Raw genomic sequence first — 126,840 nt, 5'->3', positions numbered from 1 at the left:
AATTTCTGCCCTTTACTTTTTTTCTTGTCTCCTCCAATCTCTGAGTCGCCTCAGCCTTGCTTGTAAACACAAGTGAGTAGGGGATCAGGTTTCAGATAAGCAGCAGACAGGGAAATAAAGGGAAGAAGAGGAATATATTATAGATTAAAAGAACCCCCAGCATGCAATTCTTTGGCACCGACAACTAAAGAGCCAGTGCTCCTAAGGTATATGATAACTCCAAATCATAACAGCAGAAAAAATTTGGAAAGTTTTAAATGCAGGGTTAGCATCTTTATCACTTAATACACTCAGACCAGTTGCTGTTGAAATTTGATTTTTATGGTGACGATACCGCTTTAACGGCACCAGGACGGTTTTATACATCGGATAGTGGTGCTGCCACTGTGCGCGCGCGCGTACGTGCCCGTGCACATGAAAATAGTGAAAAAAATACACGATTGAAAAAATACACCTTTATTTCCAAATAATATATTGTCGCCATACTTTGTACTAGGGACATAATTAAAACCTTGTGATAACCAGGACAAATAGGCAGATAAAATGTGTGGGTTTTATGTATGGTAGCATTGTTTATATTAAAACTATAGGGGATAAAATTTGAGAAATAGTGTATTTTTTCATTTGTTTTCCTTATTTTTCCCTTTAAAATGCATAGAAAATAGAGTAATTACTGAAAACAAATATCAACCCCAAAAAGCCTAATTGGTGGTGAAAAAAACAAGATATAGATCATTTGTGATTAGTATAGGGATGGTCGGAAATGCCAATTTCCGATTCCGCGGTAAATCCGCATTCCGCCAATGCCAATTACCGCTACCGATTCCGCTTTCCGCTACCAATATCCGCATTCCGATGCGGATTTGTGCCGGAAATCGCGGAAATTCCCCCCGAATTTAACATCCATTTTCTCAAAAACTATAAAGTCTTTTTGAAAAAAAAAATGTGCATCTTGTTCACAAGATTCTGTTTAATAAACCCTGAAAATTGGTGTTTCTAGGACTTACGGGGGCTTTGCTATTAACTGCTAAAGTCGGCGGATTTTTACTGTAATGTAAAATGCAAAAAATCTGCATTATCCGATATGCTGTAATTTTAAGACAGAAGACGCAGAATGGATAAACCAATCAGAGAATGTGGAAATTTCCGACTAAATCTCTATTCTCTGATTGGTTTATTCATTCTGAGTCTTCTGATTGGCTTAAAATTACCGCATATCGGTTAATGCAGATTTTCTGCATTTTACATTACAGTAAAAATCCGCCAACTTTAGTCGTGAATAGCAAATCCCCTTAAGTCCTAGAAACACCCAAATTTTCAGGGTTTATTAAACTGAATCTTGTGAATAAGATGCAAAAAAGTTTTCAAAAAGACCTTATTGTTTTTGAGAAAATCAATGTTAAATTCGGCGGAAAGTTCCACGATTTCCGGCGGAAATCCGCCTACTGCACTTGTATTACCTACCGATTTCCGCATTCCGATGTGGAAATCCAATTTTTCCGATCGGAATTTCGGAAATTGCATTTCCGTGGAATCCGAATGAGCATCCCTAGATTAGTAGTGATTAAGCTATTGGCAAATGGAAGGGATGAGCAATGAAAGGGGAAAATCGCTCGTCTGTTAGGGTAAAAACGTCTTTGGGATGAAGTGTTTAACTGACATGTTGGCCAGAAGATCAAAGGTATATCCAGACATTTTTTGAAGACGTTTGTTATGTATTAGTGAATTAGGCTGAAGTGGCAAAACCTACAATGCGGACCAAAAAGATGGTACCGGGTGTAGTGAACCATTAAAGGAGTGGATAGGAACTGTGTCAGCAGAAGTGACACAATGGTGAGTGTGACTGCATAAAAGTGAAAAGTGACGAGGTCTGAATAAGTTACTTAGAATGAAGTATAAGCAGAAGCACAATCCTATTCTTGCACATTATAAGGCAAGGAAGCAATGCACGCTGGGAATAATGCAGTTTTAGCAATCAGATGACAGTGAGGTACATTTCCCTGTGACTAGTCATGAGGAGAAACATATGATTGATTGAAAAATCTCTGATTGGCAGGTCATGATCACGTGACCGTGTCTTCCTCTTGTTGTAGACTACACAGGAAGCAGATCACATGTAAGAGTGATCACAGGTTTTTCCCTGTATTTCCCTTGATGGGGACATCTTGTGGCAGAGATTGGCTGCCTCTGTCTGTGAGTAGATGAACGTAGCAACAGCACAAGTGACACTCCCCATGTCCCCTTTCAGGTTATATAAGGTAGAGTGACCAGATTTTTGTCAGTTCAACCTGGGACAGGGGGGGCGGGGGGATGGGGGGGAGGGATGCGCCATGCTGAACAACAAGGGGCTGCCGCTCTGAAAAATGGGCATGGCCATGACATTATATGGGCGGAGCTAACATAATATATGTAACAGCGAGGCATAAGAAAGCAGTGTTTACGCCATGATGTGGTCAAACGAGGTTTCGCAGTATAGTATAGTATACCGTAACCCCAAAGCAGCAAACATAGCCAACTATGACCATTAAATAATAAATGCAGCAACAGTTACCCCAGACACCAGAAAATAAACGCAATGTGGGCAAAATTTCAGCACAAAATAAATGCAATGGGGGTAATAGTTCAGCACAAAATAAACGCAATGGGCAACATGTCAGTACAAAATAAACGCAATGGACAACATGTCAGCACAAAATAAATGCATTGTGGGCAACATGTCAGTACAAAATAAACGCATTGCGGGCAACATGTCAGCACAAAATAAACGCATTGTGGGCAACATGTCAGTACAAAATAAACGCATTGCAGGCAACAATTCAGCACAAAATAAATGCATTGTGGGCAACATGTCAGCACAAAATAAACGCAATTTGGGCAACATGTCAGTACAAAATAAACGCATTGTGGGCAACATGTCAGCACAAAATAAACGCATTGTGGGCAACATATCAGTACAAAATAAATGCAATTTGGGCAACATGTCAGCACAAAATAAACGCAATGTGGGCAGCACGGTGGCGTAGTGGTTAGCTCTCTCGCCTTGCAGCGCTGGGTCCCTGGTTCGAATCCCAGCCAGGGCACTCTCTGCAAAGAGTTTGTATGTTCTCTCCGTGTCTGCGTGGGTTTCCTCCGGGCACTCCGGTTTCCTCCCACATTCCAAAAACATACAGATAAGTTAATTGGCTCCCCCTAAAAATTGGCCCTAGACTACAGTACTTACACTACATAATATAGACATATGGCAATGGTAGGGATTAGATTGTGAGCTCCTTTGAGGGACAGTTAGTGACAAGACAATATATATATATACACTGTACAGCGCTGCGTAATATGTCGGCGCTATATAAATACTAAATAATAATAATAATAATAATAATATGTCAGTACAAAATAAACGCATTGTGGGCAACATGTCAGTACAAAATAAACGCATTGTGGGCAACATAACACCTGGAAAAAAAAAGCATTTCCTCACCTGGCAGAAGTCTCCTCTCGCTCCTGGCCGGCCTCTGGCGCGCTGCTCCTGGGACCGGCTTGCTCCTCCTGCAGTCTCCCGCGCTGACAGGCAGAGCAGGGCTATGGCAAGATGGCGCCCGAAGCCCTGTACTGGAGACACAAATAGTCTCCAGTACAGGGCTTCGGCAGCCATATTCCCGTAGCCCTGCTTGCCTGCCGGTGTCGGAACACTAGAAGACTATGCAGGCTGGAACTGGCAATGAACTGCACAAACTGCGGGCAATGAACTGGCACGGCGTCTATAGACGCCGCTGCCAGTTCATGCAGATACAGTGGCCAGAGTCCCGAGGCCGGGACGTCCCGCTGCTAAAAGCGGGAAGTTTCCCGGGACCTCATGTAGCCTGGGACAGGGGACCCCGAATCCGGGACCTGTCCCGGGTAATCTGAGACATCTGGTCACTCTATATAAGGGGTTATTGTTGGCTCCGGTTTAAAGAGGAACCGTAGTGAAAATAAAATAATGAATAAAATTGCTTATTTTTTTACAATATTCATCTATAAATTACCTAGTCAGTGTTTGCCCATTGTAAAAACTTTCCTCTCCCCAGGGCCGGTTTAAGCAACAATGGGGCCCCAGGGCAAAATAAACCTGGGGGGCCCCCCCAACATATACCCCGGAACAAAAATCGGCATTAGGGGACCTTTTTTGCAGCTGGTATAAGAGGGTGTGAAGTCCCAATCGGTCGGAGCTCCACATTCTGGCTATCCCAGCCTGCATGGGGACAAGGGGTTAAAAAGTTTCAGGAGGGGGGACCCCACATAATTTGTAAAAAAAAAAAAAAATTCCCACACTCTAAACATAAAAAAAAAAATTGGGAAAATAGGAAAAAATGCCAGGGATCTTCATACAGCCATATTGCGGCTGTATAGCGATCCCTGGCCAAAGCGCTGCGGCTGCGTATAGACCCCCTGGAAACCCCGTCAGGAAATTTATTGCGCTTTCGTTTGATGCATGTAAAATTACACTACCGTTAGGTTTGCTACTAAAAGTGACATTTACCGCATTTAAAAGTATACTTTTTTCCTTCAAAACTTTAAAATCGATTTTCTCAAAAACTATAATGTCTTTTTAAAAAATTGTTTTTTCCTCTTATTCCTAATGATCTCCTTAACATATCCTGCAAATTTAGGGTTTCTAGAATTTAAGGTGGATTTGCTATTAACCATTAAAGTTGGCAGGTTTTTAAATGTGTATTTTTTTTTCCTTTGAAACTTTAAAATCGATTTTCTCAAAAACTATAAGGCCGATTTGAAATTTTTTTTCCTCTTGAAGCCACTGGGAGCCCCTACAAGCTCTGGGGCCCTGGGGCAGCTGCCTCCTTTGCCTTAATGGTAGCGCCGGCCCTGCCTCTCCCTAATTAACTTTCTTAATGTATCACTGCGGTGACATCTTTAGTTCTGCCAGGTGATCCATACGGAATGTTTGTTACTGGGAGTTCTGTGCACACAGGGAGATATTGTTTGCTTGGCAGTTGGAAAAAAGCTGTTATTTCCCACAATGCAACGAGGTTCACAGTCAGCTAACTGTCAGGACCATGGTCATGACATCACACTGTGGGAGAGGTTTCACCACAATATCAACCATACAGACGTCCCTGATGATCTATTTGAGAAACAGTAAACATTTTTGGTGATAAAGGGGGTATCAGCTACTGGCTTTTTCTGTTTAGTTTATGTGCTCAGACAGCCTTCATCCTCCACAGCATGAGAACTGAAAAGCTGTTTATGACTCAGAATTCTTCTGCATAAAATTTAACAGGTTATAATTTTCTGTAAGCGGCTTATTAAATTTCACAAGAAACTTTACATCCAGAAGCTTCTGTATTTTGTGAGATGGCATTTTTGCAGCAAGAGGTTCCATAGGAAGAGCGCTGACGTCTTCCATGGTACTTTATACACAGTCAATAACCGTTCTGACCACAGGGTAAGTGCCGGTTCACATTAGCGTTCGCTGTCCGGATTCGCCTGATCGGATCCGGACCGTATACTGTACGTTCCGCATAGCAATGCAAAGTCTATGCGGACGTTCACATGCGTCCGTTCCTTACAGAACGGAGCCGGAATCGGATCTGGACTCCCGACACTTTTCCAACATGCGCTATTTTTCGGGTCCGGATCATCCAGCCCACGCACCCTGACCGGAGCCTGACTGCACCGTCCGGCAATAGAAACCAATGGGAAACGGAAAGCACAGAACACACTGGCTACAAACACCTGACGTTCTACCCCACTTCCTATGCGTATTCTAGCGGCCATTTTGGATGGGGACACATGGGCCAAGCATTTCTGGAGTGGAGCAGCAGTGACAGACGTGCTGGAGCTGTTTGGCAGTATGTCGGAGGTGGAGGTGAGGCCTAAACAGCGGAGGACCTGATTCTACAGGTGCACCTTCTGCTGACCTCCCAGACCCCAACAATTATATAGTTTTATTTATAACTTTTACCAAACGGATCCGGATCGCAGCCGTATACATACCTGATGCAACCGGACCGGATCCGGTCCGGTCATACGGTCCGTTTGAAACAGAAACGCAAGTGTGAACGGGGCCTAAGGTAACAGTGCCAGGTGGCAGTGTTGTAGTAGCTAGACTCCCACTTCCTCTGCAGTAACTTTACACAGCAGCAGACAGGTTTTTGCCTCTGAGCAAACATTGCCTTGATTAAGGGGCCCTATGTGGCTCCCAAACGTTGGCCATATTTTTTACATATTACCAATAAAGATTAACTTCAGATGTGTCAGCTTTTTCTATTTGCAGATTGTAGCCAGACCAGATCTCTCTCATCAGATTTCAATCATAGAGGGATCTATCTTTTGGAAACGTCAGACAGCCTTCTGCCAGCATATGGCCACCTTTAACGCTAATCCAAAGAAGATCCAGTCTAGGAGTAACAACAGATATGACTCCAGGTCACTGGAATATGTTTGTAGAATAAGCAGTATTTTATCTCTTTTCGCATGCTCAGCGTTTTATCCGATGACATCAGCAGCATGTATGTATACTTTGGACAACTGAACTCAAATCATTTTATAGAAAGCATAAAATACTTGGTTAATGTTGTAAGGGTGCCAACAAATTTGTCCATGTCTGCACATTTATACAGGTGAAACTCGAAAAATGAGAATATGGTGCAAAAGTCCATTTATTTCAGTCATTCAACTTAAAAAGGTGAAGCTAATCTATGAAATAGGAACCCTTTGCAGGTGTTTTGGATGGATTAGCTGATTCGAGTCGGACACTTTGAGCCGAGAGTATTGAACATTTTCATAATATAATGGTCTGAGATTTTTGTTTTGGGCTTCTCATAAGCTGTAAGTCTTAATCATCAACATTGTAACAAATAAAGGCTTGAAATACAGTATCTGGCTTTGCATGTAATGAGTCTATTTCACATATTAGTTTCACCTTTTAAGCTGAATTACTGTAAAAAATAAATAAAGGACTTTTGCATGATATTCTCATTTTTCGAGTTTCACCTGTATATCTCAATGCACAGATTGGTAACTGATCTACTTTGTGTAACCTTTTACAGTATTAACCATCTGCCTTAAGCTGAATTTATTGTGTGTTTAAAGCATTTTTATGTGGATTTTGTGTGTCATGTAAATGATCTTATCAGTGTGAGCTCATGTTTTTCAGAATGTTTGTTTCTTTCTTTTATATAGCGTTTTATACATTAACAGGTCTGAATGGGAAATTCCACCTTTTCAAAAGAATACTCTGAATACTCTATGTGGAGCACTCGGCCTGGTCAAGTGAAAACACTCAAAAAGTTTTTCAGAACAAAGGGTGTAACTTTCCCTAAATCTGCCCAACGCAGCTGCCCTTCATGTCACCATAAAGTAAACCCAGTGAGAGGCCATAAAATGTTTTCTCCAGATATATGCAAATTAGCATGGCTGTTAAAGGAAACCTAAACCAAGATGAAAAAAAGTTTCCCTTACCTGGGGCTACTACAAGCCCCCTGAAACCACCATGTGCCCTCGCGGTCAATCAAGGTTCCTCCAGATCCCCCCCTTTCACAGCTAAGTTTCATTTTGGAGCGGCTGGCCTGCGCAACCCTGGCCACGTGCATCCTCGCTCACGTTCCCATCAGCATCCTTCACAGGGTCAGTAAGAGATTTTCTCCTACTGCGCCTGCGCAGAATGCTCCCGGCGCACAGGCCAGTTGCTCCAAAACAAAACTTTGCCACGGCAGGGGATCGTTGATTGACAGTGCGGGCACAGGGTGCTGGTAGAAGCCCCAGGTAAGTGAATTTGAAACTTTAAACTTGGTTCCCACTTGCGTCGGATCATGTGCGGCCAGCAGGAGCAGACAGTGTAGTGTCCGCTCCGATGGTCCGGCTGGAGTCCGGGGCAGATGTGTTACCCCCATAGGCTGTATGGAGGAATGAATCCGCCTGCCTAGGATTATCGCGGACTGCACAGAATTGGGGCCCACTTACTGCAACAGATCCCACATGACAAGTGCGAACGGACAGAGAATGTCAGCTCAAGTGAGAACAAAGCCTAAAAGGACACCTGAAACCGCTGACACGCAAGTGGTAGGAATGCTCCCATTCGGTTGCATTATTTTGTAACCGAAGGGCACTTGTTCCCGGCAATCGGTGACTAAATGGCGCGTTTAGTGCGCCGTTCGTCTGAAAGAGCCCTTATACCGATCACTGGAAGTTCAACATAGCACCTCGTGGCAGAGAACTCTCTGAGGATCTTAAATAGATACTGTATATACTGGAGTATAAGTCTAGAAATTTAGGTCTGTTTCACTTCATAAAAGTATAGGGGTTGACTTATACATGAGTCACAGGCAACACTGAGCACACTGGGTAATGTGTATACTAACAGTGACCTTCCCATTTACAGCAATTTACCCAGTGGTAAGGGACACTGAGGAAAGGAAATGCCAAGAAAACACAACAATTAACAAGGAAAGGGGCAGGGAGGAAATACTGGGCTGCATAAAAGGGAGGGAATAATTGCAGCACTTGGGGGGGGGGGCTGGAGGAGGTAATGGCTGCACTTAAGGGACAGGAGGGGTTAATGGCTGCAATACTGTATGCAGTGCAGTCATTAACCCCTCCTGAGCCCCAAGTGCAGCCATTAACTTTGCTGGGTACACTTATACTTGAGTCAATAAAAAAATCCAGCTCAAGAGGGTTGAATATTGGAGTCGACTTATACACAAGGTCGACTTGTATTCAAGTATATACAGTATGGTAATTGTAGCTCTGTCTACACAAAGGTGGCCTAGGCGATAAGAAGATTCCCAACACCCGGAAACTGATCTGCTGAGTGCCTGTTTTAAAATGGTGCAGGATAGCGGTAGAAGAATTTCACAATATTCTACTTCTACTACTCAAATGGTAAATTTATATTTACGGAATTACTTGATTCACTTTGATGAGGTGCTGTATGCGCCATTAGAACGTATATGCCGATCTGAACTGCAGAGGTTTCCTATTTTTCAACGGAAAGTTGTCTGTCACTTTATCTGACTGATATCAGCCAATCATAGGCAGAGGCGTAGCTAGGGCTTTCAGCACCCGGGGACAAAGTCAGTTTTTGCGCCCCCCCCCCCCCCCCCGGTGACAAGGTGTGAACCATAAGGAGTCCATCATGCTTTCCCAGAGATTTTTAGTTTTAGAATCATTTCCTGCATGTCTGATCTGCACCTGATTGAGAACAGGATCGATTTTCAGATCAGCACTGCACAAAATCCATCTTGTTCTCCATCAGTAGCAGATTGGACATGCCGTAAATGATCGATTTGACCCATCGATTTGGCAGGAAATTGCATCAAGTGTACCAGGCATAAGAAAGTTGGGAGATACGCAGAAATGCACATGATCTACTTTGCTGATGCAAACATGGCAAGCGCTGATTACAGCAGGGAGATAAACCAAAACAAAACTCCGGGGCAGAGAGCAGGAGGAAGCAGGGGGAGAAGAATGGATCCTTCCACTGTCTTTCATAGACTCTTCGACAGGAGCGCATCAGGGAAAGCAAAACCTGTCACTGTGCCCCCCCCCCCCCCCCCCCCCAGATGCTGCGCCCGGGGACAGATGTACCCCTTCCCCCCATAGCTACTCCTCAGATCATAGGCCCAAACAAGTGTATTCACTCTGCCTGCATAACGACTATTCTCGCCGGAGATCCCAATCCATCGGAAGATACTTTCCAGTTGAGTGTCAGTTGGGCATTGCGTAACCATGGCAACCCACTGGCAATAAATGGAAAAACACTACTCAACTCTAGCTGAAGTTCCTCACCTCCAGTAGGGCCATAGAACTGTGTGATCTCACCACCTATACACTCCTGCATTGTAACCTGAAGATGCCCGATATGAAAAGGCCTTCACATACAGTATGAAATTTGCAACGCAAACATATTTACTCTCAGCACTCTATTATATTACAAGGTCCAGAAAATTGCTGCAGGACTAGTTCATATAATGCTTCAAGCAGACTTAGCGATGGAGCCAGATCAAGCTGATGGCAAAGTGATAGAGCACTTGTAATAACAGAGATATGGAAGCTGACGTCTTTAACCTTGTCGGGGTCTCCTGCTCACCCTCTGCTTCTGTAACTGGCAGGGAACAGTCACAGAGGGACATTATGTTCCCCGTATAACAGGAACGCAATATAAAAGTATTACCGCACATTACAGCTGCATTGCATCACATACAGTGTAGTAAAAATACACACCAGTTGTATGTATTTGTACTTGTGTCACTGGATGCCATGATTGTACAGTGTGTTAAACTGCTCATGTATCTGTGCTCCCCACTGTATGTTTCTGTACATTGTACAGCTCTATGGAAGATGTTGGCGCTATTTAAGTAAAACAATTATAATGGTGATAATACAGTGAGGCATACAGTCAATGGAGAGTATGCTTCATGCCTGCTACTAATGTGCGTATTTACTGGTTGCATGGTGACCGTCGCATGGGTGGTCAAGTCCGGATTTCTACTTTTTGTGCCTCTAGACCAAGTGTGTTGTTGCTCCTCATCCAAGTGCAGCAGCAACCCCTCCCATTCCATGTGCAGCCCCCTCTGCCATGTGTATCATCCATCTACAGCCCCATCTTTCATGTGCAGCCCCCTCTTCTATGTGTATCATCCATATACGGCAGCCCCGTCCCATTCCATGTGTATCATCCATATACAGGAGCCCCTTCCCATTCCATGTTCAGCCCCCTCTGCCATGTGTATCATCCATGTACAGCAACCCTTCCCATTCCATGTGCAGCCCCCTCTTCATGTGTATCATCCATGTACAGCAGCCCCTCTCATTCCACGTGCAGCCCCCTCTTCCATGTGTGATATCCATGTACTTCAGCCCCTCTCCTTCATGAACGTCTCTCCCTTGAGCATCATCTTCCCTTTTTCATGAGTTTTTCCTCATTTTCACCCTCCTCTTTGATATGTAACAACCCTTCTTTTATGCTCAGATGCCCCCTTTGCACTGCAGCCTCCCAAAGCCCAGGCCATTGTGGCCTTTCCGGAAATCTATCCCTTTAGGTCAGGGGTGTCAAACAAATACAAAGTGGGCTGAAATTGAGCTCCTGGACAAATTTTCAGGTCAATCTAAATTTCTAGTGGTCACCTCTCTCCCTTAGGTGCCCTGGTGTCTAATAGCCTTCCTACATTCTCTATACAGCTCCCTGATGTTTAGTGGTCTTACCTCCCTCATCTATACAATTCCCTGATGTTTAAAGGTCCTCCCTCCCCTATACAGTTTCCTAGTGTCTAGTGGCCCCTCCTTCCCCTATACAGTTCCCTGGTGTCTAGTGGTCCCTCCTTCCCCTATAGTTCCCTGGTGTCTAGTGGTCCCTCCTTCCCCTATACAGTTCCCTGGTGTCTAGTGGCCCCTCCTTCCCCTATACAGTTCCCTGGTGTCTAGTGGTCCCTCCTTCCCCTATACAGTTCCCTGGTGTCTAGTGGTCCATCCTCCCCTATACAATTCCCTGGTATGTAGTGCTTTCCCCTTCACCTTATGGCTTACCTTGTGATCTAGGGCGTACACTCTAATATAACTTCTCTGGTGGTCTAGAGTGGGCCAAACACAATGCAAAGTGGGGAAACCACCTGAGGGCCAAATTTGACAGCTCCCAGGGCCAGATTTGGCCCACGGGCCGGAGTTTGACATGTACGCTTTAGGTAGTGCATTGCGGTAAGCAGTGTTACAAAGCAGCCGTTACACCACACCACTGTGAACGTGGCCTTCGGCAATCAGACTCCTGCATGGCTGTGCGCTTGTTCCAGGTGTGTGACTTAGGCACTAACATGACAGCCAAGAAACTGGCTTTTTTTTTTTTAACCTCCTGAGCGTTACGCCACTCAGGAGGTTTGCAGCTTTTGAGTCCCCAGTATTAATGTAAAAGATTGCATGGCTGAAGAAGCTTTAGCTAGCACTAGGCTAGCTAGTATAAGTAACCGGAACCCCCCGATCGCCCCCGATCACCTGATCCAGCCACTTAATACATTACCCAGCCTGGCTCCAGCGATTGCCGCAGGCTCCCTGCACAGCTCCGGTCTCACTATGGGGAGAATCGTATATGACATCATCGACATCATGTGCAGACCCGATCCTACCCATAGAGGGACCGGAGCTGTGCGGGGAGCCTGCGGCGATCGCTGGAGCCAGGCTGGGTAATGTATTAAGTGGCTGGATCAGGGGAACGGGAGCGATCGGCGGGGTGTCGGTTACTTATACTAGCTAGCCTAGTGCTAGCTAAAGCTTTTTCAGCCATGCAATCTGTTACATTAATCTTGGGGGACTCCTGAGGCGAGTGAGCGGTTGCCCAACACAGTGTCAGGCATACCGCTAAGGAGGTTAAGAAAAACAACAACCTCCATAATCCTGTCACTGTTGGTTAAATTTAAAGGACAACTGAAGTGAGAAGTATATGGAGGCTGCCATATTTACTTCCTTTTAAACAATACCAGTTGTCTGACAGTCCTGCTGATCTATTTGGCTGCAGAAGTGTCTGAATAACACCAGAAACCAGCCTGTAGCTAATCCGGTCAGATCTGACAATAATGTCAGAAACACCAGATCTGCTGCATGCTTGTTCAGGGGGGCTATGGCTAAAAGTATTAGAGGCAGAGGATCAGCAGGACAGCCAACTGGTATTGCTTAAAATGAAGCAAGTGTGGCAGCCTCCATGTCCCTCTCATTACAGTATTCCTTTAAAGTGGGATTAAACTCTGTTTTTCAAAAAATAAATAAATGAATTCTACATGGATTAAAATGTATATAAATCATTGTCCCCCCTCCCCAATAAATATACAAAGTCAGAAGAACGCAACTGTGTGAAACGTCAGTCCCTTAATTCCGAACCAGTCAAAGAGGAAGTTGGTTTTTTAGCGATTGCGATTTTAAGAGTGATTACAATTTTTGGAGCAATTTTAGAGTGATCGTGTTTTTCATGCAAAAGTGAGCTTAAAGAGAAACTCCGACCAAGAATTGAACTTTATCCCAATCAGTAGCTGATACCCACTTTTACATGAAAAATATAATGATTTTCACAAACAAACCATCAGGGGGCGCTGTATGACTGATTTTGTGCTGAAACCCCTCCCACAAGAGGCTCTGGTACCGTACGGTACTCTGGGCAAACTGCCACAATGTAACAATGACACACACAGGAAATGGCTGTTTATAGCTGTCTGTTAAAGCCAGAACATCTACATAATCTGCCCACAGTAACAATGTCACCATGTAATACATGTCAGAATGTGAATCTGGGAGAGGAAAGATTTTACAATGAGCAAACTCTGACTAAATCATGTATACATAATTATTGTAAAAATTAAGCACCTTTTTATATTAAATTATTTTCACTGGAGTTCCTCTTTAAGATGGATGCTCACCCAGGATTAATAGAAAGAAAAAAAAAAGCTATTTACCGCAATGCCCGGCCTGACACAGGGAAAGGTGTTACAGGTAGAGTACACATTGATGGTGAGGATGCCAAATACATTTTTTAAAAGTATAGCGTTTAAAGAGACACTGAAGCGGAAAAAAAAATGATGATATTATGATTTGTATGTGTAGTACAGCTAAGAAATAAAACATTAAGATCAGATACATCAGTCTAATTGTTTCCAGTACAGGAAGAGTTAAGAAACTCCAGTTGTTATCTCTATGCAAAAAACCCATTATCTCTAGGACTTTCAAAGTCGTGGAGAGGGCTGTTTTCTGACTTTTATGATCACAACTGTTCCTTAACTATTTACTTTTCCTCTGCCAGAGGAGAGGTCATTAGTTCACAGACTGCTCTGAAAGAATCATTTTGAATGCTGAGTGTTGTGTAATCTGCACATATTATAGAATAATGCAATGTTAGAAAAAACACTATATACCTGAAAATAAAAATATGAGAATATTTTCTTTGCTGCTAATCTTCTAGTAATTATTCATAGTACACAACCAATTCATTATATATATTTTTTTCGCTTCAGTGTCTCTAACTCCGCATTAAATTAGGCTAATATATGAGTAACCAAAAAACATTTTATTTCTTGTCCATTTTTCTCCTTTTGTGTAATCAAGAGCTCTGGCCAATGAAAATCGCGGATATGGGGATGGGAAGGCAATGCCCTCAGCCAGGATATGATCAGGACTTGTGGTCATTTTCCTGCACTGCTTACTATTATACACACTGGATGATTAAACCACCTTTTGACTATTTAGCTTGTGGCATGTTTTATGACATCCCGCTCGTAATGATCACCTTTCCTCCAGGTGCCACTCCCATCACTTCCTGCTGCTCATACGTGGCTGGCAGGGTACAGTGCCCTGTGCACAGCATTTCTCCAGCACTGAAGAAGGGTAGGGATCTTTGGAGGAAAGCCAACACTTGCCATCCAGATCTACACGGTTTTTAACCTTTGGATGCCTCCTAGTATTGGCTTCTAAGTTCAAGGACTGACTGCTCACCAAGGCCCACATGCAATTCACTTTTTTCCAGAGTTTCCACCTAAGCCATAACTTTTAATCTTCTCAATTGAAGAGATGCCAAAAAGTAGGTGAAAAAGACGTATAATCAAAATTGAGTATTTTCTTGCTTGCTGATGGTTTCAAGGTATTTTACTGACGAGGGCCTATATGCAGTTAACTTTTTCTCCCACGTTTTCTCCCAGGTGATCTTTTCACAATGGTCATTAAAAAGCCTTTAAACCACCAGCAAGCGAGAAAATACTTAAAATAATTTTGACAGTACTTTTTCTATCTACTTTTTCAACTGAAAAGTGCTGAAAAGTTATTTTAAAGGACAACTGTGGCAAGAGGTATATGGGGATTGCCATATTTGTTTCCTTTTAACCAATACCAGTTGCCAGGCAGCCCTGCTGATATATTTGACTGCAGTAGTGTCTGAATCACACCAGAAACAAGCATGCAGCTAATCTGGTCAGATCTGCTGCATGCTTGTTCAGGGTCTATGGCTAAAAGTATTAGAGGCAGAGGATCAGCAGGATAGCCAGGCAACCGGTATTGCTTAAAAGGAAATAAATATGGCAGCCTCTATAGACCTCTAGCTACAGTTCTTTAAAAAGTTGAAAAGTACTGTCAAGTTCAGTTTGCAGCCAAATGTTGTAGAGAACCATAACTAGCCCACAGGAAGGAGGGGAACAATGCCCTCCGCCAAACTGATCCAGCACTGTGGAACGCTCTGCCATGTTCAGGCAGAGACTGGCCCATCTGGTGGTCTTGGCCACGTAGCATCTAGCTTTAGCATGAAGATTTATATATCCCGCCCCTAAGCAGGTGCCTCTGTAATGGAAGGTCACTCAATGATCAGAGACACAGATGTGAATTTTCCCACCAGAGACGGATTAAAGGGCCAGTTTCCATGCAGCTCTGCGCTTCACTGCCGGCGGGGGGAGGGGCTGGAGATTTCATTTATTATACCGAACGGGATCACAGGCTGATGCGCCCCAAAATGCAGCAAAACATGCGTGGCGATTCAGCGCTGAATGGAAAGGCAGACAGTGCAGTCTATACAGTGTCTGCTGTCCCTGTGTTTCCATAAGCGCGCATGAAAGCGTACTATAGATGGACTAATCAAATGCAGCAACTGAGCTGCATAAATTTCCATAAAATTTGCTTCAACTTGGAACTATTAGCATCTCATTGACCATGCCTACTTTTATGTCAGTACAGCAGATACCACTTCCGCAGCGGTGCAGCTAGGCCCAGGCGAACCAAGCGCCGCTTGGGGCCTCCTCCACAGCAGGGCCTCCCATGCTGCCCCGTGTGTGACTTGTACAACGTTGCTGCCTCCCCATCACTCACACACAGACAGACCTCAGATCAGCGACTATGTGAACAGATGGGAGAGCGGCGCAGTGACCACACAGTGGACTTCAGATGTGGAAGTGAGGTCATTGCTCACTTCCTGTATGTGAAGTGTGGTTACTATGCGCTGCTCTCACCTTCTCCGGTCGCTGCCGATCTGCAGGTGTGTGAGTGTTGTGGAGCCAGAAGGATGCTACATACCCCCACTGACACCAGAGTGCCCTATACAGTGGGCGGCGGCACCTTTGGCTACGTATACTGGGGGTGGTGCGACGTGGGTGGGTATTTTTGTCCTTATTATAAATAGCCAAAGCGTACATTCTTTGGCCTATACATGAAATGGGGGCTTCATTTTGACGTATTTGTCACTTTTTGTTCTTTTGCAGGAGAATGCTGAGAGTTTTTGTCTTGGTTATGCAGTAATGAGAGGTTGCAGTGTGTTCTGCAGACTGTACTGGAAGGAGGTATTGACCTGTATGATTAGGCAGAGTAGGGAGTCGGAGGAGCAGCATGCATTGCACTTAATAGTGATAATGTGGCATAAGCGAGCGAGTGGCTGGCAGCAGCGGAGACACACGTGGGTAATCAGCCCCGAGTCTCCTCCATAATATACCATGTGCTTCAGCTCTCCCCCACTGTGACCTGTTATTAAACCATCACAAGGACACTCCTGGACGGTCTACAAAGGAGAAACATTTATTTATAGACATAATTACAGTCAGAAAAAAAGAAACATTAATTGGTGTTTGTGTCTTTTTTTCCTCTTCCTCCACCAGCTTCCATCTTAAAGGGCCGGACACAGAGGTGTGTACATTCTCACGCTCCAGGAAGGCACCGGCGGTGGACGGTACGGTTGGGGTGGTGGAAGGACCCGGTTCTCCAGCTCTCTACAGCACAGGTCACAGCTCTCCAGATACCTGTAACTAGAGACAAACAAGGATGAGCATATACAGGGTGATCTTCTGATACACACGACTCACTCAGGCAGACATCGCCTAGAACAGATTTACAGTGATTTATCTGTGCAATTACATGTAAGAGATCTGTTACCCTCCAAAGAAATCTGGTATTGCTTACAAAATAATTAAATATGGCAGCCTCCATATAACTCTCACTTCAGTGAGAAGAGTTCCTGCACTTCCTGTCTGGTAAAGAGGTCACTGAGAACAGGAAATGAAGACTTTTTGAGAGTCAGCAGTGAACACTAGGATCACCTAGTAGAATCAAAGTGAAGGAATAACAGCTTACAGCCTACCTATAGGATTCCCATGCTGTTCACTGCATCCCTTTAACTACCTAACGTCTGCATCACACCAAGGGGCGGAACGTGGTGGCAACCCTAGGACCGCCTAATGCTGACTGGCGTCAAGTCCTGGAGCTGCAGTTTAGCAGGTAGCGGGTGCGCGCATGCGTGATCGTTCCCTGCCGGTAAATGAAAGGGGAAAGAAATCCCCTTTGCTTCCTTCCGTAGAGCGCTGCTATCTAGTGAAGCGGTGTACAAGGGACACTCGGCTGTCACTCAGAGTGCCAGGGGATCAGAGCCCTCTCATAGGCTGATGCCTATGAGAGGTGGAGAAGAGGACAGATCGCCGCCCAAGCCAATTCAGGATGGGGCGGGGGGTGGGAAGGTGAGGGAGGGAGGGAAAATATGGCACTGTAAGCCTGATTAAAAAAAAAAAACCCACAAAAAAACAAAGGATGGCAGGAGCGATCAGACACCTCCAAAAGAACAATAAAAGGAGGCAAGATTCATTTGTGTGCTGAGTCGTAGGGCTGTGCAGAAACCTGACAAAGCTGCACAGCCCTGTGTCGTGAAAAATGGCCCGTCACTAGGGGGGTGTAAGCCTGTGGTCATGAAGCGGTTAAAGTGAACCAGAGACGAAGCACCCTCATGTATTTTACCATATAGATCAGTGGGAACATTAGAGAAAACACCTACCTTGCTCTCTGTTTCATTATTCACTGCTCAGCCTGCTTGTTACCAGCCCTGATAAAATCCCAGACTGAGCATTCAGTCTGGCTTTGCTCAGGAATCATTATAGCTGAGTCTGTCTGCTCTGATGTCTTTTCAAGCCCAAGCCTGCCCCCTGCTGGCTCTGCTTTCCTGTTCTGTATATTCACAGGATCACAGAGAGCTGTGATGAGATAGGAGGAGCTGCTGATGTAAGGGTATATTGAAAAATGTTTTTTTTTAAATCTATATTTGTTGGTCATGAGAGGTTTTTAGAAATGGTGATTTCATTTTGCACACAGCCCACTAAATAATATGCTTTTCTGATGAACTGTGTTTTACATGAAGTTTTAGTTAAAAACCCCACAAAAACGGCACTCCAGAGCGGCAAAAATACCAGGCATAATATTTATATTGTAAAATCTATTGGGGGATATGTTTATTTTGTGCCAAAGCGTTCATCTCTGGTTTCCTTTAAGAGTCTGTATTTGGTATGTGGGAGGAAACTCAAGTACCTGGAGAAAACACATGTAAACATGGGAAGAGCATTCAAGCTCCATGCAGATAGTTTCCAGGCTCAGGTTTGAACTGGAATCTCTTGTGCTGCAAGGCCACAGTGCCATCTCCTATGCCACCCAGAATGACGCATTTACAGCACAGTTAGCATTTACCAGCCGCATTGCAGAGTGGCACCTTCATCAGCAGCATGATAATAGAGCAGAACCCGGATACCACTGTCAGATTAAGGCAGCGCTTTGTCAAAGTCTCCCCTTCCAAAAATGAAGCTGGGGGAAGGTTAACACTGTGCCCATCAGTCAGAACTGTGGCGGATCCACGTGGGTTACGCGGAGTGACATCTCCCTCTGTAGGTGAGAGATAAAACAAGTCACTGATCAGCTCTGTCACTTGTCTGGGGCACAGCAGGACAACCATCATCTCTTGTGTAATGACATTAATTCCCCTCATTTTGTTACCAGTGTTTGCACGGAAATATTAATATTAAACATGATTAGAGGAGCCGAATGATTGGCAGCTAAAGTTTGGCTGTCTCCTTCCACCGTTCACCTGGGATTCAAAACTGTCACATCACTGCTCTGAGCCAATACCGCTCCTGCATAACATACTTTACAGTCACACGACTGCTCTGAGCCAATACCGCTCCTGCATAACATACTTTACAGTCACACGACTGCTCTGAGCCAATACCGCTCCTGCATAACATACTTTACAGTCACATGACTGCTCTGAGCCAATGCCACTCCTGCATAACATACTTTACAGTCACATGACTGCTCGGAGCCAATACAGCTCCTGCATAATAACATACTTTACAGTCACATGACTGCGCTGAGCCAATACCGCTCCTGCATAACATACTTTACAGTCACATCACTGCTCAGAGCCAATACCGCTCCTGCATAATAACATTCTTTACAGTCACATGACTGCTCTGAGCTAATACCGCTCCTGTATAACATACTTTACAGTCACATGACTGCTCTGAGCCAATACCGCTCCTGCATAACAACATACTTTACAGTCACATGACTGCTCTGAGCCAATACCGCTCCTGCATAACAACATACTTTACAGTCACATGACTGCTCTGAGCCAATACCGCTCCTGCATAATAACATTCTTTACAGTCACATGACTGCTCGGAGCCAATACCGCTCCTGTATAACATACTTTAGTCACATGACTGCTCTGAGCCAATACCGCTCCTGCATAACAACATACTTTACAGTCACATGACTGCTCTGAGCCAATACCGCTCCTGCATAACAACATACTTTACAGTCACATGACTGCTCTGAGCCAATTCCGCTCCTGCATAACATACTTTACAGTCACATGAGTGCTCTGAGCCAATACAGCTCCTGCATAACATACTTTACAGTCACATGACTGCTCTGAGCCAATACAGCTCCTGCATAACATACTTTACAGTCACATGAGTGCTCTGAGCCAATACTGCTCCTGCATAACATACTTTACAGTCACATGACTGCTCTGAGCCAATACCGCTCCTGCATAACATACTTTACAGTCACATGACTGCTCAGAGCAGGCGCGGAGCTAGGGGGGGGTCGGGGTAGGACAAGTGCCCCGGGGCGCCGGGTCCCCAAGGGCGCCCAGCTGAGCTTAGGGTTTTTTTTTTTTGGCTGAGGGGAGCAGCGCAGAGAAGAGAGAGAGCTGTGCGGACGGTGGGGAAGGGGGGCCATCTCCCCCCTCCTTCCCTCACCTTAGGTGCTCTCTCTCTCCCTCGCTGTCCCCTCCAACGTCTGTCCGGTGGCTGGCAGCGGCGGGCGGAACTCACCTCCGTCACGCTCCAGCGCCGCGTCGGAACACCGGCCGGAAGTTCGGGTGCGCAGACGCTGCTCTGGTCTGGACCAGACCAGAGTAGCGGCAGATCCATCCGGCGCTGCGACGAGACGGAGGTAAGTTCCGCCCGCCGCTGCCAGACACCGGACAGACATTGGAGGGGACAGCGAGGGGGAGAGAGAGCAGCTCTTCTCTGCGCTGCTCCCCTCCTGCTGGGGAGGGGGACACCTGGCTACCTACTCTGGGCACCTATACCTCTGGCTACCTACTCTGGGCACATATACCCCTGGCTACTGGCTACCTACTCTGGGCACATATACCCCTGGCTACCTACTCTGGGCACATATACCCCTGGCTACTGGCTACCTACTCTGGGCACCTATACCTCTGGCTACCTACTCTGGGCACATATACCCCTGGCTACTGGCTACCTACTCTGGGCACCTATACCTCTGGCTACCTACTCTGGGCACATATACCCCTGGCTACCTACTCTGGGCACATATACCCCTGGCTACTGGCTACCTACTCTGGGCACCTATACCTCTGGCTACCTACTCTGGGCACATATACCCCTGGCTACTGGCTACCTACTCTGGGCACCTATACCTCTGGCTACCTACTCTGGGCACATATACCCCTGGCTACTGGCTGCCTACTCTGGGCACCTATACCTCTGGCTACCTACTCTGGGCACATATACCCCTGGCTACTGGCTACCTACTCTGGGCACATATACCCCTGGCTACCTACTCTGGGCACATATACCCCTGGCTACTGGCTACCTACTCTGGGCACCTATACCTCTGGCTACCTACTCTGGGCACATATACCCCTGGCTACTGGCTACCTACTCTGGGCACCTATACCTCTGGCTACCTACTCTGGGCACATATACCCCTGGCTACTGGCTACCTACTCTGGGCACCTATACCTCTGGCTACCTACTCTGGGCACATATACCCCTGGCTACTGGCTACCTACTCTGGGCACATATACCCCTGGCAACCTACTCTGGGCACATATGCCCCTGGCTACCTACTCTAGGCACATATACCCCTGCCTACATATATTGGGCACATATACCCCTAACTACATATACTGGGCATATACCCCTGGCTACCTACTCTGGCCACATATAACCCTGGCTACCTACTCTGGGCACATATACCCCTGCCTACATATAATGGGCACATATACCCCTAACTACATATACTGGGCATATACCCCTGGCTACCTACTCTGGGCACATATACCCCTGGCTACCTACTCTGGGCACATATACCCCTGCCTACATATATTGGGCACATATACCCCTAATTACATATACTGGGCATATACCCCTGGCTACCTACCCTGGGCACCTATACCCCTGGCTACCTACTCTGGGCACCTATACCCCTGGCTACCTACTCTGGGCACCTATACCCCTGGCTACCTACTCTGGGCACATATACCCCTGGCTACCTACTCTGGGCACATATACCTCTGGCTACCTACTCTGGGCACATATACCCCTGGCTACCTACTCTGGGCACATATACCCCTGCCTACATATACTGGGCATATATACCCCTGGCTACATATACTTGGCATATATACCCCTGGCTACATATACTGGGCATATATACCCCTGCCTATATATACTGGGCATATATACCCCTGCCTATATATACTGGGCATATATACCCCCTGCCTACATATATTGGGCATATATACCCCTGGCTACATATACTGGGCATATATACCCCCTGGCTATGTGGACTGGGCATATATACCCCCTGGCTACTTATACTGGGCATATATACCCCTGGCTACATATACTGGGCATATATACCCCTGGCTACATATTCTGGGCATATATACCCCCTGGCTACATATACTGGGCATATATACCCCTGGCTACATATACTGGGCATATATACTCCTGGCTACATATACTGGGCATATATACCCCCTGGCTACGTGGACTGGGCATATATACCCCCTGGCTACATATACTGGGCATATATACCCCCTGGCTACATATACTGGGCATATATACCCCTGGCTACATATACTGGGCATATATACCCCTGGCTACATATACTGGGCATATATACCCCCTGGCTACATATACTGGGCATATATACCCCTGCCTATATATACTGGGCATATATACCCCCTGCCTACATATATTGGGCATATATACCCCTGGCTACATATACTGGGCATATATACCCCCTGGCTACGTGGACTGGGCATATATACCCCCTGGCTACATATACTGGGCATATATACCCCTGGCTACATATACTGGGCATATATACCCCTGGCTACATATACTGGGCACATATACGCCTGACTATATATACTGGGCACATATTATTCTCCTGGCTACATATACTGGGCATATATACCACTGGCTACATATACTGGGCACATATACCTCTGGCTACATATACTGGGCACACATACCCCTGTCTACATATACTGGGCACATATACCCCTGGCTAACTGTTCTGTGGACATCTCTACCCCTGGCTACCTGTTCTGGGGACATCTATACCGCTGGCCACCTATTCTGGGGACATCTATACTGCTGGCCACCTATTCTGGGGACAACTATAGACCTGGGGCTACCTATTTTTGGGGAACCACGTCAGATTGAGTGTATTTTGGAGAACTGCTGCCAGGTGAGAGGCGTCTACCATATTAAGGGGGCATTCTACCTATTTATGTGAAATGCTGTCTATTTATGTGACTCATGACTGCTGAATTTGTCTTTTTGGGGGCCTCATGGTTACTGAATTTGTCTTGTTGGGGGCCTCATGATTTGTTGGGGGCCTCAAGATCGCTGAATTTGTCTTGTTGGGGGCCTCATGATTGCTAAATTTGTCTTGTTGGGGGCCTCATGATTGCTGAGTTGGTTATGTTGGGGGCCTCATGATTGCTGAATTTGTCTTGATGGGGGGGGGGGCTCATGATTGCTGAATTTGTCTTGGAACATGCTGGAAGGTACATACTGAGGGAGGGTGGGTGAGCGTGAGCCTGCTAACCTCCATATACATTTGGCTCCACCCATAACCACGCCCACAATTATTATGTGACCACGCCCCTTTTTGGCGCCGCAACCTTGACTTTGGGGGGGGGGGGCGCATTAATAGTCTTTGTCCCCGGGCGCTGAAAATCCTAGCTACGCCTCTGGCTTAGAGCTAATCCCACTCCTGCATAACATGCTTCACCTCCAGAAACAAGGTTCGATTCACAGCAGGAAACCGGCCACGGCGAATAACAATCTGACACAAAGGCCTGGGGCACACCAGAGGAGTTTTTCTGAGCGGTTTGAGTTTTTAAATCTACTGCTAATGTTATCCTATGTGTCTGTGCACACTGGAGCAATGAGGTTTTGTAAAAAAAACCATAGCATTACATTGGGAAGAGCTTTTAGAGGTTTCAAAAGCTCTTTCCAATGTAATGCTATGTTTTTTTTTTACAAAACCTCATTGCTCCAGTGTGCACAGACACATAGGATAACATTAGCAGCAGATTTAAAAACTCAAAACGCTCAGAAAAACTCCTCTGGTGTGCACCAGGCCAAAGTGCAGCTCAAGAGGACTACGAAGACAATTCACAGGCACCGCAAAGCAGCATGTGACCCTCAGGAAGCCACTCCAGCCAGGGGGGAGGAGGAAGTGATGGTCAAATCAAGGACAAGGCATCTGATAAACCGTACAACAATAAGGGCTCTTTTCCACCAGCAATCAAAGATTGCGTTTTTCATATTTTTTTTTTTCTGAAACTGATTTTAATCATGCGTTTCAAGCTTCACATTTTGAGTTTGCGATTTGCGTTTTTCACTGGCTGGAAGGAGAATTCTGGGAAAAAAAAGATTACTTCTGGCTAAAAAAATTCCCGGAAAAAAAACATTTTATTGCAATTACGATTCTCATGCGTTCTTATCATAAACGTTGAAGCACAATCCGTCTTAAAAGAAAAAAATTAGAAAAATGCTGTATTTCTCAGTTTTCAGGCATTATAGTCTGAAAATAAAGCATGTGACTAGATAAAACATTTTATTTGCCCATTCTTTTAAATTTAAATGATGTCCCTAGTACAATGTATGGCGACTATTTTAGTTGGAAATAAAGGTGTTTTTTTTTTTGTTTTTGTTTTTTAAAGTTTTGTGCTTGTTTAACCATTTCACAACTGAGGGGTTTTACCCCTGAAACACCAGCGCGATTTTTCCCTTTCAGCGCTGCTTCCATTACTGTACTGATGTACTATGATTGGTTATTGGGGACTGGAGAGTCCCCATAACCAATCATTGTACTGCAGAGCCGGGGTGTGTGCGCGCGCGCGGGTCGCGGGGGAGCGCGATCGCGAGCTGCAAGTTTGTTTACCTTGCATTGTTTTGAATGAAGACGGCATTTGTTTGAAGCCGTCTTCATTCTACTCGCAATCGGCGAGGCTAATTGGATTTAGGAACGCTTGTTCCTAACATCCAATTAGTAACCTGCTGTGCGGGCTGGCTGGAGTGTGCGCGAGAGTTCCCCGCCCACTCCCAGCCAGTAAACAAACAAGTGCGCCTTTCTCCGTCCCTGGGGGTGAAGCGGTGCGCAGAGGGACGGAGAAATTTAGCACTGGGGGGGTGAAGTGGTTAAACTATATCACTAAGTACAAGCACTTACTTGTAAAAAAAAAACAAAAACAAAAAAAACCCAGTAATACACCCTTAATGACACACCTATTAAAAAGTTGAGTTCCTAATGTAACTATTTGTGTATTGTTTTTTTTTTTTTTTTTTTTTTTACAAGTATTATTTTGGCAACTATTGGGAGAGGGGTATAAGGTGTTAATAATTATATGAGATTTTTTAATGTATTTGAATGCATTTTACTTTTTGTCCACAAGATGTCCCCACACTGTATCCTGTGAACAGTACACAGAAAGTAATGTGTGCGTTTTTCCTTTCACTTTTTTAATCACCACCGGCATCTCGCTGATACCGGTGATCATTCATTACAGGCATTTTGATTGGCTTTGGGAACACACGTTCCCATTCATATATCAGTGTTCTAACATGCGGCGATGGGGACGCGTGCGGCGGACGATCGCGGCGGAGTACGTAGTCTCAAGGGTAGTAGAGATGCTGTAGCAAATTCAGGAATTCGTGAAAAGGCCTGGCAGCGCCAAAAGGAACTTTATACTATACTACAGAGGTAGGAAAGTTAGAACACTAAACTAAAAAATGAATATTGTTGAAAAAAAATAAAATAAAATAATAGCATTCCCCTCATTACAGTATTTTTACTACAGTTCCTCCATAGACATATTAAAGTGGCCACATAGTTTCTGCTGCCAATCAGTGGCTGTTACTGCATCGTGGCGGCTGCTAATCAGTGGCTACGGCGACAGTGGTGGCTGATAACCTACAGGCGAGCAAGAGAAGTAACACAAGGTGCACAAGAGAGCTTTGGGGGCTACCAGAAAAGGCTTGGAGGGCCGCACTTGGCCCCCTGGCCGGACATTGGACATGCCTAGCTTACAGGAAGCTGAGGAGCCGCACAATAAGCGATGGTAGCCTCTATATTCCTCTGCACACAGGATGGGCACAATGGTGCTGATGGGAGAGGCTGTTTAGTGCTCCAGCTGCGGTTCCTGGTAATACCTCCGTAAACAAAACATCATTAAAATAAAACAACGTTTATCAAATTAGCATTGATGAAATTAGGCACCAAAATATTGACGCGTTTTCCAGTCACCCGTCCCTGGCAGGAGCCACTTCACATCGCAGGATGACAACTTCAATTACCCGGCTCCATTAATTAACCGGCTAATTGGGGAGGAGAATGCTACAGCTGCCGAGGGCTTGCAGTGTCAGCGTGCTTCTACTTAAGTGTGCGCAAAAGCTCTTAAAATAGGGCCAGATAGATAATGTAGTGCACTCGCAACAATGATTATTTTTCTCCTTTTATCTTAGTGGAAGCTTTTCATTTCAGAGCTGCTTGGATACAGGAAAGCATATGGTAGGTCGTGCATGGCATATGGTAGGTCGTGCATGGTAACATTTAAGCCTAACTACACTAGTATTTTTTTTGTATCCCTCCCCCCTACTATGGAAATTCCGCAGTCTCATACAGACCACAGCTGTTCCGGCAATAACACTATGCTGAGGCTCTCTGTCAACTTCGGAAGGGTTGGCGCCGTAAAGGAAACCAGAGACTGCATAACCAAAAGATTTGATACTTACCTGGAGATTCCTCCAGCTCCATAAGCCCGTGCGAGTCCCTCACCGTCCTCCCGTGGTCTGCCATTAGCCGCAATCAGCCCCGTTAACGGACTCAGTTGTGTCAGTCGGGACATAGAATATTATATCTCCTCCAAAGGGTAGCCAGATATGACTTGACTGGTACCCTAAAATTATGTAACACAGCTAATGAAATCTAGGCTGGCATAAAAACAAAAAAAGATAATACCCCAAACTCCCACCACGGGGAGGGGGACCGGTTACGCATCGTTAGTGGAAGGGTTCAGTGTGAGAGTAGGCTTAGGTGTAGCTATAGTAAGATATCGGTATTTAATACTGATATGGTCTGATCTTTTTTATACTTTAACAGAAGAGTATCGGTAAATTTCCTGATATTCTACTATCGGGTTTCCTGGGCGCCCAAATTTCCAAGCCCTTTTTTTTTTTGATGTACGTGCCCTTGAGAGGCACTCGAGAAAGGGCTCTGGCTTGAAACATCCTGCTTGTTCACATTATGTGCTCTGCATAATAGAAGTTCTTCCAAATTCCTGGTGGAACACTGGTCATTGTCTTTTTTTCTATGGTTCTAAACAGGTGTGGTGGACTACCCTGAGGGACCCTGCTACTCCCACACTTCATATGCTTCACTTGGAAAGCTTGCAAGACTTCTGTCCATTTTTAAAATTAGGGTGCACCATTACCCTTAAAGGGATACTGTAGGGGGGTCAGGTGAAAATGAGTTGAACTTACCCGGGGCTTCTAATGGTCCCCCGCAGACATCCTGTGTTGGCGCAGCCGCTCACTGATGCTCCGGCCCCGCCTCCGGTTCACTTCTGGAATTTCAGACTTTAAAGTCTGAAAACCACTGCGCCTGCGTTGCCGTGTCCTCGATCCCGCTGATGTCATCAAGAGCGCACAGCGCAGGCCCAGTATGGTCTGTGTCTGCGCAGTACACTCCTGGTGACATCAGCAGGAGCGAGGACACGGGGGCGTGCAGGCGCAGTGGTTTTCTGACTTTAAAGTCAGAAATTCCAGAAGTGAACTGGAGGCGGGGCCGGAGCATCGGTGAGTGGCTGCGCCAACACAGGATGTCTGCGGGGGACCATTTGAAGCCCCGGGTCAGTTCAGCTCATTTTCCCCTGACCCCCCTACAGTATCCCTTTAAGTTCAACACAGGATTGTCACCCACATTGGTGAATTGCATCACTTCAGTCACCCGAGAGTTTATTGAGGGGTTAAAACAAGTTTAGAAAATGTGACTGGGGCCATAAAGACCGGACGCCTGCTTGGAGCGGCTATCATTCTACCAAGTTGGCTAATAGCATGAACTTTATACGGTGTACAGCCGGAACCACATCTTTAGTTATTGGACTGTTTTCATGACAACTTTATTACACCACAGGGGTTTTACACGTAGAAGTTTGGCAACTATTTTCAGGTCTATTTCGACATGGAGAGAAATACTGGAGGCTTGCCTTCTAGGCAAAATCAAGGTTAAATTCTTAATTCAGACAAGCATAGTGGTCAGAATAGTGGATTTATTCATTCTGGTAAAACAGAATATAGTTTTCCCCTATCTATGCACCCTTTATGACACTTAGCTTTGATATTTTAACCACGCAACCTTTACTAAGTTGCCCAAAAATGTAGAGACCCCTTATAACGATCACTTTTAGCTCTGATCACAGCCGATATTCTTCTTGGACTTAACAAGATGCTGATACCGTTGCTGAGGAATGTTGGCCCATGCTGACATAATGGCAGTTCTAAGTTGGGTCAGATTGGATGGTGGTGTTTCCAAGCATTGAAGTGGTCTTTTGACTTCTTCCCAAAAATGCTCAATAGGATTGAGGTCAGGGGACTGAGCTGGCCATGGAAGTGGGTTATTTTGTAGCAGGATAACAGAGGCGCCAGGTAGAGTAAAATTAATTAAAATCGTTAAAAAGGGCGAAGTGGGTGGACTCACCTCCCTTCTAGAAGAAATGGCCGGACAACGGGCAAGTTACTTGCAGTTTAAAGTAACATTTAATAATAACTCCAAAAGTGCAACGCGTTTCACGGGTAACAGTCCCGCTTCTTCAGGCAAACGATTTTTGGAGGGTTCAGTCTGGTCAGGAGCCGGGTATAGCGCCTCTGTAGCTATAGCCCTGCCTCACACGGAAGCGCACAGGGCCAGTAAAAACCACTACCAAGTTGGTTGTGGATTTTGCAGGGGGGATTTGGGGGGTAAAGACCCCTCGTTATGCCGCGGGATAGCGGCGTTTTAACTGGGGCAAACATGCCCTTACTGAATATAAGCTAAAAAGCCATTTTTAATATGGCTTCAGACGCTCTTTGGGTACATTCAGAAACTTATTTAAGAGCATGATTAAAAAAAATGCATTGATGCGCATTTCAATGCACTTTTTTTTTTTTCTAAGTGGACCCATGTGTTTTACATGTGAGAGGACACATTTTTGTACAGCATGTTTTGCTCATTTGATGTAGCAGTTGTAGTTCAAGATTTGTTTTCATTTGAAAATGTTTTTGTTTTATTTCATTGGGGTAAAAAATGCACCTCTAAAGCGCATTGTTGTTATCCAATCAATAATTTGCAAAAATACCAGTAATTCTGCCACACCATACTTATTTATAAAAGCTGAGTCCATAAGGTAGCAAATTTGTCTTTTAAATTCCCTCACTTTAGATCTTTTTCATTCATTCTTTTTTTTTTACAAGTGGTTTATTTTGGTGCAGAGTATCCGGAAATAACAATGCTGTTGCTTTTGATTCAGTTTGTCACTTAAAAAAAATAAATAAAAAGACATAGGTCTCAACCCCAAAACCCAGCGCTGGTACAGTGAGAGGGAGGGGGGGATAGGGAGGTGCTAAGGCAAATATTCTCATTTCTCTCTATATCATCTGACAGGTTTGCTTTAAACCCGATCTGAGTGGGACATGGAGGATGCTATATATATATATATATATATATATATATATATATATATATATATATATATATATATATATTTCCTTTAAAATACCACCACTTGCCTTGCAATCCCGCTGGTCTCATTGGTGGCCGTAATGTCTGAATCACTGTCTGAAACAAGCATGCTGCTATTTCGGCCAGACTTCAGTCAGAGCATCTGATCTGCATGCTTGTTCAGGATCCATAACAAAGCATTAGAGGCAGAGGATCAGCAGGACAGCCAAGCCAGGCAATCGGCATTGTTTAAAAGGAAATAAATATGTCAGCCTCCATATCCTTCTCACTTCAATTGTCCATGAAACTAGGAAAATTCTAATGGCAACCAGGAAGATAAGAGAATTTAAGCAATACGTAGAAGTAAAGTGCTGAAGAAAATTCCTGTTAGAAAAAAAAAATGTGCTGGAGGCCACTTGCAGCCTCTTTCCTCTTTCATTCAGGTGTGGCCATGTGACCCAAAGTAGGAAGAACAATCGCTCCCAGCATTCCAGCAGAAACCATGTGCACAGGTGCAGTACCCCTTAGGAAACCTTCAGGCTAGAAGGATCTTAAAGGGATCCAAGCAGCTTTTTTTCTGCAGTGTGTCCTGGTTTCTAACAGCTATATGAGCTGCTATTTTCCCCCCTCCCCTTCGTCTGCCCTTATTTATCCAGGGGAAGGTGTGAATGTATTAAAGTGTGACTTCTCTGAACTGTGTGAAGTACAGTATACTATCTCCACCCCACTGCTGATTAAAGCTTTTGTTTGTTCATTGCTACTGCTAATTACAACAGTCCTTGTCTGCCTGCTTTTTTTTCTGTAGACAGCAGGTCGCAGAAGTAGAGCAATAAAAGCCTCTAACAAACCTTTAAATGTAAAAAGAAGAAGTAGAATGGAATTTTTTTTAGTAATGAGATGCCTTGGTGCTAAAAATGCTGCTGGGTTCGCTTTGAGCCAGCATGAACAGGCGCTCAGCTGCACAAAGGATTTTTCAATTTGAAAAGTTAATTTCCAAAAGTAATACTTGTAATTTTACTAATCAGCAAGATTGCTTTTGACAATTTGCCTGTTTCAGTTTTGGGTTCCGCTCGGTTATAACACTTTTGCAGCTCACGAGTTGTTTAACTTTCAAAATAATGGAATACAGGGCTTTCAATACAGATGCACTCATAAAGCATACTGTTCTTCTAAGATTATTGATTGGAATTATTAGGACTAATAAAGTGACCCAAAAAATTGGAAACACTAAAACTATACGTCAGACATAAAATACTCCATTAGATGTTAATTTAGATAATTCTTTATCGGCTGCCAAATCCCCCGGCATTTAAAACTTCTTTAATTAATTGGAAGGGTTTGAATCGGAAATACAATCTGGACCGCTACCCTTCTCAAAAGGTTCTAATATCAAATTATATTTTCCATAACTTTTTAGGAGGTATAAAAAGAAAGAATTCATTTAATGTAGAAATTATGAGCTTTGGTGGTGGTTGGATAAGAATACATTTATTGAGAGCAATATACTTGCGTAACTTTGTATCCTCGCCAGTCTTAACCTCTTCATAGATTTCAAGATATGCAACGCCCTGTATAGCATGAACTTGAGGCAAACCTCACATTAGCAAAGTCCAGTGTTTTGCACTTTTTGCACTTAATGTACTAAAAGTTCCTCCCTGGCAGCATCCAGTAGCTCCTTCTTGCCAGTAGAGCAGGAGTTGGCTCTCTTGGACACAGTAGATCACATGACCCAACCCTCTTCCTCACACTGCATCTCCTTCCTGCTCATTGTGTAAAGAAGTATTTAACCTTTCTCACACCATCTTAGTGTTTAACCACCCTGGCGTTCTATTAAGATCGCCAGGGCGGCTGCGGGAGGGTTTTTTTTAAATAAAAAAAAACTATTTCATGCAGCCAACTGAAAGTTGGCTGCATGAAAGCCCACTAGAGGGCGCTCCGGAGGCGTTCTTCCGATCGCCTCCGGCGCCCAGAATAAACAAGGAAGGCCGCAATGAGCGGCCTTCCTTGTTTTGCTTACATCGTCGCCATAGCGACGAGCGGAGTGACGTCATGGACGTCAGCCGACGTCCTGACGTCAGCCGCCTCCGATCCAGCCCTTAGCGCTGGCCGGAACTTTTTGTTCCGGCTACGCTGGGCTCAGGCGGCTGGGGGGACCCTCTTTCGCCGCTGCTCGCGGCGGATCGCCGCAGAGCGGCGGCGATCAGGCAGCACACGCGGCTGGCAAAGTGCCGGCTGCGTGTGCTGCTCTTTATTTGAAGAAAATCGGCCCAGCAGGGCCTGAGCGGCAGCCTCCGGCGGTGATGGACGAGCTGAGCTCGTCCATACCGCCCGGCTGGTTAAAGGACAACTGAAGTGAGAAGAATATGGAGACTAGTATATTTATTTCCTTTTAAAAAAGGACAGTTGCCTGGCTGTCCTGATCTATTTGGCTGCAGTAATGTCTGAATCACACCAGAAACAAGCATGCAGCTAATCTTTTCAGAACTGACAATGTCAGAAACGCCTGATCTGCTGCATGCTTGTTCCGGGTCTATGGCTGAAAGTATTAGGGGCAGGGGATCAGCAGGACTGCCTGGCAACTGGTATAGCTTAAAAGGCAATAAATATGGCAGCCTCCCTATATCTCTTGCTTCTACATAATCACCTTGTCATGTTTGCACTTTTTTTTCTTCTTGAAATCAGCCGGTACAGATAGGTGGGGGGAGCACTCAGACACAAAGCACCAAGGACTAGACAGGATTGATTTTGGATACTGTAGAAATGGATAGGAAACTCGCAGGTATCTCCATGGCACTTTGTGGCTTTGATGTAACATCTGGCAGTATCGGGGACAGGAAAGGAGGTGCAGCAATAAATGTTTATCTCCTTTATGATGTTAAAAAACAAAACAAAAATACTTTACCTATTGCAGTGTCTGAGCTCTGGGTCTCTCAGGAGACAAGATATTTGGAAATGCTTCCATTGTCATCCGTCCTTTCCTTACTCCAAAAACAACTAAAATGTTAATACATGCTCTTAGAATATCTCGGCTGGACTATTGTAACATCTTTGTGGACTACCAACTAACAGACTGGCAACCCTCCAATCTGTACTGAACTCAGCTGCTCCTCTCATTCATTACCCAGAGGATCCCGTTCAAACTCTTAACCATAACCTACAAAGCTCTCCACAATCTCTTTCCCCGGTACATCTCTTCACTAGTTTCCAGATACCAATCCTACCACAATCTCAGATCCGCACATGACCTGCTGTTGTCCTCTAGAGTTACCTTCCCGCATTCACTTATACAAGATTTCTCACGTGGTTTACCCCTCCTGTGGAATCCCCTGCCACAACATACAAGTCACTCTCCAACCTTTGATATCTTCGAACATTCCCCCCAAAACTCACTTTTTCCGTCAAGCATACACTCTACCTTATAGGCCATTCCCCTTTGACCCAAGGTCAAAATGTACTTCTACTAGATATCCTAAAAACACACTGCCTCCAGGTGTACCCCCCTTTCCTTTTATCATCTTCTCAGACAGCACACCAAAACCGCCTCATAAGCCGTGCAAGGTCTAGTCAGTGTGGCTGGCACAGACTTGGTATAATCCAAAAAAGTGATGACCAGCACCGGCTGTCTCTTAAAAAATGTAGATTTTTATTCACTTAAAACATCTGTGAATAAAACATAGCTCTAAACATCCAGCAGCTTTCAGGATGTTATTATAGCTCCAGTATTGTAAGCTCTTAGATACATGTAGAGAGCTGAAGATCTACAAAGCAATAGTATAGATCCCCATTGCAGCCAGGTCTGCCCACACAACGGACGCCGTTTCGAACGGGTACAGCGTTCTTTGTCAAGTGAATAGCACCCCCATTTCTTTAGAATGTAAGCTAGCAAGGACAGGACTCTCTCACCCTCTTGTGTCTTGGACTTTGTTTCACATTTCATTCATATTACTTTTGTTACTGTAATTACCAATTCTGTATTTTGTACCAACTCTGTATTTTGTATATACCAGTGTCTATTATTTTGTACCCCATGTTTGTGTCTTACGTTGTACAGCACCACAGAATATGTTGGCACTCTCTAAATAAACAATAATAATAACAGTCATCTCAGTCATTATTGATGTGGCCATAAGTGGCTGGATAGTGCACTGGTTAAGGGTTCTGCTCTGTTCAGTAAGCAAGCACCTACTCAGTAAGGATACCTTGGGCAAGACTCCCTAACACTGCTGCTGCCTACTGAGCGGCCCTAGTGGCTACAGCTCTGGCACTTTGAGTCTGCCGGTAAGGAAACACCAGACTGGAGATACTGAACATCTTACTCGTTTTACTGCATGCTCTAATATTTGTGAATTGACATTTATGAGGTATTTGACATCCCATAAAATGTTCAGTAAAATCAGCTGTTGCCTGCTTTACCGCATGCGGTCATGCTTGGTGAATTGGAGCCATCAGACAGCGTGTGTCTAGTGTCAGATCATGTGAATACATGGAGATCAGATAAAGAACAGACATAGATAGAAGGAAGTGAGGATGTCTCACCTGCTGTGGCTAGATCCGGCCACCCTCCTTTAGCTTAGCCACAAGGTCCTCTACTGACTCCACTTTGACTCCTGACTGTCGCTGAGGCGGATCCTCCACGCTCAGGATCTGTATGCGACTCGCTGTGTCCACTCCCAGATCTGCTGGCTTCACACTCTCAATCTTCTTCTTCTTCGCTTTCTGTAACACAAAGTTACCGAAACACGTCACTGACCGATTCTGCCTGTCCATCACAACTGGCCAAATACAACTACACTTTGTTTTTGGCTGCAGACCGCAGAGTAAAGAGAATATGTGGTGTTTTTAGTATAAATTAGGAATTTATGAAATTCAGATTATTTTCTCTGTTTTTGGCACTTCATCTTCTGGTCTGACTGTAAACAGATTAGTAAATAATCTATAATAATCTGAACATTTGTATAGCACTTTTCTCCTGATGGACTCAAAGCGCTCAAGAGCTGCAACCTCTGGGACACACTCAAGAGGCCACCCTGCAGTGTTAGGGAGTCTTGTCTTGAACTCCTTACTGAATAGGTACTGACCCTAGCCAGGATTCGGACCCTGGACTCCCCATGTCAAAGGCAGTGTCCTAACCAGTACACTATCCAGCCACTGGATAGCGGCTGAAAGCCAGTCTTCACAGTGAAACTTCGGTTAGCTCTTGAAATATTAATTATTCCTACATTATATATAATAATCTGCCAGTGGTTGGCATCTGAATTCCCATGATCCTTTGAGGCATATACCTCCCCCCTCTAGTATTAAAGGCTTCCTCTGACACAGGTGACCAGGGTTCAAATCTCAGCTCTTCCTGTTCAGTAAGCCAGCACCTATTCAGTGAGAAGACCTTGGTCTAGACTCTCTAACACTGCTACTGTCTATAGAGTGTGTCCTAGTGGCCGCAGCTCTGACGCTTTGAGTCCGCCAGGAGAAAAGTGCAATATAAATGTTATTTGTCTTGTCTCTATGGGTTAAGTAGAGACCAAAAGGCCTTAAAGTCTAAAGGTATAAGGGATAGGACAGTAGGTAAGGGAAGCTGTGTGTGGTAGATGGTAGAAATAGTGGTCAGTGGCTGAAGTGTGCTAGGTTGGAGAGTATGCTTGCCTGAAGAGGGGAGATTTCAGGTTGTGTCTAAAAAGGGGTAAGTGAGTGTGGCGGATGTGTTGAGTGAGTGAGTTCCAGAGGAGGAAGGAGGATCGAGAGAAATCTTGCAAGCGGGAGTGAGAAGAGGTGATCAGAGAAGACATAAGAATATTGTTAGTAGAGGGGAGATTGCGTGTAGGACGTTATCTGGAAATAAGATTATTTACATAACAAGGAACTAGGTTGTAAAGAGCTTTGTAGAGGAGAGCCAGGATTTTGAAAAGTATCCTTTGTGTAACTGGCAGCCAGTAAAGGAACTGACAGAGAAGGATAGGGCTGGAGAAAAGGGAGGAGAGGAGGATGCAAATTGCCTGGTTGTCCTGCTGATCCACTACCTCTAATACTAATACTTTTAGTCTAAGACCCTGAACAAGCAGGCAGATCAGGTGCTCTGACTAAACTCTGATTTGATAAGCCACGTTTGTTTCAGGTATGTGATTCAGAGAGGGGCGTAGCTGGGTAAAATGGGGTCCAGGGCAAACACTGAAATTGCGCCCCTCCCATTAGTTTTTTTTTTTTTTTACACTCGAAGTGCAGGAGAATAGAAAGGGCCTTCACACTAATTTTTTTTAGTAGGGCTACACTCTATGAAACCATGTTTATCTCATCATGGGTCCTGTCAGTTCAGGTATCCTTTAAAGGAGACCAGAGCTGAAAGCATTTGTAAAAACGCAGCCACCAGAGGGCAGAAGAACAGCCAGCACAGTGATTGCGGTGCACATTTCAAGTGCAGGAAGTGACCAATGACTATGAAATCCTCCGATCTCTGTGCTGGATCTTTAAGAGAGACAGTCCCTCTCTGAGAACCTTGTCCCTCTTTCCTCTTTGTTTGTCCCTCTGAGGACTGATGTACAGATCTATGTAAAATATATGTATTTTTCTCCTTAAAAATGTGTTTAACTGACTCTAAACGTTATTCCCATCAATTAAATTGATATTTTTCTTATTTTCAAATGTTAAAATGAAGGGAAAAAGCAGGTGATAGAAAGGACAAGTGTGGTTTGAATGATAAAACACGTATTTTGCATCTGAAATCTTTGTAATTTGTATGGCGAGGGGTGTGGCAGGGGCGTGGTTACAGGTGTGGCAGGGGTGTGTCTTAATGCGTCCCTCTTTATCATCTCAAAAAGTTATGAGGAATGTCAGCAGCACCTGGCTGCTGTACAGTCTTCATCCTTATGGAAGTGGTAAGGGTGTCCATTCACAAACTTTGCACTCTGATTTAATCTGTCACAGAAATGACGGTTTGATAAGTCATGTGATGTTGTTCATGTCAGGCTGTATTTACCTAATTTTAAGACCTGCTTTTTATGATGTCCTGATACGCAAAACCTTAGAAATGAGAGAGGGTGTGAGCTTTGTTTGTCATGACTACAAATAATGGAAAAATATGTCTGCAGGAAATATCACCAAACAATGTGTATGGTGTATGCAGCGGCAGATGAAAGCAGCTAAAACTGCGTCTGGCTGGAAGGAAAGAACTTGCGGGAATCTCCGTACGTGACGCCCGCTCTCCAGCGTCTGCTCAGTGAGAGTGTGAGAGAGGAGAGAACTAAGGGCAGACAGGTCTTCAGCTGCCACTTCTCAAATCTGTATAATATTAACAGTGCATCATTTGATAGTGTGATTTCTTCTCATCTGGAGAAAGCAACACAGCAGTTAAAGAGACTCTGAAGTTTTTTGTTTTTTTTTACCTTATTTTGTCATAAAATACTCTTCATCATTAATGCCCAAGTGGAATCGCCGCATCCCTGTGGCAGATGAGTGATTTATTAGTGAGAAATACCCCTGCAAAGTTCCACGACTTTGCAGGTCGCAGATTATGCTGCCCTGGAGGAGCAGAGCTTTGTGCTGTAGCTCTGCCTCCTCCGCAATCAATCTCCGCCTGCTCCCCGCCCCTCAGTAAAAGAAGACAGAGGGCGGGGACAGGTGGAGATCAGCACTGCGGAGGAGGCAGAGCTACAGCGTGAGGCTATGCCTCTTCAAGGAAATGAAGCCCTGCAAGCTTTGCAGGGCTATTGCTCACTAATAAATCACTCATCTGCCGCGGGGATGCGGAGATTCCACTTGGGCATTAATACTGAAGAAGACAAAATAAGGTAAAAAAAAAAAAAGACTTCAGAGTCTCTTTAAACCCTTTTGAGCGAAGTTGAAATGGGAATACAAATGGAAAATAAATAATACATAACCAGAGGGACAGTTAGTGACTTGTCTATATACGCTGTACGGTACTGCGGAAGAGGTCAGTGATAGGTCTACGCAAGATGTCAGCTATTATAGGAGACCGTCGGTTGAGGTGTTTATAGGGAACCTCAAGCGAGGGAAATTATTTAAAACTAGCCGACCCAAGCCTGTTTAAAATCGGGCTCTAGGTCTGTGTTTCTCGCCGCATGTTACTGCGCACGTGCGCGCACCCAACACACACATGCGTGCGCACACCTGGTCACCCGGCTCCCAGGCCCCGTCCTCCTGTCTCTGTGTAGCTGGGTCCGTGCTGTGCACACGCGCAGTAGCAAAAAGCACAGACCAGCTACACAGGGACAGCGTGACGCGGGGACACGGGTTTTATTATAGAGGCTAAACACATGATGTAGCTGCAAATGAATATTACATACTAACCTCTCTGTCAGTTCCTCTCAGAGGCGCACCATTTTCTTCTAACAGTGATATTTACCTCTTCTGACAATATTTTGTCAGAACTGAAATATACCAGTTGCTGTCAGTTATATATCAGAAGCTGACAGTTACAACTGAATGTGCAAGGTAATGCCTATGTTTCCCTATGGCTCGAGTGGGTGATATTACAGTTTAACAGTGTGCTGACCATAAAGCTATTATGGTGTAATGGCCATTTTTAAAATGGAGGACGGAGAACTTCAATGACCACAGTGGACAAATGGCGCAGGAGAGGAAAGAGATTGAGGAGTAGACTACACGGGAGGTAAGTATGACCTGTGTATGGTTATTTTGACTTTTTAATTTTCAGTTCAGGTTCTCTTTAACTTATCACATGACAGCACCTTGTTGTCACTCTTGAGCCCTGGCCCCTCCCATTACCCAGGTAAGATGGGTGTTACAGCAGGGAATGTATCTGACTTCACTGCAACTTCACAACCTAAAGGAGATACTTCACTGATTCCATTAAAGGACCACTATCACAAAAATGTAAAATGCATATGTATGCATACGTATAAAATGTAATTTGTTTCAGAGTAAAATGCACTATAAAGTACATCTTTCCTCCCTTTTAGTTAAAATAGGCTCTAAAATTCTGACAGAAATGACAAGTTTTGAACTAGTCCATCTCCTCATGGGGGATTCTTAGGGCTTTGTTTATTTGTCAAAAGCACTTACTAATCGGCAGTTGCCCAGCCCACTGACAAAGCAGCGTGCATGCGAGAAGGGAGACAGGAAGGCATCTTTGTGTAGATCCTTTCCAGGGAGGGCTTTGTAAAAAAAATAAAAATAAAGCAAATACTAAGAATCCCCCGTAAGGAAATTGACTAGTCCAAAACCTGTCAGATTTTAATTGCTTACTGTAAGCGACAGAAACATAGGATAGGAATTTATAGTGTATTTTACTCTGGAAGAAATGTACTACTTATACACATGTATTTTACATTTTACAGTTTTTCACGACAGTGGTGCGTTAATCTGATCGTATTGGTTCAGAGATCTTTGTCCATTAGTGGTCCCAAATAGAGATGTCCGCGAACGGTTCCCGAACCGTTCGCGGGCGAACATCTCCCCTGTACTACTTCCGGGTCGCTATGACCCGGAGTAGTATGCCTGCGCTGGCCCGGCGACCCACGTCCTAGATCGCGCGCCTGATGCCGGGCACTTTCTGCGCATGTGCGTGACATCATGAGTGACGTCACGTTCATGCGCAGAGAGTGCCCGGCAACAGGTGCGCGATCAAAGACGCGCGCCGCCGGGCCAGCGCAGGCATACTACTCCGGGTCATAGCGACCCGGAAGTAGTGCAGGGGGGAGATGGCTGCTCTCATTGCAGCTAGAGGTTCGCCCGCAAATGGTTCGGGCCATCTCTAGTCCCAAACATTCATTTATGATAGTTTATATGAAGAATCGTTCACAACGATCTGTTAGCACATTGTATAGTTAGTGGCCACCTTAAGAGGTGGAAGAGAATCAGAATCTGTGTATTTCGCCAAGTACAATGGGAGTTGTACCCGGCATTATCTTCGGCACATACAGGGTCGGTGACGGTACACAAAAACATACAACTCAGGTATAGGTGAAACATACAGTACATCAGGGGTGCCCACACTTTTTCGGCTCTCGAGCTACTTTAAAATTTGCCGAGGCCAGGAGATCTACCAACGTCCCAAATGCTAAGCACACCCCCCCCGACGTAGGTTATCCAGGTGTATGTGCCTGCAGCATAGGTTACGTGCCCTCAGTATAGGTTAGCCAGGTATATGGGCCCCGAGTGTAGGTTAGCCAGGCATATGGGCCCCCAGTGTAGGTTAGCCAGGCATATGGGCCCCCAGTGTAGGTTAGCCAGGCATATGGGCCCCCAGTGTAGGTTAGCCAGGCATATGGGCCCCCAGTGTAGGTTAGCCTGGCATATGGGCCCCCAGTGTAGGTTAGCCTGGCATATGGGCCCCCAGTGTAGGTTAGCCTGGCATATGGGCCCCCAGTGTAGGTTAGCCTGGCATATGGGCCCCCAGTGTAGGTTAGCCTGGCATATGGGCCCCCAGTGTAGGTTAGCCTGGCATATGGGCCCCCAGTGTAGGTTAGCCTGGCATATGGGCCCCCAGTGTAGGTTAGCCTGGCATATGGGCCCCCAGTGTAGGGTTAGCCTGGCATATGGGCCCCCAGTGTAGGTTAGCAAGGTATAGGGGCCCTCAGTGTAGCTTAGCCAGGTATAGGGCCCCCCAGTGTAGCTTAGCCAGGTATAGGGGCCCCCAGTGTAGCTTAGCCAGGTATAGGGGTCCCCAGTGTAGCTTAGCCAGGTATAGGTACCTGCAGCATAGGTTAGCCAGGGTCCTCTGGACTCCTGGAACCTCCGGCAGGCAGGCCGCTGGCCAATAAGAATGTCGGGCAGAAGACGGCAAGACGCGGCGAGGAGAGAGGCGGCGCAGCCGCTACCTCATGGCTGGGGGCGGTGCCGGGCATGTTACAAGCACGCACGTTGCAGGCTGCCCGGCGCCGCCCCCAGCCATGACGTAGCGGCCGCGCCGCCTCTCTCCTCCTCCTCTGCTCGCCGCGTCTTCTCCCCTGCATTCTTATTGGCCGGCAGCTAAACATGCTGCTGGCCGCAAAATTTAATGAGACGCGGCCAAGAGGCCACGATCTACCGAGAAGGCGGTCGCGATCTACCGGTAGATCGCGATCGACCTATTGGGTAGCCCTGCTGTACATAAAGTGCTCATATACATTACATTACACATCGAAACATAGCTAAGGAGCAGCAGAGGGGTAGTCTGAGTGCGATGTGAGCTGAGCTGCCACTACATCAGCAGCACTCAACTGCTCTGCAGCCATTTAGGAGCCCAGCAGGATGTCCGAGAGAAAGCAGAAGAGAGAGACAGAGGCCCATAGGCAATTCACTTTTTCTCTTGAGTTTTCTCCTGGGAGACAGTTTTTCATCTTCCCTTTAAAGCAGTAGGATTAGCAATACTATGCCAGGGAAAGAAAAAAAAACAAATAGATAAGTAGATAAATACTTGATCTACTTACATAACACATGTATTGTACCGGTATATGTAAAAGGAGAGAACTGAGAGCCCAATATAGTGTAGTAAATACTGATAAATGGGTACTGATAAATTAAAAAGTTTAAAAATGCTTAGGAGGCAGTTTTGGACTCCCCCCCCCCCCCCCCTCCCTGCAAGCAGACACAACAAGCTGTGTATTCAAAACAAAGCAGATTTATTGGTACACTCCAAGGAGCATTCGCAACGCGTTTCGCAGGTATATTCCCGCTTCCTCAGGCAATAGCTAGTAAGGTTACACAACTGGGGACAAGAGGCATAGTTGGTATGTGTCCGAAACAACCTTCATACATACATAATAAATATCCAAAATTCATAATAAATAAATAATAAATACTACTACTACTGAAAACGTTAAAACTGTTTTACGGTTTTATCTATTTATTTTGAATTTTGCCTCTTGTCCTCAGCTGTGTACCCCTACTAGCTATTGCCTGAGGAAGCGGGTTTAAACCTGCGAAACGCGTTGCGAATATCCCCTGGAGTGTACCAATAAATCTGCTTTGTTTTGAATACACAGCTTGTTGTGTCTGCTTGCAGGGGGGTAAGTCCGCCACTGCCTCCTAAGCATTTTTAAACTTTTTAATAATTGATTTTATTCTTTTGGCGCCTCTGTCCTCCATTACATCACATGTATTGTACTGTCCACGTTTTGATTTCAGTGAATGTTATATAAGAAATGAAGAGAATTCTGTTCCTGGTGGGAACCATGTCTTTTGCCCACAGTTTAGGCGAAATCCTGATGTCATTTCTGCCCTTTACTTTTTTTTTATCGTTTCTCCTCCAATCGCTGAGTCACCTCAGCCTTGCTTGTAAACACAAGGGAGCAGGGGATCGTGTTTCAGATAAGCAGCTAGGCAGGGAAATAAAGGGAAGAGGAGGAATATATATTAGATAAAAAGAACCCCCAGCATGCAACTATTTGGCACTAACTACTAAAGGGCCAGTGCTCCTTAAAGAGACTCCGTAACAAAAATTGCATCCTGTTTTTTATCATCCTACAAGTTCCAAAAGCTATTCTAATGTGTTCTGGCTAACTGCAGCACTTAATACTATCACTGTCTCTGTAATAAATCAATGTATCTTTCCCCTGTCAGACTTGTCGGCCTGTGTCTGGAAGGCTGCCAAGTTCTTCAGTGTTGTGGTTCTGCTATGAACTCACCATTCCAGGCCCCTCTCTGCACACTGCCTGTGTGTTATTTAGATTAGAGCAGCTTCTCTCTTCTCTCTTATCTTTTACAAGCTGGATAAATTGTCCTCTGAGCTGGCTGTGCTTTTACATACTGAGGAATTACAAACAAGGGCAAAGCTGTTTGCAGGAAGAAAAGAGCAGCCTGAAACTTCAGTGTATGGGGGAAAGAAACACACAAATGATCTCTTGAGATTCAAAAGGAATGCTGTATACAGCCTGCTTGTGTATGGATGTATTTTTCTATGTGTGGACATACTGTACATCAACCTACTTCCTGTTTTGGTGGCCATTTTGTTTGTTTACAAACAAACATTTTAAAACTGTTTTTAACCACTTTTAATGCGGCGAGGAGCGGCGAAATTGTGACAGAGGGTAATAGGAGATGTCCCCTAACGCACTGGTATGTTTACTTTTGAGCGATTTTAACAATACAGATTCTCTTTAAGTATGTGATAACTCCAAATCATAACAGCAGAAAAAGTTTTGAATGCAGGATTAGCATCTTTATCACTTAATACACTCAGACCAGTTGCTGTTGAAGCTTGATTTTTAAGGTGACAATCCCACTTTAAAATAATTTTTTAGGACTTTGCAATAGTAAAAGTACCAAAAAGTAGGTGAACAATATTAGCAAAAATATTTTGAGTATTTTTTTGCTTGCTGGCAGTTTAAAAAGCATTTTATGGACAAGGTGTTAGTAGCAAAAAAGTTTCTGTACCGTGTTAGCCAAACAAATTATATAGGTAGAAAAAACAACGCTTTGTAAAAAATACCACCTTTTAATGGCTAACTAATTAACAAGGTGTGAAATGATCACCTAGGAGAAGAAGTGAATTGCGTATGGCCCCAAAAGTCCCGTGTTTGGTGGCACTTGGCTGCAGCAAATGTCCATGCTGTCATGTGGGGCATGAGTGGCCTGACTCCCATATCAGAGGCAAATTTAGCCCCGGCCTAGTCCCATCGGCCGGACGATTGGCCTAGAGACTGGATGCACGGCGGCTGCAGGTAAAGTAGGGCAAAGCCAGCTGGAGGAGAGCAGAGATGCTTAGAAGGGATGCGAAGAGAGGGTGAAGGAGAAAGAGGAGAGAGTAGAGAGAAAGGAGGTTTCAAATCTGTCCTGCACACATTCATACAAACATAGATTTTTATCTTTTGGTAAGTACAGTACGCCTTTCTAGAGTCCAGCTGCGTGTCGGTTCTGTAGATGGAAGCTTCCCCTGCTCAGTCCAGCTATGCTATGAGCAGCACAGCTTTCTAGACTGCTCCCTCCTATCAGCCGACACAGTTGCGGAAAAGCCATCCTGTTAAGTGTTTGTTTAGGAAAGCTCATTAGATGAGCGCGCACATCACAGTCCACATTCAGGGCACACTGAATATGAATGCTGCAGCTCACAGCAGCTGTATGGTTCATGCATGGAGCAGCTTCCACTGAGGCTAATTAGTGCTTGTGTAAACACGCTGTTCCCCGCTTGAGCAGTGTATAAAGCCCAGGATAAAGATCACAGCGGGCTAATTCCTACTTAATATGCCCATTCCGAGCATACAGCGACTCCTCCGCACGAAGCGGTACAGCGCGTTCCTTCCCAATGCCCATCCCCCACCCGAGAGGTCAGAAAAGTCACCGCTCAGGTCATCCAGCCGGAAGCCATTTTGTTTGCCAAACTATCGCTCAAAGTCATGTAAAGAAAGGGACAGACTGGCACGCCTATAAAAACTTTATTAGTCACCAGGTGGCACACAGTAGACAGCACGGCTACAAGGACCGCCTGCCATTATATTGATTTGCCCTGTGCTTTGTTACAGCTGTAGCTTGTAGTCCTGCTGTCTTGTGCCGCAGAATGTCTGGTGTAGTGGAGGGGATGACATCAGTTGGCCATTAATGATGGAGAAGCTCCCTATTGTGACTGCAAGACTGGGAAAGGCCTGCCTAACTGGAAGAGGCGAAACTAAAGTAGGACTACAGAGGGGAGCATAGAAGGCACCTAGGACTGTAGAGGGGAGCATGGAAGGCACCTAGGACTGCAGAGGGGAGCATAGAAGGCACCTAGGACTGCAGAGGGGAGCATAGAAGGCACCTAGGACTGCAGAGGGGAGCATAGAAGGCACCTAGGACTGCAGAGGGGAGCATAGAAGGCACCTAGGACTGTAGAGGGGAGCATGGAAGGCACCTAGGACTGCAGAGGGGAGCATTGAAGGAACCTAGGACTGCGGAGGGAAACATAGAAGGCACCTAGGACTGCAGAGGGGAGCATAGAAGGCACCTAGGACTGCAGAGGGGAGCATAGAAGGCACCTAGGACTGCAGAGGGGAGCATAGAAGGCACCTAGGACTGCAGAGGGGAGCATAGAAGGCACCTAGGACTGCAGAGGGGAGCATAGAAGGCACCTAGGACTGCAGAGGGGAGCATAGAAGGCACCTAGGACTGCAGAGGGGAGCATAGAATGCACCTAGGACTGCAGAGGGGAGCATAGAAGGCACCTAGGGCTGCAGAGGGGAGCATAGAAGGCACCTAGGACTGCAGAGGGAAACATAGAAGGCACCTAGGACTACAGAGGGGAGCATAGAAGGCACCTAGGACTGCAGAGGGGAGCATAAAAGGCACCTAGGACTTCAGAGGGGAGCATAGAAGGCACCTAGGACTGCAGAGGGGAGCATAGAAGGCACCTAGGACTGCAGAGGGGAGCATAGAAGGCACCTAGGACTGCAGAGGGGAGCATAGAAGGCACCTAGGACTACAGAGGGAAACATAGAAGGCACCTAGGACTGCAGAGGGGAGCATAGAAGGCACCTAGGACTGCAGAGGGGAGCATAGAATGCACCTAGGACTGCAGAGGGGAGCATAGAAGGCACCTAGGGCTGCAGAGGGGAGCATAGAAGACACCTAGGACTGCAGAGGGGAGCATAGAAGGCACCTAGGACTGCAGAGGGGAGCATAGAAGGCACCTAGGACTGCAGAGGGGAGCATAGAAGGCACCTAGGACTGCAGAGGGGAGCATAGAAGGCACCTAGGACTGCAGAGGGGAGCATAGAAGGCACCTAGGGCTGCAGATGGGAGCATAGAAGGCACCTAGGACTGCAGAGGGGAGCATAGAAGGCATCTAGGACTGCAGAGGGGAGCATAGAAGGCACATAGGACTGCAGAGGGGAGTACAAAAGACACCTAGGACTGCAGAAGGGAGCACAGAAGGAACCTAGGGGGCAACAAGGGTTAGGTAGGGAACTATAGAGGACATTATATATAATATACTGCTAGGAAGATGCGTCATAGGAGAGGCTGAAATGCAAACGCAATCTGCCCTGACTACACAGTTAAATGTAGTTTTGCTTTCTTAAAATAAGCATAACAGAGCTTCAGAACATGGCAAATCATATATAAACAAGTCTAAAAATAGTTTTTGCGCCAAATAAAAGCATAAGTAAAAACTTGGAAGTAATTTATAAAAAAAAAATAAAAAAAGTACGATGTGCACTAGGGGGGTACTTGGCATGTACAGGTTTTCACAAGGGGTACACTGATCTCATCGAAAAGTATGCTTAGGGGGTGCACGCGCACACAATTTTGATTGGCCGTTTTTTTTTGTTTTTTTTTACCTTTCCATAAAGAAAGAGGGCTAAAAGATTTTGGTACGCTCTCATACGACATGGAAGTGGTTAACATTGGCCAATCAAAATTGGATGTGTGCCGCTGACCGGTGCTCTGTAGGAGCATCTCACCATGATGTTGGGTAGCGTGGCATAACGGGGCTCGTTGAGTCTCAGGTCCGCAGTCACTACAGCAGGAAGCTGCACGCTGATGGTCTCCAGCCCTCCATCGATCTCCCGGACCACAGTCAGCTTCTCGCCTTCAACCTTCACTTCTGATGCAAACGTTGCCTGCAAAACAGACTGAGGTCACCAAAGGAAGAGAAAGGTGAAAATCGTGAATACTGTCTCCATTTGGAATCTCTCGTACTTGATGTATGGATTTACAGGTTTCAGGTTTAAAGGGACTCCGAGCACCTCTGATGGGCATGCCTTTAAAGAGACTCTGACCAGTACTGCAAATTACTTAAGGATGCATACCTTTATGTAGCTTGTGCTCTCCTCTTTCATTTGATGCATGAATCCGTTTTACACCAAATAGTTTTCGTTCAATTTCAAATTTAAAAATCGCGGCTGTTATCTTGGCTATGTTATAACTTCCGGGTCACCCCTGTCTTCTCTGTTAGAGAAGTGCATCACTGAATGAAGCAGGAAGAGGAAGTGACACACATGGCCATTGCAAGAGGCTCCTCCAGAGGGGTCATAGCAGGACTTTGTTGGAAGTAATCTGGCTTAAAGGCATACCCATGAGAGGTGCTTGGAGTACCTTTAAGATCAACCTGAACTTGTTTGTGGCCACCAAGCCTGCCACCGACCTCCGCTCACCCCAATCTTCGTTCAGCTGCCACAGACGTTTGGGGCACACAAAACAATGTGGTAAGGAGTAGCCTAATGCCAAAAACCTCCAGGACAGAGCTACATCCTTAGGAAGCCCTCCGGCCTCAGCACTACCTGGCTGCTGACCGTCAGAGCTTCAAGAGAGCTATAGGTTTCCCTGGGACAGCACAACTGGCAGGTGGATACCGGAGGTTGGAAATTAAAGAGAGCTAGTTGAGCGTTTCCTGTCTTGGGGGTGGAGCCCTCTCATGTAGCACCTGTTCTGTAGGGGTATTGGAAAAAAAAGTTGTTTAGACTGACGATCTTGGCTATTATATTATGCAGTTTTATGTCCATTTGATTAAAGGTGGACATACATTAAAAGATGGCCAAAAGATTCGACAATCCGGTAGATCTCTCTCCGATCAAATCTGATCTGAGAGGGATGGAATCATTGCAACATACTAGGCACAGACCTTCAGCAGATTTCAGCATGAAATCTATTGAAGATCTGTGGAGCTGCACACTGCCTGTTGGTTGGGACCCCCCAGGTCTCTCCCCACCCCAGTACTTATCTTCATTCCACCACCGGTTGCTACTCCCCGTCTTTTCTCCAGGAGCGCCTGTGTTATGTAATAAACACTACAGGCCAAACACGAGAGGTACCATGACATGTACCTTAAATGACCACTAGAGGCCTCTAGTGTTTAGCCTCTAGCGGTTGTCACATGGCACAGGTGTAGTGGGGGAGAAAAGGCAGTTAGGAGCGCCCGGGGGGGTGGAGAGACGACATGCGCCAGCGGACAGGAGAGTGTAAGCTCTGCAGCCAACACTGCACATTGGTCGTCTTGTAATCAAACGCTGCTACTGCCTCGCTCCAACTCGCCATTGTGACATCATCATGCCTTCGTGTGCACCTGCAGAGCGCTTCTGGCTGCATGTGCCTGTGTACTACGGCCCGACTCTGGCGACCTGGGCTGAGCCACGGCAGAGGATTTCGGTATAAAGGAGGGGGACGGAGCAGAAAGCTTGTTGTAATGTTATCAATTATTGTTAGTACAGTTCAGTTGTAATGCTTTTCTTTGTGACTTTAGCGATTGTTGCTATGAGGCTGGCCAAGAAAGGCCCTCTTTACTGCAGGGATAATGACCTGCACAGAGCAGGAGGCTTTTCTGCTCGTTTTCAACATCTGAACTAATCCTGGCAGCACTCTGGCACTCCCATCTGGCAGTTTCTGTTAGAAGCACCTTGGGATGCTTATATTTATAAGCCCATAAAATAAAGTAATCCAGCTAAAAACAACATGACTGCCATTAAACCTTGTAATACATCATTAGGTTTTTCTCAACAGAACTATAATTTCCATTTAAGGAGAATCCATTTACAATACCAGGATCAAGACTAGTACTTACACTGGGAACTGCAAGGACCAAATGTTTACAGCACCATTATTGTGAAAAATTTTACATTTTAAAATACATGTGAACACATACAAATACATCTCTTCCAGAGTAACGCACATCATTAATTAGCTTTTTTTCCCCCCCAAGTCACTGGGGATTACAGTAGGTAGTAAAATTCTGACAAATCTGACAGGTTTTGGACTAATTCATCGCATCATGGGGAGTTGATTTATTTTCAAAAGCACTTACTGAATGGCAGGTTCACAGTCCAACTATAGTGTTCCAACAGTAGGTGTAAGTGTTTGTGTGTCATTTCCAGGGGAGAGGTAAAAGAAATACTAAGACTCCCCCATGAAGAGATGGGCTAGTCCAAAATCTGTCAGATTTCTACTACCTATTGTAAGTGACAGCAACAAGGTGAAAAATAATTCATATTCATTTTACTCTGGAAGAAACACTTATTTGTATGTGTTTACATTTTTCGCAATAGTGGTTCTTTAAATCTAAATTTTTTTATTTTATTTTATTTATTTATTTATTTTTAATTGCAGTCTTCTGCAGTCCAACAATGGACAAAGCTGTAGAAAACGACTTTCTATTTCGAGTTCTGGCCCTCCTTAGCAGATGTGTTGGATGGTGATTGCTTTGTGCGCTACCCTTGCTTTCTAGAGACAGCAGAATACAGAAGGGCTACCTGAGGCCAGTCAAGCAGAGCTGCGGTCATCTGTCCGGTCTGATTACAGTCATCGTCGATGGCCTGTGAGAGGAGAGAGAGAGAGAGATGAGCTGGAGGGCATGGTGTGCGCTATTATCTCAGACAAGCTCCGGGAGGGCGGCTTCCTGCGGGAAACACGGGCGAGCAGCACAGCGTGACGGTACACGTATATGCAGCAAACGTGATGCTGACACCACGCATCACACGTGCAATGCACAGACACCATCGATATGCAGAAACTATGCTCTGTGCATCAGATGCGGCTGCCTGATGCCTCCTATTCATCTCGGCAATAAAACTGGAGATGCACTTCATCTGTTTATGCTGCTTTGTATAACCTGATTTGAAATGATGGCAGTCATTTTATATTTTATTCGTTGGCTTGCTTCTGTGTGTGGCATCTTCTGCTGCTCTGCTGATGCAGGTGAGGAATATTGTGACATAACCATGTCCCACCATAGTAATACCATCGTTAAGTTTGCTGATGACACTACAGTGGTGGGGCTCATATCAGGGGGGGATGAGTCTGCCTATAGGGATGAGGTAGAAAGGCTGGAAATGTGGTGTAGAGACAATAATCTGCTCCTAAATGTAGCTAAAACCAAGGAGCTTATAGTGGATTTTAGGAAGAAGGCAGATGACATTCAGCCACTTATTATAAATGGAAATATTGTAGAAAGGGTCACAGACTTTCGGTTTTTAGGAGTTACTATTAAAGAGGACCTGACTTGGGGGTCACATATTGCTGAAGTAGTGAAAAAGGCACAGAAGAGGCTATATTTTTTAAGGGTGCTTAGGAAGAATAATATTCCTGAGAAATTGTTGGTGTCTTTTTACCGCAGTACAGTGGAGAGTGTCCTAGTCTACGGTCTCTGTGCGTGGTTTTCAAGCTGCACAGTAGCACAGAAAAAGCAGCTTCATAGGGCAATTAAGGTTGCCCAGAGGATAGTGGGCTGTCCTCTTCTTCCATTAGAAGAATTATATACTTCTTTTTGTTTCAGGAATACTAAGAAAATTTTAAGCGATGCCTCACATCCAGGACATGTGTTATTTGAACATCTGCCTTCTGGAAAACGTTTTAGACTTATAAAAACTAAGACAAACAGACTAAAGAACAGTTTTTATCCTTCAGCCATTTCTATGTTAAATGCTGCTAAGTGGCCATGTTGATAAGGGGTGTGTGCAATGCAATGTATGTAAGAATGGAATGTTATGCTGTCTTTGCTTTTGCTGGAAAATTGCACTTAAGAATTTCGTTGTACAATTTCGGTTGTTACAATGACAATAAAGATTTTCTATTTTTCTATTCTATTCTATAACCAGAGTACTGATAACAGGGTTCTGCCACACAGACTGACACTACTCTCACACTTTCCTTGCCTGTTTATAGCGGCTCTAAGGGCCCTTTTCCACTATCAATCGCTAGCGTTTGCGCTGAATGCTAGCGATTGCGATTCAACAAAATCCTTTTTTTCCAGCGATTGCGATTTTGCTATGCACTGCATAGCAAAATAGCGGCAATAATCGCTCCGTGGCACGATCGCACTTTTGTAAAAATCGAATCGCGGTAGTGGAAATTACCTACCGTGATACCTGTGTTATTTAGCAAACTCTAGCGATTTTAAAATCGTTAGCGATTTGCGATTTTGGGATTCAGCAATCGCTCTAGTGGAAAAGGGCCCTAAGGCCCCGTTCACACTGGGGATCGTAAAACGTTAGCAACGATTTGCGTTTTTTTTTAACTGGACATTGCCACGATTTGTGAGCCATCACTATTCGCAATTTTAAAGCATTTAAACCGCTATCACTTCACAATCTCTGCATCCCCCGTGTTTTTGTTTTACGCAAAACGCGAATCACCGGCAATCGCTGCAGTGAGATCACTGCCATCTTACTAATAGTATAAATATGAAAGTTTGGATGTTTGTTACTCGATCACGCAAAAATGGCTGAACGGATTTGAATGAAATTTGGCACACACATAGTACATTACCTGGAATAACATATAGGATACTTTTTATTCCCATAACCAAAAAGGGGGCGGAGACAAGTACAAATTTCACTGGGAAAATGTAAACAGCAGCCATTCTTACACTGTTAATGGTAGGGTTCTCAAACTTTGCACAGTTGGTCGCTGGGTGACTGGGATTAATATTCAGAAAAGTGGGTGGAGCCTGCAAAAGCCAATCAAAATTCACCTATTGATTTTCAAGGAGAATATTTAATTGCTGCCATTCTTACACTGTTAATGGCACAAGCCTCAAACCTGGTACAGTTGCTCATTGGGTGACGGGGGTTCAAATTCAGAAAAGGGGTGGAGCCACAAACAGCCAACCAGATTGGTTTCATTTCAATGCAAATTATTGATGACAAATACCCCAAAGCTCACAAACTTGGTCATTGAGTAATTGTGTGTTAGGGTTAGTAGAAGTGGGCGGAGCCAATACCAGCCAAATACATACACGGGCAACCAGCTAGCATACTATCAATTACACTAGCGTTTATAAAGCGCTAGCGATCACCAGCGATTAGGAAAATGCACGTAAATTGCCCCAGTGTGAATGGGAGCTAATGTTATGTGTCCATGTGCACCATGCGCATACACCAGCATAAGCTGTCTGCATGCTGACAAACATACAGGTTAGCTGTAGGGATAACAGTTGTGCCTGGATGAGTAAATCTGTGAATGCATTTGTTTGAACATTTGCATGTGAGTGTGCGAAGGGTTAATTGATTTTTGCTGTTTCTAGCCACACCCCCTTCAGCACCTCCCTTTCCCTAATAATTTATTTAATGTCCTAACTAGAGGCGATGTGCCTGGATATATGTATGTTTATTCTTATCATTGACCCCTGTGGCTAGGGTCCAATTCGGTGCACTCCCCCCTTCCCCTGTATGTTTGTCAGCATGCAGACAGCTTATGCTGGTGTATGCGCATGGTGCACATGGACACATAACATTAGCTCCCTTGTGCGATTGGTAAGATGCACTGTCTTTCCCAGGAGAGGAAGTTAGGATGTGTGCTCCTAATCCATTGATAGGTTTGATGCAATGAATGTGTTTGCATGTCTGCACTATGCATGTTAGAGGGCCAGAGTTAGGACACCTATGTTTACCTGGGTACTTCTACGCAGTATAGGTGACTAAGCATAAGAATGCATTCTTCTGTGAACTAAAACCCTGGCTTTTAATTTAGCTGTAGGGATAACAGTTGTGCCTGGATGAGTAAATCTGTGAATGCATTTGTTTGAACATTTGCATGTAAGTGTGCGAAGGGTTAATTGATTTTTTCATCGACATGGAGAGGATCGGAATGACGTCATGGGAAGTCCTGATTCACCCCATAGCGCAGCCTGGCGGCGATTGAGCAGGCTGCGCTGAGGATCTGGGGGGGGTGTTTTGCAGTGCGTAGCGGCGGTGGCGATCAAATTACACACACAGCTATCAAAGTGCTAGCTGCACGTTTTAAAAGAAAAAAAATTTTAAAAAAAAAGGCCCACCAGGGGCTGAGATATCCACCGCGACGGTAATGGACTATACTGCTAAGGTGGTTAAGGAGTAAAAACCTAGGCATGCAAAGTGGTTAATGGCTTTCCTGAGGAAGCTGGCAGGTGGCTACGAAACAAGGTGGGAGCTACTGTATATGTCCAGGGTCTGACTAGGTAACTTGTGTACATGACCATTAATGGTTTCAGATGTGCCAAAAGCAAGAGTTGTGGCTCGTGCAAAACATCAGTACATTAAATTCTAAACCTGAACGCGTCTTTACGTTATATTCCCATAATCACTAGCATACCACAACTCACATGGAGAGAGAGCGGCCCAGTCCTGTGAGCCAATCACATTGTCTCCAGTGTACAGTGCTTCTGATGTAGCAACAACAGCTTGTTTGATTTTCTACATCAAAGCAGTCACTCTATTTTTCATTTACCGTTAATAGAAAAGCTGAAATGAATTGTGCTGTAAGTGCAAAAGCTACACTCAGGATTCAAGAGAGGGATTTTTTTATTTGTTACGATAAGATGAAGTGTGATCTAGACTCTCAGGGAGATGTATCCATAACATGGCCATTCCCAGACATCACCATGCCTCACCTGCTTTCCCAGCACCACCAGGTTGACGTTCTCCTTCTTGGCCACAGCAGCCAGGATCTTGGAGACCTGAAATGGTCCGATGGATTCTGCATCCTTAGCGGGTATGTCTACGTGGATGCCGCGGTCGGCCCCCATGGCCAGCGCCGTCCTGATGGTCTCCTGTGGTAAGAGCATTACAATAGGTCAGAACAAACATTCACTAACTCAAGCAACAGAAGATCTCTGGTCGCTAAAGATAAACACCATGTGAGCTTTAGTAACCAATATGTGGGTGTGGCCACCCCCGCTGTATATAAATTAAAGCTGACAGACAGGAGTTCTTTACTCCTCATGCATCTTCTCTGCATCCATGTCGCCCTACTTCCCCCAACAAACACAAATTCACACCGAAGCTCTTCCAGTGCTGGACCCATACGGGGGCTTCTGACAAGTACCCTGGTGTCTTCTGGAGACGGGTCACCTTGTCATTACAGGGTCTTGTGCAGTGTTTTCTAGGAAGAGCATGATGTGGTGCAGTAAACACTCTTTCACTTCCCTGACCACTACTGGGAAAGGGGAGGGGCACAACTTACCACATGTAGTCTTCCCCCTGGCATTTAGGTAAATGGCAGAGGGCAGGTCTAAGAGAAGGATTACAGCTAAGGGGCTTCTAGGATGGGGCATCAGAGGTTGTAGAGGAGGGTGGGGCTAGCCTGGTACCCTACCTTACTCATTTTTAAAGGGGGCTTAGATGCTTTCCTTACGTTGAAAGAAATCCATGGCTACAATTACTAGGTAATGCCTAATGATGTTGATCCGGGATTTTATCTGATTGCCATCTGGAGTCGGGAAGGATTTTTTTCCCTTTTGGGGCTAATTGGACCATGCCTTGTAAGGGTTTTTCGCCTTCCTCTGGATCAACAGGGATATGTGAGGGAGCAGGCTGGAGTACTTTGTTCTCTGGTTGAACTCAATGGACGTATGTCTTTTTTTTCAACCCGAATAACTATGTAGCTATTTTTTCCGAACGGGGAGAGGTGTGGGTATTTCCCACAAAGCATGGATCACAGACAGCAAACTGTCAGGCCCTTGGTCATAACATCACACTGTGGGAGGGGTTTGCTACAATATCAGCTTTACAGACCCCCCTGATAATTTATTTGAGGAAAGGTAAAGATTTCTCATGGGAAAGGAGTATCAACGATGAAGTTCTATCCTGGGTTAAAGTTCCTCGTTAAAATGGATGCTGATTGGAGGATGTGGAGAGAGGTTCATCAGGTTGTATTTTATATATTTCACTAGTACGTAGGCTTCCATTTTCATGGACACCATCCCCACTGCAGCTCCGCTCAGGGACGGTAATTGCACAAATTGTTCAGTGTAGTCTATAAAGAGCTGCAGAAAACGTGTCAATGCTGTATAAGTGCCTACTGTACAATAACAATAATACTAATAATAATAGCAGCTGAAGCGTCGGCTCCAAGTCAGCTTCCATCTGCAGACAGAGGATTTTATTGGCATTTCACAAATGCTTATTGCAAAGCTCATTGATTAGATTACTACAACCTAATCATCCATCCCATAATAGCTGGAACTGTGTGCTCAGTATTACTCAGAGTAATAATGGCCGCTGGAAACGCTGACACGGGTGTTCTGGAGTCACGTATAGCGGGAGTTTTACAGCCAATCCACTATAAGCTGAAATGTCACCTCTGTTCTTCATGGGGGATTCTCAGCAAGGCTTTTATTCTTTATAAAGATAGTCCCTAAAAAGGATTTAAACAATTATGCTGGCCAGCTTCCCTGCTCCCTACACAGTTTTTTGGCAGTTGGACAGAGCCACTGCCTTTCACTAAGTGCTCTTGAAAATAAATATATCGCTGTGAATACCCCTATGAAGAGATGGACTGGTCCAAAACCTGTCACTTCTGTCAGATTTCTACTACCTACTGTAAGTGACGGCCACATAGGAGAAAAGTCATTTATGGCTCATTTTACTCTGGGAAAAAAAATGTACTTATTTGTATGTTTGCACATATTTAAAATTTTACAGTTTTTCGCTGTAGTGACCCTTTAATGTTCGCCTTGCAGCACTGGGTCCCCGGTCAAAATCCCAGCTAGGGCACTATCTGCATGGAGTTTGTATGTTCAAACAGTGTCTGTGAGGGTTTCCTCTAGGCACTCCAGTTTCCTCCCACATCCCAAAAACATCCAGATAAGTTAATTTGCTTCCGCCTTAATAATTGGCCCTAGACGACAATGGACAGACTATGGTAGGAATTACATTGTGACATGACTATGTACTCTGTTAAATGCTGCAGAAGATTTCAGTGCTATGTAAATACATAACAATAATATGGTAGGACATTAGACTATGACAGGATTAGATTGTGGGCTCCTCAGAGGACAGTAACACTCTGTAAAGTGCTGGAGAAGATGTCAGTGCTATATACATAAATAATAATATGGTAGGACATTAGACTAGGACTATGGCAGGATTTGATTGCGAGTTCCTCTGAGGGACAGTCAGTGACATGGCTATGTACTCTGTAAAGTGCTGCAGAAGATGTCAGTGCTATATAAATACATAATAATACTATGGTAAGTCATAAGAGTATGACTATAATAATAAGAACTCCTCTGAGGACAGTCAGTGACATGACTATGTATTCTGTAATGTGCTGCAGAAGATGGCAGGACAGTAACACTCGATAAAGTGCAAGGTCAGTGCAATCTAAATACATCCCTAGTGTCTGTTCCCCATAATGGCCGTGATACCGTAATCTTACACTGTCCTTATACCCATAAACCCCTCTAGTTGCAGTTCTGGACTAATCAGCAATTCAGCACACCCAGTAACCATGGTGCTGTCAGTATCGCGGCAGGGTGGCCTGTTTTTATATCTGCTCATAAATCAAATAAGTCATCTGAAAGAGGTTTGTGGTAAATGCTAGTAATTTACAGATCTGAACTGCTTTTTCTATCAATCTCCCTTTAAGCCCAAACCATCAGGATAATCACAGGAAGAGTTAACGATTGGTGTCTAATTCTGTGGGTTTAAGGTGAAAATGAGGCGGTAATAGGAAGCTGCGGCGGCGGATCCACACCTGAGCGGAGGGGCCCAGCAGGAGGTTAAATAGCTCGCCTGTCTCTCCTGGAGCAGACGTCACTCCTGGATACTGTATACTGTAATTAAGTCTGTGTGCTCAGGTCCCGCGCTCTGTCACCAGGCTCTGACAATTCCCTCCTCTCCCCACAGACCAGGTAACAGGATTAGACAGACGGGCAGATGCGCGCGAGGTAATGGTACGCCGACGGGCACTGCGGCTGCATGCAAATGAGGCCGATCCCAGCGTGAGGGCATCTTGTAACATACAGATTACTCGCACCGCCATGTTAGCTGAACCGGCTCCATTAGGCCATATAGTCCTTTTTTTAACATGAGAAAAAATATAGGAAATAAAAAACCTGCGGGCCTCACGCCGAGGGATTCAAGGTCACACATCCTCCGCCAGCAAAAGGCTTGGCAGGAAGCGACTCCGATCCCTCCGCTATAGCGGGTGCCAGGCGAGTCAGTGAGACAAAAGCTGAACTGGCGCTGCTTAACACGACAACGCCGGGCGCGAGATGTACTAATCGGCACCCTGTCCGCCTCAGAAGACGGGCCTGCGACTCGCTGACATTCACCAGGCGGAGGAGGGGGGAAGCGGCCCGCACCGTCTTTCTGAGTCATTAACCAGAGAGGATGATGGGAGGGATGCAGAGAAGTGATGAAATCGAGAAAGAAGATTGGGAGGACAATATGGGTGACAGGAAGGCAGAGATGGGAAAAGCAGTGACATTAACAGAAGGAAAACATTATGGGAAAAGGTAATCTTGTTCTGAGGGGCTGACGGCACAGGCTGATGGAATGAGTTAGAGGGGCTTAAAGGGGAATTCTAGATTCTCAAAGAAGAAAAAGTGAGGCTGAGACATCCAGGAAACAGCAAGCAAAGGCAAGCAGAAGTGGAGATGCAGGCCAGAGCAATCAGCTCTCCTATCCTTCATCCTGGTCCCCTCCTCACACTTCCCAAGACTTCTCACGAGCTTAGCACTCCTCTATACTGTACTCCCAGGATTCACCATCCTCTAAGCCTCAAACATTCAGGCCGCTTTTACACCTGCCTTGCAAGTGTGCGTTGTTAACCTGTTTTGCAGTAGGGTAACACAACGACAATGCAAGGTAATGGGGCCTAGCACACTTACAGCGTTGCGTTGGAAGTGCCCGATCGGACGCCGTCCCACCACATAGTCAACATTGTGTTATTGTCGGACTTCCACAGTGACGGAATGCATGCAAGTCAAGGGACGCATGTGTAGAACACCACCACAATTACGATGAGAAACGCAGGAATCCTAGTGGCATACTCCCTGTCCAGCAGGGACGACTCGCCCACTCCCTGTCCAGCAGGGACGACTCGCCCACTCCCTGTCCAGCAGGGACGACTCGCCCACTCCCTGTCCAGCAGGGACGACTCGCCCACTCCCTGTCCAGCAGGGACGACTCGCCCACTCCCTGTCCAGCAGGGACGACTCGCCCTCTCCCTGTCCAGCAGGGACGACTCGCCCTCTCCCTGTCCAGCAGGGACGACTCGCCCTCTCCCTGTCCAGCAGGGACGACTCGCCCTCTCCCTGTCCAGCAGGGACGACTCGCCCTCTCCCTGTCCAGCAGGGACGACTCGCCCTCTCCCTGTCCAGCAGGGACGACTCGCCCTCTCCCTGTCCAGCAGGGACGACTCGCCCTCTCCCTGTCCAGCAGGGACGACTCGCCCTCTCCCTGTCCAGCAGGGACGACTCGCCCTCTCCCTGTCCAGCAGGGACGACTCGCCCTCTCCCTGTCCAGCAGGGACGACTCGCCCTCTCCCTGTCCAGCAGGGACGACTCGCCCTCTCCCTGTCCAGCAGGGACGACTCGCCCTCTCCCTGTCCAGCAGGGACGACTCGCCCTCTCCCTGTCCAGCAGGGACGACTCGCCCTCTCCCTGTCCAGCAGGGACGACTCGCCCTCTCCCTGTCCAGCAGGGACGACTCGCCCTCTCCCTGTCCAGCAGGGACGACTCGCCCTCTCCCTGTCCAGCAGGGACGACTCGCCCTCTCCCTGTCCAGCAGGGACGACTCGCCCTCTCCCTGTCCAGCAGGGACGACTCGCCCTCTCCCTGTCCAGCAGGGACGACTCGCCCTCTCCCTGTCCAGCAGGGACGACTCGCCCTCTCCCTGTCCAGCAGGGACGACTCGCCCACTCCCTGTCCAGCAGGGACCACTCGCCCACTCCCTGTCCAGCAGGGACTACCCACTTCCTGTCCAGCCGGGACTACTCGCCCACTTCCTGTCCAGCAGGGACTACCCACTTCCTGTCCAGCAGGGACTACTCGCCCACTTCCTGTCCAGCAGGGACTACTCGCCCACTTCCTGTCCAGCAGGGACTACTCGCCCACTTCCTGTCCAGCAGGGACTACTCGCCCACTTCCTGTCCAGCAGGGACTACTCGCCCACTTCCTGTCCAGCAGGGACTACTCGCCCACTTCCTGTCCAGCAGGGACTACTCGCCCACTTCCTGTCCAGCAGGGACTACTCGCCCACTTCCTGTCCAGCAGGGACTACTCGCCCACTTCCTGTCCAGCAGGCAGTACCCACAGTACTCGCCCACTTCCTATCCAGCAGGAAGTAGGTCACTGGGTGAGGGAGGGGATGCGCTACACAAATAACCCTGTCGGCGCACTCTGCCACAGGGTCATATGAATGTAGAATTTGTGTTGCAGTGCGATTCTATGGGGGCGGAGCATCGCAATGCAATAGCCAGGTGTAAAACCAGCCTCAAGTGTACCCTGCTCAAATAAAAAAAAAAAAAAAAAAAGTTTTCGATTTTTCAGAACAGAGCATTTTTATAGAATTGCGCACAATCAGATCATTTTCATGCATTGTGCGTGGCGACCTTTAACTTTTTGGGGACCGCCCGTAGTAAGTCCTACGCCACACTTGTGGCAGTCTAAGCCTGATGTGGCGTAGGATTTATGCCACCTGCCATTTTCGCTCCCGACGCGATCATGCACACCCGAGACGGGAGATTAAGCTGGCAAATGACAGCAGACATCTCCCCTCAGTGATCAGGAGCCATCGTGATTGGCTCTGATCACTTGATCACTACGATCGCCCGGCGGATCGTAGTCATCACTATTACAGCAGCGGCGGTAGGAGGGGAAGAAGAGGATCCACTCACCTTCCTGTGGTTCCCCCGGCGATTGGCGCTCCCCTCCGCTCTGGCCTGCATCTCCGCTCACCTGACGTAGGCGTCAGGTCCTGGCTTGATGGCGTCATCGAGCCGCGACCCGGAACTTAACGGCAGTGCGAGCGAGGATGTCGGCCAGAGCGGAGGGGGCTAGAGCTGCTCATCGCTGGAGCCTGGAAAGTGAGTAAAGGCTGCTGGCAATACGGAGGACACCTGGCTACAGGGGGGGCACCATGTCTAGCTAGCCCTACCAGGGATCCGGCTGCCTGACCCCCATCCCCCCCGCATGTAAAATGGCCTGGTCCTTAAAGGGGGGGTTAGACAGCCGGTCCCCAAAGGGTTAAGATGCGTACACACACATACAATTTTGATTGATCAATTACTGTCCGGTTTTATTACGCCCATGTAGTCTGAGGGTCAACAGATTGTGAATGCTATAAGCAGATTGTGTAGGTTAAGCTCTCAAACGACAAGAAAGTGGTAAAATTGTCCAATTAAATATGGATGTGTACCAGGCTTAAAGCAAGGCGTGGATTACACTACAGCCTAATATGCCAATCTGATCAATCCCTTCCCCATTGGAATTTGATCCCACATAGTGATCAATTCCTACACACTTCAGGTTTGATACTGACCCAAGTAGGGGAAAGGCTTTGGATAGCATAGCGCAGGACTGGGCAATCTTTATGCGGCCTAAGCTGAATGCCGCGGACCACAAGCAGCATTCTTTACATTTCAACCCCCCTCCCTCCCTGCAGAGCTGCGGGCCCGGCTATAGGGGATTTGAAACTTACCTTCAATCACCACTTCCAGTGTCGTGTCTCCATGGCAACAGGACGTGACACGATGTGACGTCGGGACGTGCCAGTGTGTAAGACGCTGGCACATCACGTCATGTGAGACGCGACACGGGAAGCGGTGAATGAAGGCGAGTTTCAAATCCCCCACAGCCCACTCACAACTCTGCAGGGAGGGGGATCCATCCGCCTGTTGCGGGCTGGTGTAGCAGTGCACTTAGGCCAGATCCGGCCCATGGGCCGTAATTTACCCAGCGCTGGCATAGAGCCTGCCCTGTCCCCAGCCCCGATTCTAAGGGCGTGCAAACTGTGCGGCTGCCCTAAGTGCTGATGGAGGGGGGTACCGTGGCTGTGGGAAGGGTGGCCCAACTTCTCCCTCCCTTCCTCTCTCGGGGGCCGCCCTACGTGCTTCCCCGTTTGCTGCAGAGTTAGCACAGGGAAGCGATGTGAACAGCAACTCGCCTCCCTGCGATCCAATCGCCGATCACTTGCCGCTGGTCTCCTCTGCATAGCTGCTTATACACACTCTACTTCCTGCTAATCAGGAAGTAGAGAGTGTGTATCAGCGGCTATGCACAGACCAGCAGCAAGTGAGCGGTGATTGGAACGCAGGGAGGTGAGTTGCTCTTTACATCGCTTCCCGGTGCCCTAACTCTGCAGCTGAGGGGGGAGCATGGAGGGGGCCCCAGGTGGAGAGGAAAAAAGGGAGAACTCGGGCCACCCTTCCCACGGCCGACTCCCCCCTCCATTATGGGGAGCATCTACCTATCGAACCTATACTGGGGGATCCTACCTATCTAGCCTATACTGGGGGATCCTACCTATCTAACCTATACTGGGGGATCCTACCTATCTAACCTATACTAGGGACACCTTCCTATCTAACCTATACTAGGGACACCTTCCTAACCTATACTGGAGGCACCTACCTATCTAACCTATACTGGGGGATCCTACCTATCTAACCTATACTGGGGGATCCTACCTATCTAACCTATACTGGGGGATCCTACCTATCTAACCTATACTAGGGACACCTTCCTAATCTATACTGGAGGCACCTACCTATCTAACCTATACTGGGGGATCCTACCCATCTAGCCTATAGTGGGGCACCTACCTATCTAGCCTTACAACTAACCGCAATTTTTTACAGCCTCGCCCTAGGTGTAATTTAGCCTACAAACTGCCCTGCCTGTCCCGTAATTTCCTGTGTCGTCTTTGGTTGAAGTTGTTGCCCAACTCTGTTCCTCTTCATTTGCACATCATTCACATTACTGATGTACTGCAGGGCACACTAACTGCACAAGGCGCGATACTCTGTGCTGACTTTAGTATCTGTTTGCGCATCAGGCCTATTGCTTCTTGTAATTAGCATTCTGGTTCTGCCAAAATTGCTTGTGTTGTTGGAGATTGTGATTGTATTACGCACTAACTATAGAGGTATTTCTACCGTTGGACATTCCTGCAGCACTATGCAGGTCCTTTGCTTGTGTTTACGAACGCCACACTGCAAGGAAAGCTTAGATAGGTTGCAGAAATCGAAAACGTCTCTAAACAAAGGTAGGCTGGTGGAGGCTTTGATCTTTTCCGTGACATTTTACGGCTTTGAAAGCCGGACGGAGGAAAAGCGGGAGAGCATATTGATGCCTTTGAACTGCTGTGATGGAGAAGAACTTTGGAAGACCAAGATAGCAAACAAGTGGAATGTCGTCCAAAGTTAACCTTCTCTCTGCAAGCACGAATGACAGAGGAAAATAGGGCTCTGGAGTTAGTACAAAAATCATCTGACTCCTCAGTTTATTGAAACCGCCGACTCCAGGTACCTAAAACTGCTCAGACTCCTCGACTTTGACTCCACAGCCCTGGAAGAAATGTCCCACCTCTGTGGAGAAGTTCCTTTAAAGCAGACTTCTGGGTACAGATCTGCAAAGCTGTGGGAAGATAACACTATATACTGGGCTTCCATGGGGAAGGGGGGGCTCTCTGATCATCCTCTTCACCCCACATTTATGCGCACTTATTCCACAGCGCACCCTCATGCTGCTATGTCCCTGACAGCTACCACACCCCCATCTGAGCACCTGAATAGTAGGGAATACTGTAAGTAACTACTTTAGGACCACGCTAGTTGAAATCTACGCCCTGTTTTAAAGGCTATCTGGCTGCCAGGGGGTAGATTTCAACTCACCACTGCTGCACACATCCGCTGTTTACGTCGCTCCCGCCGCTGAATCCTCGTAGTCTCCCTCCGCAGCTCACTCGCTCTGCCTGTCTCTATGACAGCAGAGCCCTGTAAACCGGTCAGGAGCGATTTCATGGTTGGCTCCCGGCCCTGTCTTTTAATGTAAGCAGCTTCCATTGGCTTACATTGAAAGACAGGGTCAGAAGCCAATGAAAGCGGCTCCTGACCGGCTCATAGGAACTCTGCTGTCATAGAGACGGCAGAGTGGGTGGCCCAGGTTCCCGACGTGCGGCGGTGATGGCGGCGATTGATCGGGGTTTCGCCGTTTCTGTTGCAGCTGTCTCTGGTCCTTAAAGGGGCAGAGACTGCTGGTACTTAAGTGGTTAAAGACCACCTTGATTGACAGGATGGCTATCCAACTAATTCTGAGGTGTCTAAAAGTTGCAGAACGGACAGCCCCGAAGAGTCTGCATCAACCAACCAATATGGACAATGGTGCAGAGAAAAAGATGGCTGCTGATCAAAGAGAGGAAAGCGAGGGACGATCATTGGTTTTGCAAATTTGCTTTCAATCGCAAATCTTTATTTTGATTAAGGTATTCCATCACTCTACCCTAATCAACCTATTAATATACACCCCCTCTGCTGCCTCCAAGTCCCCTCCATAACCCGTCAGTTTAAAAAGGAACCCCAAGGTGGTAGACATATGGAGGCTGCCCTTTAAACAATACCAGTTGCCTGGCAGTCCTGCTCATCCTTCTGGTCAGTAGCACCTGAAACAAGCATGCAGATAATCTTGTCAGACTTCAGCCAAAACACCTGCTAGGCCGGGATTAGGCTACAGATATTTTATTATTTAGTATTTATATAGCGCTGTCATCTTCCGCAGAGCTGTACAGAGTACATAGTCATGTCGCTTAACTATCCATCAGAGGAGTGCACATTCTAATCCCTGTCATAGTCATATGTCTATGTATGTATCGTGTAGTGCACACATTGGGCCAATTTTTAGGGGGAAGTCAATGAACTTACCTGTATGTTTTTGGGATGTAGGAGGAAAACCAACACAGACACAAGGACAAGACAAGACAAACAGCATTTATATTGCGCTTTTCTCCTGGCGGACTCAAAGCGCCAGAGCAGCAGCCGCTAGGACACGCTCTATAGGCAGTAGCAGTGTTAGGGAGACTTGCCTAAGGTCTCCTACTGAATAGGTGCTGGCTTACTGAATAGGCAGAGCCGAGATTCGAACCCAGGTCTCCTGCATCATAGGCAGAGCCACCATCCAGCCACAAGGAGAACATACAAACTCCATGCAGATAGTGCCCTGGCTGGGATTCAAATAGGGAACCCAGCGCTGCAAGGAGAGTGCTGCCTGATACTGGAATTATTTTCATTGCTTTGTCCATCTCTATTAGAGACTTGGCAAAAAGCCCTCCTGAGAATAAAAGGATAATAAGTACATAGCAAATCATTTGAAGAGACCAAAAAGATTTTTTTTTATAAAGATGAGCTTTGAGTGCAACAACAACTAGTAAGATCAGTTGTCCAAACAATTAATCTTGCTATTTTGTTGCACGTTTTTATGGGATGTCGTGTCTAAAGATGAACCTCTGAAGATTTGTGAACCAATTTTTGCACTTTGATAAATTCAATATATAAGCTTATCTTTATTAAAAAAAAAAGGTTTTGGTCTCTTGAAATGATTTACTATTTACTTATCCTTGTATTTATACTAGTGTAGTGGCGCACCACTAAGGATACGTTTTTTTCTGGTCTCCTAACCTACATAAAAAGCCCTCCTGAGTTCCAGAGTTCAGAATGGAAATAGCAGGGAGAGTCGGAGGCCCTCCTTAGCGTTAGATGGAAAGTCAGAAGGGAGACTGAACATTGTTAGTGTAGATTGGCTTTAAGCTGCTGTGGGGGGATGTGACTGGTGGAAAGCGGCGGGCTCCCGGAGAGAGGCAGAGAAATGTGCCGGGATCAGTAATGGACAGAGATTTCCTCCACTCTGCTCACTTTTGATGAACAGGAGGAGGAAAAATAAATAAAAAATAAAATGAAATCAAAAGCGGGTCTGAGCTAAAATTACTAGAGCAGAAAAGTAGATGTGACAGGTCTGTTGATTGGATGGTGTGGGGGAAGGGCCGGTCCCGGCAATGGCCAGAGCCGTCCTCATTCACAAGATGAGGAGATAAGAGGCTGCGGACAGGCAGGGAAGCTCTGCGGCACAAATCACACGTCTGTATTGTGCTTCCTGCCTATACGGCTGAGCGCAGCACATCATTCTGAGCTTTACACGCACTGAGTAATGGGCTTCCACTGACATGGGACGCAAATGGGCACTTGACTTAAAAGACGACTATATTTTTAAAACTGCAATCCAGGCAGATGCACAGATGAAAAGTATGAGGAATGCCTTAACTCCCCGATCCCCGGCATTCAGAGAGGCCAGCTGCACAGCACTACCTGAATAATAAGTCATGCTTGTGCCCTGACCTGAGGAATACAAGCTGGGCAAAGCTCCTCCCCTCGGCTGCTGACTGGACAGGGCAAGTCAGCAGCTAACTGGAAACTGAAAGATTTAGAGCTGCCCATTAGGATTAAAGGACCTCTGTCGCCAAAATCTTAACGTTTAAAATATATGTAAACATATACAATTAAGAAGTACGTTTCTTCCAGAGTAAAATGAGCCATAAATTACTTTTCTCCTATGTGGCCGTCACTTACAGTAGGTAGTAGAAATCTGACAGAACCAACAGATTTTGGACTAGCCCATCTCCTCATGGGGGGGGGGGGGGTTTCACAGGGATTTCTTTATTTTCAAAATGCACTTAGTTAATGGCAGTTGCACCGTCCAACTGCCAAAAAAGTGTACGGTGAGCAAGGAGGCTGATCATCATCTTTGTATAAATCTTATTCAGGGAGTGTCTTTATAAAGAATAAAGGCCATGCTGAGAATCCCCCATGAAGAGATGGAGTAGTCCAAAACCTGTCAGTTATGTCAGACTTTTACTACCTACTGTAAGGGACAGCAACAGAAGAGAAAAGTAATGTATGGCTCATTGTATGCCTCTCAAATTTTAAGATTTGTGTGACAGTTCCTCTTTAACCACTTGAGGACTGTGGTGTATAACCCCCCCCCCCAGAGACCAGGCTATTTTTTACTGAATAGGCCACTGCAGCATTAAGGCCTCACTGCAGGACCGCACAACTCAGCGCACATGATGACTGGATGATTTCATCAGACAGGAATCGGCCTGTAGTATATGGGCAGATTCGATTACAGACATATTTATCTCTAATCAGATTCGATTACAGATAAATTTGTCTCTTGGTCGAATCTGCCCATCTTAGTTCTAATGTATGGCCACCTTTAGCGAGTATGCCATTAATACAAACCCAATGCTGCACATATAAGAGTCCAGAGCCTGCCACAATTACTACACAGGAGGTGCAGCAGGTTCCAGCAGCTTCTCATTCCACACAGCACCTGCTACTCAGCAGAATCACCTCCCCATAAAGGGTAAAGAGGTGTAACAAATCTGTTTAAAATTAGGACTGTCTGGAATGTCTTCCAAGTTGTGACAGAGAGCTGAGACACCTAGTGGTGAAAGCGGTTACTGCAGCCTAGACATTTCATAGGCTTGCTATGGAAGTGAATGGATATGCAAATGAGAAACCAGCAGGGGTATGGTATGCCTTTGGTTCATTAGATTATGGTTACCCGATTTACCTCAACTCAGAACTTCAGCTCTGCTCTAATAAAGCTGGCGTGCGTCAAGAAACATTGATTAACGAATTCTCATTAACCACTTCCCGACCGCCTAACGCTGATAGGCGTTGGGAAGGTGGCAGCCCCAGGACCGCGTAACGCCGAAAGGAGTCAAGTCCTGGGGCGAAGTTTTGCAGGGGATCGCGCACGCATCCCGCTTGAGTGACTGAGCTCCGCTCCATCATCAGTCTGCCACTAGCAAAACCGCCGGCTATTTACATTGTACAGCGCTTCGATCTACAGCAGCGCTGTACTGGGGACAGCCGTGTCACTCGGCTGTCCCCTGGAGAGGCTCCTATCGCAATCCCCTCTCATAGGCTGATGCCGATGAGAAGGGATCGCCCTGATTGGCTGGCGGGGGAAGGGAGGGGACTAGTGAAAATAAAAAAAAAGTAAAAAAAATGTATTTAAAAAAAAATACATAAAAGAAAAAAAAAGACAAAAAACATCCCACTAGCGATCAGAGCCCACCAACAGAAAGGGGGGGGGGGGGGTTGTTTCATTTGTGTGCTCAGTAGTATGGCTCTGCAGCAAGGTTGTAAAGCTGCAGAGCACTAATTTGTAAAAAAAAAAATAGCCTGGTCACTTTTGCACAAATTGTTTGGAAAAATCCCTTCGTGGGTTTGAGAATTAAAAGATAAGCACCAGCATAATAACCTTTAAAGAAAAACATTTCTTTGTCACAGCTTACAGAACTTCTTCAATAAATCTGCAGTGTGTCTACTTTCATGGAAGCAGACAAAGGGTTAACATCCTGTGTTTACATATTAGCTGTGTCTGCCAAATTTCTGTGCTGGCACAGCTAAGAGATTACACTTTTGATTACTTGAAGATGAGGAAGAGGAATTAAGACAGGCTCTTCACTCTAAAAAACACACAAGGTGGATTTCTCAGTTTTCCTTGTGTCTTGTGCAAGAGAACAGGTCCACTTTAAAGTGAACGGGATACTACGCGCCATCTTCAAAAAACTGTAATCTCCACCTGCAGTAAAGGTGAGTACAGACCTTTGATGGCTGTCCCCCGTTGGGGATTAGGACCCCATCTCCTTGTCAACATCACTGGGTCGGGCTGCACAGAAGCAAGCGCTTTGAGTCTGACAAGAGAAAAGCTCGATATTTTTCTTTTTGCTATGCTTCCTCTCTGAAGAAGTGGTGGCAATATACCCAATCCCCTGTGACAAGATTGCAGATTGTATCGGTAAATCATACAATCAAGATTGTATTCCATAGGGATGCTTCAACCAATCCAATTTGCCATTTTGTGCAAAGTGAGCAAGGCATTCCGGTGACTCCCAGTGGCTGAGGCCAGAATTGCAGCTATGCACAGAGGGAACAGGACTGCGTGGAGTTTAAGTATTTATATAGAGCAGACATATTACGAAGTGCTGTACAGAGTATATTGTCTTGTCATTAATTGTCCCTCAGAGGGGCTCACACTCTAGTCCCTACCATAGTCATATGTTTATATCGTGTAGTGCATGTATGGTCTAGGGCCAATTTTTGGGGGAAGCCAATTAACTTAGCTGTATGTTTTGGGATGTGGGAGGAGACCGGAGTGCCCAGAGGAAACCCACACAGACACAGGGAGAACATACAAATTCCTTGCAGATGTTGACCTGGCAGGGATTCGAACCGGGGACCCAGCGTTGCAAGGCGAGAGCGCTAACCACTATGCCACCGTGTTTCCCACACTTCCCACATAATAAATTCACACAGAGCAAAGGGTGTGAGAGAATTGGAGAGCTCAGGCCCCTCCCAGTTTTATCCTCGACACATTGGCCTCAATTCACTAAGCTTTCCCAAACGTTTGATAATTCACCTCATGAGTAAAATCTAATTTTGAATTCACTAGAACAGCAGGACTGAGAAGTACTGGGGAAGCCTCATTAGGATCCAGAGTCTTTCCCCTCATGAGATAAGTATACGTCAGGGTTTTTTTTTTTTTTTTTTTTACTACAAATTTTCTTCAACTTAAAGCGGAATATAACCCTACATTTCAACTTTGCTCTAAAACATTATTTACAGCATATTATATGCAAAAAGCATTTTTTTTTACTAGACCAGCATTGGAAGGGTTAAACACAGAGGTTTAAAGTTCTGTGGATATGCAGAAGTTCAGATTGTTACATTCTATTTAGTTATATGTATCTATTGAGAAATGTTACACACTCTTTGGCTGTCCTCCAACTCCTTCTCAGTCAGAGAGATGAGTCACATTCAACACTTAGATACATTTATGTAAACAAAATGTATCTATGTCAGCTTCGGATGCCTCTGCAGAAATCTCCAGGAACTTTAAAGCCCTGTGTAACCCTTCCAATGCTGGTTGCATATAATATACTGTAAATAATGTTTTAGAGCAAAGTTGAAATGCAGGGTTATATTCCGCTTTAAGCTGGCCACTAACGGTCCAATTTCTAGCGAAAAATCGTTCGAGCGATCAGAAATTCTGATCGGACGAAAAATCGTTCACTACACCATCAACTAACCAATCATTGCTTCCTATCTATCATGACCACCAAGAAAATCCAAATTTTCGTTCAACGAAAATTCATTCGGGCGATAATCGATTGTGTCCACCAATGGAGATTATTTACAACCAATCCGATCAGAAGTTCTGATCGCTCGAACAATTTTTCGCTAGAGATTGGACCGTTAGTGGCCAGCTTAAGATACATATTTATAAATCAACACACACACACACACACACACACACACACACACACACACACACACACACACACACACACACACACACACTGTTTTAGTACACTTTAAAGGATACCCGAGGTGACATGTGACAAGATTGATGAGATAGACATGGGTATGTACAGTGCCTAGCACACAAATGACTATCTGTGACTACAGTGTGACCCTCACTGATAAGAAATTACAACTACAAAACACTTTCCTAGCAGAAAATGGCTTCTGAGAGCAGGAAAGAGATAAAAGGGTCAATAGTTCATAGATTTTAGCTCTGGCATACTTCAATGAATGTGTCATTGAACAAAAATAATAAAGTAAAAACTTAAAGTAGATTTAAACATAAAATAAAACCGTGGAATATCTTAAAAAGCCATTTTTAGGAGAAGGAAGATAGATACAATTGTTTATTAGTTTAGTTTCACCTCGGGTGTCCTAAGGGACCTGGTCAAGTAGTTTTCAAGTAGTTCACTATATCAGAAGTGGTCAAACGTATATTTATACAGGTGCACTGTCAGGACTTGGGGACTGAGTTAACTATAGCCAGAGGCTTATATCAGAGTTAACTATAATGAGATTCTACTGTACTGTATAAAAGTATATATGTGTTTTGCTGTCATTTGTGTTTGGTTTGTCTTCTACAAAAAGAGAGGGAAAAGGGCAGGAAATTAAAAAAAAAACCCCAGAACTCTATCCATACACTTTAGGCAAAGTCTGAACAGTTTTACATATAAATTGGCTTGATCTGATCACATTCAGTTCACATAACTGAACATAATCAAAGTACTCAGGCTCTGCACTTGGAAGTTTCAGTCTAGCAAGCAGAACTTTTCTCCGAGATGTCCCAATTATTTGTGTGGAAGGGGAGGCATTCGGAGAATACGTTCTGCTGTGGAATGGCGCGCTCCTGGCTCGCTGATGCTGTGTTTCGCAGTCTGGACGCCGGCCAGCTCGTTAAGGGAGACGTGCCCACCGGGAGGCTGCATCGCTCCAGGTCACGTAAACGCCACCACAAAGTGCAGCGCTCTGGCGAGTATTTCACACGGCGGTCTGGGAGGGGACGCTGGAAGAGCCGAGGGTCACCAACGCGCCCCAGAAGAGAGCGAGCGGGAGGATATATAATCTCCATTACTGAGAAGGCCGAAGCCGCGTAATGATTCAAGCCGTTCCCCGCTAATGGCCGGGATTTTATTGGTGCGTTCGTGTTTTCACTCACTGAAATGCAGCATGCGCTCAGATGTACTGTATTAGTAATGCTAAATCCCATGATGTGTCGTATCATTTTTATCTTATACCTTTTAAATATATTTGTCTTTAAAGGATACCCGAAGTGACATGTGACATGATGAGATAGACATGGGTATGTACAGTGCCTAGCACACAAATAACTATGCTGTGTTCCTTTTTTTCTTTCTCTGCCCGAGTTAAATATCAGGTATGTAAGTGGCTGACTCAGTCCTGACAGGAAGTGACTGCAGTGTGACCCCTTACTGATGAGAAATTCCAACTATAAAACACTTTCCTAGCAGAAAATAGCTTCTGAGAGCAAGAAAGAGATAAAAAGGGGAATTTCTTATCAGTGAGGGTCACACTATAGTCACTTCCTGTCTGAGTCAGGACTGAGTCAGCCACTTATATACCTGATATTTAACTCTCTTTCAGGCAGTGAAAGAAAAAAAGGAACACAGCATAGTAATTTGTGTGCTAGGCACTGTATATACACATGTCTATCTCATCATGCCACATGTCAGTTGTGGTATCCTTTAAAAAATGTTATGTGATCTTGCATCCCTAAAACACAATGGGGTTAATTTACTAAACCGTGCTAAATCATAGCACGGCCGCGCTAGCGTTTTGCGTGTGTTATAATGCACTTAACGGTTTTGCGCGCACATTGTATGTATTCAAAGCACTAAGCCTGTCTAATCTCCCCTCATTTGTGACTAATCAGGAATGTAATTTGATATCTCAGTTGTGACAGCTAGCTGCCTGGGCAGAGCAGCTGATTTCTAAACAAAGGATGTTAACCCTATGCCTGCTTAAAGAGTCATCAATGATATAGTGCAACCCCCCCGTACTATCTACCTGGGGCTTCCTTCAGCCCCTGACAGCCGCTATGTCCCTCGCTGCATCTCTGCTCCCCGCCGCTGGCTCCCGGTCCCCGACGGTACCTCGCCATGTGTCCTCTACTGCCTGCGCAGTACACCCCGGACCACGTGGAGGTGACCGATAGCGGCGCTCACGCAGGCGCAGTAGAGGATGACCTGGAGGTCGTCCTGCGCACCGTCATGGACTGGGGGCCAGCAACTAAGGGCGGAGATGTTTCATAGTTACATAGTCATTTGGGTTCAAAAAAGACATATGTCCATCGAGTTCAATCAGAAAATAAATGTCCTTTAAATGAAAGAAGGAAGTAGACACACTGCAGATTTATTGCAGGATTCGTATTAGCAGTAATAAAGAAATGTTTTTCTTTAAAAGGTGATTATGTTGTTGCTTATCTTTTAGAGCAGAGAGGAAGTTCTGCTTTAAAAGCAACTCAGTAGCGTAAAAAAAAAAAAAAAAAAAAAAAGTCTAACACATGCCTATGGAGAGCGAAGGCTCTAGATATACGTTAAACCACCCCCAGGAGCCTCAGGAAAACTTTGAGAACCCGAGTGCTCCTGAAGGTGGGCGCCTCTGAACTGCGACTGCGTACTCATTGCATGTGCACTACAGTGCTGCCCGTCTGCAGGAGCATTCAGGGACACGAGTGCTCCCAAGGGTCCCCGAAAGTGCATTCAACCAGTTAGGCAAATACGTGGAATGAGGGGGACAGGGAAGGCTCAATAGGATCCAGAGCCTTCCTTCTCCATAGGTATGTATCAGATGGTATTTTTCTTTAAAGTGAACCAGAGACGAAGCTGGTCTATTTGGGTGCAGTAGTGTTTGAATCACACCAGAGACCAGCATGCAGCTAATCTTGTCAGATCTGACAATGTCAGACACTCCTGCTGCATGCTTGTTCAGGGTCTATGGCTAAAAGTATTAGAGGCAGAGGATCAACAGGACAGGCAGGCAACTGATATTGCGTAAAAGGAAATAAATATGGGTTCAGCTGTCCTTTAAAGGGAACCAGAGACGAAGCACCCTCATGTATTTTACCATATTGATCAGTGGGAACATTAGAGAAACCACCTACCATGCTTTCTGTTTCATTCTGCACTGCACAGCTTGTTTCTTATCAGCCCTGATAAAATCCCCGACTGAGCATTCAGTCTGGCTTTGCTCAGGAATATTTATAGCTCAGTCTGTGTTCTCTCGTGTCTTTTCAAGTCTGAGCCTGCCCCCTGCTGACACGAGAGAACACAGACTGAGCTATAAATATTGGAGTGTCTGACATTGTCAGATCTGACAAGATTAGCTGCATGCTGGTCTCTGGTGTGATTCAGACACTACTGCACCCAAATAGACCAGCAAGGCTGCCGGGCAACTGGTATTGTTTAACAGGGAGTAAATATGGCAGCCTCCATAGTCTTCTCACTTCAGCTGTCCTTCAACACAATCGCTGGCTGTCATGCTGAGCCTCTGTTCTCTGAGCTACCAACAGTGTATCAGGTGTTCCGCCACATACTTCATTGCCAGCATGCTTGTTCCAGACATCAGAGTGACAGCTAGACAACCGGCACTTTTAACAGGAAATAAACATGGCAGCCGCCACATTCCTCCAGCGACACATTCCCATTAACAGGCAGATGCTGTCCGCAGTCGGCATACGGCTGGATTAGAGCAGACGGTCACCCGGCCATCTGCGGGTGACATTCATCCTCCGTCTTTTGTCCCTCTTTTACTCTCCGTGTCACTTTGTAAAATCTGATATGCAAATCAGGGTTCAGCGGCAGTTCAGCGGCCTTCCTCTTTTCCTTACAGCGGGCTCTGGCGGGAAGGACGTCTCCTGATTAGGCATTCCGCGCGCCTCCGGAGGAGATATTAAGAGATTGTATCGTCTTGTGAACTCTGTCCTTTAATGCGTTATCTGCGCAACGCTGGCTTTATAGGAAAAAAAACAGGACGCTAAAGCGCTAATTTCTTCTGTAATTGGTCTTATTGCGGGGCGCCGACAGTGACGGAGCGGGGAAAGAGAACGGCTGATAAATGGCCGCTGTGATTCGTTCTTTTTTAGACTGCAAAATTCTGCCTTTTCCATTTTCCAGGCCCGGCGAGAGGAAAAAAAAAAAACATTAAAAAAAAAAGAAAAGATAAAGAAACAAGGAAGAAAGCCAGACTCAGACCTTCCAGCCGTGCAGGACTCAGAAGCATAAGCTAATTTAATCTCCCCTGCACGGTAATGTTCTTTTAAACATGCTCCGGGGCCTGTTTCGCTACCTAGGGTTTAAAAATGAACCTGGCTGTCACGTTGCCTGAAAAATACTCGGTCCCAGAAGCCTCAGTTAAAGGTGGGGAGGGAGAGCGGAGGGGGCGGGAGAGGGGGGAGCGCTGTCGCTTCTCGTTATGGCCAAAGATTTTACAGGTTCCCTGGTGGTAAAAGAGACCAGTAATTGGCGTTATTGATGGATCTGTTTGAGGATCAGTCAGAGAACGTCGGGACCCGGGGCTGGAGGAGCTCGCGGTTGGAAATGGAACACACGGGCGGTAGACACATTACGTGCGGGCGCTGTATATATTAATCACGCCTCTCGCAGAGCCATCGCCGTGCCTGCCCCGCGGTATCCAGGTTCTGATGTGCACAAATTCCACGTTTTTAAGGGTTTCCACGTGAGCGGCGTGGGCTGAACGGTTGCGTGATGTGGTAGAAGCAGCGTTCAGGTGGATCTGTGTTCTATTAAAGTGAACCTGAGGTGAAAATTAACAGATGAGATAAACGATTGTATTTATCCTCCTAATCCTAAAAATGACTTTTGTAGAAAACTTTTTGGTTTAAATTTTATGTTTAAAGGGATACTTAAAGCGGAATATAACCCTGCATTTCAACTTTGCTCTAAAACATTATTTACAGCATATTATATGCAACCAGCATTTTTTTTTTTCACTAAACCAGCATTGGAGGGGTTACATACAGAGCTTTAAAGTTCCGTGGAGAGAAATGCAGATGTATCCGAAGTTTAGATAGATACATTTAAGTAAACACAATGTAACAAGTGGTGAATTTGACACACTCTCTGACTGTGCAGGAGCTGGAGGACAGCCAGAGAGTGTGTAACATTCCTCACTTGTTACATTGTGTTTACTTAAATGTATCTATCTAAACTTCGGATGTGTCTGCATTTCTCTCCATGGAACTTTAAAGATCTGTGTGTAACCCTTCAAATGTTGGTCTAGTAAAAAAAAAAAAAAAAAAAAAAAATGCTGGTTACATATATGCTGTAAATAATGTTTTAGAGCAAAGTTGAAATGCTGAGTTATATTCCGCTTTAAGCCTAAGGAAATAAAAAAAAAAAAAAGTTTTACTCACCTGGGGCTTCTACCAGCCCCGTGCAGCCGTCCTGTGCCCTCACAGTCACTCTCTGATCCTCCTGTGTCCCCCTCCCCCCCAGCTACTTTCGTTTGCCGACAGGCCTGGCCACACTTAGCCTTCTATGTGTTCCCGTCCGCTATAGCGTCCTGCACCAGACGCCATGGCGGACGGGAACCTGTAGAAAAAGACGCGTGGCCAGGCCTGCGCAGTAAGCCTGTTGGACGAAAAAATAAATGTTTTCGCTTCAGTGTCTCTTTAACTAAGTACCTATCAAAATGCTGATATGGAAAAGGGTCTTTCAAGGAAAACTGAAGTGAGGGGGATATGTAGGCTGCCATATTTATTTCTCTTTAAAAGGGTACCTGAGATGAAGAAAAAAAAATACCTGGGGCTTCCTCCAGCCCCTCGCTGTCCTTCTGCGCCACCTGGATCCTCCACAACTGGCCCAGGAAAGTCCTCCAGTCAGTGCATGCACAGTCCGGCCGCACGCACTCTCCTGCCGCCAGGAAGGTTCTGCATGTGTGCAGTAGTACTGCCAACTGTGCACCAACTAACCCCAAATGGAGGATTTTCCAAGGCGGATTGCGGGCGATCCAGGTGATGCAGGACAGCGAGGGAGCGATGGAGGAAGCCCCAGGTATGTACAATTTTTTCCTCCCTCACCACCTCAGGTTCACTTTAACCACTTGAGGGCCGCAGGCTTAGTTCCCCCCCATCCTAGTGACCAGGATAATCAGGGCGATTCTCTCTCATAGGAATCAGCCCGTGAGAGGGGATCTCATGCTGAGCTTCTCCAGGGGACAGCCAAGTGACAGGGCTGTCCCCAGTACAGGGCTGTGGTAGATCGCAGCGCTGTACAACAAAAACTAGCGGCTGTTTTTGTTTTTTTTTAGTCTGCCAGCGACTAACACCGCTGGCAGACTGTTGATGCTCCGTCACTCAAGCGGTAATGCGCGCGCATCCCTGCTAATCTCCTCCCCCAGGACTTGACGCCTTCTGGTGTTAGGCGGTCCTGGGGGAGCCACCTTGCGGCCGCCAATCAGCGTTAGGCAGTCGTAAGGTGGTTGAGTAGTAGCAGTTGCCTGGCTACCCTGCTGATGCTCTGACTAATACTTTTAGCCATATGCTACATACACACTTGAGATAAAAGTCTTTGGAAAAGGCAAGATATCAGACCAATTTTACCCCATTCCATGAGGTATGAGAGCTATACTCTACACCAGGGGTCAGGAAACTTTTTGGCTGAGAGAGCCATATAAACGCCACATTTTAAAATGTATTTACCTGAGAGCCATACAATACGTTTCAAACTGGCACAGTGCGCATGCACAGCAGAGTGCTCACATCCCTGTTGCCATGGTGTTGTGTATACAGTTGATCCGCCGGGCAGTGGAAGTGTCAGACAAGTCTTCAGCTTCTCTTGGGTTTCAGTAACATCAGCAAAAAGAAACACCGACTAACAGCTTGTACAATTAGATAGCGGACTCAGGGGTTGATTCACTTTGTAGGACGAGATCCCCGCACCAATCAAAGTGCGGGGATCTCGTCCTACAAAGTCACTGGCCCTGACAGGGTCCAGAGTGGGACAATTGAAGCAGCTGTGTTTTGGGGGGAGCGCGAGTAAATTAGTAGTGCATGCTACAGCAGTAACATGCCTACTTTGAAAATGTTACTTGCGCTGCCACACTGAGCTGTGCTGCTTGAGCATTGTAGCTTAGTGAATCAACCCCTACTGATTTGTGTGTGAGAAAGATGCAGCCATCAAAAGAGCCACATCTGGCCATAGGTTCCCTACCCCTGCTCTACACAGTCTATTCTATTGAGCTGAACTTCCCATCATATAAAAATCTTTGCAAGATGCTGCACACAGATGCTGTACACATGCAGCAGATCAGTATCCGCAAAAGATCAGTTCCTGCTAGAGATGCTAGCGAACAGTTCGCCAGCTAATTTCTATAGGCCAGTACTACTTCCGGGTCGCTATGACCCGTAGTAGTACGGCTGCGCTGGCCCAGCGGTGCGCATCCTTCATCGCGCACCTGTTGCTGGGCACTCTGTGCATGAGCGTGACGTCATGAGTGATGTCACGCACATGCGCAGAAAGTGCCCGGCAACAGGCGCGCGATGAAGGACGCGCACTGCTGGCCCAGCGCAGCCGTACTACTACGGGTCATAGCGACCCGGAAGTACTACAGTGTGAGGTGCCCTATAGAGCCCAGCCTCTGTTGCCATTTAGCTTCCCCCAAAGCCTCCCCCCATAAAACACAGCGTTTACCTCACCGTCAGTCTCCGCTCTCCCCCGCCTCCTGAATCGCTCCGGTCCCCGCCCACGTCCCTTCCCTCCAATCAGCGGGGAGGGACGTGGGCGGGAACCGGAGAGATTCAGGAGGCGGGGGAGAGAGGAGACTGACAGAGAGATAAATACAATCCGCTGCGACACGCTGCATGTCGACAGCGCGGCTGTGTTTTATGGGGTCTGACAGCACGCAGGGGGGGCTTTAGAGGGAAGCTAAATAGCAACAGAGGCTGGGCTCTATAGACAGACCCAGCCTCTGTATGGGGATTGCGTTGTAAGAACCCCGCCTTGACAGATCAGAGTCACCAGGATGGATCTTCAGATCTGCAGTTCCTATCAGAAGCTCACCATTTTCTTCTTATGATTCCTTCCAATTCTGACAAGATTTTGTCAGAACTGAAATATTTCAGTTGCTGTCAGTTATAACTGAAAGGACAACTGATGAGAAAGGAAATGTCCATGTTTCCTCATGGCTCACGTGGTGATATTACAGGTTAACAGTATGCTGACCAGGAAGCTGTTATGGGGTAATGCGAGACAACATGAATAGCTCTCAGTGATCACAGGGCCAGGAGCCAATGAAATCAGCTCCTGACCAGCTCACGGAGCTCTGCTGTCATAGCGACTGCAGGGCAAGTAACGTGCAGCGGGATGATTGAAATCTACACCCTGGCAGGGATAACAGGGCCCAAACAGGGCGCAGATTTCAATTAGCATGGTCCGGAAGAGGTTAATGAACTGAGCAGGCCGATCAAATTTATTTACAGTGCACAAACAGGGCTGGTTCTAGACCTTTTGCTGCCCCCTCCCCCCCCCAAAAAAAAAACACCCTCAGTATAGGTAGGTAGCCAGGTATAGGTGCCCCCAGTATAGGTTGGCCAGGTACAGTTGCCCCCAGTATAGGAAAAATATGAAAAAGAAGACCGAGAGCCCAATATAGTGTAGTAAGTATTAATAAAGGGTGGGATGTGTTATGAACTGTAAGTAATATACTCACAAACCAGGGTTGCCTCCAAAGCAACCACTGTTCAGGCAGGTGGGGAGAACAAGCCTGTCCCCACTCAGGGTTAAAACGTCGCTCTCCGTGGACAGAAGAAAAATAGTAGGGTAAAACACCCTTCCACCAAGGGTGGACTTCAAGATACGTTGAGGTGTACAGAGGCGCCGGTAGGATAAAAGTAGCTAAAAAGTTTAAAATTGTTGTGGTTGTGGTGGTGGACCGACCAACCATAAACGGACAAAAGCTGTCGAATTTCAAAACATATAAACAGTTTATTCAATTACTCCCGGTACAAGAGTCGCAACGCGTTTCGCAGGCAAGAACCCGCTTCTTCAGGCAATAAGGGACAGGAGCAATACACAGCGTGTAGTCTGAGTAAAGCTTCACAGAGGTGCCAAGCTTTACTCAGACTACACGCTGTGTATTGCTCCTGTCCCTTATTGCCTGAAGAAGCGGGTTCTTGCCTGCGAAACGCGTTGCGACTCTTGTACCGGGAGTAATTAAATAAACTGTTTATATGTTTTGAAATTCGACAGCTTTTGTCCGTTTATGGTTGGTCGGTCCACCACCACAACCACAACAATTTTAAACTTTTTAGCTACTTTTATCCTACCGGCGCCTCTGTACACCTCAACGTACCCCAGTATAGGTTGGCCAGGTACAGTTGCCCCCAGTATAGGTTGGCCAGGCACTCTCTTCACTTCCTGTTTCTGCCTGGTGCTGCTCCCAGACTTCACTTGGCATCATGGGCGGACCGGGTCTGTATACGGATCATCATGGAAGAAGGATTTTGGCATAGATTTGCATTATTACCAAACTACAGATCAATAAAATGGTTGTTTGCTTCAGTATAGTCAAAGGAGTAGCAGTGTGTTTCTCAATGTAAACACTGGTAGGGGTAAGAACCTGCCACTCCAGAACAAGGCAAGAGTGCTACCTGATAAATAATTGCAGTATTTGTATAGCGCCTTTCTCCTGTCGGACTCAAAGCGCTTGTGAGGCAGCCACTAGAGCGCACTCAGTAGGCAGTAGCAGTGTTAGGGAGACTTGCCCAAGAAACTCCTTACTGAAATAGGTGCTGGCTTACTGACCAGGCAGAGCAGAGATTTGAACCCAGGTCTCCTGTGTCAGAGGCAGAGCCCTTAACCATTACACTATCCAGCCACTGCATTATGATAAAAGTAAAATCATCCTAACGGGCTCATCACCTTCACATGAGAGAGAGAAGCTGGGACTGGCAAATCTATGAATAATACAGCTGCTGGGTGAATAGTAAAGCTAGAAGCTTTGACTTGCTAGCCTCAGTTCCTGCTTCCTGGTTCAGAGCAATAAACTTATTAGCAGAAGGTTTACCTTTTGCTAACAGCTACTGAGGAGTTATTTTTTTATTCCCCCTCCTTCCACATCCTGAATGCGACTCTTCTCCTTGGGTGGGGCTTCCCCCTTCACAATGGGTGACCTCAAGTACCCTCCTGTGGAAGTTTGACAATTAATACACATTTTATAGGGGAAGGTCGGAAGCGAAAACCGCTGACGAAACGCTAATCAGCTGCATTCACGGAGAGAGGACTGTGAGACGTACAGCCGGCAGATACACAAGAATATAAAATGAAGCATTGTTTCTTTGATTATTTGCCTATGTATCTCTTCCTCTGGATCTTGTCCTTAAGCGTTCGCTATGGCGGCGATGATTAATGGCGCTCCGGCGGCAAGCGAGAGCAGGACGATCAGATGTGTGGAATGAACCCATCTGTTTCCACGCTGCTGCGGCCTTCCCTTCTCTAGCAGATTAGCCGCTGAGTTCCATAAAGAATGCAAGTAGAGGAGATGCATCTTAATTACCTTCCCTGAACAAACAGAGCGCAGTGGGGAGACGGTCGCCGGGCGCACGTGTCGCAGCCTGACGCTGGGGGTCCCACATCAGACAGCAGGGAAAGGGAGCGACACAAGGCTTTGAAGTGGGGCCATCCCCCTAAACCAACAGCCTCTCTTACTCTGTGTGGCCTACCAGCTCCAGTAAAGAGTCGGTGAATTAACCTTTTTCACAGCAGACGTTACGCCAAGTACTCCGGTACAAAAAATAAAAGTGCTTGTCAAAAGGCTATTTTCAGTCAAAGGGATAGAATATATATTTGAAGCACAATAAAGCCCAAATTCAGACGGAAACAAACTTTAAAAAAATATACATCTGTTAAAATGTCTGTTTGGATTGAAAGATGCACATAACATGTTCAGCAAGGTTTCCTCAAGCTCTTGACCTAACTCGATCCAAACCCAAAGACTACTGATGTTAGCAATAAACTTCTGCCAAATATCACTACAGGGTGGTGCATGAAAGACCCGCCCAGCTGCCAGTCATGCGCACCTCCAAGGATGACACGACATGTGCCTGATCGGCACTGCATGATGTGTCCCCATGTTAGCCGCCTGTGTGAAGCCGCTGTGCTGAAAGTTTAATCTATCGCTACAATCTAATAATCCGAATAATAATCCAAACATTTGTATAGCGCTTTTCTCCTGTCGGACTCAAAGCGCTCAAGAGCTGCAGCCACTGGGACGCGCTCAGGAGGCCACCCTGCAGTGTTAGGGAGTCTTGCCTTGAACTCCTTACTGAATAGGTACTTGACCTAGCCAGGATTCGAACCCTGGTCTCCCATGTCAAAGGCAGAGCCCTTAACCAGTACGCTATCCAGCCACTATCTAATTGGATCAAGCCGTCTGGGAAGCCGGATCATGGCTCCGTGATTGGGCCAATCATTGCACTAGCTGAGTAGCAGCGAGTGCAGTGATTTGCCCAAAAACGGAGCATCCAATTAGGCGTCCAATTAGAAAAGGCCTTAAGTAAAGGACGCGATGAGCGGCATGCAGCCTGGGATGAATGGCGAGTGTCCCGGAGAACTCGCAGAGACAGCAGCAAGATACCGGTAGATACAGCATCTAATTAGTGGTATCTCATGTGTGCTGTGGCTAGGGATGTAATGTGGGCTTGAGGCTAGGTCTTCTATTCGGGGGATGCCTTATATTCAAAGAATGAATGGAATTTCAGTTAGGTCTTATAATCAGGGGATGTCTTACTTTAGGTACTAAAAATTATTTTTTTTAAATATCCCACAGACTTATTTTATGTTTAAAGGAAACCAGAGAAGAAGGAATACACACAAAATAAACATAAGCCCTGATAGACTTAGAAAAATACAGTTTATACCTGCTGTTTTTGCTGCTCTGCAGTGCTGAGTTATGTGTGTGTTTTTTTTTTCTCCAGCATGAGCAGCTCCTCCCATCAGCTGTCTGTGATGCTGCTGTGCACCTAACAGGAAAACAGAGGCCAGAAGGGGGCGGGCTTGAGAAAACATCACTCACAGCTATGCACAGCTATAGAGAATTTGACACAAAGCAAGGACTGACTAATCAGTCAGATTTTATCAGGGCTGGTAACAAGCAGTCTGAGCAGTGTAGGATGAAACAGAGAGCAGGGTAGGTGTTTATTCTTAAAGGGATACTGTAGGGGGGGTCGGGGGAAAATGAGCTGAACTTACCCGGGGCTTCTAATGATCCCACGCAGACATCCTGTGTTGGCGCAGCCACTCCCCAATGCTCCGGCCCCGCCTCCGGTTCACTTCTGGAATTTCTGACTTTAAAGTCAAAAAACCACTGCGCCTGCTTTGCCATGTCCTCGCTCCCGCTGATGTCACCAGGAGTGTACTGCGCAGACACAGACCATACTGGGCCTGCGCTGTGCGCTCTTGATGACATCAGCGGGATCGAGGACACGGCAACGCAGGCGCAGTGGTTTTCTGACTTTAAAGTCAGAAATTCCAGAAGTGAACCGGAGGCGGGGCCGGAGCATCGGTGAGCAGCTGCGTGGGCACAGGATGTCTGCGGGGGACCGTTAGAAGCCCCGGGTAACTTCAACTCATTTTCCCCCGACCCCCCTACAGTGTCCCTTTAAGTTCCAACTGATGTATATGATGAACTACATTAGGGTGCTTTGTCTCTGGTACACTTTAAATTGCATACATATGAATTGGCCGACTGGAGACTTGGGCGCAGGATACAGCCGATATGTTGCTTACTCTGCTGCTGCACAAGTTCCTGGCAGCGTTAAATACTATTCCCCCTCCAGGTCCACGTGGATGATGGGAAATGATGTAATTCGGCTTCCAGCTATTGCTGGAAGCGAATTACAGCGTTTTAAAAGCAACTTCAGCTCCATCTTCTGATGGCGCCAAAGTTACTGACTGTGTGTGGCATAGCCATAATTCCTATTACGGCTGCGCCCAAATCTCCTGCGCTGTAATTACATTTTTGTAAGGTTTTTTTTTAGGTTTTATTATTGTTTGCTTGTCTCTGCTCAATGACAGTCTTCAAAGCACCCCAGAGCTAAAATATATGACTATATATACACGATTATATACTATTGACCCATTTATCTCTCCCTTGTTCTCAGAAGCTGTTCTCTGCCAGGAACTCGTTTTACGGCTTTAAGTCCCTATGAGTGAGGATTGCACTATAGTCTGACTAGAGCTACTGTACATACGCATGATTAAAGCCTGCTGAGGCGGCCGATAATGATGGTCTCAGATGATAATCAGGCATGTTTACAGTAGCCGTTGACTTCCGACCGCTGTCCTGAAAGCATTCCACTGGGCAGATCAACTTGGCCGAGCGACGTCCGATCCCATTGTGCACGCCGTTCCCCCGCCCATCGCCCCTCCAACACCCCCAATCCCCCGCCTGCATAGCAACAAAGTGTGTCACGACTATGCATCTGTAAAGCATCAGCCCAGCGATATCACCCAAGGGATCAGGTCCCAATTCCGGTGTGTACGCCCCTCACGCCCCGACCCGAGACACACGGTCACGTGCATACTAGAGGTTAACTCTTTCAGGTAGAGAAAGGAAAAAAGGGAACCAGCCTAGTTATTGTATGCTTGGCCCGGGACATAAACATTTTTCTCATCAGATTTTCACCTCGGTGTTTCTTTAAAGAGGGAATGTCAGCCATAAAATCAAATTCCATTTACCCACTGCTCTGTGTTTAACTACCCTGGCGGTATCATTCCTTCCTGATTTTAGGGTCTAAAAGTGGTACAATTTTTTCATGTGCTTTTAGTCCCTAAAAGCAAGATACAATCATGCTGCCAGAGTCTCTGCAGCAGCTCAGCACTCACTCACCTCCCTGGGATCCAGCGCTGCAGTTCTCCCTCCGTCCTCCGGATAGCGCTGTAACCCTATAGTGAGATTAGATCTCACCAGGGGGATGCAGAGCCTCCTTGGACAGGAAGAGGAATGGCCGCCAGCGTCTGGAACACCCGGGAGGTGAGTGATACTGCCCGCTGTGTGCAATGCTCTGCATGGACCTGCCGACGGCTTCCATGAGTGTAGCTCGGGGTTACCACTCTGAGCTGCGGTTTTCCACCCCAAGTCTAGCTCGTGGTTACCGCTAAGGAGGTTAATATGCAGCCTGCATCATTACCCTCCATTGCAAACATTCCAATCTATTCAGAAAGGTTTCTGCTGTAATAAATCTCATCTCAGTCAGCCTGGCTCTGTTTGCCATTGCCAACGAGAAGGAAGCTTGTCATCTCCCTTACCACATTTCTGCTCCTCAATGATTGGCTAGGGGTAGTTCAGTGAGCTGTTCAAAAATCTGATCTATGCTGTACTCACATGTATTTATAAAGCAAGGTAGCTATGACAGTGCAGTTTCTAAGAGGAAAAAAAAAGTAAGGGAGGAAAGGACATCAGGATTGGCCTCAGTCAGAGGGAATCAAGTTGGTAAATGCCAGGAGCAGAATTCTCTTTATTTACTGTATAGAATTCACTGAAATAAAAACGTGGACCGCACAATACATCAGTTATGAAAGTAGATCAATCTACCTATATGTGTTTTTTTACCTGGGCTAGTATGGCTGACCCTGCTGCTTTAACCATTACTCACACAGGGACGCGAGTCATTTCTGCAGCTGCTGTGGCTACAGTCGCAGGGACGTGAGACTTCCGTGCACAACTCACAAACTGCAGGCACGGGATTGTCCCGGCGACAGGGGGGGGGGGGGGGGGGGGGGGAGTTCGGGGGGCGGATTGGTAGCAGGGGACAGAAGTCCCCTGAGCCAATCAGTACTTGTCCAGCGAGTATGATCACCGGTTTTGTTCAGAAAAAGTGATCATTCTTCGATCATGCTCACACCCTCTTTAGATTAATGAATGGAAACTTTGTTCCCATTCATCTCCCTCTAGGCCCCCAGGATCACCGGCATCAATGAGATGCCTGTGACACTTTCGATGTACCACAGCCAGGCATTCAGCGTACTTTTTGTACGCAATAGGATATAATGCGCAAGGACCTCTTGTGGCCAAATAGTAAAATTACACCTACATAAATTAGGTTTTTTTTTTTTTTTATATATTTATGTCAAGAGTGTATATTATTACATTATAGGCTTGCAATTAGTGATGTATGTAAAACTGAAAAAATGCACATTTCCAAATAAAATCCCCACACATTGTACTAGGGATATAATTTAAATGTTGCAATAACCGAGACAAATGGGCAAATAAAATATGTGGCCTTTATCCACAGTTTTAAGTTTTATTTTAAAACTATGATGGCCGAAAACTGAAAAATAATGTATGGTTTCCATTTTTTTCTTATTCCCATTAATGCTGGGCATACACGGCTCGATTTTGCCGCTCGATTCTCCCGCTCGATCGATTCCGCAGGTGATTCTCTTATCTTCCGCTTGTTTTTCTTATCTTTTTCCATTGAAAATAATACAATTCTTAGCACAATGTACCACCCAAAGCCTAACTGGTGGTGGAAAAAAAACAAGGCATAGATCATTTCATTGTGATAAAGTTATTGGGGAACGAGAGGGAGAAGTGCTGAAATGAGAAAATTCCTCTTGTCCATAAGGTGAAAACAACCCGCAGGCTGAATGATTAAGGAGGACTGTTTCGCCTGCATTTGCTGCAGTATGGATAACGCTTTCATAAGGTAGCAAATGCTGGTGAAACAGGCTTCATTTAGGGTCTATTTAGACTTTTGCGGTTGTCGTACGAATTGGAAGGATTTTACTTCAGTGTAAAGCAAAAAAATGTCCTCTCCCTAAAGTAGTTTATATGGAATCTCGTTTTTTCTGTTCTCAGATTCATTTCCTGTATTCTGCACACAGATGTGTGCATTCTCCCTCTAGTGACTGTTTCAGGAATTGCACTTATCAACCTTCCTCACAGAGCAACAGTCCTGGCCCCATTGCCTTTCATTAGCTTAGCACTTCAAACACTGGACACCTATGTCAGTGCCGGAGCGAGACTCTGTAATAAAAACAAAAAAACGTCCGGGGACGGGGGGGGGGGGCGTAGTGGGGGCTGATGGGGCAGGCAGGTAACACATTACGATGAGTGTGCACTCGAACAAGCCCTTTTGAGCAAGATCTTTCCAGCATGCCAGATTGATCGAAATGATCAATCCGGCATGCTGGAAAGATCTTAAAAATGATCGATAAGGTGGCTATGTTGATAATTATTATAAAATCGGATAGATATCGATGACACAAAGCGAGACCTTTAGTGTGGGTTGGGAAGGCTATGGGCTGCAGTGGCGAGATCTCAGGAACCAGACATCCCGAGTAGAAGGTCCGGTTTACTTTATTTCATTACCTTTTGGTGGTGCAAAAGATCCTCAGCAAGTCCACCCAAATAATGGCTCATCTGGGCTTGTCAAAGCCTCGTTACAACATCCAATACTGATCAAAAGAGATGCCAATTTTTCTGAGGTAATGCTATTTTTATTGCAGTTTGCATACAGCTTAGTACTGACTCAATCAAAACCAACCCAACCCCAATCTCACATCTGCACATGAGCTTCTTTCATCCTCCTCTAGAATTACCTCCTCGCATTCACGTATACAAGACTTCTCACGTGCCTCACCCTTCCCCTGGAATGCCCTTCCACAGTACATCAGTCACGCTCCCACTTTTGAAATCTTTAAATGCTCCCTCAAAACTCAAACTCACCTTTTGCGACAAACATATGCTCCAACTTAGGCAATTCACCCTTGGACCTCACGTCAAGTTTAACTACCGTATTTTTCAGACTAGAAGACGCTCCTGACCATAAGATGCAGCTAGGTTTAGAGGACAAAAACCAGGGGGAATAAATATATACTAAACCTGGTGCATCCATGGTGAAGGACCCCCCTTGTACCTTTTGTGTCTCCCTGTGTCCTCGGTCCCACTTGTGTCCTCCTTTTTCTGCCTCTGTCCTCCTTGTAATCTCCTCTATGCTCCTTTGTGTCCCCCGTGTCGTCCTCAGCCCGAAATTTGCGCAGCTCCGATATGTGGCAGCGTTGCGGTCACCAGCTAGATGGCCAGTCTCCAGTCATGTGGTCCCCGCACTACCTCCTTCCGCCGGCTCTGCATTCCAGGATGGTTACAGTGTAACTCCCAGCTGGAGATAGCCTACAGCGCTTCCTGGCTTCAGGAATGCACTTCACACCAGACTGATTCCCCTGGTGGTCAGAAAACAGCTTATTGGCTCAGCCCACCTGCACACAGCGCGGATTTCGGGATTACAGCAAGTTTCAGCTCATCTAAACAGCGCATGTCTGCCCCTGTCCATGCGCTGTATCTACAGGATAAGGTACTGTAGCCTTTTTGTATGCAAGTCAGCGGCAAGTGCTATGGTTTCAGAGTGTCCTGTGTGACCCCTCTCTTGCGCTGAGGTAACACTGTTTTCATTTCCCCCATCTTTTTGGGTCTGGAGCCGGACACTACCTTACAGCAGCATCTATTCACCACTGTGCTACTCGTTGTTTCTTGCTCCTCTGCATGGGCACAGTACAGGGAGTCCCCGACATTGCGGTGGATTGGAGGTTCGTATTGGAAGGCGTTCACAAGTCAGAAACTCCTTGCATTTGGACTATAAGACGCAGTGACTACACACACACACACACACACACACACACACACACACACACACACACACACACACACACTTTTGGGGAAGAAAAAGTGATTCTTCTAGTACAAAAAATACAGTACTTTCTAAATAAACCTAAACATGCACTGCCTGTTGTATATACGGCATACTTCCCCTTCCACAACTCCCACCTCTCTCCCCCCCCCCCCCCCCCCCCCCTGCCACTTCCTTTAGATTGTAAGCTTGCACCTTCAAGCTTACAATCTTGCAAGGGCTCCCTCACCCTTTTGTGTCTAGGAATTAGTTATTCATTTCATAGCTTGCACTCTGTTATACATTTTATTCTTTGTGCTCCATCTGTCATTGAAATCGCCAGTTCTGTATTCTGTACCAGTGTCCATATTCAGAGCCGGGACAAGGTCCTCCAGCACCCAAGGCTGAGACACCAAAGTGCGCCCCCCCATACCACCCACCACAGCCATCACACACTGATTGCTATTAGACTAACAGGCGCCCCAGGGCTCCCAACACCTTACTCTTTACGTATCTGGCTCACAGTCACTGCCATGTATCCCCTTTTCTTATTTCTCTCTGCTTCAAACACAATAGAGGAATGATAGCTGAGCGAGTTGTGCGTCCCCTCCTACACTGCGCCCTGAGGCTGGAGCCTCTCTCGCCTATGCCTCAGCCCGGCCCTGTCAATAAGTGATGTACAGTGTATCACTGTCTATCATTATGTACCCCTTGTTTGTTTTCCTACTTAGTACAACGCAACGGAATATGTTGGCGCTTTATACATAAATACTGTATATTCTGGCATATAAGACTACTTTTTAACCCTTGAAAATCTTCTGAAAAGTCAGGGGTCGTCTTATACGCAAGGTGTCTGATGCCGGCCGATACACGATGCTAATATGGGACACGCCGACGGTTACGTGATGCTGATACGTGATGCGCATGCGCAACATGCTGATGATTCATTACTGGGTGCTGGAGATTCGGTGGTCGCTGCACATGCTGGAGGGGAGCTCACGCTGCAAGGTCTGGGACGCCCAGGGTATGGAAGAAAGATCACGCTGTGTCCATAAAACACGCCTCTTCCACCCGTATGCCCCGCCCTATCCTGTTACCGCCTCTCAGATCTCGCTGCTGAGGACTGTAGTGAAGCGGCGCAGGCACACATGTGCGAGATCTGAGAGGCAGAGAAGGTGGTAAATAGGATACAAGGGCGGGCCAGAAGGGTGAAAGAGGCGTGTTTTATGGGCACAGCGCAATCTATTCTTCCATGCCGCTCTGATAAACAGAGAGACAGGGAGAGCTGACCAATCTGCTTATGGAGAGGGAGAGTTGACCAATCCAACCAGTCAATTGCCCATATACAGTTATATACTGGGTATCACATATAGTACAGCACCAGTATCTGTTCATACATATCACCGGTATATGGTTTTTAAAAAAAAAATTATTTGGTGTGCATTGGAGGAGGGGTCGTCTTATATGGCGAGTATATCCCAAACTCTATATTTTAACTGTAAAAGTTGGGGGGTCGTCTTAAATGCCCAGTCTTATACGCCAGAATATACGAATAATAATCCACAGCGATGAGCCTGGCAGCGGCGTACATGACAGATTGCAGGGGTCAGAGTCTGCTCTCAGGAGGTTCAGGAAGGATGGCATTGCAGTAGACCACATGGGAGATGACCAGAGATGCACCTCACACCTCAGCCTTATGAATGTTTCATAAAACTCATTACATCTGCTTCATAAACCTCACTCTAGATTCAGGTTCCTTCTGTTCCTCCTACCTCAGTTCTCTCAATGCCTCCTGACATTACACCTCAGTCTCCCCTGCCCATCATACACCACTTCTCTCCTCCTCCCAAGCATCCCCTTGCTGACCTGTACTGTGCCCCAACCAGCACAGATTGGCCAATACATCTTTATTCAAGCAGCCATATCTGGCCATGGAGCAGAGAGCTCTGAAGTGCTGCTTCTGTAAGCTGATGTCACCACCACACATCCAGCCACAGAGAAGTCCCTGGAGAGGCTCGGAAGAGCCGGCAGCCCATCGGATGCATTTGTGGCTGTTAATGCTTCATGCCGGCACAATTACAGCTGGATTTACAAGGCTCCCCCACCGCTGGCCCTGATACCGCAAGCAATGTTTCTGTACATGCAGAGTATGATGCATGGCCTCTGCTAATGGCAGCTTATCAATAGCCAGGTTTATGTTCCTGAGTCTAAAGTGCAAGATTCATGCAGGAGGGAGGCGAGAGGCCGAGGGCTGGGAAGATCTTATCAAATATTAAAGCAACCTGTTCCAGAGGAATAAATCAATGAGGACAACGCGCTGCTCAGACACTTTAAGGAAGAACTCCGCAAAGTTTGCTTGGAGGGGACACTGAATAAAGTTAGCCATACATACTGTTTTTTTAGAGACTAAAGGCAAATATAAAATAGATCACCGTTTAGCCTTTGAAAGAGGTTCAATAAAGTAAGATCAGAGCAGAATTACAGTAAAATTTAGTACATTTAGATCCGGTATATTTGTCACACCATTAAAAACCGCTAAGAACAGACTCCTGTGTAAATAAAAGTACCCGATATATTAAAAAGCTGTACTTTCTCCTTCCCTGGAGCCTTATCATATGATTAGACAGTCTGTGAGGTACTGGCTGGCTGCAGAAGGGCACTGGCTGGCTGCGTGAGAGCACTGGCTGGCTGTGTGAGGTACTGGCTGGCTGTGTGAGGTACTGGCTGGCTGTGTGAGGTACTGGCTGGCTGCAGAAGGGCACTGGCTGGCTGCGTGAGGTACTGGCTGACTACATGAAGGCACTGGATGGCAGCATGAGGGCACTGGCTGGCTGGGAGAGAGAGCACTGGATGGCTGTGAAAGGGTACTGGCTGGCATATTTTTAGACAGTCTGTGAGGCACTGGCTGGCTGCGTGAGAGCATTGGCTGGCTGTGTGAGGTGCTGGCTACATGAAGGCACTGGCTGGCTACGTGAGGGCGCTGGATGGGTGTAAAAGGGCACTGGCTGGCAGCGTGAGGTACTGGCTGGCTGCATGAGGGCACTGGCTGGCAGCAAGAGAGCACTGGCAGGCTGTGAAAGGGCACTGGCTGGCGGCGTGAGGTGCTGGCTGCATGAGGGTACAGCTGCAGTGTACGTATTATGGTGCCACCGGAGAGCTGGGCAGAGGGCGAGCCGTATAGCAGCTCACCCTCCTGCCACTCAAATCCACGGCGGCGTTAAATACTGTTATTTTCCCTCCGAGTCGTAGCAACTTGGAGGGAGATGTAATTTGGGGTCTGGGGATCACCAGAGGCCCGAATTACTCTTGCACGGAACGCACAGCATAGCAGTAATGTTATAACACCGCCCAGCTTCGGCGCTGAAGGAAGCCTCCAGAGGTAAGTATCAGACTTTTTCTCCTACGGATCTCACAGGTTTACTTTAAAAATAAATTGCTTCCTGTAACTGGGCATTGAAGAGAACCAGAGGTGGGCAAATGGGACACAGAGGCATGTTCTCTGCCTCATGACATGCCTCTTTGTCCCCCCACCGCCTCTCTCTGCCTCCTCACCACCTCAATATAGTCCCCTGAGATTAGTGACAAGATTTGTTGCCATCACTGAGGTAAACACAAGGAGAGGGATTCAAAACGCCCACCTGGGGCATTCCTGCAGGGTTTCCAGAGCTGCCATTGGGCAGCTCCCTCTCCCTGGCTACACCCCCTGCCGCTCCCCTGCACGCTGTGAGAGACATTTATTTCCTTTTAAACAATACCCGTTGCCTGGCAGTCCTGTTGATCTATTTGGCTGCAGCAGTGTCCGAATAACACCAGAAACAAGCATGCAGCTAATCTTGTCAGATCCAACAGTAATGTCAGAAACACCTGATCTGCTGCATGCTTGTTCAGGGTCTAGGGCTAAACGTATTAGAGGCAGAGGATCAGCAGGATAGCCAGGTAACTGGTATTGCCTAAAGGGAAACAAATATGGCAGCCTCCATATCCCTCTTGCTTCAGCTGTCTTTAACTAGGCCATGTAAAGGTCAGAGGTCACTGCGGGCAGCCAGATCTCTCCCAGCATCCTCTGGGAGCAGTTACAGCACAACATGGAACTTTCTCATTAACGTCTTTACTTGCTGAATTTGCCTGAGCGGGGTTAAAAATTGGAGATGATTTAAACGACAGCGATTGAGGCTGTTTCAGCGCAATGCAGCAGAAATGACTTGCGATCTGTAAGTCACCGTGCGAATAATAATAATAAAATATATGTAACAATTACACATCTTTACATCTATAAGAGGGTGCAGTGAAGCTAGAACGAGGCGACGATGAGCGCTCTGCACTCAGGGCTACGACAATGGGCAATGGAGCCGTGCCTGGCTAATGACACTTACCTCTGCATATCTCCTGGCGGAGAAAATAACTTTATATCTAAATCGTCCATAGAAGAGGCATTGTGCCACATCAAATAGACGGCGGGCTGGAATGATGGCTGAGCTGCGGGGGCCTCCTTCCCGCCATCATCCTATAACCATGCCGGTAGAACACAGAACATTACCGCTCGTCTGTCCTGCTACAATCAGGATACTAAGTGACCCTGTCACATCACACACCGTGCCCAAACTGCACTGCTGCCAAAGCACGTCACCTGGTGGCACCTTCACAGAGGGACTATGGTATGTGCCTGAATATAAACTAGCCACCCAATAGTAGCAAACAGAACAGGTAAAACTGGCCGATTATAAACCTAAAAAGACAACTGAAGTGAGAGAGATTTGGAGGCTGCCATATTGGTTTCCTTTTAAACAATACAAGTTGCCTGGCAGTCTTGCTGGTCTATTTGGCTGCAGTAGTGTCTGAAAAACACCAGAAACAAGCATGCAGCTAATCTTGTCACATCTGATAATGTAAGAAACCCCTAATCTGCTGCATGCTTGTTCAGGATCTACGGTTAAAAGTATTAGAGGCAGAGGAGCAGCAGTACAGCCAGGTAACTGGTATTGCTTAAAAGGAAATACATATGGCAGCTTCCATAGGTCTCTCACCTCTGGTTCCCTTTAATCCTCCACATAACTCCTGCCAACATGCTGGTTCCCCATTTGTCCTGGCACCATACTAATTCCTAGGTCAAGGTTGTTCCTGGGATTTCAGCCCCCCCCCCCCCCTCCTTCTCCATTTATCCTGCAGTCACTAGTGTCCCCCATCTTCTCCCCTGGTTTAAAGGGAACCAGAGACGAAGCACCCTCATGTATTTTACCATATAGATCAGTGGGAACATTAGAGAAAGCACCTACCCTGCTCTCCGTTTCATCCTTCACTGCTCAGTCTGCTTGTTATCAGCCCTGATAAAATCCCCAACTGAGCATTTACTCTGGCTTTGCTCAGGAATCATTATAGCCGAGTCATTATAGCAGAGCCAGAAGGGGGCAGACTTGGGCTTGAAAAGACATCAGAGAAGACAGACTCCGCTATAATGATTCCCTGAGCAAATCCAGACTGAATGCTCAGTCTGGGATTTTATCTGGGCTGATCACAAGCAGGCTGAGCAGTGAAGGATGAAACAGAGAACAGGGTAGGTGTTTTCTCTAATGTTCCCACTGATATATATGGTGAAATACATGAGGGTGCTTCGTCTTTGGTTCCCTTTAAGTAGAATTTAGTAAAAAAAAAAAAAAAAAAATTCAGGATATCCACATTTATGGTCATTTTCCTGGTTTCAGTAACATAAGCACTTCCTATATCTATATATTGCTGTGTACTGGTATGCAGCCCCGCCCTCCCGCTGATGATTAGCCTAGGCTGCTTAGCTAAGTGGAATTCTCCACCCAGTGCATTCTGGGAGATCACACATTATCACTGGCTTCGGAATTCTTAGAAACCAAAATTACTAAGAGCTGCACCTGACAGGACTAAAGATTTCACCCTCTGTGATAAAGGTCACAATGGGAATTAGGTGAAAATTTTACAATGGGCAATCAATGGCAATTTATAAAGTAATATTGTATAAAAAAAAAAAAAGTAAAAGTAATTTTATTCATTGAATGTTTGTAGGAAAAATAATCACCTGGCACTGCCGTGCATTAGCTTTAAAGCTAATGGGAATCCATATATAAGTAAAAAAGTCAGATACTCACCTAAGGAGAGGGAAGGCTCGGGTCCTAATGAGCCATCCCTCTCCTCTCCCAGGGGGCCCCGGTGCTGCGCTGGCTCCTCCGTTCCAATACCCCGCCGGGGGGACTTCGGAAGTCTGCGGGAGCCCAGTCCTCCCGAAGACAGGCGGCTCCATACTGCGGACGTGCGAGTGCGTCATAGAGGGCGCTCGCGCGTGCGCAGTGTAGAGCGGCCCATCTTCGGGAGCACTTGGGCTCCCAAAGCATTTCCAAAGCCTCCCTTTGGCGGGCAAACAGCGGTATGTGACCGAGGTGAGTATCTGACTTTTTTTGTTCATAAATGGGTTCCCATTCACCGGTCCACACTTGTCAGGTTCCAGATCGGATCCATGTCAAACGGACCAGGTTTTCTGAAAAACTGATCCGTTTGACACGGATCTGATCTGGATGGTAGGGCATGTTCAGCTTCCGCACGTCGATCACCGCTGTACGTACGCATCTCGCCACCACCGCTGCTCCCGCCGCTCAGCACCTTCCACAGCCTGGAGGCCAGCAGAAGCGTGACTCTCCATAGGCTGCAACAGGCCAATTCTGCCTAGCAACAGGAAGAATTTTCATTGATTCAGCATAAACCAATGAGAATTCTTTTTGTTGCTGAGGATTCCCATTGGTCTGTTGCAGCCCAGTGAAGAATCCCCATGCTTCTGTCGGCCTCCGGGCTCTTCAGAATGGTCCGACGACGGGACGAGGAATGCGGTGACTATCCTAGTGAGAGCGGACAGTGTCCATTCTCATAGGCTTGCATTGGACACATTTTCCCGTCCAGTCCGGGTAAAAATGTCAAACTCTCTGCAACGTTTTCTTTCTGTGCGACACAGATCCGTGTGTGATCCGTGTTTCTGAACGAGTGGGAGCTAATTTCAACATAGAATCCGCTTCCAGCATTTCTGCAGAGCTTTAAAAGGAAACCAGAGATGAACACTTTGGCACAAAATAAACATATCCCCCAATAGATTTTACAATATAAATACTAAACTTGGTATTTTCGCCGCTCTGGTGTGACGCTTTTTGTGTTTTTTTACTAAAACTCCATGCAAAACACAGTTCATCAGAAAAGCATATTATTTAGTGGGCTGTGTGCAAAATGAAATCACCATTTCTAAAAAACCTCTTATGACTAATAAAAATAGATAAAAAAAAAAATGTCTTCCAATAGGCTCTTACATTAGCAGCTCCTCCCATCTCATCACAGCTCTGTGTGATGCTGCCAGTATACAGAACAGGAAAGCAGAGGCAGAAGGGGGCAGGCTTGGGATTGAAAAGACATCAGAGAAGACAGACTCAGCTACAGTGATGTGAAAAACTATTTTCTTGATTGAAACAGGTGTGGCAGTAATCAGGCCTGGGGGTGACTACAGAAATTGAACTCAGGTGTGATAAACCACAGTTAAGTAATTTTTTAACAAGGGGGGGGGCAATCACTTTTTTACACAGGGCCATGTAGGTTTTGAGTTTTTTTTCTCACTAAATAAAAACCATCATTTAAAACTGCATTTTGTGTTCAGTTATGTTATCTTTGACTAATGGTTAACGGTTTTTGATGAGCAGAAACATGTAAGTGTGACAAACATGCAAAAGAATAAGAAATCAGGAAGGGGGCAAATAGTTTTTCACATCACTGTATAATGATTCCTGAGCAAAGCCAGACTGCATGCTCAGTTGGGGGTTTTATCAGGGCTTTTATCAGGGCTGAAAACAAGCAGGCTGAGCAGTGAAGAATGAAACAGAGAGAAGGGTAGGTGTTTCCTCTAATGTTCCCACTGATATATATGGTGAAATACATGAGGATGCTTTGTCTCTAGTTCACTTTAAAGAGTACCCGAGGTGTGTTTAAAGAAGGTTATCTGCATACAGAGGCTGGATCTGCCTATACAGCCCAGCCTCTGTTACTATCCCAAACCCCATTAAGGTCCCCCTGCACTCTGCAATCACCCATAAATCACAGCCGTGCTGTGAGGCTGTGTTTACATCTGTAGTGTCAGTCTCAGCTGCTCCTCCGCCTCCTGCATAGCTCTGGTCCCTGCCCCGTCCCTTCCCTCCAATCAGCAGGGAGGGAAGGGATGCAGGCGGGGACTGGAGTTCTGCAGGAGGCGGGGAGAGCAGCAGACTGACACTATAGAGATAAACACAGCCAGCTCTGACAAGCTGTTTGTCAACAGCATGGCTGTGATTTAAGAGGGATTGCAGAATGCAGGGGGACCTTAGGGGGGGTTTGGGATAGCAACAGAGGCTGGGCTGTATAGGCAGATCCAGCCTCTGTATGCAGATAACATTCTTCAAACCCACCTCGGGTTCTCTTTAAGCCCTGTATACACACTCAATACTGCCCGATCCCTCAGGGGAGATTGCAGGGCCGAGGCTGTGCAAACAGAAATGTAATTTAATAAATGGGGGGGGGAGGGTAGAGGGCAGAGGCCTCTCCGATTGGTAGCAGGGTGGGGTTACAGTGCTGTGTGATTGGCAACGCACAGAGCATCCACCAGTCAGAGTGAGACCTAAGCAGGCGTCCTACCTGGCATTGCTGAGGGCCACAGCTCACGGCAATAATTTCACTGACTATCTTCTTCTCCTTTAATCTGACAGCTTCTTCCACGGCGATTTCACAGAATGGATTCATCGAGTGTTTCACCCCATCGGTCACCACGCCGGTCTTATCAGGCTTCACACGGACCTGCAAACACACAGATAATAATAATTCCATCCCTGTATCATAAACACAGTCTGCATCGCGGGGCTCTCTGCACAATACACTCACCAAACAGAGCAATTCACTGCATGTAAAGAGCAACTGCACTTTTACAGCTTCCTCCACAGAACACTTCATTTGTGTTTGCGTCACACCTGCAACCAACATGCAGCCAGTGGAGTCACGCCAGAGTCACAGCATCTGACCTGCATGCATCAGGCAAGTTGGTGGCCAATCGACCATCCAATTCCAGGTCAAATTCAAAATCAGGCCGAAATTGGTCACATTAATCGCAGGGCTGTGGAGTCGGTACAAAAATCTTCCAACTCTGACTCATCAGTTTATGAAACCACCAACCCCAACTCAGATTCCAGGTACCTAAAATGGCTCCGACTACGACTCTGACTCCTTAGGGCTCGTTTCCACTATTGTGGTGCGGAATCGCCTGGATTCCACCGCTGATGAAATTGCATGCGGATGCGATTCCCCATGCGTTTTTTGTGAATTCGCATAGGTGAGGGTATATACGATTTTAACCATGTCACTGCCTGTGTGAATTTACATTGGTACCTATGCGAATTCGCGGCAAAAAACTCATGGGAAAATCGTATGCGATTTCCCTATTAAATACATTGCATGCGATTCGCATGCATTCCACTCGCAGGCGAATTGTGCGGCTCTTTGTGCGTTTTTTCACCGCTGAAAAAAAACGCACCTCAACAACGCTACAGTGGAAACAGGCCCATCCACTTGCATTACATGTACGAATCCGCATGCGTTGGACGCATGCAGATTCGCGATAGTGGAAACGAGCCCTTAGTCTAATACTTTGCAGGGTTGTGAATTTTGTACAAAAATCATCCGACTCCTCAGTTTATGAAATCACCAACTCCAACTCCGGGTGCCCAAAATTGCTCCAACTCTTCGACTCTGACTCCAACTCCACAGCCCTGATTAATCGGTTGGACATGCTGCGAGATGTCAGGCCATGGTGGTCAGTCGGGTGCGCAGCAGTAAAGACAAGCGATATAGGGAGTTAAACTCATGGCGCTGTTCACCTTATGTATAAATATGTATATGTCGTGTCACGGTGCCTGTCCTCTTCCGAATCCAGCGCTGTCCATTACACTTCCCATACACGCCGCCACCGCAAAGCACACTGGTGCGCGTGACATCACACACGTGCCACGCCGGCCGGGGTGTATAGGGAAAAGCGGCGGATTCGGAAGAGGACGGGCACCACGACACAGGACAGGTAATGTATAAATGCACATGCATATACACACATTTATACATTAACCACCTGAGCGTTACAGTAACGCCGTGGTGGATTGCTCAGGCCCTGGTGGGCCGATTTGCATAATTTTTTTTTTCAAACACGCAGCTAGCACTTTGCTAGCTGCGTGTTTGTTCCGATCGCTGCCGATCCGCCGCGAAAGAGGGCCCCCCGCAGACCCCTTGCGCAGCCTGGCCAATCACCGCCAGGCTACGCTATGGAGTGGATCGGCACTCCCCCTGACGTCATTCCGATCGTCGCCATGGCGACGGGGAAGCCCATACAGGAAATCCCGTTCAGAACGGGATTTCCTGTTGGGTATGTGCGCTGGCGGCGATTGGAGGGGTGGGTGGGAAAGCGAAGGGAGGGGGGGGGGGGGGAAGCATGTAGCTAGCGCTAGGCTAGCTACATGTTAAAAAAAAAAAAACAACCATAAAAAACCCTCCTGCAGCAGTGCGCCGCAATTAATCAGAACGCCAGGGAGGTTAAGGAAACAGCGGCATGGCGGTGACTGAGGCGGGCTCAGCGGATTCCTGAGAGATTTCATGCTGAAATTGATCAGGAATCAGTCTAATCTGTATGGGGAGCCGACAGATCTCCAATCAGATTTGATCTGAGAGAGATTGTCGCTTGGTCGAATCTGCCCATCACCGCTAGATGTATGGGCGCCTTCGCAGTATAAGAGGCGGAGCATCATCAGAGGAGTCAGACAACATTGTTTATTATGGCCCATTCTTGCAAAGCCAAGTTTCGCTCTAACACTGAAACCAATGCAGTTCAATCGAGTCATTTCCATTAAATACATTTTTCCAACTGTGTTGTGATGCGGAAAAAATATGGACTACATGCCGCCGATTTCTGCACTGGGCACTGCCCCTCATGCGAATCACAAATAATGAAAGTCAATGGCCCCACATGCAAGTTTTAGCATTTTTTGATGCTCATTTTTGCGTCCATTTTCCTAACATGCTTTTTACGGTTTCCTGTGTAGTCACACAGTAAAATTAATAAAATAAACACAGGATGTACCTGCAAATGAATATCACATACTTACCTCGTCGTCAGTTCCTCTCAGAAGCTCACCATTTCCTTTTTACAACAATTCCTTCCATTTCGGACAAGATTTTGTCAGAACTAAAATACACCAGTTGCTGTCCGTTATATCTGAAAGGCCAACTGATGTGCACGGTAATGTCCATGTTTCTCTATGGAGAAAAAAAAGGCAGTTTAACTTACCTGGGGGTTCTTGCAGCCCCCGGCAGTCATCCTAAGCTTGTGCCATCCTTCCATAAACCTCCAGCCAGCAGCGGCGACCCCCTTAATGGTGGCCAGTCATGCCCAGTCAGAGGCTAGTGCACATGCACTTCCAAGCACCCTGCTCACGCTCCTATTGCTGGGAGCGTTCTGCCCATGTGCAGTAGTGATTTTCTTATAGTGCGCATGCACAGAACGCTGCCGTGCATGGGATGAGGTGGCACGTGAGCGGCCAGCTGTGAGGGGATTGCCGCTGCTGGCTAGAGGGCACAGGCACAGGATGCCCGCAGGGGGCTGCAACAAGTCCCAGGTAAGTTAAACAGCTCATTTGTTTTTACTTAACATTTCCTTTAATAAGACGACAGGCACTCCACATCGGAGCTGTACTATTGGATCTGTTTGATAACCACAAATAAAAAGGTTTAGAGATGAAAGAGTTAAAGCCGGGTCCCCAGTGCCAGCCAAGCGCAGCAGGCTGTAATGTGATTAGCGGGAGAGGGGGTGTATCCCCCGCCTCCCCTCCGCAGCAGAGGTTAAACATTCATTCAGTCTGGACTATGAAGTGCATCTGAAGGACAAGCTTGCTGTGTGTGTGTTGTACAGATGCCAGGAGCCAGGCGGTAAGCCTATCCCTCCCGCCACTGCAGAGTCCTGCCGCACTGGACCATTTAGACAGGAGAGGAGAACACCTTTACTATCACACGGCTCCCAATCTCCCCTGATAGGAGCGCAACCAGATAAGGAATATGTAAGTCAAATCTCATTTGTGCCAGGAGGAGAGATAGCAGTATCCATTATTTGCAAGCAGCCAGAGCTCCCCCTAGCGGGCAGAAGGAGGAATGTGCGTTCCTCAGGAAGAACACAAAGCGCGAACGCTTCGAATACACTGTGGATTATGGATTCATGTGCTTTCCTGCTGCACTTTATTAACAATACATGAAAATGACAGTCTAACATTACTTTCTCATTTTGAATCTCGTTCATTGTTAATAAAGAGTTGTTGACATGACACTGAGCAGCCCAGCAGCGGAGGGTGCACAGCTGCATAGGCGGCTCGTGGGGAATGGAACCAGTAGGTGGCGCCAGTAAACACAAGACAGCGGCAGATTGCAAAATGCAACCTGTGATGAATAGGGACGAATATTAATTTTTGGTTTTTCTCTTCTTTTTAAATAAAAAGGTTATAGAACATTTAAAGTTATTTATACATAAGAATGATTAGGAAAACTTGCAGTTTAAAATAAATAAATTAGAAAAACAGATGCAGCACCAGTTCATAGACTCATGTCCTCAGCAACCTCTAGCTGCCTGCTAAGGGGCGGTTCAAATGGACGGTTCCCATTCCCTGGGACTCACTTTGACACTGCTATAGGCATTTGTCATTGAGCTGTGTTAAGAGCCTAGGGGATTTCAATCTAGCTGCAAACACAATCGACTGAGATGCTACAAGCAGCTACTGTGCAAACACAGTCGACCATAACGCTTAAACGGAACTAAGCACCCTTTTTCCCATGGTATTTCTCCCGGATTCTAATAGCTAAAGGAGCTGCCCTTTTTCCCATTCACCTTCAAGCTGTCCTTATTTACAGAAGACACGGATGAAATCTTCACACCTTCCCTCTGGATAGACTCTTTGAAGAAGTTCTCCTAATTACCCACCCCCTCTGTTGATGATGGGTATTGTTTAATCTCTGCTAATATTGTGCAATAAAACAATTACATTAGTGCTTAGCTACCTGAAACCTCTGCCGTTCCACAGGCCGGCTGAAGTAGGCTACAAGAAAAGGGGAAATGGAAGATTTTTTTAAAATAATGAGACATATTATTGACATGCATTTTTAATGTGCTATTGAGATGCCCTGGGTGCTAAAAATGCTGTTCAGTTCACTTTAAACAAACAATGGCATTAGATGGTCGATCACTACCATTCATCTAAATTACAACGCGAAGGATCCCTAGCATTAAATCCCAGGAACAATCGCCAGCAGCCTTTAGTCAGAGCCAGCCATAACTTGTCTGAGGTCACGCCTCCCTACTAGAAACAGAAAGCCGTGAGAGGCCATCACTCAGTGGGGGGTGTGGCTTCAGCAGACAGAGCAATCACTCTCCCGCACGTGTGTCCATCAAAGGTGGTGAATGCAACTGAAACAACTCCAGCTTGTATGCAAATTTCATGTAAACTGAACGTAGCTTGGAACTGAGCCAATCAAATACACTTCCTGCCGTTTCTGACTGGCTCAACTCCAATCTGCATGCAAGCCAGAAATATTTGCATCACCCTGACCATATCGGCTATTGCTGCTTCTTACTCAGTAAGGCCTTGTTCACATGATACGCGTTGCCATGCACATTTCAGCAATGCGTATAGAGGCTGATACACAACTGTTTACACTACAAGCGCTGTGCAACACTGCACTGCACTATCGCACTGCTGAAGGCATTTTTCGCAGAAGGAGGAGAAGACGCAGTCTCACTGGATACATTGTAATATATAAATACAGCAGCTTTGGAATAAATTACAATGGCAGCTTTCAGAGCAGATAGACTGTACTTAGGGAACTTATAATTTGTAAACAGACAATAATACTTACACACAAAAGACAATATGGTAACTGAATAGGTAATAAAAATCTGGAAAACATGGTTTTACTGAATGTTATGTCACAGTTTAATCAGTCTTTAATAAAAGTATTTCTAAGCATTTTTTTCACATAAAATATATTTTACTGATATCACAAAGGACAACTGAAGGGAGAGGTATATGGAGGCTGCCATATATATATTTCCTCTTAAAAAGAATACCAGAGCCCCCAAAAATATGAGAAACGTGTGACGTCATACGCACACACTGATCGCGCCTGGCAGCAGGTTCCGTACTGTTGTACGCGTGCCAGCAGCGGTTGCGTGCTGTAGCAAGTGTGAAGCCCGCCCAAAAGGACGCAAAGCTTCCCGACCCGGCCGTCCAGAAAACGGAGCCATTCCAGCTACAGGAGGGGGCAGAAAGGAGAACGGGGAAAGGGGGTGAGCATCAGGACAGCTCACCATACATACCTGCTCCGCTCCTCCCGTTTCTCATATTTTTTTGTATCCTTAAGCAATACCAGTTGCCTGGCTATCCTGCTGATCCTCTGCCTCTAATACTTTTAGCCATAGCCCCTGAACAAGCATGCAGCAGATCAGGTGTTCCTGACATTATTGTCAGATCTGACAAGATTAGCTGCATGCTTGTTTCTGGTGTGCATCAGGCACTTCTGCACCCAAATAGACCAGCAGGGCTGCCAGAAAACTGGTATTGTTAAAAATTATAAATAAATAAGGCTTGTCACATCCACCTCCCCCACACCAGGCGTCTAAGCTCAGACCGCTAACCCCCAACTCCCTTTCCCCACACCAGGCGTCTGTGCTCAGACCACTTCCCCCGACTCCCTTCCTTCACAGCAAGCGACTGTGCTCAGACCGCTAACCTCTAACTCCCTTACCCCACACTAGGCGTCTATGCTCAGACCGCTAACCCCCAACTCCCTTCCCCCACACTAGGCGTCTGTGCTCAGACCACTTCCCCCGACTCCCTTCCTTCACAGCAAGCGGCTGTGCTCAGACCGCTAACCCCCAACTCCCTTCCCCCACATCAGGAGTCTATGCTCAGACGGCTCCGCTCAGTATTATGCCCAATAAAAGGGATAAACCCATGTGTAAAGTGGTTCACTTAAAACTCCTTACAGTGGACCAGAAGGCGCTTTTGTCACTTAAAAGCTGGAAAATCTGTTGATTGCATTCCCTCCAGCAGCGTGTCTGGAAATTGAGGGATTGAAGGAAGAGAGAGGAAGTGCCATGAGTCTGTCTGGGGCGGGTAATTTACATACAAATCATCTGCCGCTATTGACAGCTGACGTTTATTCATCATCACAAACAGACACTTCATCTGGGAAACCATCAAACAGGAAGCAACAGATAAGCCGCTCGGAGGAGTGATTTAGAGCGCGAGTCACCTCATTAGATCCTGGGAGTCACACTGAGGAACGCAATCGCTGCATAAGTGCCCGCAAAACGCTGCCTGCCTTTCATTCCGAGAGGCAGGAGAATAAAGCTACTTTCCTTCAATGTTTGGACAGCCAATTTGTACGGATAATAAAGTGCATCTTCAGCGGAAACACATTTTAGGGCGTATTCGGAAAAACTCCTTCATCTGCATCCCCAGCAGGTGGCCAGGAAAGGGAGCTAGCAAGAAATTCAGCTTTAAAGGGCTACTCCGCTCTGGCTTGAAAAACTGTATTTTGCAGTTAACACTTTAGCAGCCAATTTATTTATAGGCTTGCTCCAGGCCAATTTATTTTAGCAATTTTTTTTTTTAATTTCTTCTTTGTTACATTTCCTGGCTTTCTAATTAGTACTACTGTAATGTGTATTTATGGCCACTTGTCACTGGGGGCAGTGTGAGACAATAACAGGACTTCTGCTTTCAGTTTCTATATTTTCTGCTAGCAGAGAGAGAGATCAAAGCATCCCAATAATTTACAACACAAAGAGTTCTGCCGACTGAAGTCTAAAGCAGTGCTCTTATCTCAAACCACATAACTCTATTGAAACTACTAATGTGTTACAGAGCCACTACAGCAAACAAAAAAAGCAAGCCGTTAAAATCTGACAGAACCAATAGATTTTGGACTAGTCCTCCTCCGCATAAGGGAATTCTAATGGTGTCGATTAGATAATTTAGTAAGATTATTCCGTTAGATTAAATACAAAGATTTTTCCAACATGTCCAATAGGATTTTCCTAGAAAACAAAACAAAATGGGATAATCATTTGTTTTTCTTGAACGAAAAAAAGGATTCTTTTTAACTTTAATTCGATCGTTTTGGCCGAATAAACAGGAGAAAACAAATCTAACGTTTTTATTGTATGGGCACCATCAGGGTTTGTTTTTCCTGAACAACAGTTGCTAAATCGAACTGCCAACATATTGAGTAGGGCTGGTATTTTACTATTTTGGCAGTTAAGACTTAGCAACTACCGTTGAGAAAACAAAGAAAACCCTGAGAATCCCCATGAGGAGGTGGACTAGTCCAAAACCTGTTGGTTCTGCATGCTTGATTCTGGTGCTATTTAGACACAACTGCAGCCAAAAAGACCAGCAGGGCTGCCAGGCAACTGTTATTGGTTAAAGGGCAATAAGTATGGCAGCCTCCATATTCCTCGCCTTTCAGTTGTCCTTTAATGGGCACCTTTATTCTTACCTCCAAGTTGCATAAATAGTGAACTACACATTCTGATACACTCAGTTTAAAAAAAATAAAATAAAACTTAAAACATACATGCCCCCATGGTGAAATATTTGTCATTTTAGCTTGAGCCAGGAAGGATGGCAGATATATTATCCTGCGACCTGAAAAAGTGATTGGATACCTTTGGCAGGAAAGGAGAATCAGTCGTAAAAGACAATCCTGTCAGTGAAATCTTGGAAATAATGCTCCCTACAAGATAAAGTCTGGATTTGGCTAATCCTCCTGACGGCCGTGACTGCTACCAGGAGGACAGCTCTCCATGCAGGCAGTCTCACAGGGCAGCCCTGGCCGTGACGGCTACCAGGAGGACAGCACTACATGCAGGCAGTCTCACAGGGCAGCCCTGGCCGTGACTGCTACCAGGACAGCTCTACATGCAGGCAGTCTCACAGGGCAGCCCTGGCCGTGACTGCTACCAGGAGGACAGCTCTACATGCAGGCACCCAGAGGGCAGCCCTGGCCGTGACTGCTACCAGGAGGACAGCTCTACATGCAGCCAGTCTCATAGAGCAGCCCTGGCCGTGACTGCTACCAGGAGGACAGCTCTACATGCAGGCAGTCTCACAGGGCAGCCCTGGCCGTGACTGCTACCAGGAGGACAGCTCTACATGCAGGCAGTCTCACAGGGCAGCCCTGGCCGTGACTGCTACCAGGAGGACAGCTCTACATGCAGGCAGACTCAAAGGGCAGCCCCGGCCATGACTGCTACCAGTAGGACAGCTCTATATGCAGGCAGTCTCACAGGGCAGCACCGGCCATGACTGCTAACAGGACAGCTCTCCATGCAGGCAGTCTCACAGGGCAGCCCTGGCTGTGACTGCTACCAGGAGGACAGCTCTATATGCAGGCAGTCTCACAGGGCAGCCCTGGCCATGTCTGCTACCAGGAGGACAGCTCTACATGCAGGCAGTCTCACAGGGCAGCCCCGGCCATGACTGCTACCAGGACAGCTCTCCATGCAGGCAGTCTCACAGGGCAGCCCTGGCTGTGACTGCTACCAGGAGGTCAGCTCTATATGCAGACAGTCTCACAGGGCATCCCTGGCCATGTCTGCTACCAGGAGGACAGCTGTACATGCAGGCAGACTCACAGGGCAGCCCTGACTGTGACTGCTACCAGGACAGCTCTACATGCAGGCAGTCTCACAGGGCAGCCCTGGCCATGACTGCTACCAGGAGGACAGCTCTACATGCAGGCAGTCTCTCAGGGCAGCCTTGGCCGTGACTGCTTCCTGGGAGGACAGCTCTACATGCAGACAGTCTCACAGGGCAGCCCTGGCCATGACTGCTACCAAGAGGACAGCACTACATGCAGGCAGTCTCACAGGGCAGCCCTGGCCGTGACTTCTACTAGGACAGCTCTACATGCAGGCAGTCTCACAGGGCAGCCCTGGCCGTGACTTCTACTAGGACAGCTCTACATGCAGGCAGACTTATACTTGAGTCAATAAAATAATCCAGCTTTATACAGGAGGTTGACTTGTATTTGAGTATATACGATATATAACCCTTGAAATTACCGAGTAGGGATGAAAGAGTGTGTGCATGTCTTCTCTGTGTCCCCTGTCAGAGGCCCTTGGCAATTGTCCAGGTTGCCCTTATGGAAGCTCCAGCCCTACATGTCAGTCCTGCAGGTATGTATTAGTAAGCTGCCCAGTCAGTTGGGCGCAGGGCAAGCCAAATGATGGCTCACCCAGCTGCTGAATCATTGGGCAGCATTAATATTATTCTCCCTCTGAGGCGTAGCAACTCGGAGGGAGAAGTAATTTGGTGTCTGGCAATCACCGGAACCCCGAATGACCTTTACGCAGGGCATGGACTATAGCATTGCAGCTATAGCCGCACCATCATCTGGCACTACGTGTCACTGTGCGTGCGCAGATGACGTGCTTCGCTGTCTTGCTCCATTTGGCTACATTTTTTTGCCACCCGGCTGATAAACAAAATTCTGGGGAGAACACTGCAGGGTTATGTAAATTTGTAAATGGTCTAAATTTTTATGCAAATATATGCAGCTTTAAAATGGACCAATCAAGTCCCACCCAGGTTTAAATTGATTGGCCCATTTTCATGCTGCATAATTTGCATAAAAATGTACATAATTCTGCATGAACTCACAAATATTTGCATCTCAATGATCATCCCTAATACTGAGACACCTAATTTAGGGCACTTATCCTACAAGGCTAGTCCTTCTTAGTAAAGGGGAAATGCCTTTGAGCTCTAGGGAATTCTCCAATTAAGAGCTCTAGCGCAGTTTTCCCCAACCCTGTCCTCAAGGCCCACCTACAGTACATGTTTTGTGGAAATCCACAGAGGCAGTAAATGCACTAGGGAATTCTCCAATTAGGAGCTCTAGAGAGGTGAAGTTGCCCTCTGTAGGTCATTCCAGCTTCATGGCTCTGAACAGAGAACGTGGAGCTTCCCTTTCCACCAAAACTGACAGGCAGGGGAAGTCCTCCTCTTCAACGTTTCACAGATAGCTTTAAGCACCTTAGTGGTATGGACGAGCTCAGCTCGTCTATTACCGCCGCGGTGGATTGCTCAGTCCCCCGGGGGGTCTTTTTTTTTTTTAAATTTTTTTTTTTTTTTTAAACACGCATTTAGTACTTTGCTAGCTGCATGTTTAATTTGATCTCCGCCACTCTGCCGCTTTGCGCCGCGAAAGAGGGCCCCCCCAGACCCTCAGCGCAGCCTTGCCAATTACCGCCAGGCTGCGCTATGGGGTGGATCAGGACTCCACCCGACGTCATGACGTTGATAACGTCATTCCAATCCTCGCCATGGCAATGAGGGAAGCCCTAACAGGAAATCCCATTCAGAGCGGGATTTCCTGTTGGGTATGATCGCCAGCGGCGATCGGAGGGGTGGGTGGGATGGCGCCAGGAGGGGGAATCATGTAGCTAGCGCTAGGCTAGCTACATGATTTAAAAAAAAATAAAAAAAAAAAAAAAAAAACACCAGCGGCCGAACACCGCAAAAAAAAAAAAAATCGCCAGGGTGGTTAATGAGACCTTGTGTCCTTTAATGGAAACATACATTTACATTTGTAAAGTCTGAACCCTTTCCAACTCTTCCACCTTCTCTAAAAAAATGAGAGGAAACTCCCTGTTCTTCCTTCACTGCCTGCATCACGGTCAGTACAGAGCTTCGTCTTCAGACGCACTCCGGGACACAAGTGCTCCCAAAGCCTTCCGTGGGCTCCTGGAGACAGCACATTTAAACAGGGGACAGAGCTGGAAAGAGTAATACCGAGGGGGGGGGGGGGGGGGGGGACAGGGAACGCTCTATGATCTAGAGCCTTCCTTTTCCATAGGTGAATATCTGACTCTTTAAAGGAAGCATCAGCCAAATCATGCTGCCCCATGATATACTTACAAAACACGAAAAACAAATGCACACTCCCAGCTAGCACACTCCTACCTTGCAATTTATGCAATTCCTGCTACATTTGACACGGCAAACAAAGGGTATATATATACCATTGCACCTGATTGGCTGACAGGAGTCTGCTGATCAGATAAAGGTAGGAATGTGCCAGCTGGGAGTGTACATTTGTTTTCCGTGTTTTGTAAGTACTATACCATGGGGCAGCATTATTTGGCTGATACTTCCTTTAAGCTGGCTTCAGTATTGCTTTAAAATTGCCAAGCTTAACCACTTGGCATTCCTGAGTTTTTACCCTTAAAGTGACACTGAAGTGAGGGGAAAAAAAAAAAAAAAAAAAAGTATGATATATATTGAATTTTAGGACACTTTAATGAAGTGACACATGCTATCTTCACACATGCCCCTGGATAAATAATGGCTTTTCTCCAAAGAGACCGGCACCACTTGGATAAATTAGTATAAAGCTCTTTTATTGCATATGAAGTGGCAGTACAATGACAGTCGCTGTTTCGGGCCTAGCCCTTTATCAAATTGCAGTAGCCACTAATTGGCTACTGCAATTTGATAAAGGGCTAGGCCCGAAACAGCGACTGTCATTGTACTGCCACTTCATATGCAATAAAAGAGCTTTATACTAATTTATCCAAGTGGTGCCGGTCTCTTTGGAGAAAAGCTGGTGTTGGTGCGTCCCAAGGGACACTGGGACGAAGACCGTGGCACACTGATCGCTACTCAGTTTTGTGGTGCTCCTCCTATGCTACGTGACTATTACACCTGGATAAATAATGGGTAGCTAGAAGGAGGGGGGGGGGGGGGGGTTATGGCAGCTCCTATAGCTATTAGAAACCAGAAGGAAAAAAAAGTGGTGCTTGGTTCTCTTTAAGATCCAGGGGCTTCCCTCTCCCGAGGCAAGTATTCTCCCATTTACAAAGGTCACAGGTTTACTTTAAACGGACCATAAATTGACTGGATAGTTGGCAGTAAATAGATGACAGGCAGATGTGACCCCAGTGACCGGAGTCTGTGAGTAAATCCCCGGTATATAGGCTTCCTGAGCCTTGTTGGCCCTCCGCCTCATTATTGGCCCAGCTAAGCCAGAAGAGGCTGCAAGCATTATACTGAGAGTATCTGGCTGCTCTCTGGGATGCCACTGAAGCACTGAATGTCATCCAAGAGGCTTAACACTGATTCAGGACGCCTCATACAAGGTGAGCCTGAGAGGGGAAGGACACAGTGACCTTGTGCCGCTGCTGCTGGAGTGTAATAACCCCATGCAGAGCAGTGTGACCCCCTGCGGACTGCTTTATTGCACTAATTACTGAATGAATCCACCAGGACCGCAGCTCTCCGATGAGCACAATAGCCCAGCCTGCACTGCAGCTGATTGAAACAAATCGCAGCACATAACCCTTTAACACTCAGCGCACAGAATCCAATCAGACGCAAGCTTTCCCTCACAACATGTGGAGCGTGAGCCCCCAGGGGGCATTCAACCTGTCACAGCGCATTCATTAGAGAAGGGGTCCAGGTAAATCATGTATAAACAAACCTGAAGGATTCCAAGTGAATGAAAACGTAAGGGAATGTTTGGAGAGTGGGACAATCCGGTGTGGTGGATTGCGCCCCCTGCAGTGCAGCTTTACAATCTACCTTTCATATTTAAAGATCACCTAAGATCTACAGTGTGGCTGTATTTATACTTACCTGGTGCTTCCTCCAACCCCATATTGCTCAATCAATTGAAAGAATCACATACCTATAGTAGAGCGGTGCTGGTGCTGGAACCCATAGCAGCGATAATCCAAAAGTCAAAAGAGGGATCCGCACAGAGTCTTCAAGGAACAATGTGCTTTTATTGTTCCAATGTACACATATAATACTAACCAAATAGTCTCAGCTGACGATCGGTTCGGGGCCAATCAGGTCCCCTTTTATCAAAGCATAAGCAGACAACATACTGTATACTGTTGTATATATTGCTGCTGGTAATCTGGCCAGTCACAGCCAGTTGTGCTTCTTCTTCTGTGCAGCCTGTTGCGCCCGGGAACATTCTGCGCCTGTGCAGTGGTACTGTGGGTGCGTGGCGGGCTCCTGAGCCATGCATGAGCACATAAGCGTGGCTGGCCAGAGTACCCAGCAGTGATAACTAGACAACGGAGCAGCCGGCGAGGATAGTGAGGAAGTCCACGGTCTTCATGGGGCTGGAGGAAGCCCAAGGTAAGTATAAATCGAAACATACTTTAGATCTCAAATTTCCTTAAAAGAGAACCAGAGACGAAGCATCCTTATGTATTTTACCATATATATCAGTGGGAACATTAGAGCAAACACCTACCTTGCTTTCTGTTTCATTCTGCACTGCACAGCTTGCTTCTAATCAGCCCTGATAAATACCCCACTGAGCATTCAGTCTGGTTTTGCTCAGGAATATTTATAGCTCAGTCTGTGTTCTCTCATGTCTTTTCAAGCCCAAGCCTGCCCCCTGCTGGCTCTGCTCAGGAATCATTATAGCTGAGTCATTATAGCAAAGCCAGACTGAATGCTCAGTCAGGGATTTTATCAGGTCTGATAAGAAACAAGCTGTGCAGTGCAGAATGAAACAGAGAGCAGGGTAGGTGTTTTCTCTAATGTTCCCACTGATCTATATGGTAAAATACATGAGGGTGCTTCGTCTCTGGTTCACTTTAAGTCTTGTACACACGCATAAGGCTATGCCGCCTGTGGAGCGGCACAACAGAGGGGTGGATGGGGAGAAAAATGCTCTCGGTGGGCCGAATCGATTTGCCAGGCTGATCGCTGGCTGAGATACCCGGCAGCATTGGAGGCCGCTAGTAATTTCTGCTTACTGTGCAAGAGCAGAGCACTCTCGGTTCCGGGAACATGTTGAAGGGAGGCGGGTAGCACGGGGCTGCACATCCAGCATTAGAGGGGGACCCCGGAGGAACAGCTGAGCGCGGGATGACAGCGAGGGACCAGGAAGACTTCAGGGGGCTGGAAGAAGCCCCAGGTAAACGGGCAATTTTTTTTTCTAATTTAGTTTTTCTTTAATGTAACACAGCTTTATTACTGCATAACATAAGAAAGACAAAACTTACTTACGGTAAGGTCTTTTCCAGGAGTCGGAAGGACAGCAACCCTGAGACTTGTCTCCCTCCATTTCCAACTGGACAGGATACTAGTTAAAAGAATTAACATAATTGATTAGGCAGGCACCCTACATAAGGCAGCATTCCCTTACCCTCATCAGTAATAAAAAAGACCACACAGAATGATGCTTCAAATAATTTTTATTAACAATACATCAGGGTGGGTAGTAAGGGTGCTGTCCTTCCGACTCCTGGAAAAGACCTTACCGTAAGTAAGTTTTGTCTTTCCAGGACGTCTCAGGATCAGGACAGCAACCCTGAGATGATAAACAAGACATAATTAGGGAGGGATTACAGCCTGCAAAACTCTTCTACCAAAACATAAGTCAGAGTTAGAGGTTAAATCAAGTCTATAATGCTTAACAAAGGTATTGTGGCTTGACCAGGTTGCAGCTTCACAGATTTATTAATAGTAGCCCCTGCTCTCTCTGCCCAGGAAGTAGAAACCGCTCTGGTTGAATGACCTTTCGCTAGTCCTGATAACTGCTTGCCCTGGTGCAAGTAAGATAAAGCAATAGCTTGTCTGATCCATCTTGCAATAGGTTTCTTTAGATGGCTGCTTTCCGGCAAAGAGAACCAACAAAGCATTGGACTTCCTCCAATTCTTGGATCTCTGAAGATATTTATTCAATTAGACACCTTCTTAACACCTAGACAGTGCAACCTTTCTTCCTTTCGATTTGGTGAATTACTGCAAAAAGATGGTAAAAAGATCTCTTGAGATCTATGGAATTTAGATACAATCTTAGGTCAGATAAACGTTTGTACATTTGATCAATAGTAATAGGTCTTCTTGTTCCTTGGTAATGCCCATAGCCCTATGCATAGCTTCAAATAACTCATTCATAAATTCTGTGGAAAAACGAATTTCTGAGACTTAACGCCTTTACCCTCAGATGCGTCTACTTCGCCCTGTGGTAACTCTTCCAATAATAGATATCCACTCTCCCTTTAGACATCAAATTTATCTGAATCAACCTCGACTCTCTACCTCTTGAGGAGGTCTGTTAGGAGGATTTAGAAGGACCAGCAATAGGTGCAGCAGAAGTAGAGGTGGTAAATGTCGGTGTAACATCTGAATTAGAAAGTATGAAAGCAGATTCTTCAATTTCTTTAATAGCAAAGGACATCTCTGATCTCAACCATCCCATCAAATCTTTAAGCTATGTAGGGGATTCATCTTTCACTACCTTTTCAGTGCATAATTGACACAGGTGTTCTGCAGAATCAGGCATACGGTCACTGCACATTTCCTAGATTTAGACACCGCTTCAGAAGACACTGCATGCTTATCAGGTTTGACAGTTTAGTCTTATCCAACTTGCCATTCTTGGAATCTGTTTTAACAGCTTCCTAACAGTTTCTCCTTTAAAAAGAAACCGTGACCAAGAATTGAACTTCATCCCAATCAGTAGCTGATACCCACTTTTACATGAGAAATCTATTCCTTTTCACAAATGGATCCTCATCAGGGGGCTCTGTATGTCTAATATTGTGGTGAAGCCCCTCCCACAGGAGACTGTGAGGACTATTTTCCTGGCAGTTTCCGGTCTGTGAACCTCGTTGCATTGTGGGAAATAACTGTTTACAGCTGTTTCCAACTGCCAGAACAAGCAGCATGTACTTCCAGCTACATCACCTGCCAACAGTAAAAACGTCACCATCTGATAAATGTCAGAATGTAAATAAAAGAGAGGGAAGCTTTTAAAATGGGCAAACGCTGACTACATTTATACATAATTATTGTAAAAATGAAGAATTTTCACTGGGAGTTCCTCTTTAAGTGGAAGACAACACCCACCGCTATGATAGCTCTAGGCTAGGGTCACAGTGGATAAGCTTATGATGCATGCATAGTAACGCAACATTATGATTGTGAACTGCACTGGAGACCAGACATGGCCTTTTTACAAAATCTCCATGCCGCTTTTTAGAATAATGCGATCAGGTACAACCCCGCACTGTGCACAGACCCATATATTTATATGGGCAGTGAATTTCCCTGCTGAATAAATCTGACACACGACTGAGCACTGCCCTTTGTGCAGATTCAACAATTACTTATAATACTGGAAAAATCTACTGTCCACATTGCTTAAGATTCCAGAATCTTGAAACCCTCTGCTTTACATTCACCTTTGCCAGAATATAGAGAGGGGATAAAACATACAGGGGGAATTACACTCTAAATACTAAGAGTGTACCTCACTGAAAAATTGTCAATCTCTACAGCCAGTAAAGGTTTAAGTGCAGGCTTGACAAATCAAACAAAATTCAAAACAAATGCAATGCAGATCAGAAACCAATGCAATGCAGATCAGAAACCAATGCAATGCAGATCAGAAACCAATGCAATGCAGATCAGAAACCAATGCAATGCAGATCAGAAACCAATGCAATGCAGATCAGAAACCAATGCAATGCAGATCAGAAACCAATGCAATGCAGATCAGAAACCAATGCAATGCAGAACTGAAACAAATGCAATACAGAACTGAAACAAATGCAATACAGAACTGAAACAAATGCAATACAGATCTGAAACAAATGCTATGCAGATCTGAAACAAATGCTATGCAGATCTGAAACAAAAGTAATGCAGATCTGAAACCAATGCTATGCAGATCAGAACAAATGCAATGCAGCTCTGAAACAAAAGCAATACAAATCAGAACAAATGCAACGCAGATCTGAAACAAAAGTAATGCAGATCTGAAACAAATGCAATGCAGATCTGAAACAAATGCAATGCAGATCTGAAACAAATGCAATGCTGATCTGAAACAAATGCAATACAGATCTGAACCAAAGTAATGCAGATCTGAACCAAAGTAATGCAGATCTGAACCAAAGTAATGCAGATCTGAACCAAAGTAATGCAGATCTGAACCAAAGTAATGCAGATCTGAACCAAAGTAATGCAGATCTGAAACAAATGCTATGCAGATCTGAAACAAATGCAATGCAGATCGGAAACAAATGCAATGCAGATCTGAAACAAATGCAATGCAGATCTGAAACAAATGCAATGCAGATCTGAAACAAAAGTAATGCAGATCTGAACCAAAGTAATGCAGATCTGAAACAAATGCTATGCAGATCTGAAACAAATGCAATGCAGATCGGAAACAAATGCAATGCAGATCTGAAACAAATGCAATGCAGCTCTGAAACAAATGCAATGCAGATCTGAAACAAATGCAATGCAGATCTGAAACAAATGCAATGCAGATCTGAAACAAATGCACAATAGATCTGAACAAGTTTGAAACAAGGAACTCCTTGAAACTACCCAGAGATTCACTTCCTGAAAATTTCCATAGATTGTCAATCCCCATCGCTGCAGTTCAGGGTTGACAAATCATCTTATTATAACCCTGGGGAAGCCTATTGCTGCAATGGCAACAATTCACCCTAACCTCCTGCTTTGCACCCACTGCTAGATTGCATGGACACAGACGACAAGAGAAAGTATAAACTTATACCAAGGAAACATCACTCTAAAATCAACCATGTGAGTGTACATCCCTTCAACGATTGTCGGTCTCTACAGCTAGCATAGGTTTACTGCAGGCCTGACCAATCAAATGGGAAGCAAATGACTCCTGGCAACTATCACTGCCCTGCAAGTTTCCATTAGCTCACTAGATTATAGAGGAAACAAGAGAGAGGGTAAAACACACAGGGAGAAATCACACTCTAATGTGAACTATATGAGTGAATATCCCTGCTGCTGGAACAAGCTTGGAAGCTCTTGTCTGTGATCCCATCTTTCCAGCATAGGGGAGAACGTCAGGAACAGTACCATTTCTTATGCTGTCTAGTTCTCCTATATTGGACTCCCCCACCAGCACCAGTCTCCCGACCATGGTCAGGGATTTCATGCATGAGCAGTGCTGCCAGGAGGACATCCATCCGGCCAAATAAACTCAGCATCTATTCCTCTTGGGTGTTTCCAGGATGGAAACCAAGTTAAAACTGAGGAACCAGGGGAGGGTGCTTGATAACCCTCAAATAATAGCTGGTATAAAGGCCTTATAACAGAAGACACATACCAGAGAGGGAGTGGAGCTTGACTCCTCAGAACTATGGGAGCAAGAGCCTGCGGACGCTTCCATGGTCATTATACACAAGAGTGACCAGGATGCACAACCCTTGAATAGGTCACCTGAAGGTTTCCGCTTAAACATAATGAAAAGGTTTGCTTTACCTTAGAAATCCACCGCATTACTGAGCAGACTAGCTCAATCAGCGGCTAAATGCGGCGAGATGTCCGCTGGGATGCACGCAGAGCCATGGAAAGCATTCTACTTCCTCCTTGGTCACGTAATGCGGAAGTCAGATGTCCCCCTGCGCGCGTCCTCCAGCGGAAGCCGCTCCGGCGTGTAACACAGACTGGGGGAGAAGCCGATGCAGACATCAAGCACCCGCGCTGGCTCGCCTGACCAGCGCTGACATAGGGGACACTTGTATGCCGCGGCTCCTGAAATCTATCATGGTTGGCCAGCTCTCCCCACACAACCAGCATCCTGCTGGACAGGAAAACAACTGATGAGGGTAAGGGAATGCTGCCTTATGTAGGGTGCCTGCCTAATCAATTATGTTAATTCTTTTAACTAGTATCCTGTCCAGTTGGAAATGGAGGGAGACAAGTCTCAGGGTTGCTGTCCTGAGACGTCCTGGAAAATAGCTTTGTGAATCCAGCAAGGCCGGGATCTTTGTATTTTCTGGTTGCTGTGAAGCTCAGACTAATCGTGATCTGCATAACAGAGTCTACTGTAACAATAATAATAATAATAATAATCATCATCATTCATAAGCAATTATGGAGCACTCCTACTAAATCTAGATATACCAGAATTGTCAGAGGGGAGCTAATGATGTTTACTCAGACATAGGGAGCCGCGGTGATAACATCTCTGGCAGCAACAAACATATAAGCAATCTAAAGCCGCATCTACACGCGTAGATGCGGCCGCGATGCTCCTGATAAGATCCGACAGGACGGATCTCCGTACCGCCGATTCCCTGCTCGATCCCCGCGAGGGGACAATGGCAGGGAATCGTGCGGGAGATAAGCGGCGCCGGCGGGGACGAGCGTGCACGAGCGGGGAATCGAATGCGGCGGCGAGCGGGGACGCGTCGGGCACGCGGAAGAGGCGATCCGGCGGCTAATCGAGCCGCCGGATTGCTACAATGTCCCTCCGTGTAGATGGGGCTTAAAACAGTTCAACTAGAATGAGGGTTAAGGGGACACTGGGCGGTTTCAGCCATCAATCGATCGAGTTGCTCTGACTGGATGGCAGCAGATCGATGGCCCATAGAGTTGCACATTCGACTTGACAGGCATCTGACAGAAATCTATCTGATGGTCGAATCTGCTGCAAATCTATAAGTGTACGGCCACCTTAAAGCATTGAACATAGCCGAGAATCTGGCGTGTGTGTGTACGGTGAGACCCCGTCCTCCTGGAGGCGTCTGCAAGACAACCAGACTGCCCGAGGCGATTGTTGTCCTGGTTACCCCTCCCTCTCTTTGATGCTTCATCAGCCCGCCTCCATAGTAACAGAACATGTCGCTAGTCTGCAGCCCCCGATCTGCTGCATGAGGGATCGATTCTCGATTCTTGTGGGTTACAATATTTTGCATATAATAAAAGGCTAAGGGACAGAGCAAAGTAATTTAACATATCAGAAGTTTACTATATCAGAAATTGCCATCCTCAAGCACATGAAGTGTTCCTTTTTCCCCACTTTTAGGAGTTAAGAAGCAGGAGTTGTAACACTGACACTTTGGGCTTGATTCACAAAGCAGTGCTAAGTGTTAGTACGCTTGTGAAAAGCCCTGTATCATGCCTAAAGTTAGATAAATAGCACTCGCACGCAAAGTCCCATGCGCAGAGTGTGGTGTGCGGGAAACATCGCATCGCAGTGCAACGAAAGAAAATGGCACACCCGATGCGCCTATAAGGTCGCATGGGGTGCGACCTTAACGTTGCATGGTGCGACCTTAAGGTCGCACCCCATGCGACCTTATAAGCACATCGGGTGCGCCGTTTGTCGCACTTCGATGCAACGTTTTGTGTGCGCAAAATTTTGCGCGCTGGACTTTGCGCGCGATATGATTTTAAAAAACAGTGCTAACCTACTTAGCACACTGTTTAATACGCCCAAAGTCTTTAGGAGTGCTAAGTAGGTTAGCACTGCTTTGTGAATCGAGGCCTTTCCCCCAACTGAGGGCTGTTGCATACCAAGAGCGCTTCTGAGCGCTTTTAACCACTTTACCCCCAGCGGTGCGGATATCTCTGTCCCTTTTTCCATCCTTTCACCCCCAGGGACGGAGATATCTGCACCTCCCGCGCTCTGGCTCGCTCGTGCGCGCGCTCCCGCTCTCGTGCACACCGCCGCCCGCTCGGAGATCAATGAACGGGAAAAACGTTCCCGTTCGTTGATCTAAGCCCCCGCAATGATCGGCTGCTTCTATGAGAAGCAGCGATCATTGTGAAAAAAAAAAACAGTTTTCCAGCCTCATAACACTTCCTGCAAGCGTACTTCCTGTTCGCTTGCAGGTCGCAAACAAAAAGTTACTGTTTCCATCTTGTGGCCAAATAGTAAAACTACACCCTATAGCATTTTTCATATACAAATACAATAGTTTTATACTAAAAATTTAACTCATTACCTCCCACACTCCCCAATTTTATTTTTTTTTGTAATAAAAAAAATACATAAATAGTTACCTTAGGGACTGAACTTTTTAAATATTTATGTCAAGAGGGTACAACACTGTTACTATGGGCTTGTAATTAGGGATGGATGCAAAACTGAAACAAATGCACCTTTATTTCCAAATAAAATATTGGCGCCAAACATTGTGATAGGGACATAATTTAAACGGTGTAATAACCGGGACAAATGGGCAAATACATTTCATGGATTTTAATTACAGTAGCATGCATTATTTAAAAACTATAATGGCCGAAAACTGAAAAATAATTATTTTTTTCCCCACATTTTTTCCCTTTTTCCCATTAAAACACATTTAGAATAAAATAATTCTTGGCATAATGTCCCACCTAAAGAAAGCCTAATTGGTGGCGAAAAAAAACAAGATATAGTTCATTTCATTGCGATAAGTAATAATAAAGTTCTAGACGAATGAATGGAAGGAGCGCTGAAAGGTGAAAATGGCTCTGGTGCTCAAGGGTGCTCCTGCAGCATTTTTGCTGATTTCTGAGGAGATTCAGCCTCAATGTTAAAGAGACTCTGAAGCGAGAATAAATCTCGCTTCAGAGCTCATAGTTAGCAGGGGCATGTGTGCCCCTGCTAAACCGGCGCTATCCCGCGGCTAAACGGGGGTCCCTTCACCCCAGAACCCCCCACTGCAACACTTGGTCGCAGACTTGGTCGCTCCTGGAGGCAGGGCTAACGGCTGCAGCCCTGCCTCCAGTCGCGTCTATCAGCGGCGCATCGCCGCCTCTCCCCCGCCCCTCTCAGTGAAGGAAGACTGAGAGGGGCGGGGGAGAGGCGGAGATACGCGCTGACACACGCGCGTGGGGCAGGGCTGCGGCGGATAGCCCTGCCCCAACCAGGAAGCGCTTCCCGGCTGTACGGAGGAGATTTGGGGGATCAGGGACCCCCGTTAAGCCGCGGGATAGCGGCGTTTTAGCAGGGGCACACATGCCCCTGCTATCTATGAGGTCTGAAGCCAGATTTATTCTCGCTTCAGACTCTCTTTAAGTATAGGAAAGTAGAAAATCGCTCTGAAACACACTAGATCAAGCATTTTTTTGTTACAGAAGCTGTTCAGTTACAGCTCTACTGTAAGGGCCCGTTCACACTGCACGCGTTTCCAGCCGCGTTTTGGAAACGCGTGCGGGGGGGCCGACACGCAGGACATCAGACATTGCATAGAGTGCAATGTCTGATGTTCACACAGCATGCGTTCCGGACCTGTGCGGTCCGGGAACGCATGCTGCACGCAGATTTTACAAAAACGCGCGGCTGTCCCATTCACTTTTCAGTGATGGGATCAGCCACGCAACGCATACGAACGCGGATGGCGTGCGTTCGTACGCGTTGCGGTCCGCATGCGTTGCGGTCCGCACTTTGTAGTCTGAACGGGCCCTAACAAAAAAATAAAGACCACTACACCAAAATGCTCCAAAAATCGCTAGGCATGATTAGAAAATCGCTAGGCACATTGCTAGGAAAAAAAAAAATCACTTCAAAAAGAGCTCACTGTTTGCGATTACGCTAGCACTTTTTGGTGTACACTGGGCCTTACTGTATCTAATTTCATGTCATAAAACTCTAAATTGGCAAATAAATACTTGTAAGTGCATGGGACTAAAAGTCAATAATTCAAGATTGGGCTGTAAAAAATTAAAACATTATTATTCACCTGAGACAAAAACAAACTTTTTTTTTTTAGCTGTTAAACAAAATCTGATTACAGAAAGCCCCTTTCTTAGGAACGCATTGGGTCACAATCCTTTTATACACACAGTTGTCCCCATGAACACAATGTACTGTGCAATTTTTATTACATGTTTTTGCTATTAGGTTACAGTATTGTATGAACTGTTATAAGCTAAAGCAGCCTCACAGCTGTGTCCCTGAGCTGGAGTATAATAAAAACAATGGGATACTTATCTAAGAAGAGAGGAGCCTCTGGATCCAGCAGAGGCTTATGGAGGCTGCCATATGCATTTCCTTTCAAACAATACCAGTTGCCTGGCAGCCCTGTTGATCTTTTAGGCTGCAATAGTGTCTGAATAACACCAGAAACAAGCATGCGGCTAATCTTGTCAGAAACACCTGATCTGTATGCTTGTTCAGGGCCCTTGGCTAAAAGTATTAAAGGCAGAGGATCAACAGGGCTGCCAGGCAACTGGTATAATTTAAAAAGAAATAAATATGTCAGCCTCCATAACCCTCTTGCTTCAGTTGTCCTTTAACCATTTGCTGACCGCTCCTCGCCAATTGGCATGAAGTCCAGGGGGCGTGTTTTGCAGGAGATCGCACGTGCCGATGCGAGCGCATCTCCATTTGAATGATGAAGCGATAGGAGACTGTTAGATGGAGAAACCGCTTCACCATCTATTTACATTGTACAGCGCTGCGATCTACAGCAGCACTGTACCGTACCGTACCGTGTCACTGGGCTGACCTCTGGGAGGCTAAGGAGCGAGCGGCAATCATAGGCTGAATTCTGGTTCGTTACAACAGGAAATAGCCCTGTTTTTTTGCTCGAACGCTGTGTGATTTCAGCTGTTCCATGACTAACAGATGAAGCTTATGCTGCATACACACTTGAGATAAAAGTCTCTGGAAAAGGCAAGATCACAGACCAATTTTACCCCATTCCATGTAGTATGAGAGCCATACCTTCACAGTCTTTTCTATGGAGCTGAACTCCCCATCAGATAAAATCTTTGCAAGATGCGGCACACAGAGATGCCCGTACACATTCAAAAGATCATTATCTGCAAAAGATCTCTTCCTGCAATAGATCCATTCCTGCAAAATGCATTTATAGTCTATGAGATCTGCAGATCACCATACACACCTTGTTTAACAGGCAATCATCTGCAGATCATCTGCAGATCAGATCCACCAGGATGGATTTTCAGATCTGCAGATGATTGCCAGATATGAAGATGAAGTCTGTTAAACAAGGTGTGTATGAGGATCTGCAGATCTCATAGACTATGAATGCATTTTGCAGGAATGGATCTATTGCAGGAAGAGATCTTTTGCAGATAATGATCTTTTGAGTGTGTACGGGCATCTTTGTGTGCAGCATCTTGCAAAGATTTTATCTGATGGGGAGTTCAGCTCCATAGATAAGACTGTGTAGAGTATGGCTCTCATACTACATGGAAGGGGGTAAAATTGGTCTGTGATCTTGCCTTTTCCAAAGACTTTTATCTCAAGTGTGTATGCAGCATTAGTGTCTCCTGACATTGCCCCAGTTCCTGCCTCTGCCAGATGCCCAGCCAATCAACACGTGGGCAAGGGTGAGGTCGCATATGCATATATTGACTGAAAGATCCTCAGGGTTTTCAGAATTATCATATAAGAGGTAGGACAGCTGTCAGCGATGGGGGACATCAAAATAACTACATTACACATGTGGAAGATGCACGTTATTGAAGCCATCCTGCATCCTGAAAAATGCAGTTCAAGGTCACTAGGCTTTGAGAAATGCAAACCAGCACTCTCCTGTGCCATCTTCCTTGTCCAAAACTACCGGTAAGTGGGTCATTTACACACTAGCTAGGGATGGGTTGTTTAAAGATCACTTTAGCAGTTCTCTTGCAGCAATTTGAATATCTCCACTTCAAAAAGATGCAGGCAAGTTGGTGCAACACAAGAGGTCATTTCCACCCACTCTAGAATATCAAAGTCAGCAGGGGAAGTGCTGAGTCAATAACTTAGCTGAAAATCTGTTGTTTAATAAAGCTAACATCATATGAACCATTACTAGGAAACTATTCATTGTGCATTCCCTTAAAGGGGCACTATGGCGAAAAATTGTACAATTTAAAATATGTGCAAACAGACGAATAAGAGGTACATTTTTTTCCCCAGAGTAAAATGAGCCATAAATGACTTTTCTCTTACGTTGCTGTCACTTACAGTAGGTAGTAGAAATCTGACAGAAGCAACAGGCCTTCGGCTGGCGGAGGAGCTCAATGAGTTCTACTGCAGGTTCGAGCAACTACCTAACCAGCAGGGGGACCATACAGCCACGGCCAAGGTGAACCCCCCCCCCCTCGGATGAACTTGGCACCCTGGCTCCTGTTACTGTCCATGAATTAGAGGTACTCCGGCACCTCCGTAAGCTGAATCCCAGGAAGTCTTCTGGCCCGGATGGAGTGTCATCTATCTGCCTGAGAACCTGTGCTGATCAGTTAGCTCCTGTGCTCACCACCTTATTCGAGCGGTCACTATCGGACGGTACAGTCCCCTCCTGTTTCAAGCGGTCCGCAATTGTACCAGTCCCCAAAAAACCCGGCAGCACTGAGCACAACAACTTCCGACCAGTGGCCCTAACCTCCAACATTATGAAGCTCCTTGAGCGGCTGGTCCTTGCCCACCTGAAGAGACACACGGACGCTCACCTCGACCAGCTCCAATTTGCTTATAAGGCAAACAGATCCGTGGAGGACGCCATTAATGCCAGCCTGGCATACATCATGGAGCACCTTGACAACCCTGTCTCCTATGCTAGGATCTTGTTTCTGGATTTTAGCTCGGCGTTCAACACGATCTGCCCAGACATCCTGCTCACCAATCTGGCGCAGCTCGGAGTTGATCCCACGCTCCGAGCATGGATCAAGGACTTCCTGACCAACAGAACGCAACAAGTGAAGCTCGGCAGCTGCTACTCCAGCGTCAGAACCACCAATACTGGGGCTTCACAAGGCTGTGTATTGTCACCACTACTGTTCTCCCTCTATACCAACAATTGCATATCATCCGCTGACTCTGTGAAAGTCATCAAATTTGCAGACGACACCACCATCATTGGCCTAATTAGCAGCAACGGCGAGCATGAGTACCGCAGCGAAGTTGAGCGAATCTGCAACTGGTGCAGAGCAAATAACCTAGTTCTCAATGCCGCAAAGACTGTTGAACTAGTCGTAGACTTCAGGAGGAACCCTCCCCCCCTCCTACCTATCCTCATTGGGGGTACCGAAGTCTCTAGGGTGACATCGGTGCGGTTCCTCGGCACGACTCTCACTAACAACCTGAAGTGGGGGCAGAACACCTCCATAATACAGAAGAAATCACAGCAGAGATTGTTCTTCCTGCGCCAGCTGAAGAGATTCGGCATGCCCAGGGAACTGCTGACCAGCTTCTTTACTGCCACTATAGAATCCATCCTCTGCTCCTCAGTCATTGTCTGGTATGCGGGCGCAACAGCCAGCGACAAACACAAACTGCAGAGAGTCATAGCTGATGCAGAGAGAATCATCGGGTCCCCTCTTCCACCTCTTGACCTCCTCCACTCCGCTAGGATGAGGAAGAGGGCCACTGTGATCTCCCGTGACCCCTCCCACCCAGGCAGTCGCCACTTCAAGCTGCTCCCACTGGGCCGCCGCTACAGGTCCATACCATGCAAAACCACCAGACGGATGAACACCTTCTTCCCCCAAGCGGTTCGGCTGCTCAACTCCAACCTTCCCCCACCGGGCCCGCCTACCGGCATGCCCTAGCGGGGTCTCTCCATCAGCTCACGCCCCTGCACGCCCTTGTTCTCACTGCCCAGAGACTGTACTGGGGCCACCATCACCATCATCTTTATTATTATTAGTACTATTATTAGTATTATTGGACTGTTCCTGCACGGCAGGAACGAACCCTTACCGACAACCCAGTTTGTCATGTATATCATTACTGCAGTTGTAAATTGTCTGTGTTTGTGCTTCTTGTCCTCCTCCTGTACTATGTCTATGCCATGTGTACCACAAAAAATTCCGAATATAGCGTGTGCTGTATTTGGCGAAATAAATCTGATTCTGATCTCTTCATAGGGGATTCTCAGCAAGGCTTTTATTTTTTATAATATTTATTCCCTAAAAAGTATTTAAACAATGATGCTGGCAGCTTCCCTGCTCGCTACAAAGTTTTTGGGCGGTTGGACAGAGCAACTGCCATTCACTAAGTGGTTTTAAAAATAAATAAATCCCCGAGAATCCACCCATGAAGAGATCAACTAGTTCAAAACCTGTCACTTCTGCCAGATTTCTACTACCTACTGTAAGTGACAGCAACATAGGAGAATAGTAATTTATGGCTCATTTTACTCTGGAAAAAAACTCCTTATTTGTTTAGGTTTGCACATATTTTAAAGGTTAACATTTTTTTGCCATAGTGCCTCTTTAAAATCGCACACAGCTCCACTCTCACATGCACTCACCGTGGCAACAGCTCCATTCTCACTGTGGCAATCGCTCCCCTCTCCCAGGCCAGGCGCTCACAGTGGCAACCGCTCCCCTCTTCCAGGCGCTCACTGTGCCAACGGCTCCCCTCTCCCAGGCGCTCACCGTGCCAGCGGCTCCCCTCTCCCAGGCGCTCACCGTGCCAGCGGCTCCCCTCTCCCAGGCGCTCACCGTGCCAGCGGCTCCCCTCTCCCAGGCGCTCACCGTGCCAGCGGCTCCCCTCTCCCAGGCGCTCACCGTGCCAGCGGCTCCCCTCTCCCAGGCGCTCACCGTGCCAGCGGCTCCCCTCTCCCAAGCGCTCACCGTGCCAGCGGCTCCCCTCTCCCAGGCGCTCACCGTGCCAGCGGCTCCCCTCTCCCAGGCGCTCACCGTGCCAGCGGCTCCCCTCTCCCAGGCGCTCACCGTGCCAGCGGCTCCCCTCTCCCAGGCGCTCACCGTGCCAGCGGCTCCCCTCTCCCAGGCGCTCACCGTGCCAGCGGCTCCCCTCTCCCAGGCGCTCACCGTGCCAACGGCTCCCCTCTCCCAGGCGCTCACCGTGCCAACAGCTCCCCTCTCCCAGGCGCTCACCGTGCCAACGGCTCCCCTCTCCCAGGCGCTCACCGTGGCAACGGTTCCACTCTCACAGGCACTCACCATGGCAACAGTTCCACTCACATGTACTCACTGTGGCAACAGTTCCACTCTCACATGTACCCACCGTGGCAACAGTTCTACTCTCACATGTACCCACCGTTGCAACAGCTCTGCTCTCACATGCACTCACCGTGGCAATGGGTCCCCTCTCACATGCACTCACCGTGGCAATGGGTCCCCTCTCACATGCACTCACCGTGGCAATGGGTCCCCTCTCACATGCACTCACCGTGGCAATGGGTCCCCTCTCACATGCACTCACCGTGGCAATGGGTCCCCTCTCACATGCACTCACCGTGGCAATGGGTTCCCTCTCACATGCACTCACCGTGGCAACAGGTCCTCTCAAGCCCTCCCCATGGTGACAGCTCCCCTCACATGCACACCCCATGGTGACAGGTCCTCTTCCATGCACTCCCCATAGTGACAGCTCCCCTCCACATGGTGACAGGTCCTCTCTCTAACCCCTCCCCCCCAATGGTGACAGCTCCCTTCTCATGTCCTCCCCATGGTGACAGCTCCCCTCTCATGTCCTCCCCATGGTGACAGCTCCCCTCTCATGTCCTCCCCATGGTGACAGCTCCCCTCTCATGTCCTCCCCATGGTGACAGCTCCCCTCTCATGTCCTCCCCATGGTGACAGCTCCCCTCTCATGTCCTCCCCATGGTGACAGCTCCCCTCTCATGCCCTCCCCATGGTGACAGCTCCCCTCTCATGCCCTCCCCATGGTGACAGCTCCCCTCTCATGCCCTCCCCATGGTGACAGCTCCCCTCTCATGCCCTCCCCATGGTGACAGCTCAACTCCCAGCCCGCCTCACCTTCACGGCGTAGTCTATGACCCGCTTGACACCGACCAAAGCCCTCAGCGCCATCTTCCCTGCCGCCTGCCCAGTGCCCAACTCTGCTGGAGCCGCCAGCCAATCAGCTTCTGCTCTCCCCTCCCGGCCAACCAGCCGCCGAGACCTGCAGCCAATCAGCGCGCAGAGCTTCGATAACAAGCCACGTGCTCCTTCGCAAGATGGCCAATCATTGTTCGGGACGTTTCCCCGGTATCCACGTGGTGGGCGGAGCGAGTCGGTGAATTCGACGGCCATGATGGAAGTGGGCAAAGTGTGGGAACCTGGGAAGGTCTTCTTCTGAGGACATGATGGGCTGATTGTTGCGTAACCCAACTTCTTGTACATAAGATAGCGGTGGGCCAGTGTCATTAGGGAGGCATCAGACATTATATTATGACATACTACCACTGATTAAAGCGGACCTGAGCTCTGAAGTCTTCTTTGCGCTAAAAGATAAGCGGCAGCATAATAAACTTTACAGAAAAACATTTCTTTGTTGCAGCTGGTACAAATTCTGGAATAAATCTGCAGTGTGTCTACTTCCTGCTTTCATGCAATACACTCACACCAGCTGCTGTTAAAATTTGATTTTTATGTTGACACTCCCGGTTTAACATCCTGTGCTTTCAAATGTGCTTATCTGCGGTGGCAGTCAGTTGACACGGGGAGATCAAATTACAACTTGTGATTAGACACAAATGAGGGGGAATTAGACACATTAAACTCTCGAAATACATACAAGGCGCATTTCTCTGTTTTCCTTCTGTCCTGTGCAAGAGTTCAGGTCCACTTTAGGAATACTTAAAGGAATACTGTATGGGGGGTAGGGGGGAAAAGAGTTGAACTTACCTGGGGCTTTTAATGGTCTCCCGCAGATGTCCTGTGCCCGCGCAGCCACTCACCAATGCTCTGTTACTCGCCTCCGGTTCACTTCCGGAATTTGCGACTTTAAAGTCGAAAAACCACTGTGCCTGCACAGCTGCATCCTCGCTCACCAGGAGGGTACTGCGTAGGCGCAGATTGTACTGGGCCTGCACCGCACACCCCCAGTGATGTCAGTGGGAGCGAGGACGCGGTCACACAGGCGCAGTGGTTTTCCGGCTTTAAGGTTGCAAATTCTGGAAGTGAACAGCAAGCAGGGGCCGGAGCATCGGTGAGCAGCTGCGTGGGCATAGGACGTCTGCGGGGGACCATTAGAAGCCCCGGGTAAGTTCAACTCTTTTTCCCCTTACCCCCTACAATACTCCTTTAAGCCTACAAAAAAAACCTTTAACTTAACTGGGCCTTCTTGCAGCCCCCAGCAAACATCCTGTGCCTATGCCATCCTTCCAGCGACCCTCCACAACCACCTCAAAGTTGGCTGGGTGCGACCAGCCGGTGGTTACTGTTCATGCCCCGAATCGCGTACACCCTGATCACACTTCCATCATCGGGAAAGTTCTGTGCATGTGCAGTAGCAATTTTCCCATACTGTGCATTAGGGCTGAACAATTTTTGTTTTTTAAACTGAAATTGCGATTAGGGGCAAGATGATCTTGAGATCGTCCAAACTGCGGTTTTCTGCGCAGCCGCTAGTACCGCTCTGGCTCCCAGCCCCCTCCTCCAGAAAGTCCCGCTTCGCCTTGCTGCATTGCCATGCAGTAACCCGCTGTAAAGTGGCAGCCAATGTTGCATAGTAACGACGGCAGCCAGGAAGTGACATGACATTATTATTTTGCGAGCGTGGTCCAAACCTCCACAGCTGCAGATCCTGCACACACAGGCCCGGATTTCTGAAAAGGCCACAAAGGCCACGGCCTAGGGCGATAAAATCAGATAAGATCAGAAGGGCGGCAGGACTTGGAGAGAGAAGAGGTCATATGTCAAAGTAAATCATCTCTTCTGTTCCCACAGCGCAGCCATCCAGCGCCCTGCTCTGCACTAATAGATGAATTCCAGAGTTCCCCAATCCCTGCACCTCTCACTTCCTGATGTGTTATAACAATCAGGATCAATCATAACTGTTACCTGATGATCCAATTATGATCGACATACAGTACAAGTGGATGTGAGAAATACCAGGGATTTACATTACAAAGCAGATAAAACTAAGTTCAGCTGAGTTCTAATGCAGGCATTCACAAACATTTCTGCTAGTTTCTTTGCCTTCTTTTTTACAGCTGTGACACTGACTGACCCCGGCAGTTGTAAATTACACTTTCTTATTTAGCCTGTAATTTATTCCTTTTTTTCTTCCTAGCCAGTGATCTCGTCTCTGCTTAAAGAGACTCTGTAACATTCAAAACATCCCCTGGGGGGTACTCACCTCGGGTGGGGGAAGCCTCCGGATCCTAATGAGGCTTCCCACGCCGTCCTCTGTCCCACGGGGGTCTCTCCGCAGCCCTCCGAACAGCCGGCGACTGTGCCGACTGTCATTTCAATATTTACCTTTGCTGGCTCCAGCGGGGGCGCTGTGGCGGCTTTCCATTCCGAACTACACGGAAATACCCGATCTCATTCGGGTCCGCTCTACTGCGCAGGCGCAGGAAACTTGCGCCTGCGCAGTAGAGCGGACCCGACGGCGATCGGGTATTTCCGTGTAGTTCAGAGCCGACAGCCGTCAGAGCGCCTGCGCAGGAGCCAGGAAGGTAAATAATGACGTCACCGCTGCCCGGACTCCACGGAGGGCTGCAGCGAGACCCCTGACGGATGGAGGACGGCGTGGGAAGCCTCATTAGGATCCGGAGGCTTCCCCCACCCGAGGTGAGTACCCCCCAGGGGATATTTTTATGTTACAGTTCCTCTTTAAGTTAACTCTTTCCTGACTCATTTTCTGTCCGTCAGCTCCGACCATCTATGAGAACTGCTGCAGCCTGGAATAAAAATGCTGTATGCTTCCCTTTCATTGCTAACCTGTCACTGTCACCTGAGCTGTTACTACCTCTATGCTAGTTTGTATGGTTTGGCATCCTTCTGCTTTCCTGTAGCATTAGAGCATTCTACCATCTTAGCCATCAGTAAAAGCAGAGAATTTTGAATCAGGATGATACCATTTATTGGCTTAAAAGAAAAAGAGTAATCTTTCTGCTAATAAGCCTTCTTCATACTTTGTTGCTGTATACTGCCAATATGTTATTATTATGTACATTCAGCATTCAAAAGAGATACGTAGATTTTTCAGCAAATATAAATAAATGTCATTCAGATGCTTTAAAGTGGAGCTGAACTCTTGCACAGGAAAGAAGGAAAACAGAGAAATGCACCCTGTATGTATTTAGAGAGCCTTTCGAATTCTTCCACATCTGTGTCTAATCACAAATTTGATATCTTCCCTGT

The 126,840-nt window shown here is 46.6% G+C and overlaps 1 protein-coding gene across 1 annotated transcript; it reads right to left on the bottom strand.

Moving 5' to 3' along the window:
• Nucleotides 1-16,492: 16,492 nt before the first annotated feature.
• ETFB (electron transfer flavoprotein subunit beta) lies at nucleotides 16,493-123,612 on the bottom strand. Its single transcript, XM_068243135.1, has 7 exons — nucleotides 123,505-123,612; nucleotides 94,577-94,735; nucleotides 52,508-52,666; nucleotides 48,393-48,455; nucleotides 45,612-45,770; nucleotides 33,826-34,005; nucleotides 16,493-16,742 (listed from the first exon to the last, which is right to left on the bottom strand). Exons 1-6 carry the CDS (start codon nucleotides 123,556-123,558, stop codon nucleotides 33,835-33,837), a joined length of 765 nt encoding a protein of 254 aa, XP_068099236.1. The 5' UTR covers nucleotides 123,559-123,612; the 3' UTR covers nucleotides 16,493-16,742; nucleotides 33,826-33,834.
• Nucleotides 123,613-126,840: the final 3,228 nt, after the last annotated feature.

The sequence above is a fragment of the Hyperolius riggenbachi genome, chromosome 6, assembly GCF_040937935.1.
Source record: "Hyperolius riggenbachi isolate aHypRig1 chromosome 6, aHypRig1.pri, whole genome shotgun sequence".
Lineage (NCBI taxonomy): Eukaryota > Metazoa > Chordata > Amphibia > Anura > Hyperoliidae > Hyperolius > Hyperolius riggenbachi.
Note: the sequence above shows the minus strand (reverse complement) of the source record. Positions and strands in the feature narration are given on the sequence as shown.

Bases quoted from the DNA above. Each gene is read 5' to 3' on its own strand.
- ETFB (XM_068243135.1), bottom strand. From the start codon at position 123,558: ATGGCGCTGAGGGCTTTGGTCGGTGTCAAGCGGGTCATAGACTACGCC. The intron at 94,736-123,504 runs GTGAGGCGGGCT...GTGTGTTTGCAG, and splicing joins TCATAGACTACGCCGTGAAG to GTCCGTGTGAAGCCTGATAA. The intron at 48,456-52,507 runs GTGAGGCATGGT...CTCCTCTCACAG, and splicing joins TGGTGGTGCTGGGAAAGCAG to GCCATCGACGATGACTGTAA.